This window comes from Vipera ursinii (genome assembly GCF_947247035.1).
Source record: "Vipera ursinii genome assembly, chromosome: 2".
In the NCBI taxonomy this organism is placed as follows: domain Eukaryota; kingdom Metazoa; phylum Chordata; class Lepidosauria; order Squamata; family Viperidae; genus Vipera; species Vipera ursinii.
Genome location: NC_139513.1, coordinates 269,490,432 through 269,634,610, shown reverse-complemented (window position 1 = coordinate 269,634,610; position 144,179 = coordinate 269,490,432). Strand labels below are relative to the sequence as shown.

Sequence of the window (144,179 nt, the reverse complement as noted above, 5' to 3'; positions counted from 1 at the left end):
ACTGTTTGTTATGATCCACACAATCAAAGGCTTTAGCACAGTCAATGAAGCAGAAGCGTATGTTGGCAATTTGATCTCTAGTTCCTCTGCCTCTTCGAAATCCTGCCTATACTTCTGGTAGTTCTTGATCCACATACTGCTGGAGTCTAACTTGAAGGATTTTAAGCATAACTTTACTAGCATGTGGAGTGCAATGGTGCGATAGTTTGAACATTCTTTGGCACTGCCTTTCTTTGGAATTGGAATGTAAACTGATCTTTTCCAATCCTGTGGCCACTGTTGAGTTTTCCAAATTTGCTGGCAAATTGAGTGTAGCACTTTTACTGCATCATCTTTTAAGATTTTGAACAGCTCAGCTGGAATACTGTCACCTCCACTAGTTTTGTTGTTGCTCAGGTTTTCTAAGGCCCACTTCACTTCACATTCTAGGATGTCTGGCTCGAGGTCAGTGACCACCTCATCATGGTTATCAGGGATGTTAAGCTCATTCTTGTATAGTTCTTCTGTGTAATTTTGCCACCTCTTCTTAATCTCTTCTGCCTCTGTTAGGTCCCTGCCATTTTGGTCCTTTATCATGCCCATTTTTGCATGAAACGTTCCCTTCATCTCTCCAATTTTCTTGAAGAGATCTCTAGTCCTCCCTATTCTATTGTTTTCTTCTATTTCTTTGCACTGTTCATTTAAGAAGGCATTCTTATCTCTTCTAGCTATTCTCTGGAATTCTGCATTCAATTGGGTGTATTTTTCTTTTTCTCCCTTGCCTTTTGCTTCCCTCCTTTCCTCAGCTATTTGCAAAGGTTCCTCAGACAGCCATTTTGCTTTCTTGCATTTTTTCTTTCTTTGGGATGGTTTTAGTTGCTACCTCTTGTACAATGTTGCGAACCTCCATCCATAGTTCTTCAGGCACTCTGTCTATCACATCTAATTCCTTAAATCTATTTGTCACCTCTACTATATATTCAACAGGGATATGATTTAATTCATACCTGACTGGCCTTGTGCTTTTCCCTACTTTCTTCAGTTTAAGCCTAAACTTTGCAAGGAGAAGCTCATGGTCTGAGCCACAGTCAGCTCCTGGTCTTGTTTTTACTGACTGTATAGAGCTTCTCCATCTTTGCTGCAGAGCATCTAGTCAATCTGATTTCTGTGCTGACCGTCTGGTGATGTCCATGTGTAGAGCCGTCTCTTGGGTTGTTGGAAAAGAGTGTTTGCTATGACCATCGTATTTTCTTGACAAAATTCTATCAGCCTGTGCCCTGCTACATTTTGTACTCCAAGGCCAAACTTGCTTGTTATTCTGGTTATCTTTTATCTTCCTACTTTAGCATTCCAATCCCCCATGATGATAAGGACATCATTTCTGGGTGTTAGTTCTATAAGGTGCTGTAGGGCTTCATAGAACCAGTCAATTTCATCCTCTTCAGCACCGGTGGTTGGGGCATAGACTTGGACTACTGTGATATTGAATGGTTTGCCTTGGATTTGAACGGGGATCATTCTGTCATTTTGGGGATTGTATCCCAGTATTGCTTTTCCTACTCTTTTATTGACTATGAAGGCTACTCTATTTCTTCTGAGGGATTCTTGCCCGCAGTAGTATACCTGATGGTCATCTGAATTAAATTCACCCATTCCTGTCCATTTTAGTTCACTGATTCCTAAAATGTTGATGTTCAGTCTTGTCATCTCTTGTTTGACCACGTCCAGCTTGCCTTGATTCATGGATTTTACATTCCAGGTTCCTATGGAGAATAAATATTTACAGCATCAGACTTTCCTTTCACCACCAGACACATCCACAGCTGAGCGTCCTTTCGGCTTTGGCCCAGTTGCTTCATTCTTTCTGGCGCTACTAGTACTAGCCCTCTGCTCTTCCCCAGTAGCATATTGGACGCCTTCCGACCTGAGGGGCTCATCTTCCAGCGTCATATCTTTTTTTCCTTTTGGTACTGTCCATGGGGTTTTCATGGCAAAGATACTGGAGTGGGTTGCCATTTCCTTCTCCAGTGGATCACGTTTTGTCAGAACTCTCTGCTATTACCTGTCCATCTTGGGTGGCCCTGCACGGCATAGCTCATAGCTTCATTGAATTACGCAAGCCCCTTCACCATGACAAGGCAGTAATCCATGAAGGGGATTTCTATGGTACACCAAGTCATACTATTTCTCCAGGATGTGCTTATCTGAGATGAAGCTGTTAGTAACTATTGTTTAAAGGTAAAGGTAAAGGTTCCCCCACACATGTGTGCTAGTCGTTTCCAACTCTAGGGGCCAGTGCTCATCTCCCTTTCAAAGCCGAAGAGCCAGCATTTGTCCGAGGACATCTCCATGGTCATGTGGCCAGTATGACTAGATGCCAAAGGTGCATGGAACGCTGTTACCTTCCCACCATAGTGGTCCCTATTTTTCTACTTGCATTTTTATGTGCTTTCCAACTGCTAGGTTGGCAGAAGCTGGGATGAGTAACAGGCGCTCACTCTGTTACATGGCACTTGGGATTCAACCCACCAAACTGCCGACCTTCTGATCGACAAGCTCAGTGTCCTAACCTACTGAGCCACCGCATCCCTTGTTTACTTGACTATAAATTAACCACATGCGCATAGAACTCAAAAATCTCTATATAGACTCAGTGGCCATTGATAACAAGCAGAAGCAACAGGACTGTTACTGGCAGTGGTAGGGGTGATCAAGGAAAGAAGTATTAGGTCCATGATTAGCTAGATTAGCCTCACAGAAACAGAGGTTGAAATGGAACAAGAAAATGTCAAGAAAGGTGATGGAGGAGGACGAGAAATTGTTTTCTGAAGATTTCCAGTGAAATCTCATGCTCAGTAGAGAACATGCTGGAACACCCATATTGGCAGGTTTTTAATCTCTAACACAAAATCATTGGTTTAATATCTTGTGAATTAGTCCTTTGAAATTTAGCAGAACTACTTAAGTTATTTAAATACTACACACAGAAGGCTGTGTATTTTTTTTTTACTGAGAACTGCATCACCAAGGTCAGACTTTCTGAATGCTTTTCCCAGCTGTCAAATAGATCTGCATACCATAAAAAAATATCCCTCTTGGATATGGATATAAAATATTCATCAGCAGAATTTCAAAGCAAAAGCAAGAGCATCAGTGCCTGTGGCCATATTCTACTTCTTAAGAAGTCATGTTTTGCCTTCATAAACAGCAACACTGCTATAGTTTTGGAGAAATTAAAACCACATGGGTCAGACATGTTAATAATATTACTAATTTTGTTGATAAATTGTTTTATTGATACATTGTTGCTAAATATTGGGGAGAATAGTTCAAAGTTGTTATAGATTGCAACAACCTGCATATTGCCATCTAGTTTTTGTCATTCTTAATAATATTTTCAAATCTGTTAACTAAGAAGCAGTAGGATCAGACAGGATCATATTAAGTATGATCTTAATTTTATTTAGGCCAAAATTCTGCCTAAATCAGATTGGTATATTTTAAGAACAATGTTATTGGCTCCATGTAAATGGTTTAATTTAATTCTATGGTAGAGAGGAGTTTTGGAATACCATTATAACATTCATTCATTTAGAGGGATGAAAAGGAACACTGCCCTTATGACTGCTTGCATATGTCACTATAATACCAGCTATGTCTTTCCTGACTGGCTAGGATTATCTAGAGAAAAGTGTTCAAAGAATAAAACGGTTGCTTAAGCCATTCAGGGTGACAAGAAGGAGACACAAATAATTCTACCTCCCCCCACTTTCCCCATCATCCCTTATTTTCGTTCCAAATGAGATATTCAGAGAAGAAAAACCAACAGCTGAAGGAAACAGCTGTAAAAAAAAAAGGCAGAGTTTTTAAGCAAAAAAAGATGGGCAATTCAAGCCTTTTCACAAACTGAAGATTGTGGAATAGGAAGGAAGCTTTATTTATATAGTTATTCAAAAATAACTTGTTCAGTCATTTGTAGATACCTAATATTGGAAAGATATTTTCTGAAAATTCAAAAAGAGGAGAGAGAGAGAGAGAGAGAGAGAGAGAGAATGCTACATAATAAGCAGTGTACTAAAACCTGATTAAGAGAAAAGATGGAAAATAATTTATTACAGCTAAGCTTGAAGCAGTGGTGGGATTCACCCGGTTTGCACCACTTTGGCAGAACCGGTAGCTAATTTTTTGTTGCTCAGGCCCAGAATGGACTTCTGGAAGTGGCAGACACACAGAGAACTGGTTGTTCACATATTTGAATCCCACCACAGGCTTGAAGATATCTAAGTGAAAGAGCACAAGGCTGAAGCTTCTCACACAAAATCCTAAGAATTAGGAGGAACATTTTAGGATATAGAGTCCAGTTCCTGAAAGGCTAGTTGATCTCATCCAGTGAAGTTTATCATCACTATGAGAAATTAGCTCTGTTGTCAAAATGCTCTTTTTGATAGTTTTTTCCTCCTAACATTCAGTTGGAATTGGTTTTCTCATTATTTAATCACACTACTGTATTTTAACTCCTATAATTTTTAATGTAAAATTCTTTAAGATAGAAGTTGGCCAAGTAAATTACATAGGTGATTCACAATTGTCTGAGTGATGAACACACACAAACTTACGGAAATGCTTTTATTGCAATATAAGAAGCTTGAAGGATTTCACATGAGGGAATTCTACCATACCATAACATCTCATTTGAAATTGAAAGTTGTTGAACACTGAACAAGTACTTCCTAAATTTTATTCATTCACTGCTGTTTGTTTCAAATTCAGAAGTATCTGTAATAAATTCTTGTCCACTTTTACCAGCACTATATTTAAAAATGGACATTATTCCTGAAATGCTCCATTGTTTAATATGTTTTTTCTAAGTGTATTATATTTCTCTCTGGACATTCATTTCTCTTGCAAAAAGTCTAAAGAAAGATCAAAATCTTTCTAGTATAGTTTACATTTTTCTATTTGATGTTTCTTGTGATTGTTTGATACAAAGCATGATAAGACATGCCTACATAAAGATTCCAACATGACCTGAAGGTTACCATCTACATTTACACACTTGGCCTAGATGCTCTTACCCAATAATGAACTCAAAAAGGCAAAACAAACAGAGAGAAATTCCCGTAAGAGGGCAAGAAAGTCACCCAGGTAGCAACAAAACTGCCAAGAATCTGTCGTACTGTAGTCAGATTACAGAAGACTCAGGTTTTGACAGAAACATCTAATTAATTAAGTATTCCAGAGAGACTTGTGAACCAATTATTGATCAGACAATCATACTTTAATTTGATCTTTAATCTTGGGTTTTTTCAAGAATAACTAATGTGTTTTTGTTGAACAATAAATTCACCGGTTAATTGCTCAGATGTTTTCCTAAGTAAAAGTGTCTTGGGACACTTTCCTGCACAAACTTTGGTGTGGTTGAGTGAAGTACGGATTTAGATTTGGTGAGTCTGCTTTTGTTGCTAGCTGATTTTTGCTATTTTTTATTTATTTTCAGTAGTATATTTATATATATTTTAATGCTGAACTGCTCAGAGTCATTGGGAGTTGGGGAAGGAAAGAAGGAAGGAAGGAAGGAAGGAAGGAAGGAAGGAAGGAAGGAAGGAAGAAAGAAAGAAAGAAAGAAAGAAAGAAAGAAAGAAAGGAAGGAAGGAAGGAAGGAAGGAAGGAAGGAAGGAAGGAAGAAAGAAAGAAAGCTGTTGTAGGAAATGTACAATAACATAACATTTATAAAAGCTATCTACTCAAGAAACAGCATTTTATGACACAGGTATTTACATAATAATCTTATACTTATCTTCTTCAAAGTCATTCCTATTGAATTCAGTAATTTCTAGATGAGTAGAGCAGGGCTTTTCAACCTTTTCACCCATTGTACCACTTTTAGGACAAGGCAATATCCGAGTACCACCAGCTGCCCAGCAAGGTGTCAAAAACTTGACCAAAAAAAAGAGGAAAAAATGATAAAGTACAGGAGGTAGTCCTCGACTTACAATTCGCTTAGTGACTGAAGTTACAACGGCACTGAAAAAAGTGACTTATGACCATTTTTCACACTTTGTTGCAGCATCCCCAAGGTCATGTGATTTACATTCGGATGCTTGGCAACTGATTCATACTTATGACGTTCTGTGTCTCGGAGTCATGTGATCAACTTTTGCAACTTTTTGACAAGCAAAGTCAATGGCTGTGGGGGGGGGGGTTGGCCAGCTCATCACTCAGATTGCGGGGTGCCTGTGTGTGTGGGGGAAATCTGTGTGCCTTCCTTCCCTCCCTCTGTCCCATTGTCCCTACATTTCTTCTTTCCTTCCTTTCTTCCTTCCCTCCCTCTTTGACCCTTCCTTCCTTCCTTCCTCCCTCCCTCCCTTTCCTTCCTTCTCTCTTTGTCCCTTCCCTCCCATTGTCCCTACCTTTCTTTTTTCCTTCCTTCCTTTCTTCCTTCCCTCTGTCTTTGTCCCTTCCTTTCGCAAGCAGGAAATCTTGCATGGGAATTGCAGCCGGGGATTTCTCCCCCACACACAATCTTTCCCTGGCTTGCCTCTACATCTGGGGTTTCCTTCCTTGCGAGGAGACCCGCAAGATTTCCTGCTTGCAAAAGGGTGATCACTTCTGCCTCTCTTGAAAGAGGGATTTCTCCAGTGGAACAAAGCAGAGAAGATTGCTGGCTTCCTCCAACGGAGAAATCTGTCTTTACAAGAGAAACAGAAGTGATCGCCCTTTTGCAAGCAGGAAATTTTGCACGGGAATTGCAGCTGGGGATTTCTCCTCCACCCACACACACACACTCTTTCTGGCTTGCCCCGCTTCCAAAAGGGCAATCACTTCTGCCTCTCTTGAAAGACAGGGATTTCTCCAGCAGAACAAAGCAGAAAAGCAAAGACACCTGCGCTCCACCAGATGCAGCCTCCCGGGCGCATGGGGTTGACGCAGCAAGACCGGTGCCAAAGCCTCTCCACACATTCAAAGCACCCCAGGTGAACACGGAACTCCACTGATGGAAAGGTGGGTGGGCCCCCAATGCTTCCCCTCCCCAAGATGAAGGGAAGCAGTGTGCCTGTGATGAGGAGACTGATGCGGGGCAGGGGCGGGAGAAAGGTTGATATAAAGATCACCTTCAGGTAGGCAGAGCCAAGAATGGCTTGTGCTGAGAGCAGCTGCTGGCCTCTCGCCTTCCTGGTTGACAAGCGGGCTGGTTGGGCGGTCCAACCTGCTGCAGCCTTCCTGGGACCCCAGTTGCAGGGACCCGTGTCTCACGCCCCTGCTTTTCTGAATGCGGCACACCAGGGGCGCGCATGCACACCATCATGGGAGAAGCCCAATCTCTCTGGGGCCCTGCCGACTGGCTGGCAGGCACACTTCCCCTGCAACCCCCCCTCCGTTCCCTCCGGGAAGACGCAGCCATCCCACCTCACCATGGTCGCTCCTTCGGCCCTGGGGAGTGTCTTCTGGGAGGCAATAAAGTCATGCCCATGCACCGTCCTTGCTGTGTCGACCCCGTGACCCCGCATCCAGGGTCACCAATCAGCTGGCGACTCTGTACAGCCAGCCCCAACCTCCGCTGATAGGCTCCAGTCCACAGAGAGCTCCTGGCAGGTCGACAGCTTCCACAGCTGGTGAGGAGGCCACAGCTGGTGAGGAGGCCACAGCTGGTGAGGAGGCTGGGAGGGAGGTGGCGGCCGGGTGCTGGGGTTCCCCCCCTCCTTTGTGTGTCAGGCCCATGGGGCTCGACAAAACCATTGCCACCGCCTTCCCCGCAAGCGAGCTGGGAAGGAGCAGAGCGGGCAGGGGAGAGAAAGGCGATACCGCATATCACCGGCCAGGTGCTTGCGTACCACCAGTGGTACGCGTACCACTGGTTGAAAAGCCCTGGAGTAGAGAACATTACCTAGTTTCATTGTAGACAATTATACTTTTCTCCATGGAACTATCTCTTTAAACTGCTTGAAAACATTGATTGAACTAAAATTCGATTGCTAGGCCAGTTTGCCTATATCAGGGGTCTTCAAACTTGGCCAATTTAAGACTTGTGGACTTCACCTCCCAAAATTCCTCAGCCAGCATGCCTGGCTTATATGAATTAGAACATGCAACTCTTAAATATTTGAATCCAAAGGTTATATATAAGGGGATAGGTTGGTTCCTTTATCCTGTCCCATTTGGAAGTGATCAATTAAACCCTTAGTAGATCTTGGACTTTTCATTTAAAAAAAATGCAGATTAGCAGTCTTGTGAATTTTAAGATCTGTATGTCAGTGATCTAGATGGTAATATATCTTCAAACTAAGCAAATACAGACTCTTTTTAATCCTATATTTCACCACTCTGTGGTGGATTATTTTTGATTTGCTCCAGAATATTTTCAAAATACTTTAACTACAGACAGCCATTTCTTCATTGCCAAAAAGACTGAAATGCATCCACAAAAAGAGGACAAATTAGAAGACTGTTTTGTATAAAAATGCATGCTAATTTGTAGGTTTAGTTGCAACTTTCAATGTAAATAATTTAAACAGAAGTATAATCCCTTTCATCAGTGGCAAAGGCTATGACAAGATAATCTCTATAGCTGCTCATCATGCTGACCACTTACTAATCTTGATGGCAATTTTAAGACCCATATTCTCTTTTCCTATGGATTAGTATAGTACTGCCCTCAGTTAAAATAGAACATGTGGCATTTGCTCAATCATATTTATTTGTATTTTTCTTTTTTGAAAAATAATTGTTATTACTATTATGGTGTCAGAGCCCTTCTGGAGCAGTAATTTGAATCAAATGCTTAGAATGTTTCTATCTTTGGGGTTGAGACTATATTAATTTGAATTATGTAGGAATTTTTAAAAATTGTAATTAATCCCACTGTCTGGAAATTTTTGAACTTTAAATATGGTACATCTGCAATTATAATGATTGTGTTTCAAGGCAAATTAAACAGCCAAAAGCCCTGGAGGATGTAGTACTGTAATTCCACTGTACTTAGGCCTCTTGAAAGTTAACAAAAAGCCTTTATGGAAGGCTCAGAAAAGAGCACCCAGCTGAAAGATAGACCTGTATGTTCTTTGTATATCCAAGCAATTTTCCAGAATGGTTTCAAGTTTAACAGCTAGCTTTTGTTATGCAAAGAAAAGGGCACAATAATAACTTTAGAGTAATCAGGAATCCCACACAAACAGCATGCTATGTGAAATCTTACTCTTATACACTGCATCAGCCCATGGAGTAATTTATTGTAGAAAATTAGAATCTGTTGACACCAAATATTTCTGCTTTCCTGAATAAATTCACAGGCAGCTTCATTTCTAATAGTAATCTGTGCGACCTAGCCAAATAACAGAGGAGAAGGCAATAATCACGGCTTGCTTTTTTTGTCTCTAGGTGTTTCTTCAATAAAATCCAGAAGTCTATATGCCATAGGCCAGATAGGTTGAAAGGTCAGCAAGAAAGATAACTTCTGAGATGATTTACAGTGCAGCGATAGAATTTAAGCTGATACTATTTCTTCCTCATAGTAAACAGTGTGGTCTATATATGTGGTGTTTAAGAAATAAACAGATCTGTTGCATCCTGGAGCGTGCCTGGAGGCGCTTCCAAGGATCCCTCCAGAAGTCAGATAAGTGTGGCTGCTCCCCAAACTGCAAAGCTCCTCCCTGTATCTGTTCTAAACACATGATTTATTCTGACCATGAAGCCATGTACCCCTGTTTTTAACTCCCATTTTAATGTGTTTGATAATCCTTCATAGAAATTGTCTTATATGGGGCATCTTCAGAAATCTGATTGTTCCATCTCTGGAAATATACCACAGGGGCTTTTATGGAACAGCTAAGCCCTGCCTGAAAAAGGTGAAGCGTGGCATTGGCTCTTGATGGAAGAGGGAGAATCTGCCTATGGTTACTTATAGTAAAGGTAAAGGTTCCCCCGCACATTCGTGCTAGTCGTTTCCGACTCCAGGGGCCGGTGCTCATCTCCGTTTCAAAGCCGAAGAGCCAGCGCTTGTCCGAGGACATCTCTGTGGTCATGTGGCCAGCATGACTAGACGCCAAAGGCGCACGGAACGCTGTTACCTTCCCACCGGAGTGGACCCTATTTTTCTACTTGCATTTTTACATGCTTTCGAACTGCTAGGTTGGCAGAAGCTGGGACGAGTAACAGGCACTCACTCTGTCACGCGGCACTCGGGATTCGACCCGCCAAACTGCCGACCTTCCAATCGACAAGCTCAGCGTCCTAACCCACTGAGCCACTGTGTCCCTATGGTTACTTATACCTTCATATAAAACATACCTCAGCAATTGTTTCTCAGCCTCAATAAGAGCCTTGGTGGAGCAGTGGGCTAATGCCTCCTTAAGTAACACCAGCTGCCTGCAATTAGTGCAGGTTCGCATCCCACCAGGCTCAAGGTTGACTCAGCCTTCCATCCTCCCGAGGTAGGTAAAATGAGGACCCAGATTGTTGGGGGCAATAAGCTGACTTTGTAATAATGCCGCTTGGGGTGTGTGTGAAAGCCCTAATAAGCAGGCATATACATAGAATGAAGGCTACTGCTAAGCTTGTAAGTCGCCCTGAGTCTTCGGAGAAGGGTGGGATATAAATGGAATTAAAATAAAAAAATAAAAAATATCCTTGTTGAAATATGAGGAAAAATAATATTGATTTATCAACCAGAGCTATTTTTTAAAAATCTGATTGCTAGATTCTTCTGTTAGATGTTAAGTGTTATAATTAGTGGTATAGATAAGGAGGGCAATGAGATCAGAAGGACTGTTTGAAGATTACTTTCCATCCCCATCACAAGAGATAGTAAAGTCAAAGGAGAGTAGAGACAACAGATGGCAGTCCAAGAGAATTGTCTACATGCATGTAGACATGTGTGCATGTGTATGTATAAACACACAGAAACACAAACATGCACACATGTAAGTACATGCATGCAAGTTGTAGGTAGTTTGAAAGAAGACTTAGCCCTGCTTGTAGAGGGTTAAATTCATGTCTCTGATAGTATACCTAGTGGGGTTTTTTTAATCAGACATTGCTTTCTAAAATAAATGTTACTTTCAGCTAAATGGATTTAACTGATGGGAAAACTGAGGGTCTTCTGTGGTTAGAGTGCTGGCATAGAAACCAGGAGACTAAATTCTAGTCCAATCTTAGGCATGAAAAATCAGTTTGGCAACTTTGAGCCAGTCACTGTCTCTCAGCAGAACTTACCTCATGTGGTTACTATCTTGAGTTGTATTTTTTTTTAAAAAAAGGTGGGTTTAAAAAAATGAAGAAAAAAAAGCCAATTGAATCTACCATTTGGAGTGTAGCCTTCCTGGCAGGAGGTGTCCATATTTGTTTGCTCAAGCCAGTTAGATATCACTATATAAAGATGTAATATGAAACCAAAATTCTGGCAGAATAATAGCCTCCATTAGATTAAATGTAAGGAGGAGGGACATTTGCTGCTGTTTATTGAAATTCACCATAGTTTAATATTTCCCCAACCTGAAATATTTGGGATCCTAATTATTCAATCCTAAATATACCAAGGTAATTTTTTTTTCTTGGCTGGCCAGAAATACAAATTGTGAATCAGCAATATTTTTCCACAATCATAGATTCTTCACTGTTTTTCATTGGCCAAACTGTCAAGCATGCATTCTCTTATTCTTCAGTTTATGGATCAAGTTCTGGCTTCAAAATTATTTTCAGACATGTATATCAGAGAAATGCTGCCCAACAATGGTGGCCATTGTTCCCACTTATCAGGGTGAATTCATCAAAAAATCACAGAAATATTATCTGCCTCTGAAATGTTTCACTTTAACTTTTGCCTTCAGTCCAAATTCCAAGTTACTATTTACTAATATTATTTCCACAATATTTTTAGGGGAGGAAGGGAGAAAGGAAGGGAGGGAGGGAGGGAGGGAGGGAGGAAGGAAGGAAGGAAGGAAGGAAGGAAGGAAGGAAGGAAGGAAGGAAGGAAGGAAGGAAGGAAGGAAGGAAGGCTTCTACTAAACATACTGACATATTCTTCTCATGCATAGTTACTGTTGTTTAGGCACATAGTTAGAGGGGCCTTCTCTACAAAAAAACAAAGTGTACATGTTGCATTCAACCTTTCCAAAATATGTGAACTTTCTACACAACTTTGCCTAATGTGAAATTTTGTATATGAAGTCTATAAATATATGTATCTTTGGAATGCAGTTTCTGAGGCAATGAATGTTGGCAATGAAATTTAATAGATTCCATGATTTATTTGCCAATTTATGTCACAATGGGATATCTTTTTTCTGGAAGACACCATTTCAGTTGTAAAGAAATCTCTGTGAAAGCAATTGAATCACTAGTGAAAAGAGACACAGTCCTCCAAGAATATCTCGGCTATATGACTCAGGGCTGAAACTGTAAAGAGAAGAATTATATGAAAACCAAACACTGATTTCAAGGAACAGGAAGGGAATCTTGCATCAGTTTCACATACTGCAGGATATATATTAAGATGGAAAATATGAATTTTTATAAGGAGAAGCTGAAGATCCCATTTTAATAAATACCAGGCCATTGTTTGCAGGATGAGTGCATTCATTTTTGTTGCTAGAACACATACCTGTCAGTTTTTGTAAATGTGATGGACGGCTAGTTTTTCTTTGAGCCCAGCTATTAAATAGAGATATTGTATGTTTCTTAGCCTCATGATGATGTAAGATAAAGGTTTTCTAGTCCAGTCATGTCCAACTCTAGGGTGCAATGCTCATCTCCATTTCTTGACCAAGGGAGCCAGCATTGTCCAAAGACAATTTCTATGGTAATGTGACCAGCTTGGCTATACGCATAGAATACTGTTTCCTTCTCAGTGAAGTGGAACCTATTAATCTACTTGCTTTTGAACTGCTAGGTGGGCAGGAGCTGGGACAGGAATGGGAGCTCACCCACTGTGCATTGCTTGGGTCTCAAACCTGAGCTGTCAGCTTTCCAGCTGACAAGCTCAGTGTCTTTAGCTGCTGAGCCATTGTGCCCTGATGATGATGAAGATGATACAAATGGGAAAAATAATAATAAGAAATAACAGAAATGCAATAACTTTATATACTAAGTCAGACTCTAAGATCACTAGGACTAATGTATGTAGTGCTTTGAATCTGAAGGCAAAAAGGTGGAATGAAGGGGAATGCACTTACTGTATCATACTTTGGGGCAACTTTTTAAACAAAAGGTATCTGTTGTGTAGCCAGTTCTTTGCAGGCAATAAGCGAGACGGAAGGTTTCAAACAGGAACATGCTTTATTGGAGTCAAGCAGAACAGAACTGAAACAGAGGCTGCTGCACAGCTACTTATATGGTTGGCCACTAGGCGGCGGCCAATAGGTTTAAAGAAACCCATTCCTGCGCCAAATCTATCAATGATATTCCTGGAGACAACAAGTCTGGCTTGGTCTATAGCTGTTACACAGACACACCATTGAGTAACTGTTAAGCAGCATTTCAACAGACACGTGAATTAGTACAAGCAAAAGAACCCAATACATTACACCCCTTCCCCCTAGAATGTACACACATTATTTACTAACATAACCTTGAAGATATTTCAGTGGTCTACGAGACCGCTCAGAATGGCTGGGTGTTCCGGGAAACTCCCAGTCTACCTGCTTGCCTGCCGGGCTGGGTAAACGAGGACTCTTGGGTTCAAGTGAGTCGAATTGACTTGAGTTCCTTTGGCTGGCCATTCCTGGTCAGCCCAACCCAAAGTCCAGTGGAGTAGCTGGGTCAGTGGAGCTGCTGCCCAGTTTGAGTTGTCCTTCCCTGTCTGGAGATCCAATTTGAACTTCCAGACTGTATCCATCTATGGCCACCTCCCCATTGTAAGGTCTGAAGGAATCCCCAGAGCATGTGAACTGCTCTGTTAGACTGCTGGTTAACAGCTCTTGTTGCGGACCCTCTGCGGAGTCCTCAGTTAGTAACTGTTCAGCAAACCACCATCGCAGCTGATCAATATGTCAGTGAATGACTCACCCCTCCCCTCCAGGACCACTTTGTAGGAGAGGGGTCCTGAGATCTTAACAATTTTAGCAGGCACCTACAAATCCCCATGCCCATAGTTCTGAGCCCACACCCAATCACCCACTTGCAACCCCCTTGGTGCCTTTGGCCATGCGGTGTCTGCTGCTACTCAGTCAGGATGCAACCTGTCCAGTTTCATGATCCAGTCTTCTTCCCCAGCAGAGCTCTGCTGGGCTTTTGCCCATGGCTGTGCATGGCGTAGAGTGCTGGCATAGCAAGAAATCAGTCAACCTATGGTGCCAATCCCCCGAAACTATGCGTTTTAGTGACTCTTTCATCATATGCACCATGCATTCTGCCTGCCTGTTAGTCAAGGGGTGAAAGGGAGCCAACGTTGCATGCCTTATGAGGTTGGCCCTCAAGATGGCCTGAAATTTGAACACTGTAAACTGGGGCCCATTGTCCAAAACTAAGACATCTGGCAGCCCATGTGTAGCAAAAAGCTTCCTAAGTACCTGGATGGTCCTAGCAGTAGTCATAGTAGGTATAGGAATTACTTCCAACCATTTAGAGTGGCTGTCAATGACTATCAAAAACAACTGTCCCTGAAAGGGCCCAGTGAAGTCAATGTGAATCCTTGACCATAGTGTATGAGTTTCCTCCCATCGATGGACAGGGGCCTGCAGCATCTCTGGTCTGGACTGTTGACACATTTATTTATTTATTTATTTATTTTAATTCCCTTAATTGCTGAAGAGGCCATTTTTATCCTTCCTTCACCTATGGTTTGTATCACTGTTTTTATGGTATTTATTATTGTAGGTTTTAAAATATATTTTATATTGGTTTTACATTAACTATTTTATTAATTGTTGTGTGCCACTCAGAATCACCTTCAATAAGATGGGCAGCTATATAAATTTGACTAATAAATAAATAAACTTTTGAGTGAGGGAAAAATGGATGAGGCTGTTTCCTTCTCTCTCCCTGGTTTTATTAGTTTAGTTTAGTTTTTAGTTAAATTTAGTTTTTTATGCTGCCCAATAGAGTTTAGTAGCCTATACTATCAAGAAGACTAGAATCAATTAAAACCTTACAATGACACAGCCAGCCCAAGTTAAAACAACCATCACAGTGCCAAAAAATCTCAATGGTGTCCCAGAAACACATCAACTTCAGGCATGAGACCAGAGTCACATCGTAAGGGCTTTGGGAAATCCAGGGAGAGATGGCACTGTCCTCATCTCTCTAATCTACCTCCCCTGTTTTCCTTTGGTAACTGAGCTGTAGCCACCTCTGAGCATGTCTGTGGGGCCAGTGTTAGTTTCCCATTTGTTTCTTTAAAAATTAAATTAATGCTTTTGAAAAGCTAAGTGGGCATGGAATATACTCTCTAACAAGTGTCCAAAAATGATGCGATGTCCGCCATCTTGCAGATTTCAACAATTACCCCATGGAACCCCTGATGCTTATCCTTATTTATTACTTCCTTTATTTATAAAATATATATCATACGTTTTCACTTTTGTACTTTTTAAGCACTGTTGTTTTATTGATAGAAGGAAATTTCAGGAGAACTTCATTCATGTGATCATTTAACCAGATGGTTTTCAAGTGGAATTGCTACTGATGCAACCTGGACTTTGCATATGGCGTATTTATTATGCTTTCCCAATAGGGATACTCCCCCATGATTTATATATTCTAATCACTACTGAATCTTTGAACTGGATTTGCAAGACTGAAGGTTAGTTGCATCCACTGTGAGATTTTCCAATAGGTTTGGGTGCATGTGTATAAATAGATGTAGGTATCTACTTGATGATATTAAGGCTGATAGTATGTCCTGCTTTTTCTTCTTAGTGGACCTCAAGGAAGCAACTGGAAAATAAATACAATAATATTTGAGGGGTCCTTGGTGCTCTCTGAGCTTGCTTGTTTTCTTGCAGACGTTTCATTATGCATCAGTGCTGATGATATTAACTAGTTAGGGTCATGAAACATCTGCAGGAAAACAAATAAACTCAGGGAGCACCAAGGAGCCCTCATGTCAACCCTGAGCTACAAATATTCTCCTTTATTAGTACAATAATATTTATAAATATAGTTCAGAACATCAGTTTTACTACTTATTGCCATTTGATGGAACACTCAGAATAAATTGCTTCTGAAAACCTGATCTTCCCACTCTATTTTTTTTTAAAAAAAACACACAGATAGTATAACTAGTCAAAAACTGTGATTTCTGCAATGTCTCTTGGCCAAGTAGGGTTTCTCCTGGCCTGAAAAGTAAACCTTCCTCTTGAACAGTTTGCATTGTTTTCTTTTTATTTGCTGCTAAAATCTAGTCCTTTATGGCACAAAACACTCACTAGCTATTCGCATGTGTGACTTCCTTACCTTTATCTGACATGACAAGGATAGATGGATGTCGGCAGGAGAAAATGAACAACTAGTTTTCTTTGAGAGCTGTTCTCTAAAGTGTTGATGCTGTATGACATTGTGTCACAGTGTATCAGATCTCTGTCCCTAAACTCACACTTTGTGCCTTTTAGGTTTTGTCCAGGATCAGCTTAGAAAGGAAGACTGTTCTAAAACATGTAGAATGGTAGCTACCAACTTTCTTTTCAGTTCTCAGGAGCTGCCTAATATGTACAAGAATTGCTGCATCCTCATTGCCCTTTATTTTATTTCTTATTTATTTATAAAATTTGTATAGCTGCTATCTGGCAAAAAAAGTGACTCTGAGCAGCATACAGCAATCAAATAAAACAACAATATAAAAACAGTAGTTATAAAAATAGAAGCAATCATTATTAAACATTAAAATATTATCAAAAAAAGGAAAATGAAAAAGGCACAGAGAAAGTAAGTATAGCAACCCCAACAGGGGAACCATCTTAGGATATCATTGGTTCCCTGGGACATCCTAGCCTGGTGACATAACCAGGTCTTGAGGGACTTCTGGAACATTAACGTATATGGCGTTAATCTAACTTTAGAGGGCAGAAGTTTCCATAAGCTGGACTCCATGGCAAAGAAATGCCACCTCATAGGACTCATTAAATGTAAGTACCCCACAGATGGTATCGATAGTGTGCCTTCTGTACCAGATCTACAATGGCTGACGCACTGGGGAGAGGTGGTCCCTCAGACAACTCAGTCCCATACTTTTATTACTACTGCTTAGTGCAAATACAGGAGTGAAAACTGATGGCCACACAATTGTGACTACTCTGGATATAACTTCATATAAGACTATACCTGCTGGTCATCTTTTATAGATGATTATCTGAATTCTTTTACTATTTTTGTTTGTATTTTCTCCTTTACTGCAAATATTTCCTAATGTTTTGATTTATAAGAAAAAGGAAATAATTTTAAATTGTAAAAACCAGTTTATAACTCATTGAGTTTCCAAATTTGCAATAAGTATGTGAGATGATAATATGGTGTAGGATCTAAATTAGATGTCTTGTTGGCTGTTATTCCCTGATGATGGATGCTGGAAGAAGTGCCTCTATTCGAAACCAGTAATTTGAATATTCTAAGACATTTGAGACTTTGTTATTATTCTTAATTGAGAAAGGGTTGCATCCCCCCAAAATTAATATTTGATGCTGTGTCTTGAGATCACCCCAACACTCTCACAAACATTCAACACATATAGTAGATATTTACCAAAAGTTTGCAACTAATCACACATTCTCTGACAATTTTGCCATATTAATAGGATGGTAGACATCATTAGTGTTATTATTTATTAAATCAAATGCAATATATTGCTCCAGGGAGCTATTTCTGGATTTAATTAATCAAGGTAATATGTGCTTTCTTGATAATGTTTCTTGATGCATTATGTATTTATGTTCCATGTGACCTTTGGATTAGGATGTCCCCAAGAGTAGATTGGCCCATCATTGCAGGTTTTGGGGAAGAAAGTTTCAATATATCCCTAAGCTAGGAAGTTAGTATGAGCCCATGAGGGATTGTTAATTGATAGGTTCTTGTTTTCAGTTGCCATCATAGTTGTTGGAGTGGGCAACTATAATAAATTCACCTGAAGGTAGGACAGGAAGCAACGGATGGAAACTAATCAAGGAGAGAAGCAACCTAGAACTAAGGAGAAATTTCCTGACAGTTAGAACAATTAACCAGTGGAACAACCTGCCTCCAGAAGAGGTGAATGCTCCAACACTGGAAGTTTTTAAGAAGAGACTGGCCAGCCATTTGTCTGAAATGGTATAGGGTTTCCTGCCTGAGCAGGGGGTTGGACTAGATGACTTCCAAGATGCCTTCCAAAATAATAATAATAATAATAATAATAATAATAATAATAATAATAATAATAATAATAATAATAATAATAATAATATTGTTTTTATTGCTGTTTATTTTGCACTGTGTTGTAGTATATGTGGTGTTAGGCACCCAGAGTAATTATGGCAAGAAGGACACCCACATACAGTGGTACCTCAGTACTCATTATTAATTGGTACCGGGAAGCATGATGAGTACAAAAAACAGTGAGCACCAAACAAATGTTTCCCATTAGGAATAATATAGTGAGTCAGTTGACACTGACAAGTTCTAGCTTGTGTGTTGAATACCAAACAAGCAATGAGTACCGGGACAAAATTTTTGCATCAAAATGTGTTGAGTATTAAATTCAATGAGCTTCAAAGCAGTTGAGTACCAAGGTACCACTGTAAATCAGTGGAACAATCAGTGGAACAATTAACCAGTGGAACAACCTGCCTCCAGAAGCGGTGAATGCTCCAACACTGGAAGTTTTTAAGAAGAGACTGGATAGCCATTTGTCTGAAATGGTATAGGGTTTCCTGCCTGAGTAGGGGGTTGGACTAGATGACCTCCAAGGTCCCTTCCAACTTTACTATTATGATTATGATTATTATGAAATAAATAAATCAACAAGGTTTAAGGTACAGTCCATTATATACTTTCAGAATAAGTCCCATCAGCCATTTTGATATTTGTTCTAATTATAGGCAAATAGATTTGTGCCATTATTATCATAAGGACTGTGTATCAAATGGAATAGTATGAATTCAATATCCTTTAGTTAAACAGTATGCTGAATTCAAACTATTATACCTTAGGAATTTCTGATACAGAAACAGCACTTGGGAATTAAAATAGTGTAGGGTTCAAAAGTGCTCATGTGGGATGTAGAGATCAAAATCATATCTATGATGGCCATAACTGCACAACCAAAGCTTCACCTTTCCCCCCCCCCAATGTGTGTACAATACATATAAGGAAGGGGTGAGGCTTCAATCCTATGCATGTTTTTTTAAACTTTCTATGCATTGGGAGCATTGAAAGATTACAATAGGAAGTTAACTGGCTGATTCCTAGAACTAATGTGTGTGCACTCATGTGGAAGAAGGAGATTTCAAAAACATGGATTTCAAAATTGTATTTTAAACAAATTTATCTCTAAGAACTAGCCTTAATATTAATACCTTAGTTTTCTCAGGATCAGTCAAGGGAACAGCAAAATCTTTCTCTGACCATACTAATTTTACAGAATATGTTTCTTCAAAGGTCTGCTATAGACAACTCACATTCCCCAAGTCCTTCTGCTGGCATCTTGCTCTGAAATTATATTTATACACTTCCCAGACTGTATAACAAGTATTCACTCTTGTGTTACATTTTTTTCTCCCTGCATAATTTTATAAAGTTCTACTATGTCTTGATGTTGTCTTGAACAACCTATATTGTTCATTCATTTTGGAGTAAAGCATGTATATGTATGATGTTAGTAGCAAACTTGCAAGGTAATAATGTTAATCAACAGCTTCTAGTCCCTTCCAACCATGTTTCAGGGATGTTATGTGATTCAATGATCTTATATCTTACATCAAGCCTCAAGGTTAAGTTGAGGTACTTTCCTATTAGCTTATTTTATTTTTCTAAGTAATAGCAGTCATTTATCACATCTGGAATTTTGAACTACAGAAATTCTTCTGTGGAAAAAAAATGAAGAAGAAGATTAGGTTTAATTTAAATCCCTTTTGCACAGAAGACCCAGGGATGGGTCAGGGAGTTACAAAACTCTGTGATTATCTTCAAAGAATGGTTGCCAAATTGGTGGTGCCAAAGATAACATGCTTGGCAGTGCTACTATGAGTTACATTTTTCCCACTTTCAGGTGTAGATAAGAGTTATGGGAATGGAAGAAGAAATGTCATGCTCATCCTTCATAGAAAGGAATGTGTGCTTTTCTTTCCAAACATTGTATCTATCACAAATTACAGGCTTTGGGGGCAGATTCGCATAACCCTTTTGCATTTGACTGGCTGTTATAATTCTATCTGCATGCTATTTTCAAGAAGTGATTTGTGAAGCACAGAGAGTTGGCCATATAGTTTACTTCAACTTTTGTTTGGGCTTTTGTTTCACTGACAGCTGACACGAAAAGACTAAGGTGGTTCAAGAAGAGTAAAGCTAGGTAGGGGTCCTTGTTGCTCTCTGAGCTTGCGTGTTTTCTTGCAGACGTTTCATTACCCAAACTAGGTAACATCATCAATGCTAGTGTGCTAAAGATGTGTAGTCACTATACAGAAATTTGGTAGGAATTTAACAAAAAAGTATTCACATTTTATGTCCAAGATCTAAATGTGAACTAGAACAACTTGTGTGCTGGAAATCAACATTTCATGATTTAAGAGTGGGGCTTGTAACTTAAAATAAATAAAAAGAGATGTACATGAAATATGTGCACAATAGTGCATTATTTGTTGAGGGGTGAGGAGGTGGCTATATCTTCAGTTCAAGTGCTTACTCCTGCCGTCTGTATCCAAGGTCCTTTCTTTGCAGCATTACAGATGTGGTTAGCCATTGCCTGCTAGAATGTTGTTTTTGACTTCTCAGCATGGCCAAACTGAATGCAAAGTAAATGCAAAGATTGCATTTATGTAAGTGTATTTAAAGGAAGAGGACATTTTTTTAAACTTTTGTATTATTGTATTTTTATTGTTGTTAGCTGCCCTGAGTCCTTTGGGAGATAGGGCGGCATATAAGTCCAATCAATCAATCAATCAATCAATAAATAAATAAATAAATTGTATGGAAATATATAGATATATTTACATGAAACTGAAATAATCTGCCCAGTGCTTTTTTTGTAAAAGAAAAAGGTGCCGGAACTCACACATGTCATACAACCCACCTTACCTACCCTACAAGGTTCCATCCAAAAAAGGTGCTGGAACTCCGTTCTGAGCATTCTATGAGAAAAAAAGCCCTGAATCTGCCTAAGGTAATCTGTAATTAAACTGTCTGATTAACTCTGGCTAATCTATAGGCTATTATCTTGAATAAGTATCCTGGGCTCCCTCAGGGACTTCCAAGCAGTAATTGGTGTATTTTGCCTGTGTAGTACAAAATCCTCAGAAGTAATATTACCTGTCTTCTTGAAATATACTGCTCAAAAAAATAAAGGGAACACAAGATAAGACATCCTACTATTAAATACAGTACATTGTGTTGTTTAAGTGTCGCCTTTATTTTTTTGAGCAGTATAGTTACTAAACACATTAGCTAGAATTCTTGGGGTGAAAACATGGGCCAGAATGATTTTCTAGCTGTTTCTATGGATTATTGAATAATGATGTCCACTGTGCAGTTTGCCTCGCAGAAGTAGAAGACGTTTTAATAGTATCCCCCTCTAACAAAGAACAACTCTATGGTATTTACAGAAATATCTTTGTGAATTTGGATTTAAAATATTTCTTGCATGAAACATTCTTCATGTCTCATCTGTGAATTTTCAGTGAATAAACATCTAATTTCAGGTGGTGGGGATGAGACAGCATATAGGGCGGAGGTACAAAAACTATCCATATGGTGTAGTAACAACAACTTGCACCTAAACATTGGCAAGACAAAAGAGATGGTTTTAGACTTCTGGAGAAAAAAGGAGGAACCTACCCCACTTTACATTGGGGAGGACTGTGTAGAGAAAGTTTCCTCCTTTAAATTTCTGGGAGTCTACCTCTGTGAAGATCTGACCTGGAAAGTTAACACAAACCAGGTGGCTACAAAGGCCCAACAGAGGCTTCACTTTCTTAGGGTCTTGCGGAAGAACAGGGTAGAACAACAGCTAATGACCCTCTTTTACCGGTCTACTATGGAGAGCATCCTCTCGTATGGTATCGTGGTTTGGTATGCTGGTCTGACAGCCGCGGATAGGAAAGTATTACAGAGGGTAGTGAGCACAGCACAAGACATTGTGGGCTGTCCCCTGACACCACTGGATGACATCGCCAGGGCTCGTTGCCTTGGAAGAGTGAGGAAGATTCTCAGGGATGACTCACACCCTGGACGGTATCTCTTTACTCTCCTACCAGCCAGCCATACCAACAGGCTGAAAAACAGCTTTTATCCGTGGGCTGTTAGGCTTTTAAATGGGACATAATTTTATGCAGAATTGACTTGGGAGGCCGGTGTGTGGTGTAGTTGGTTCACATAGTGTGGTGGGATGGAGGGTTTGTTGTCACTGTGTGTTGGGGGGAGAGAGCATGGGGGGAGGCTCAGCTAATCTCAATGTACACATGTTGTACTTTGACAATAAAGGTTTATTATTTTATTTATTATTATAATAATAAACTATGGATATGTATTTTTTAGCTAGCTACCTAATTATCTCAATCATTATTTCCAAAGGGAGCTGGGAAAAGCCTTTGCTGAAATCTTGGAAAATTCACTTTCAAACAGATAAAAAAAAATACTATATACAGTATAGATGTGTTTGGGACAAGTTGGCCAATCACTTTTCTCCTACTCTTAACAGTCTATATTTTCTATCTAGTGATTTCAGATTTGGAGGGGATAAAATAACTGGGGGCAAGCTATAAAATGTGGTTGCTAACTTATTTCTTTTATCATCAAAGTGCCTTTATTTTTCACCTTCCTATGCATGCACATAGCTGCTTCCAAAGAACACATCCAGATAGCTAGTTTAATATACTTTTCCCCACAGCTAATCTCTATTTTGCTTAGCAACCAGGCTTTCAAGTGATGCTGTCTTAGCAATACCATGATGGGTAGATAGTCTTCCAGGAGAAAAAAAAACATCAATCACTTTCCCCATTTAATTTTGGGCTGTGGTGGCTGAGGAGGTGAATTTGGACAGATGCTTAGAGCAGTAGGTATAACTATCTGTCAAAAGCTGAGCTGATGTTTTTCATTCCAGCTTCACAGGGAGAACCCTAACCACTTCATAGGGGCCTTTAACTACCTTTGGAAAGTATGGTAGACTAAATAAAATGTTTACAAAAATATCTACAAATCTCATGCCATTAGCAGTATAAGCTGTAGTCCAGTTCATGAAAATAAAAATAAAAACATCAACCCATGTTCAGAAAGCATCATTATTCAGACATTCCTCCCACATAGCAGATGTAGTCTCTTATTTGGGGGGCAAAATCAAAATTCCAATTATTGTATTTTCATTTGAAATCTGTTGAATGGGAGTCTCTTAAGTTGAGGTTTTATTCTATGTGAACAAGTCCTTAGATTACTGTTGTAAATTCAGCTTTGAAGTACATAAAAGTGTATCCATATCTCTCAGATAAAGCAATGCCATATTAATAGTTGACTCCCACTTTTGGCAGGAATCTGTGTGCTGAAATCTAACCTTGTGTTAATACACTGAGCTCATGGGTGTTGACGTGCCCTTGTTTCCATGTGCCATTTTGCATTTGATCCATGCTAATGTGAAAAGACCACTTCACCAGTGGTCTTTTAATTATGTATACTGGGCTGTCTTCCACTCAAAAATGTCACAGTCATTTCATCAGCGACAGCTTAGTGAACTCTTTCCCAGTAGACTTCTAGGCAGGACTGCACAAAATCCTCTTGCATATATAAAGTCCCACAGATGAAACGGACATAGTAACAATGTCACGATATATGTGCTTACTCATAAATAAAACCTATTATGCAGAATGAATCTTACTCCTGGGTAAGTGTATCCACTACCCATTTATTCAGCAGTAAATCTAAAGAAAATTAGTTGACGTTTTGAAAGGTTCTATTCTATGGCTGCTGTAAATCCCACTAAATTCTGAGGGATTGCTTTCTAATTAGACCTATATAAAATTGAATATTTCATGAGTAATTCCTCATAAAAGGAATTATGGGGATATTCCTGAACACAGATATTGAAAGAAATAATATCACAGGGCTGATTAGCTGCAGTTTTTTCTCAGAAAAGGCCATCAAGGGTTTGAATATCAAATTATAGGACTCCCCAAAGAGCTATATTAAGTCATCAAAACTAGAAGTGTCAGTCAAATTCTTATTTTTGAAACATTCCCCTGTCCCAGTCACGCAGGAGATGAGACTACATCTGCATTGCTCTTTATTTCACTTGTGCAATGATAGAAGACAATTGCAGGGATCTGTAATACATAGGATTATTGTTTGTTTTTGGTTGGTTAAGTGGGTCCATGATCTTGTATTGCTACTCAGTTACCTTGACTTGCCCATATATGTTATAATTCTTGTAGATTCACTGGAGTTACGTCTTCTAAAAATAAAGCAAGTTGCAGAAAAGATCCTTCTGTAAAAAACAGTAGTAGTTTGATCAGTAGTAAAGAAAACATCAGGCTTTCTCCATAGACAAAAAAATGATGCTTCACAGTAAAGTCCTGAAGGAAATTAAGAAAATGTCATTGAGATTTACCGTATCTTCAAAGGTTTAATATGATAAAGAATGGAAAAGAAATAAAATAATCACATAGATTAGTAGAAAAGAAAAATATAGGAAAAAAGAGTGAGCAAAGTTTTTGTTTTACACAGAACTTCTTCAGCTGAATATTATTAACATTCCCTGTGGAGGCATAGCTGCTATATTATAAACACTGTCAATCTAACAAAAATATATTGTAAAGAATACAGTTCAGGGGGAAAAAATATTTCTATTTGCTCAGTGTGGTTTTGATACCATGACAGCCTTTCTAGACATCCCTCTTTCCCCCTTTCCTTAATATGTTATTTGCTCTTCTGATCAATTCTAGGAAGCTTGAAGTATTACTTTTTTAGGTGGCCTTTTGGATTGTGGGATCTGATCTACCATAAATTAGAATGAAACGTTCTTCTTACTATTTAATAAGAACAATTCCAATCACATTTGCCTGAATGTAAGTTCATTTGAACTCATGAAGACCTGCCTTCTGAAGAAACATGATAAGGCTGCACTATTTGAACCAATGTTTAGCCATAAAATTCAATAGATAGCTTTGCTTCCAGCTTTAGAACATCAAAGGTGGAATCCAGGGATTGTTTACTATCCCTTATCTTCCTCTTTGCTTTCCTTCCCTGCTACTCTATGTCAGATATAGGGAATCTTAGTATAATGAATACAATATCAATGCATGCTATCCTTGATGTCTGCTAGGTTCTGGCCCCTGCTGCCTTCATGTTTAGTTTTCTAGAATCTTTTAATTTAAAACATAATATAGGAAGTGAACAAACTGCAAAAACCCCAGGGGCTTTCTTAGAAAATAGAAAGTGAAGGTGGCTAAAACTGAATGAATTGTTTGCAAATGTGCTGTCTTGCCCAGTTAAAATGGGAAGTACGAGCTGAAGTGATAGGGAGTATTCTGGACAACATCTCCAGAATGGTGGGAAAACCTCAGCAGTCTATCATTTGGGGAATGTACAAATCATCTCCCCCCACAGCAATGTTGAGGTAATGCCCATAACATCCTAATTGCAAATGTATCTCCTGCTTAAAAAGTATAAACTATGAATATTGAAAGCTTGAAAAGAGGATTCTTATCAGTAGCTGAGATATTGATAAATCATTTTAGGCATGAGAAACAATTCTGCTATGTACATGTCTTCCCTTCTATCCACCTCTTCTTTGAACTAGTTTTGAGATGTCGGTTGAATGTCCAAAGTTTATTTTTTTTAACAAATGGATAAATGAACAGGAAAAATGCAGAATCCTTCTTTAAAATGTTATCAGACATTTAAAATAAACCATTTCAGTGGAGAAAAAAACTTCTGATGCCTTAAATAAAACTTATTAGTAATTCAGAAACGTGAAAAATTCCTTTTTAACCACATTAGTCAAAATGTTTTCTTCCCTCATTTTTTTTCACTTCTGCAGGAAGTTCAAATATGCTTCAACAGGAGATGTTATGACTCTGGGCAAATCACATTTTATATTGCATCAACATTTGGAATCAAGAATCAATATTATCACTCTATTTGTCATCTTTCAAGACTAATAGACATTATTATAAAGCATGGGTGTCAAACTCGCCACATCATGTGACGTGTTGCAACGTATTGCGACTCTTTTTGCATTGCTGGCAATGGGGCCAGCATGGCTTCAATATGATGAAACCCTCCCGCAGGCCGGCAATTTGCCACTCCTGCTATAAAGAGAGAAATGATACCTAGATTAAAAACAATTCTGTTTTATAAGCTTTTTGATTCAAAACAAAGCAAATATATTACTGTCTGTCCCACTGATGTGGTGAGCTTTGTTTTCTGTTTGCCTGCATAGCTGCCCCTTGAATTTAAAAGTATCTCTTGTACAAAATTTGTCTCTTCTCTGAATTTGACTCTTGAAACTTAATACTTGACGACATCACTTTCAAATGCCTTTGAACACAAGACAACTTCTCTGATGAAAGTTAGCAATCGATGGAGAAAGTTTGCAACAAATCCAATCACACAGGAAACTTCAAACTCAAAATGATATTTGGCTCCTGTGATCTTGCAAAAAATGTTTTATTGAATTCAGATGTTTGAGACTACTACTGATTCAATGAAGCAATTTAAAAAAAATTGAGGAGGAAAGCCAGCCATGTGAACTTAAATAACATTAATGGCCTGCTGAAAATCTCTAATAGTACTATAACCTGAGCAGAATTTATTTAGATCCAAGCCAATTGGTTCCCTTTCAGAACAGTACCTACCAATATTCCGTGCTGAAGGCCATTTGATAGGAAATCAAATATCAGGTCTGAAATGCAAGTATCCTACTCCCCCTTCCTCCCCAACACATACATACTCTGTTTTCCCAGTTGTCAGCTCTGTTTATAAATTGTCCATTTATAGCTAATCCAGCACCTGCCATCAACACCTCATCCTGCCAAGACTAAGAACAGAAGTTGGAAAGTGAGCCTGCAAGACAATCTCTAGTTACTACTGTAACTATTTTCTAGTGCTTGAAGCCAAACACTTCTTTTAGTTTTCTGAGGATGCCACATGAAGGAACACCTAGAAGACAGTTGGCAGCTTACTAATAGCAGACTTAATTAGAGTATACCTTTGATACAATTGACTGGTATAATGTAATACTAAGACCATAGGCAGCTATGTACTTCACGTTATCATATAAGCAGGGCTTTTTTTCTCATAGAATGCTCAGAACGGAGTTCCGGCACCTTTTTTGGATGGAACCTTGTAGGTTAGGCAAGGCGGGTTGTATGACATGTGTGAGTTCTGGCACCTTTTTCTTTTACAAAAAAAGCACTGCATATAAGGAACTCTGCTTGAGGCTCATTGACCCACTTTATGGCAGCAAGTAAGGGTGTGCAGCTTAGAGTATACTTCAGATGAGGGCAAAGCAAATCCCATTTTCTGCAAAACAACACATGTGTAAAATAGAATTTGCTGTCAAATGTGGGCTTGGTAGGAAATCCCTAGCTTTATTTTGCAGGGCAAGTGTTTGTTGCATTATACATTTATACTTAAATGAATATCTTATCTTTTCATTTGAAAACTCACAGGGTACCTTTCATTTATAATTCAGACATTTATATTTTCCTTCATAACTAGTAAATAAATGCCTACTTGAGCAAAGTCAAAGACTTTAAATATTTAGAAGTTTTATTCCAATTATTCATTATTTCAAAGAAACAAAAGACAAAATAATTCAAGCATATAGGCCTTCAGGTATCTTAATTCAATATTTTCAAATATTTTGTCCCCATTGCATTTAAGATGATTCTTTGACCCAGATGATAGCTTTTCTTCTTTTTTGGAAGAAAAGCATAATCTTGTACTTGAATTATTATGGCCTGTCATTATAATATTTTTGACAAGATCAGGGCCCTAGAAATTTTTAAATAGTGTGTTTTTTGCCTGGAATTCTAGAGATAGGAGAAAAGACCCTTACTACTGTAACTGTGTCTTTGGTGGTAAACCTTTCTCCTTACTTACTTTTATAATAGCCTTTTTGTCCCATACAGAAGAGTGTTTTCATTAGCCAGGCTCAATGCCTTGCCATTAATAGTCCTGAAGAGAAGGTTCAACCATACACGGCCACAACAGATGGAGCAATCGAGACAGTTTTACACAATCTATTGTGCTGTTCTTTTTATCAAGCATGGCACTCTGAATTAATAGTACTATTAAAGACTTCCCAGATGGGCTGATCTGATGTGAAGAATTCTCTGTTTTTGTTAAATAACAACTGAACAGGAGGATCACCTAATTCTGTAAGATTTTTATTGCGGCGAGAAAACCTTTGGTAATATCTGATGGCTGGTTTATTTCTGTCCAGATAGTTTGTAATTTTATTAATTTCCTCAACTGTCCTCCTCTACTCCTTTGCTCTTATCTAACTTCATTGTGTTTCTTTGTCTGCATTTATTGGATTTTCATGATAAATAATCTTTAATGATAAATAAAAAGTATAAAGTGAAAAAATCTCCATAGATGGAAAAGGCCAAATTACAAGAATGGAAGTTAACAAAAAGTTACCTGGAACAGTTTTACTTTTTATAGATGGCTAGAAAGAGATATGCAATATTAAAAATGAGACTTTCAGAAATGGAACCTATAACTTTATTTAAATGAAGGAAGCAAAATGAAACTGGGAATAACAATCAATGGCCTTTCAATAGAGGACAGAATAAATGGGTTCTGTCATTCTAATCAGAACATCTCTATGTAGACCCATTGCTGATCATTACCTATAGTATGTCAAATGTTAGACAACCTTATGACACACTGAGCCACCAGTTGAGAGAAAGGTAGTGCAGTCTGAACTGATCCAAATGAGCACATATATATAGGCTGAATATAAGTATACATTATAAATAGAAAAATAATTGTAGAGACAAACAAAACCTTCAATTCTAAGTTAATATTTACTTACCGTACCTAAACAGATAAACAGAAAGGTAAGCAAAAAGACAATGGGAGCAGGGGCAACTTTCAACTTCCTGCCAGCTTCCCCACTGACTTTGCTTGTGGGAAGCTGGCAAGAAGCATCTGAAATCATGTTAACATGACTGCAGAGATGTTGCAATGGCCACCACTTTGCAAAGAAATCTATTCTTAACATTGTGAAAATTTCAATTCCAGAGGCGTAATGAATCCCATATAATTTTAATGGACACTTTAAGTTAGCAGATTTTAAATCAGCCCCTAGGTCTCTCGTTTGTGGAGTTCCTCAGGGGTCGGTTCTCTCGCCTCTCCTGTTCAACATCTACATGAAACCGCTGGGTGAGATCATTCGTGGTTTTGGAGTTGGGTATCATCAATATGCCGATGATACCCAACTTTTCTTTTCGACTCCAAACCACCCCAGTAATGCCCTCGCTGTGATGTCCCGTTGCCTGGAGGCGGTTCGGGTCTGGATGGGGAGGAACAGACTTCAACTCAACCCTGACAAGACTGAGTGGCTGTACATCCCGGCATCCCGGGACATTCAAAATGTTCCATCTCTTTCTATGGGGGGTGAGCTCTTACCCCCCGTGGATAGGGCTCGCAACTTGGGAGTCCTCCTAGATTCACGGCTTACCCTGGAAGATCATATAGTGGCCGTGACTAGGGGGGCTTTCGCCCAGGTTCGCCTGGTGCGCCAGTTGCGGCCCTATCTGGACCGGGATGCCTTGTGTACGGTCACTCATGCGCTCGTGACCTCTCGCCTTGACTACTGTAATGCTCTCTACATGGGGCTTCCCTTGAAGACCACTCGGAGGCTCTAACTGGTACAGAATGCGGCCGCGAGAGTTGTCTTGGGAGTTTCCCGGTACTCCCATGTTACACCTTTGCTCCGCGAGCTGCATTGGCTACCAGTTGTCTTCCGGGTGAGGTTCAAGGTCTTGGTTATGATCTTCAAGTCCTTACATGGCATGGACCCGGGTTACCTCAGGGACCACCTGCTGCCGGCGTCAACTTCCCTCCGCCCAGTACGTGCCCACAGAGAGGGCCTCCTCAGGGTGCCTCCGGTCAGGGAATGCCGACTGGTGGCCCCCAGGGGGAGGGCCTTCTCTGTGGGTGCTCCGGCATTATGGAACCAACTGCCGGTGGAGCTCCGGATGACATCAGACCTCCGAACCTTCCGTCGCGGGTTGAAGACCCACTTATTTGAATTAGCTGGTCTGGCCTGATGGGGGATTATGGGTTTTAAATTTGGTGTTTTTAGTATTGTATTATTGTTTTTAACTGGGCATTGATTTAATTTCCTTTTAACTTTTGTATCGTTATTTATATATGCCCTGTGAACCGCCCTGAGTCCCTAGGGAGAAGGGCGGTATAGAAATCAAATAAAACAAAAACAAAACAAACAAAACAAATATTTTAATTCAAAACCTGTTGTGATGTTATGCACTATTTGGGCTAACTTGAGGGTAGAAACAGAGAAACAAATAAAATGAGAGTTTTAATAGTATATAGACACTTTCAACGTTTCTAACATTGATTCTAATCTTTGTGTGAGGATTGGAAGAATACTGAATATCAAAAATAAACAATATTCTAATTCCCTAAAATTTGGATCATGATTTCATTGTGACCAGCGATGGGATGGAGTAAAAAAGTACCGGTAGCAGATTTCTGTCAGATTTGTCTTTGAGCAAATGTGAACAACTTGAATTTTTATGTAGCATGTTTCCTACCATGCAGTGAAATAGCTCCTCTGCAAAAGTCAGTTTGCAGTTAGATGTGCCAGTCTAATACAAATTTCTAGGAATACACATCACTTTTGTGAACTTGCAGCATCTAAGTCCTGGATGGTTGAGATATCTGCATGAATGCAGAAAACTGATTGCACTTGTTTCCTACCACTTGATGCAGAACAGATAAAAGTAACAATACAAATAAATATCTAAATTAAGCATTTTGCTTTTAAGAAAATAATCCCAGACCTGGATCCCTCAGAAATCTCAGCCCTTTTATCCTCACCCACAAATAATAGCGTGGCTTTGGTTCACCCTGTTTTTGGAACAGACAGATGATGGATGGAAGAACTAGATTAATTATTAAATGTAGGAAAAACCATTTTAATGCATAAACATAGTTGCAAATTGCTTTGAGTACCTTCAATTTTGGAGAAGTCATGCTAGAATAAATTCCATAAATGAAGCATATAATTAAGTATACCGTATTTCACAGTGGCTCTTACTTGTGAAATATGTCAGTGTGGGAGAATACACCAATCGTTTTCAAACGTAGTTTCATACACCTTAATTCTGAAATCCAGCTTCAGTCCTTGATTTTTCTTTTGATGGTGTTTCAGAGAATTCCAAATAGATTTATGGGCAGTTAGGAAGGAAGTCAGTTGCCTGGCTCCACAATTTGTAAATGTTAGGTTTGAACAAAGCCAAGTTTCTACTTGTACTGTATTAGTGGATTCATTTATAAAATGCATCTGTAAAAACAACAAATAACCTCTTCTCAATAATAATTATATCTATTTAGCATATGTCTATTGAAGTGTCCTGTGCAGCTCATATTCATCAACATAATCTATTCTAACACAAATATGATTTGTCTCTTTTTTCTAAGACCACAAAGAACAAAAAAGTTTTTTTAATAGAGAAATAAAAACGATGTATGAATTCATGCAAAGCTTTTTGAGATGGTTAATGTAAATGTATTTTCTCTGCATTTATTATAAAATGCCAGTTGACAAAGTAATACATGGAAAAACCAGTAAAGCAGCATGCCATCTTTGCAGCAGTAGTTTGCCCTTTATTATATGTATTGCAAGCTAATTCCTCTGGCATATGAAATTAATCACTCAATTCCAGCTTCAGATCTTGTTCATACTGCGGCAGTAAGCACTATAACAAGCTGATTGTTCAATGGAACTGTCATATGGACATCATTTTTTAAAAGAAAAGTCACATTCATAAGCATAAAAAGGAAGCTTAGCCTCTTTAAAAAGGGCACAACTTATTTCAGCCACTAGATTAATAGAAAGGCGGGTTAATGTAGATTCAAATTCATATTCTGCTACCAAATTTAGAAAAGAAGGAAGCCTTTGATGACAAAGCAGAGCTAATTTGTCAGATTTTTTTAAATGAAATCATATGGAGAAAAAGAAATAGTTGAATGTCTGCTTGTTTGCTTCCTCTCCCTCTGTTCAAATTTACAAGTCATACAGCCTCTTACCTTTTTTTCCCTTTTACTGTTTTGTCTTTAAAAATGTATTTTCAGCAGCACCAGTGAAAAGATTTATTCAAATAAATATCAATAACACAGTACAGATTAGATTTTTTTCTGATTAAACCTGAAGATGCATAATAATCCATAGAAGCATACCAGGACAGCAATGTAAACATAATCGGGGAAAAAAGAGGAAAAATGGAGAGAGTGGTAAGAATATCACACTGTGCATTGCTTGTTTCTGGCTGATGTTAGCATGTAATGAACTGGTCTGCAGGGACCAGATTGATTCATTTCCTTCTAATAATGAAAACAGGAAACCAACAATCTATTTCCTGCTAGCTGGCTGATCAGTTGGCCCATGGAGGAAATAGATGAAGTTCCTGGAAGCTTTATGGGTCTCATGCTGTCTGTTGGCTGCAAATAGCCTGTCAATATGCATTATAGATCCTATAGCACAATGGATGCCCACTGCATTTGCAATGGGTAAACAAGCTGTAAATTGAGTACATTGACTGAAGTTCATTACAGAATTAATCTCATTAATATGCTTGTTTTGGAAAACATTTATTTCTCACGATTTGAATAAAGTATGCAGTAAAAGAGATGTATGCACGCATGCCATTGTAGAAACATGCTTTGAATACAGATAAGTTAATTCCTGGTGTTTCATATTTAAGACTGTGTAGACTACCAGAATGGGGTATTAGGCTTATATGGGCAAATAACTTGATTTTTGGATTTCATTTTAAGCAATAAAAGATACAATCAGCCTATATGCCAACTGACAGTTACTTGAAATTTAAAGCAAATGTTTCAGTATTAATTAGCATAGCAGTTAGACTGTTTCCTTTTCTATTATGCTGACTTGTAGTCCTTTAAGGAATCTACTCTTCGTTTCTGCCAACTTCATTTTTACACAAAAGCCTTTAAAAATGTGAAGAAATTCATTTCACCAGAAGCAATGAGTTTTCTGTAATTTGGTTTACAATTCATTTAATGATAAGGACCATTACAGTACTATATGTCTTAAATTCTGTTGTATCAAAAGTTGTCTGTCTGATCTCCTAGGTGAAAGAGAATCAGTGAGATTTCATTGTGGAATCTTCAAATTGATGGTTTGCTTCTGGCTATATTCAAATATACTGCCTATTTTAAGAGCATTTGTTGTGTTTTTTACATTTCACTGCAATCACACCAAAGTTATCTATGCAAGTTTTTTACTTGTTTCTTCCTGATCACCTGAAACTCTGAAGCTACTCAACTAAATATAGCAGAAGCCACATCTACATATGATGCATTTTCAGATTTTTTTTTCAAAGGGATGCCAATAGCTGCTATGGGAGTTCAATTTATGAAGTGAATGGTGGAATGGGGAGGGAAATAAATTTGTTTTTAACAGGATAACAGAATAATAGAGTTCAAAGGGACCTTGGAGATCTTCTAGTCCAGAGGTCCCCAACCTTCTCGGTACCAGGGACCGGTTCTGTGGAGAGAGGTTTTTCTGTGGACCAGAGGGTACATGGTTTTGTGTCCTGCCTGCATCTCACGGATGGGGCTTTGCTTGTTTGTGCGGCCCAGTTGCTGGCATGCTGTGGCCCGGTACTGATCCACGGACCAGGGGTTGGGGACCCCTGTTCTAGTCCAACTCCCTGCTCAAGCAGGAAAGCCTATACACATTTCAGACAAATGGTTGTCCAATCTCTTCTTAAAAATCTCCAGTGATGGAGCAGCCACAGCTTTTAGAAGCAAGTCATTCCACTGATTAATTGTTCTAGCTAACAGGAAATTTCTCCTTAGTTTTATGCTGGTTCTCTTCTTGATTACTTTCCGTCCATTGCTTCTTGTTCTGCCTTCAAGTGCTTTGGAGAATAGGTTGACTCCCTCTTCTTTGTGGCAGCTCCTTAGATATTGGAACATTGCTATCATGTCACCCCCAGTCCTTCTTTTCATTAAACTAGACCTACCCAGTTCAGCAGCCATTCTTGTATGTTTTAGCCTCCAGTCCCCTAATCATCTTTGTTGCTCTTCTCTGCATTCTTCCTAGAGTCTCAACATCTCTTTTATGTTGTAGCAACCAAAACTGGATGAAATAGCCCAAGTGTGGTCTTATCTGGTATTATAAAGGAATACAGTGTTTTTCCCAGCTCCTGCCCCGATGGAAATTCTTATTATGAAACTGTATGTTAAGGGGAAAACAGCAGAAAATAGTTAAAATATCTTCTCCAGTTTGCACTCTCTCTTTTACACATACCTGCTATTGTAAGCAAATTTAAAAACAATTTTCCTCTCTCTGTTATGATGTTCAATATACATTATTATTATTCATTTTGTTGATTTGCTAGATTTGTATCTCGTTTTTCATTGGGAATTTAAGACATTTCATTCTTTGGGCTGAGAGAAAGTGATTAGCCCAAAGTCAAAACATCCATGGCTGAGGATGGATTACAAGCTGGGTCTTCCTTAGCACTACACCAGCTGGCTGCCCTGGAGCAGTCAAGGAGTAACTTCAGATTGTTACGAGGAAGTTGTATTAGTTCTTAGAGCTCATTCTGTGATGCCTCAGTACAGTTTTGAGTATCTTTCTCTACAATGCTTGAAACCTTGACAACTTTTTCTAGATGGAGTACACAACATCAAGTGCCCAGAGTATTATATAGGACTGTTCACATTTGAAAATTATTTTGAAGAAGTGCTTTGGATGGGACAGGGGCAGAGGGGTCTCTGTCTAAGTACAGGGGCAATCAGTCACTACAGGAATATAAAACCCACCCACCCCACCAAAACGTCAGGTTGCTTTAATTAAAAAAGCAAGTACTTGCCCTTGTGAGGTCTGAACCACTGCTTCCAGATCATTTTCAATGTGTGCCCAGCCCCATGTTCAGGCATGCATTTGATAATAGTTTGCCAAAGTAGCTACATTATGTAGCAGTAGTGAATTGAGGGAAATAAACTATTTCATTTTCTCTGTTGAGCACATATTTCACTCCACTCTAAAAATAAAATCACGGTGGTTCTTTCTGGGCCTTCACTGACAAGAACAGAATCAACAACACTGCAAAGAAGAACAAGTACAACTTTTTTGTTGTTTTTTTAAGACCAGCAAAACTAGTTCTATAGCTTGTCAGCTTGGGGAGTAGCTTATTCTGACTCCAGTTTTTTTTCTCCACTGAATGAGTGTGCGTAAGTTTATATAGCTTTCCATCCTGCTATTGCTTCATTATTTTTGTTGGAGATTCTAAATTTAGAGATCAAAGTTTTTACAAGGAAGAGTTAATTTTGCTCCTAACTTCCCCCCATCAATTTCCCCCCTGAAATGTTTAGGGCTTGTTCTACCATTAGGTAGTGACTTGGTCTCTGCTTCCTAAATATTTCCAGAGGACATTTCTGTGTATGGGATTAGGGAAGGAGAGTTCTTATTTGTCTCAGGAAGCAGAGTGCCTTGGATTCGTTTCACATGTGCAAAATCAAAAACAAACAAAATGCTTAAAATAGTTCAGCCGTGTATATTGTTTTTCCTGGGCTTTCAAAAGCAAAGGATGGAGATATAAAAACTGACATGAGGAATTCTCTCTGCATGTGTACAGGCAGTCCTCGACTTATGACCAATGTTGAGCCCAAAAGTTCTGTTGTTAAAAGTTAAAAGTGAGACATTTGTTAAGCAAATTTTGCCCCATTTTATGGCCTTCCTTGCCTCAGTTGTTAAGTGAATCACCGCCATTGATAAGTTAGTAACCCGGTTGTTAAGTGAATCTGGCTTCCCCCTTGATTTTGCTTGTCAGAAGGTCGTAAAAATGATCACATAATTTGGGACACAGCAATGGTCATTAATATGAACCAGTTGCCAAGCCTCTGAATTTTGGTCACATGATCATGGGGATGCTGGAAAGGTCATAACTGTGAAAAACGGTCATAAGTCACTTTTTTCAGTACTGTTGTAACTGTGTATGGTCACTAAATGAACTGTTGTAAGCCGAGGACAACCTGCATTATAAATAGTATTAATTTTGCCTATCATGAAAGAGAAGTATATCGTTTCCCTTATTTCATTTATTGTCACTGTAAAGGTAGGGAGGAAAAGAAAGCAAAGTACATGAACCTAAAGATCATACAGCTTCCTTTGAGTTGCCATTTACAACTATCTCTATTTATAGCCCACCATTTTCAGATCCTTTATAGGTGGTTCTACAACTAGGGCTAGCAATTCAATTCAAGCTAGGTGAATCCACACCTGTGCTTATATCTTACTTCAGCTTTCCTTTGCTTTACCATCCTATGAGGGTCTTAAAGGCAGAAAATGATCGAAAAGTTTTTTTTTATCACTGTCATAACTGAAAATGGTCCCTAAATGAGACAGTCACTAAAGGAAAAGTCTGGGATAGTCAGTTTCAAGATGCCTGGTAGAGACAATATGAGACTGCATAAACCAAGGATTTGATTTAATATAATGCAACTCTCTGTGATTCACAAGTGTAACCTGTTCTGGTGCTGAATCTGGACAAATATCATTGGAAAAGTCCACACAATGAAAAAATAAGCAACTTAGTCGTGACACTGGGTCTAGCATGGCTATCAGAGAACCACAGCATTTGTGAAAGTACACAAACAAAACACATGTCTTTGAATGTTGCTCAGTGTTTGCTCAAAGGAATCTTCAGGTATTTGATTTTGCTTTGTTTTGTTCTGGATGTGTCTGCAGGTATCAACATAGGTGCCATATAACATAAGGCAGACATGTCAAACACAAGGCCCAGGGGCCGGATCCGGCCCGCGAAGTGGTTTCATGTGGCCCGCGAAGCCATCCTGGAAACAGTGAGGGAACGGCCCCCACTGTCTTGGCCCTGGCCCAGAGACCCTCCTTCTGCCAGAGACCCTCAGATCTGTCCCACTCCTGCCCAGGCCCCCATAGGCACCCTTGATGCAAACGATGTAGAGCTGGCCACGCCCACCCAGTAGGCCATACACACTCTAGCCACACCCACCAAGTAGGCCACACCCACCCTGGCCATACCTACCCGGCCCCTTGAGGGCAACCGCAATGCTGATGCGGCCCTGAATGAAATTGAGTTTGACACCCCTGACATAAGGCAAAGAAGAAAAGATTGGCTACTGATGTCAGTAGCAAAAAGGGAGACCATATTTCACATTCTCCTCTGCAGCTTGTTTTCCCAGTCTGAACTGGCTTCAGAAGTTGCTATTTTCCATCTCAACCAATACTACAACTTAGAGTTTTACTTTCCCCATTGCAAGCAAAAGCAGCTACAGGTGTCATACAGATCAGAGAAAAAAACATTATAGCAAAATGTATAAGTTAGCTTCCTGTGCAATGCTGCACTTTTTAAAACTGTCTTAAAGTTTGTTTGTTTGCTTAATTTGGAAGTTCTTATCACAAAGATGTCCCATATTTCATCTGAGCTAGCCCTTCAATTGCAAATTTGTAAGCACATCTGAAGATCTATAATGCTTTTAAAACGGTGAAGGAAATGGAAAATGACTACTCTGCCAAGCTAAACAGGTGCTTGTATTATTTATAGATATACCCTAAAGGATGCAATGTTAGTTTTTTGAAGCGTATGAAGAAATAACATATGCTGACATACTTATAAATATATTGCTTCTCATTCTAGTCACGCAAAGATGTTGTAGGAATATAGTATATAGTGCTTCTCCCCCCAAAAAAGGTTCACAAATATCATCTTAAAGGAGGTGGGGAAGGAAGGGAGGGAGGGAGGGAAGGAGGGAGGGAGGGAGGGAGGGAGGGAGAAGGAGAAGGATAAATGAAAAGAGGAGTGTTTCTTCTAAGAAACAGGAATTACCCTATAACAGCGCAGAGTCTAAGTCTATTAAAATAAAAGGTTTAATGAAGTTCTGAAAAATATGATTGATACATCACATTTAGAAACTGCCTGTTTCTCTCATAAAGGGGTTCTGGATGGTGTAAAACATAAAAACTGAATATAAAAATTTAAAATAAAGCAAGTATACTTAAAATTTGACATAAGTTAATTAAAAGTTGGAGGGTGGAGGAACTTCAGCATGCTAACCATGGCTGTGTGCTCCTCTGTGAACTGCAAGTGAGGTGATAGAGCCAAGTCTTTAGATATTTTTGAAAGGCCAGGAGAGTTGCCTTGTCTTGCCTCTGGAGGCCAAAACATGGGAGCAACAGCAGGGAAGGGTCTCTTCCTGGACCCCATCAGTTGGAAATCAACTCAAAGTTCTCACTTGCGGCACAAATGACCAGGCTCAAATTATACTCTACTTCAGACGCATTACCTGAAATGTAGGTGTCTGAGAAATCTACATGCTGGGACAGGTGGAAGGAAAGAGAAGAAGAGGATGATCAGCAGCAAGGTGGATTAACTCAGTTACAATGGCATTGGGTGCATCATTGGAAGACTGGGTTACAGACATATTGTCATGGAGAAAATCTATCTATGTGGTTGTGGTTGCTGGGAGATGACACTGACTTGATGATACATAATTGACCAATCAATAAAATATTAGCTGGATTTTCCGATCACAGTCAGGTTTGCACATCTGGTGAATTAAGAACTATTACAGCTATTAAAGAATAAGTCTACTTATGGTCAGAAGAATAAAGATATGATTGCCTCTTATAGGGGCAAACTGCAACAAATTACTATTACTTCCCTTGTTTCTAGACCAAGATTAGTATTAATATTTACCAGCTATGCTGTTTTCTGAGAGAGAGAGCTTAACTATGTTGTTTATACAGTGTGAAAACCTTACATTTGGAACGTTGTAGTGTAGGTATATAGTCATTCCTCATCAACTGCAATTGGAACTGGTAACTCCATTGCTAAACAATATAGTTATAAAGTGAAGCATTGGACTATGCCCAATCTATGATGTCAGGTCTGGCTGAGGTCATTAAGCAAATCACCTTCAGCTATTTACTACCACATCACTCATTGTGACTTGTGACTTCCTGCCAGCTTCCCCATTGACTTTGCTTGTCAGATGCTGGCTATGAAAGTTGAAAATGGTAATCCTATGACAACGGGACCCTGCAACCATTGTAAATTGCACACCAGTTGCCAAGCACCCAAATCGCAGTCACATAACCTTGTGAACACCGCAATGGTCACACTTTCAAAAACCAGTTATAAATCTTCTTTCAGCAGTTCTGTAACTTTGAATGGTCACTGAACAGTGAGAACTACCTGTGCTCCTGTATTTGCTTTAGAAGCAGACCTTGGTAGTTCATTTACTGAATAGGATATCTGGCCAGGCACATGTTGTATTTTTGATGAGAGCACATCTGCTTTCTAGAACATCCTGCATCCTGAAATTCAAAAGACAGCCAATATTCTTAGGGAATATTGAATATTAAATTTCCCTATATGAACTCTGGAAAGATTATTTGATTTTGCTTTGTTCGGCCTCCTGCCTTTTCAAATGAATGTTTCATAATGATTGTATGTATTTTTTTTATTAAATTTTTATACCGCCCTTCTCCCGAAGGACTCAGGGCGGTGAACAGGGCATATCTTAAAACTACAAAAGTACAAAAGTTAAAAAAGAATTAAATTATTGCCCACAATAAAAACAATAAAATATATATATAAATATTAAAACCCTAAGTGATTCCCCATCAGGCCAGGCCAGCTTGTTCAAATAAATGGGTCTTTAACCCGCGCCGGAAGGAGCGGAGATCCGGTGCCATCCGGAGCTCAACCGGCAGCTAGTTCCACAAAGCCGGAGCGCCCACAGAGAAGGCCCTCCCCCTGGGGGCCACCAGCCGACATTCTCTGACTGGAGGCACCCTGAGGAGGCCCTCTCTGTGGGAACGCACGGGGCGGAGGGGAGTCGACGCCGGCAGCAGGTGGTCCCCGAGGTATTCCGGACCCATGCCATGTAAGGACTTAAAAACCATCACTAAGACCTTGAACCTCACCCGGAAGACAACTGGTAACCAATGCAGCTCGCGGAGCAAAGGTGTAACATGGGAGTACCGGGAAACTCCCAAGACAACTCTCGCGGCCGCATTCTGTACCAGTTGGAGCCTCTGAGTGGTCTTCAAGGGAAGCCCCATGTAGAGAGCATTGCAATATTGTTTTTATTATTGTCTTACACACCATAGCTGTGACCAGCTTTGGGATGTATCTATACGGGAAGGATGTATCTATGTTTATAGTAACGAAAAATATTTCCTTTATACAAACACATTTGTTAATTGCAAATCCCTTTCATAACTGATCTGAAGCAGTGTGGCAATTCTCACATTGTGCTCATTTTGCAGTATATTTTATGGATGCCTTTTACACAGGCTCTTTTATTTGGTCAAAGAATTTATGTTCAAAAATTTTGAGCCTGCCTTATCAGTGTTTCTGTTTACATTGAAGCACTATAAATGCAAACAGATCTATAGGCAGATGGGTTGTTTCACATACGTGTAAAATATTGACAATCCACTTTTGTATTCATGTGAACTATGACTTGAAAACATGGATGGCAGAAGCAGGAAACATAGTGGAGGAGGAACAATCCCAGTGTCTCTTTCATGCATAAATAATATACTGTAATATATAATGTGAGCCTAAATCTTTCTTTGTAATAACTTGTATTCCACAGTGTACATTGGGGAACTATCAGAGCAAAATTAATATAGTGTTTTGGAGCCAATTGCTACAGTTAACAACTGCTAACATACAGTAGTTAAAGTAGTAAATTTCTTCATATCTATTTATATCGTATCTACTAAATGTGGCATTCGTTACCTGACTTCATTACTGGATTTTAAAAACACAAAGCAAGCCTTTCTCAACTGTTGACATTTATAGTGATTAGGCAAGGGCTTTCAGCTTTTTCTCAGCCACACTGTTAATTGTTTACTAGTAGCTTATGTGAATTATCAAGTCCTTGCACAAATCAATGCATACATTGAAAACAAAATTAAAGCTGAGATTGCAACAGATGATGTAAACAGACAGCAATGAAGTCTATATTCTTATCAAAGATCAGGACTGGGCCTGCCTTCTTTCTTTTTGTTGCAAAACCTTAGTTTCATGGTACTTTATCTCTCTGGACTTAAAAAAAATCTTCTTCCTTCCTTTTCCCCAGTCCCAAAGCTATGGGGCTGTGTTTTGAACCTTGTAGTCCACTGGAGGCCCTAAGGCAAGCTATTATCTGGAGACCTGATTGGATCTGATATAGTGTAGTCTCCACCACATATCACATGACTCTTTTTTTTCCAGGCAATCTAGAATTCCATAGAATTGTTGATGTGTTCATAAAACACTGGTTTTCGTCTTCATTTGAAGTTCAAAGAGCTAACCTGACATCAAATACATATATAGAAGTAGAATTCACTGGAGATTCTGCCAGTACAATCAATAAAATTGGGAAGGCAGATCTTTAAGTAAAAGGGGATCAAAACTCTAAGTAGTTAGACAGGCACCAGAAACTACCAAGTAGTTGAGTACAAAGCTACAGCCAAAGAACACAAAGAAATGCAGACAGTCAGGATATGTCATCCTGAACAGGAAGTCTATAAAATACTGTTTGGATCTGATAAAGTACAATGATCAATCTGGATGGGCAGGAACAACCTGGAGTCTGATAATACTTCACTGTCATGGCAGATTATCCAAATTGTTGTCAGTTTCTGGGTTTGTTTCTGATACCTCCTGACACTAGGATGATCAACACAAGAAACAGGTAAGATCCATACAAAAAACAGTAAGAAGGGTTATGGTGCAGCTGCATGAGTAAATTTTGTTTCCTCCTATATACCAAAGGTAGATGTTATTCTGTAGCATTCATGGGTTTTAACAGCACAGGAAAAAATATTTCTATACAGTGACAGGGACTGTATAAATTAAGACTCTTGCAACTATGAAATTATATCTGTAGATGTAAGGGCACATGAAAAGAGAAGAGGAAATCCCATAGAAGCATTTCTACCTTGGGTAATGATGAGCCTCAGCATATGACAGCAGATGAGATATAAGTAGTTGCTTGAACATTCATTCAGTGTTTGGGAGAACTGATTTATCCTAGGAGTTAACTTGGTTATATATAAATCAATAACACAGGATTGCAAATCAGGAAAGAAAATTAAGGAGATTAATTATGTTAGGTCACATATTTCTATTGCAGTGCAGTGTATTTATGTTTTTGACTATTCTTATTTAATTTCATTTTGGTGATATGAAGCTCCAGGCTAACTCTTGTTTTTTAATTGTCACAATAAAGAATACAAATAAAATAAAATCAGTTAAATAAAATTTAAAAATAGAATACGGAAAATAACCAAAATACTAACTTCAAGACATATAAACATATGACAAGCCCATGTAATAAGTGGTTCATCCACCTTACTGCAAGGCCTGGAAGAACAGCCAAGTTTTTAAGACCTACCAGAATGCCATCAGGGTGGGAGCCAACTGGATCTCAATGTCATTCCAGACAGTAGGCATTGCAACATAGAAGCTGCACTTCCTAGGCCCCTGTTTAATGACAGATGTCTGGAGCATATCTACTTTATCAGTTGTTACTGGCCAGGAAGACCCCAAAGAGATACACAATAACCAGGCTGAAGTCTATGAAGAGTTCTATATATGATAATCAGCACCTTGAATCACATCTGCTAACATATTCGTGATCAATGCAGTTCACAAAGCAGGGGCTTCTTGTGCCACTGCATTGTAGACTAGTTGAAGCTTCTGAGTGGTCCAAGGACAGCCCCATAAAGAGATCATTAAAGTGAGGTGACATGAGCCATGAGATGACAAAGGCATGAGTGACTATTTGGAAAGCTGCCCAATTCAGGAAGGAATGAAAGCAGTGTACCAGCTGAAGAAGTGCAAAGGGCCCTCTTGCCCACAGCAATCCCTTGGCCCTTAAGAAGGAACTATTAATCCAAGAGGACTCTCAGATTGTGCACCATTCCAGAATGGGGAAACACAACCCTATTCAGGATAAGGATAGAGAATTCTTAGACATGGGCAATAACCATACCCACTCAATTTCAGTAGGATTGAGATGGGGTTGGTTTTTCCCCATTCAGGCCCCACAGTCTCCAGATATTATTCTTGAAAGAAGATGAGGACAATCCAATAAAAATGGATTGGTTTTATTTTTCCTGAATGTTATATCCAGATACAGGCATTACCAGATGTGAACCACACTAGAGTCCCCAGACTAGAGTTTTTTCAATATTTTATTTATTACAACTGTTTGCCGCCCATCTTGTCAAAATCGTATCATATGATCTCTACCTTTCATCATATAGGTAGATATTAAATGCAGATGTTAAAACTAATTAAAAGGGTAACGTACTTTAAGTGTAATCCCACATCTTATGTACAATGCTTTCTTTTTTCTTTTCTTTTCTTTTCTTTTCTTAACAACGCAGCTTTGGCAAGTCCTAGGTATGCTTGTAGCCATTTTGATTCCCAGCCAAGCTACTGAGTCAAAGAACAAAAAAAAGTGGCTTTTACCAAGTCTTTGGACTGCAGCCAAATCTTGCAAATTCTTTTGCTTGTTCATAGAAAAAGTGTTTGTAGTAATCCTATCATAAACCTCTTAAAAAAACTTACCTCCACATTCAGACTCTTTGATTCTGGCCACTCCTTAAAAATGATCCTGTGAAAATTGGTGGATTGGGATAAACTTAGCCAAGTATTAATTCAAGCCATGATTTTTCTCACTATATAGATGTTATAATTCCCCCTGAAGCCAATTATTTCTTCTTAATTCAGGGCAGATCTGACTCTAACCACATTTTAATGCTATGTTGAATTTTCCTGATGTTTTTGCCTGCCTGTCAAATAAATGCTACTTCATTCCCATGTTGCATCATTTATTTATTTATTTTAGAATTACACATTTTAGGGTTTCAGAAAGCCCTTAAAACCTGACTCTGTTCCCAAGCCTGGGTTAATGTGTTTGTTCTATGTTTGTGGGGACCCTGTCATATCTGTATTGTTTATTCTAGTTATTTTAGTCAGGATTGCCAGTTTATCTGGGCTTTTAAATTGTTTGTATTATACTTTGTGTTTATTGACTTTATAAGCTGCTCAAGGTCTTCTCGAGTGGGTGGCCATAACAGATCTAATATATAAAATAATTCAGTTCAGTTATTTGGGTTGACTTTATAGTTTTCTGTATAGTGTTAAGGTGAATTTAATAACAATAGAAATGTTCTTTTATTCTGCTATAAAACTCTTTGTTAGTCTATAGCTTATTTCCTCACCTGAATGGAAAAATGCCCTACAACAGAAATGCCCTTCAATTTTTTGTCGATATTTTGTAGAAATACAGGTACTCTGGAATGTTGCAGAGTTCTGGAGATACCTATGAACAGTGGAAGACTGTTGAGATTTTTCAACTACTTTATTTACTTTTATTATTTATTCAATATATATCCCACCTATCTCACTATCCAAAATGACTCTGGGAACTTTGTTTAAGAATCCCACAACTCATAACAGACATGTAGTTGGGTTGGAGTAGAAATCTATATACCGTAAGCTGTTTCTTTTCCATGATAATGGATGAGAATGATTAAAAAACGAAGACATTTTTCATGTACCCTCCAAATATGTGGCATTACAAACTGCAACTAAAGATGGATTCTGAACTTGTTCAGCTGAGACATTTTGTCTTTGAAGGCCACATTTAATACTTATATGATGTTTATTTGGTCACTTAACTTTTTTAAGAGACAAACTTAAATATGTAAATTATCCTTGACTCATAGTATTATTTATTGGGGGGGTTGTTTTCCTAATCAGTTGGCAACTCACTTATAATGTGAAAATATACCTATTTCTCAGTTGTTCGTGTTTTGTAAAAAATAGAGCTATTTTTTATTTTGTAGCTTTAAGAAGTTGGTTCAAATCAATTATGTCCATTACAATGTTCAAAATTACGTGATCCACAAATACCATTTTATTTGGGATAACAAGTAACGAGGAAAATCCACCTATCAGCTGTCCTCCTGTAGATACTATCAGGGCTTTTTTTCTCATAGAACGCTCAGAACGGAGTTCCGGCACCTTTTTTGGATGGAACCTTGTAGGGTAGACAAGGCGGGTTGTATGACATGTGTGAGTTCCGGCACCTTTTTCTTTTACAAAAAAAGCACTGGATACTATTAAGACAAATACATATGTAAAATCCTTAGCAAGAACATAAAGCAACTTGGCTACCACACATAATCTATATACCACATAGTATATGTAGAAACAAAAAGCTTTTCTAGTGCCTGCTTTTTCTTTCATACCATGCATAGACTTATGTGTCTGACGCTTTCCTTATTTGTACTTCATACTACCCACATAATATCTGGACAAATATACAATATGAGATGAAAAATATGTGGGTGAGGTGCAGGAATTATTATTTTTTCTTAATATGTAATGTTTTGGGGAAACTATAAATTTATATTTTGTATTTTTCTGAAGTAAATAAATGTTTTACATGGTTAATAAGCTAGTATAAGTTTGAATTTCCCTTTAAATTTCTTAAGACCTAACTAACATTTTTATTTAATAGACAGAAACCAAATTAGTGGCTGAGAGTACAGTCAGGTTCAATAGGAATGTTTACAAGTTAATCATTAAGAGATTTTTAAATTCCCTTACTCCCCATGATCTGAGGAATGTGATCTTGGGAAAAAAACAAAATATATATGCTATAGAAATTTGCATCAACCTTTCCTTGATAAAATCAATTTATAGGTGTTTCTGCGTGGTGCTGAGAAACAATGAAATTAATTGTGTAGTTCTTTTTATTCTGGAACCTCTGTGTTCTTTCTGGTAGCAACAGTCCTAAATTATTTGCAAAACCATTTTAAAAAACAATGTGGACATTGGTGGTAAATTTCCCTTTGCAGTTGAATTGCTAGTTTATTCTCAGGTCAAAATTTATAGGGAGACATGGGCAACATTTGGAAGGGCAAGATTATGCTAATGCATAACTTCAATTATTTATGAACAGAATTGTGTTCCCCAAACATGGAAAAAAAATTCAGATTTTTTCCATTCCAGGGACACACCTTAACTGAAACCACACAAACTACTTCCTGTTCTGGAAGAAACAGTACACGCTTGAAAATGTACTAAGCACCCCTGAAATGCTTGAATTAGCCCTTTCCTAGGAAAAAAAAGAGTATTCCATGAACAAATAACTTGGATTCTTCTTATTGTTGTTGTTGTTGAAGATGATGATGATTGCATAGTCCTCCAGATATTTTGTCTGGATTTGGCATTTTTATCCACCTATTGAATCCTTTCCAAGGATCTAGAATAGGTAGTTATTGTTTGATGCTGATAAATGTATTGTTACTTGATGTAACTTATTCTAAATGAAGCTGCCTTTTGCAATTGTTGTTGTTGTTGTTTATATGCTGCCTAATTCCCAACAACTCAAGGCCTTATGGTATACAATTAGAATCAGTATGAATAAATTAGCATGTAGAAATGTTATGCAACTGCTTCCATCCCCATACATAAACCCACCCCCAAAAGCAAACAGAAAAAAAGAGAAGAATAAATTTATTTCAGCCCTGTTTATTCTGCTGTTGTCATAGTATCTCTGGGTGATTCCTGTGGCTCTCCAGAAAATAAGCAGACCGAGTTGAGCCCCTGACTCTTCAAACACTGCCCGCCCCAGATGTAGCTTACCTACCGTAATACATTATATATTCAATTCATTCTCCTATGTCATTAAATATGTTTTTATTTAATTACTGATTGTTTGCTACCAGTCTGATAGGGATTTAGTTTTACATAACAGAATATTTAAAAAGTTTATTTTTAATTTAGTACTATGAGCAAACTGTCCATTCTACTATTTCTGAACTAAATCAAAATCAGGAAAACAACTATCAGAATAATTTCAATGAATCTGGTTCCTATTAAATCATTAAGATCCGTTTCAACTTTCAAGACATCATCATAGACCTAAGAACTAGTGGCTAAAAACTTCAGAATTCTCCCTAGTCTTTTACTATTTAAAGGCTGGTTCACACGCCAAAAACTTTGTCGACAGTTATTGCAATTACTAATACAATGAAGCAAGTCTGGTTTTGGCACAAGGGCCTTGGTTGACAGACTAGGCTAGCATTTCTCAACCTTGACAACTTTAAGAGGCATGGACTTCTATTCCCAGAATTCCCCAGCCAGCATTCAATTCTGGGAATTGAAGTCCACATATCTTAAATTTGTCGAGATTGAGAAATGCTGGACTTGGAATGCAGGCTGCACATGCCTTCCAATAAGTATGTAAAAGCATGATCATTTGAGGTGTATAGGAGGATTTTTATTTCTCCAAATGTGCCCAATGCATCTCTATCATCGCATTGGGAAGCTGTTAGAAGCTGTTTGGAGTTGGGTGCAAAGTATTATACAACCACTATTAGCCTGCAATCATCTGTGGTTTACTACTGAGACTTGGCCTATTTTCTACGCTTACTGCTGTTTGAGTGTCTGTGCGGTTCTTGCTTAAATGTCCTGTGGATTGTGTAGCTGCTTTTAGTAGTTGTTTATTAGCCTGAACTTTGCTTTTGCAGAATCAGCAGTAAGAGGGAAAGGAAGTAGCTGAAGGAACAGAGAGAAAGAACAACATACTTGCCTCTGAAGACTGCTTGGTTCTCCTGTCAGAAGACTAGGAAGCAGTAGTGCTGGGACTGTGCCCTAATAAACAAGTACTGGAGGTATCTCAGATTCGCAGAAGTCTGAACATCTCGTGATATCACGTTGCTCAAATGGCAATGATGAAACATGTGAGAAACCTTTCTGCTGAGAAAGACTGGGCTTGAAATTATGCCAAGTAATGGTTTAATGATACCATAATAGATAAGTCAATTATTGTGTTATTAGAAAATGTTCTGCAATAACTGCTGTTTCATACACATCTTATTACAATTGTTCCCTGATCAGTATGTGTGTAGGTAGGAAGCATAAATGGATTGCAACTGTAGCAAAAAGTTTCTCAACCTTGGCCACTTTAAGATGTGTGGACTTCATCTTCCAGAATTCTCTAGCCAGCATAGAGGCTATGGAATTCTGGGAGTTGAAGTTCATACATCTTAAACTGGCCAAGGTTGAGAAACCCTTATATAGAGCAAGGGTAGCATCCTATAAGATAGATAAATATCTCCCTACTCCCCAAGGCATATTCACCAGGCACTTCCAAACCACTACCATGACTGCTCTCCAATTTCTTAGAAATTTGAAGATGATCTACATTTTGCTGATTTCATAATGCTAAAGAAAGGAATAAAAAATGCAATGCAATTGCAGATCTTAGATAACAAAAATCCCTTCATTCCTATTCCAAATAAAAAGAAATAAAATGAATCCTTGCATCCTCCATTCTCATCAATATGCTTACTTTGTGTGCTATGAATTTTTCATATGGAACTCCCTCCCCTGCCCCCAAACCTATAGCAGTTCCTAACAGTTGCACAGAAATAACCTGTAGAATTATACTGAAATTATATTGAAAAATACTTACAAACAATTTAATAATATACTTAATTAATATAACAATAGTCTAGATGTGTAGGCTTATTTACTGATAATAAGATTTACTGTTTGGCTAGATAATAGTTAAGACAATAGCATAATAGAATTCATTTATGTAATATTTCTCAAATCAAGTGGTTATTATCATCTAAAATTTCACATACATGGCAGATTTTTCTATGAAAATAAATATTATAAGAATTCAGGCTTTATCATACTTATGAATGATCTAGACAATTTCATTTTTATGAAGTTGTTACTTGATGTTAATTACTTGTATTTCTTAACAGATTGCTTGCATTTCTAATAAAAAAATTAAAGATCTCATTTCAGTGAATGACGATCTCACATAAAGGTTAAGAATGTTTCGTAATTACTGTGTATTATAATTAGAAATACCATTTTATCATTAGTATGATAAACATTGCAAACATATGGACTGTAATAAAATGGGTATCACACTATGGACTGCTGCCCTTGTGTTAAATGAATGGCACACAAGTACACAGTCATTCTGAACTCTGCACTCTTACACCATTGATAAAAATAATTGTACAGACTAGAAGTTATGAATGTTTTAACATCCTATTAGCTACCAATGTAATCCTATCTCTCTCACACATATCCATTTAGGATTGAATCCATCTAGAATTCACCAAACTGCAAAACGTGGGACTTCAGGTACTGCTTCTAGCGCAGGTTGAATCCTCTTTCCCTTATCTGCCTTTGACAGAAGAACTTCTGGCTAAGTTTCAATTTGTTTGTCCTCATCTGATCCATTTTTTGTATTAAAACATCCTTGAATTCTGAGCGGGAAAAAGAGACAGAATTGTATGTCATCAATGTATTTGGTCACAGTACATTTTAGCCACATTTTCAAAATCATGCTGATTAGCATTGGAGAAAAAATGGAGCCTTGTGGGAGCTTATATATTTTGTTACTGAACGAGTTCCCCAGCACTTGTTATCCTTCTAAAATCATCCTTTCAAGAAGTAGCGAAACCTCCATAAAACAGTGCCTCTAAGTTCCATCATAGACTGAAAAGGGTGGTATGGCTAATGGCAGCAAAAGCTGCTGAGAAATTTAACATAATCAAGAAGGTCTTGTGAAATTTGTTCTTGGTATTGATCATTCACCAAGACAGTAATGGTGTTATTTGTCCAATAACTAGTTAGAAGTGAGCACAACTGAATCTATATCAGTTCTCCAACCTAAGTGACTTTCATATATTTCAGAATTTCAAAATAATGTTTAAATGTATAGACCTGCCAGTTTTTAAATGTATAGACCTGCCTGAGTACAGTTATTGTTCCATTTTACAAGGATAACAAGACCGAATATGAAAAAATATGAGGGATTAGTTTGTTCAGAGTTTCTAAGAAGACAGAACTCTAATTAAGAGAGAGTGAAATGTTAACAATGAGCAATGTCTGGGAAAAACAGTGTGGGCAGATCAGGAAACGTGCAGATCAGATTTTCAATTTTCTTATCAGTTACAAATGTCTGAATATGAGAACATATTTTGAGACTTAAAGGAACTGTATAAAACTGAACAAGCTTGAATTATGGAATGTTTTGTATAAAGATGAAGCTTAGTTGCTGAGTGAGATAAGAGCAGTTTCTGATAGAAGTAAAATATGCACAGGCATAAATTGATCATGCAGTGACTATTTCAACATTGAGCAGTGCATGTCAAGGATATGTGGTTTCCCCTTGGTTTCTTTATGTCTACGGATAAATGTATAAGGAATTTTGTGGTGTGATGGGAGATTTCAATCTGTTATTGTCATGCTGCTGGCTAAACCTGAATTATCTGCAGACTTTATAGCTGATCAGCTGATAGCTGATATGATGCAACAGGAATAAGAATCTAAAAATTAATATTTCAAAGACCTTTAGTGTTTGAACATTTCCTTATCAAACTCTACTTCTTCAAAGTGTTAGAGAAGCATAATAGATGATCAATTACAAGTTATCCAAAAGTGATGAAAAAATAGAACATTTGTGTACCGTAGTTTGGTAGTGTGTTGAAAAAGGTTTAAGGTGTACAAAATTTAGTAGAAAGATAGAAGGTGTATATTTCCCATTTTGCTATATGGGAGAAAGAACAGGGCTTATAAAGAGAAACCTAAGAATTAAGTTGAATGCATTGGAAATGAAGTATTTAAGAAATGTGTATGATAAAACAAGAACAGAGTCATGAATGAAAGGGTGATAGATGAATGTGAACTGAATATCAGTATGAATAACCAATATGAAAGAAATATACTGCTCAAAAAAATAAAGGGAGCACAAGATAAGACATCCTACTATTAAATACAGTACATTGTGTTGTTTAAGTGTTCCCTTTATTTTTTTTGAGCAGTATATATTCCTTTTCTCATGTAGATAAATGAAATGAAAATAAATGAAGATCACACTGTAAAAAAAACCCCCACAGATTTTCTGCTGTGAGACATTCTTAACCCAAGGATTGCCTGTACTTAGTGGTTATTGGAAAATAAGGCAAACTATTAATGTTATATTCCTTTCTTGTGTATATTTTAAGTAATAGTGTTTGAAGCCATAATTTTAAAACTAGCCTTAAAAACAAAAACAAAAAAATCTTCATGAAACCAACAGGACTTGCTACCAAGGAAAACTGTAGCACAAATCCTGAATTTAATATTCTGTCCACTATCACTATCACTGTCAGAGCATTAAATGTACACAAGTTTTCTATAGATTTTGGCATAAGAATAGATTTGTCAGATGTTCTCAAGAGTTTTCTAAAATAGATGATTGATAAATAGGTCTCTATCACTGTGCAATAAATGTTGCAGTTAACTTAGTGATTAAAGCACCAGGTTAGAAAGCAGGAGACTATGACTTCAAATCCTGCCTTAGACAGGAAAGCCAACTGGGTGACTTTGGGCCAGTCACACTCTCTCAGCCAATCCACCTCAAAGGATTATTATTGAGGGGAAAATAGGAGGAAGATGTGTTGTATATGTTCGCTGCCTAGAGTTATCGTAAAAAATAATAAAGGTGAGATACAAATTAAATAAATAAAGCAATAAACCACCAATTCTGTTAAACCACCAGGGAACATCATCCAAATGCTCCAACTTCTGATTCCTAAAATAATACTGAAACCGTATGTGAAAGATATTATGGGTTCAAAAAGATATATTGCAAAGAATGCCTCGTCATTCTAGAGTTGGCATCTTCCTTTGTTGGAATGAAAAGATATCATGAGAATTTTATTGCTGTAGGTCTATGGCCTTTAATATTCATTACACTATATTCAAGAAGATAAGATTTTCAGTTGACTGAACTCTTCATTGCACAATGTCTGCGAATTTCCCAACTCCACTTTAGTTTCAGCAGCCAATAAATCTGTACAGTATGGATCCAGCTATGTAATAGATTTGACAGATCTCTTTTAAGACTACGGTTGTGCTTGCATGATAGACATAACCTTGTCATCTCTCCTCAGACAACTACTCCCTTCTGAACACTGTGATGCATGATTAGGGATGAACTGGTCTGTCATGTGTTAGCCATTTTTTTTCAGTCTTGTGAGGTACCACAAAGGAACTTACTCCTTCGTATTTTTAAAATAAAAATTGCAATAATAAGGAGGATGAAAGAGTCATAATGGAATGATTGATGTGGTTGGAGTTCAACGAGGAGGGGCTTCATAAAATATAACACAAATATAAGAATTATAACAGAAATAAGATGGATATCCTTCATCTTGCAAAAGTTTAATCCATGCATTTTTCCCCATCCATCCCCTCATAGCCTCTAGACACCAGTTGAAGGCCTTTGCTGCATATCCAGTCTGTTTTCGAGTAGCAATACATATTTCATATCATCAGCACCCAAACATGATTCTATACCCAATGTTATTTAATTATTAAGCTTCATTTAATAATTAAATAACATTGGGTATAGGATCATGTTGTGCAATACTCCTTGCCGCAGCAACCAAAACATGATTGCAGGACTACTGTGTAGAACCATTCACCTAAGTAGGAGCACGATCACCATAGAACACTTCTCCTAATTCTCTAACTCTTGTAGGGAGTCTAAAGGGGCACTTTATTTGGATGGTACAAAACTATGTTGTACCATCCAGATCCCAACAAAGATCACCCAGCAGAGCAAACTGTCTTTCTGTCCTGAAAGACAGTCTAGGCCTGAATCCTGACTAAAAGGCTTCTAGTTAATCTGTGTTGTCCAAGATCCTGTGCAGTTGACTCTCCATGCCCCTTTTGACAAACAAAGGGAAATTTAGCAACTGGATAGAAGTTGTCTAATATAGCTGGATCAAGTCTTTAATTTCTCTGAACCATAAGGCTCATGAAAAATTAATGTACCTCCTCACTGTTTTCTAATTGGATGTGAAAAAGGGCAGAGGAGGGTATCAAATGACATTCCAGGGTAACTAAGAATGGAAATGGCACGCACAGCACTCTAATGTTGCATTACACCACTACTGAGTTGCAGTGTCAGTCTATTCAAGGGTTTATCCAGGAGCTGTCACTGGTTTACAAGTTCAAGATGCTAATCTAATAATCAAAAAGTATAAACCTGTGAAGTTTGCTAAGAAATTACTGAATTGTAGTAAATACTCAAGACTTCTTTTTTGTTTAAAGTGCCTTTTATGTTACAGAATAAATTGACCAGAGAAAAATGTAAAGCAACTGTGCAATAAAACTAAAACAAACAACCCCCCCCTCTTATTTACAGCCTATATTTTACACAGCACACACAGCTGGAAGCATTTGAACCTACCATGATGCAAGTTAGTTTCTGGCTGTGTGTTATGAAAAATTTAAAAAAAAAAGAACAATTGGTAAAACACTGTTAACTGTAGAATAAGGGGAGGCACGCCAACACCATCATAGGGGGATTTATTAGCTACTCATGTTTAATTTAATTTAATTTAATTTAATACTGCTAAGCTTGTAAGCCGCCCTGAGTCTTCAGAGAAGGGCGGGATATAAATGGAATAAAAATAAAAATAAATAATTTCCCTGGCAGAGTGATCAAACTGATCCCATTTCAAAATTCTTGCGTTTGAATTTTCCATCCCTCAAAACAAACCTGTCTTAAAGCAGACCTTCAGCACTTAAGCCTTCCAGTTTCCGACTTACGGGGAAACGCCACCGTTATTATAAGGGGAGTCCTGAAAAAATCTCCCCCGTTGCCGCTCAAGATGCTTCTATCCTTGCTAAATGCCTCAGAAGTCCACTAATTGCCTTATTTCTGCAGACCGGACAGATACAACGGCTTTTTCACAGAGCAAATCGGTACGCAATCCTCCCGAAGCGAAGGCAAACGGAAGAATCCGTAGCGAGGAGTTAGGCACTTTCCCCAAGACACTGTTTCTCTGGTGGGAAGCAGGGCAGCTGAGAGAAGACATTTGACTGGGGGAGGGAGGCGAGGAGGAGCGGCCGAGGCGAGCGCAGAGCCAAAAGCCAAATGCACCTGGCCGGCCAGAGGAGGCGCTGAGAGAGCCCGGCTGCGCAAAACGAGCCGCGGCGCCCCTCAGGTTACCTATCGCCTCCGCCCTCTTCCTTTCTTTCTCCTTCCCTCCCGCAACCTGGGCCCGCCCATCGGCCCAGTTCCTCTCCGGCTACGCAACCGGCGCAAGCCACGCCGCGGGCGTAGTGGCGGTCCGGGGAATTCGCTCCCTGCCCGCTCAGAGCCGGTGCGCTTGACTGACGGAGGGCGATTGTGGGTTGGGATGTGACCCGCCAGAGAAAATGGCGGCGGCAGGAGGACCGGAGGCGGCGGCGGCGGCGGCGGCTGGGAATCACATCGCCTCTTCGGGAGGATTATCTTCGGGGAACGAAGCCGCCGCCGCCGAGGTTGCCGCCTCTGTAGCAGCGCCCGCCGCGGGCGCTCGGAGCCCGAAGCCTCCGCGGTACAGCAGCGGCGCTGCAGCTGGGCTCCCCACCGGAGACAGCGGCGGCGGCGGCGGCCAGAGGGAGTCGCGCTCAGACTGGAAGCGGAAGCAGCTGCGCAAAGTGCGGAGCGTGGAGCTGGACCAGCTGCCGGAGCCCGCCGAGTGCCCGGAGCTGCCCCTTTCCCTCACCAGGACCGCCGGGGGCGCCACGTCCTCCTCCGCCCCCCAGCCCGTGGTGCCGGCGCCGCACTCCACCCCCGGCAGCCCCGCGTCCTCCCCCAGCCGCGGAGGCTTCCTCAGCGCCGGCTCCCACGACTCGCCGCAGCCGGACGTCGGGAGCCAAGCGGCGGGAGCTGGCGTCGGCCAAAAAATCCCGGCGTTCCTGCCGCCGCCACCCCCCGCTTCAGCCGGAGCTGGGTGAGTGGGGCTGTGGGGTAGGCGGGCGGCTGCGGGTGACACTTGAGAGCGGCGGGATCCTTTCGGCCTGCCGAAGGAAGGGGTGGCTGGACGCGGGGTCGGGGTCGGATGTGGCCGCCGTCTTTCCTCCCCTGCACGGGCAGGTAACGCGGCACTTGGGGAGCCGTGCGGAGAGAGGGGCGCGTGTTTGCAAACACTCGGGCGAGCCGCGAGTTGCCTGCCTGCCTGCCTGCCTGCCAGGGCGCTGGGATTTGTCAGAGAAGCCGGCCAGGGATCGCTTTCGGGGGCAGGTCAGCGTGCGGCGCTGCTTCCCAAGCATTGTTTTGGCAGCAAACTCCCCCTGCCCAGCGCACGCATCCTTTGCTATTTTACCCTCCAAGAAGGGTTTGTTTCTGGCGCTAACAACCCCATTTTGATTTTTTGCTCCACTCCGGGAGATGGGTTGCAGAAGGAATGTGCGCGTTCCAAGGGCGCACGGGGCCGAAAGCCATTTCAATACCTGCCCAGCGGCGGTTGCTTGAGAGGCTTTGAAGTTTAAATTGGCCGGAGTGGTGAAAAAAAAAGACCGGATGTCCCAGCCTTTCAGTTTATGTGCGGATCAGCCCCGCTAATTCTTCAGGCGAGTCTTTTCTCTGTAGTAGGAGGATCCAGAGTTGGGGAGGGGAGCGGGAATGGGGATGCGGGTAAACATCTCTGTAAAATGCGTCGGAGTGTTTTAGATTGGCTTGCAGTTTAATTGGTGTTCTCGACACTTCAGGGACCGAGAGCGCGTCTGCAGTTCGTTTCTCCCCGAGCTGAAAATAGGGAAATGTGTTTACGGAATGGGAGAAAGCACTTTATCGATGTTCCTCTCTACCCGGTTGTCGCTGAAACAGATATAAAATGAGATTTCAGATGACAGATTTGAAAACAGTGTGCATGGGCTTTCTTAAACTTAACTGACGATGCAGAATTTGCCCTGTTTTCCGGACAGGAAACACACGTTTCAATTGAGGATATTAAATTAAAACGCACTGGTTTAAATTTGTAGGGGTTTTTTATATATATATTTGTTAAAGAGCTCCGGGGTCTGTTTTTAGTAAACTTTTGTTCAGATAGAAGGCATATTTTTTCTCTCAAAGCATTTTAATAAGGGTTCATGGAAAAATACCCTTATGGTCAGTAAGAGGGTGCTCTGAGACCTACATTCTACATGAAGGAACCCTGATCCTAAATAGGGATCTCTCTCACCTTGACCTCCGTATGACTCACTTTTAATAAGCATGTTTAGGCTTACAGTCTTTGTATACAACTAGTTTTTAAACTACTTGTGCAACCAGATCTAGTCTTAGGCAGCCGATAATCAGTGGTTTTTCTGTATGCTTATAACTTGTGAATTAGCTACTTTTTTAGCAGTTATGTTAACGTGATTATTAAAATATGTAACAGATAAGCTGCTAACTGAAACTGAATTCCAAGCTGGCAAGTGAACTGTGTACCCTGATTATGGAAATGCATTTTTAGAAGAGCTAGCTTTGAAGTAGATTAATAGTGTTGTATCACTGTGATGTGTCTCTGTTCAGTGTGTGCTCATTATATGCCATAGTGACGTTGGTAATTTTATATCAGTAAACCTTTGCTGTGACCAAAGAAGAATAAGAGAGAGAGTGCACTTGTAAATCACATTTGAAAGATGTATTGTAATGTGTTGACTGCAGAAATACAAGCATTTCATGACTATTGTATGTGTTAGAATGCTTGTACATGAGAAATTTCTTTTTTACAAACATGTTATAGAAATTTTGCACATTTGGGTGTTGGGGTATTCATTGAAATAAATTAAAATTAATCTCTGAGAAAATATGTAAACATACTGGACAAATCATTTTACTTAAATAGCACGCACAGTACAGATTTAATTGAAATAAATCCAACAAAAATAAAGCTAGTGCAAATTATACTTTCAATATGTTTAAACATTAAATAGTCACTATTACTCTTGTTAATATTTCAGCTAAATTCTTGAATGTGTGCATATGCATTCAAGTCACTCTTGATTCTTGGTGACTGCATGGACAAGCCCCATACAGTTTTCTTGGTGAGATTTTTGGAAGTTATTTGCCATTACCTTTTTTTTTCTAGTACTGAGGGACAGTGGCCCAAAGTCATCAGCTGGCTTTGTGTCTCAGACAGAACTAGAAGTTAGTCACCTGGGATCTAGCATGGTGCCTTAAATTGCTACACCATACTGGCTCTAAATGGTAAATACTTCAACTAAATTCTTAAAATGTAAATCACATTATTACATTTAATACAGTGAGTGCAGTAACTGACATTAATTCCTTTGATGTGGTCTTCTTGAAATAAGTAGATAGTGCAGCTGCTTTAAGGGCCTCATATGTTTCTCTCTTATCTATGATCCATCAGCCACGAGTTTAAATAGTTCCTACTTTATCACATTTCTGAATTATGAATACTATTTGCAGTATGTCCAATCCTAATTCAAAAATGCTTATTTTGAAGTATGATCATGATGCTAATGAAATAAAGTAAAATAAAATAAAAAAACTAATTCTGGCCTAAACAATTAGCTATGTATAATAATAATATGTTGTAGTTTGGAAAAGGAATAAAAATATTCATCCATCCATTCAGGGATTGGATGATTACTAATGCAATGTAACATTTCCATTTGGAGAAGGTTGCAGCTGCATAGAGTTACTTTCCTTACTGAATATGAGCATTGTGTTAGCCATGACAGTTAATACAAAATTAAATAATCTTAAATTATTCAGTTCCCCATATATTTAACTATAATAATACCCTGGCTTTCATGAAATAAAAAAGTAATATAGCTTTCTTGACAGTGTCTTAATTTTACCATGCTATTGTAGCCATCCATTTATTTTGCCTAGCAAAAACAAAACTAGAGATCCAGATTAGTTTTTTGTGTACTTTAATGTTACTTATTAAGGTGTACTTTTGTTCAGTAAATGTTGCTACAGTTACATAGTATTAATTGTTCACTGTTCTTAAAGAGTATGGAAAAACAGCTTTTATAAAAATAAAGCTGTGGTCTTGAGTGTTTCGAAATGCTCATTATGCCCAACGGTAATAATGGAATCTTTTAAAAAATGGAGTTTTAATGATAAAGTATTTTTTTTAAATTTAGGCTGCAATGCTATATACTGGGATCAAGCTGCATTAAGTGAGGCTTATGTCTGAGTATAAGGATAAAACTGCACTTATATAATTAAGGAGCCTTTTTTGGGTAACTATGGTTTTTCCTATCTACCTATGAAGAAACAGTCTTAATGCTACTATAATAAGCTTTTATAGGTAAAGATTATAACTTGAATTCCAATTTGTCTTTCAAAAGTAGTAAACTTTATATTTTCATTACCAAAGATTTCTGGTTTTTCCTATATATTAATGTGATTGTTTACATTGAGGCGGTGGAGGAGGAATACAAATAGAAATTGTGCCAGAATGGTCATTGAAAATACATAGCTAGACAATCTTGTTTTATTGGACCTAACTAAAACTTAGATTTTGTATAAGTAGAGAGAGTTTGGGGGAAAAAATACCATGTTGTAACAGGATTTCATTCTAGTAGTAGTATGTTATATATACTGTGTGTGTGCATGCGTGTATATGTGTGTGTCTCATTAATACAATCATTATTATAGTTTAACTTATAGACCAGGGCTTTTCAACCAGCGGTATGAGTACCACCTGTGGTACATTGGCATCTGGCAGGAGGTACGCAACCATCCTAGAAAAGTAGCGGGGGAGGGGAATGAGCTGAACCGGTGGCAGCACCGCACAAGCCTGTGCGAGAGATGGCTGGAGCTGCAGGGCTGTCAGGGCTCAATGGAAGCGCTAGGATCATCGCTTCTTTGGGGCTGTCAGGGCTCAGCAGAAGCACAGGATCAGTACCAGGCTCCAGCTGGAGCTTGATGCTGATTCGAGCGCTTCTGAGCCCAGAAGAAGCACCGATCAGCTGGAATGTTGCAGCATCTCCAGGGTCTTGTGATTTACATTCAGATGCTTGGCAACTGATTCATATTTATAATGGTCACAGTGTCCCAGGGCCATGTGAAGGGACCAAAACCTGCTGCAACAACCCAGCAGACGGTGGGAATAAAAACCAAACACATCCCCCACCTCACCACTGTTGCCAATCCTCAACAGAAATGCTCACAACAATGAAAACCTCGGACAGGAGGAAGAGCACCGCCGGGTGGGCAGGCAGGTGTCTTGCTCGGCTGTGGCTTGGGGGGCACTTTTTTCAGTGGCATTGTAACTTGGAACAGTCACTAACCGAACTGTTGTAAGTCGAGGACTACCTGTACTTCATCACTTTTTTCCTTTTTTTTTGGGACATCAAGTTTTTGACACCTTGCTAGGCGACTGGTGGTACTTGGATGTTGCCATATCCTAAAAGTGGTACAATGGGTGAAAAGGTTGAAAAGCCCTGTTATAGACTACTGGACTCAGTCCCAACTGAGTAGCAAAAGCCACACTAATTAAACTTTGAAGCATCAGTGGAGATGGAAGAACATAGAATAGAAGAGGCAAATAGGAAAGGAGAATATTCTATGAAAGACATGTTAAACTTGCGACGTCACATGACGTTGTGCAACGTATCAGGACGGTTTTGCCATTGCTGGCAATGGGGTGGGCGCTGCTTCCGGATGACACGTCCGGCCCATGGGCCGGCAGTTTGACACCCCTGCTCTATGATCTGTTAGGTCTCGAGCATTTTACAATTGATTTTGAGAACATGTTTAAAAAATCTGATATTTATTTTAAATAACTTTATGCTGCCTGACTTTATAACATCAGAGTGCAATATTCAAATTGCAATATAAAAATTGCATTATAAGTAACAAATCAAATAATTGGTCAGTGACCATATATTTAAACAACAAATATAGATTTTCAGATGCCAATGTGAATGAAAAAGCAGTGTGCACGCACCTAAGGCACTCCAGTGTCATTTTATATCTTATTTCTGGTAAGGGCAGAGAGGCTGAACAGTACAAAATGGAGAGCACTTACCTGAGGATTTGTGTTCAGCAACAAAACAATATACTTTAGCATCTAATTAACTGTGGGTTAGAAAAGCTACTGTGTGAACCTAGAAAGATCCGGGAAGAGGATTAGATTTGTTTTGGAAACCTTTGTACTGCACTATTCCCAATGTGACAGAAGGAGAGGTTGGTTATCTGGGGTTATGGAATGAGTTCTTCATTTCAATAACCTTTGGCATCAAAGATGGCTGGGTTAGATAAGTATCTGATCAATATTTGCCTGGTGATTGATTTTATACTGCAGATTGGTATAGCTGCAGATAAACTGAAAGCAGCTCTTCTAATTGGTTATATACTGAAAAGGCCTTTGATAGGGTGCAGACTGAACATTGAAATGCATTTTAAGAAGGTGTGGTTTTTATTATATTTTTGTTCATGGCATTGCGATTTAGTATTTTCATTCTGTAGCTTGAATGATCACCAAGCAGTTTGTTTGTCAGGCCTTTACATTATATTGGGACTCTTTAAATTATAAACAATGTACCTTGCCTCTTTTGATTTTCACTTTGGTTTTTGAACCGTTGGTAGATTCCATACAGTCTCAAGATATTAAAGGCAAGGCACTTAACACTGAATATATATTGTTTATATATCAATAATATTATGGCTATTCTTGAAAATTATATAAATTATTATCAATGTTTGTTGACAAAGCAATATGTTCATAGCATGGCTATACTATTAACTGGAATAAATCTAATTTGCTGCCTTTAGGGTCTATTACATGTGTAGATTGTTTTAGATTAGACTTTACAATTTTAACAGATTTTATACAATACGACTTCACATTTCTTCCAAAAATTATCATGTTGAATTAAATGTATGAATGTATACTTAAACTTCAGTGAATGTAACTTGATAGTCAAATTTCTTAAAAAATCTTTTGAGATAAGATTATATTAAAAATGAATATTACATTGATATACATATTTTAAGAACTATTCCAATGTTAATTTTTAATAATTCATACACTGACAGAAAGACATGTTTATGTTCTTTGGCTTCCACTTCCTTCCAGTAAACACTTGCATTATATTTTATTTGTTTAGCTTGTTTTATTTTCCCCCCCTTTAAAATCCTACCTTTATTATTTTTATTAAATAACTCAACATACCTAATACACTTTCCTTCTCCTATTTTGCCTACAACAACAATCCTCTGAGATGGATGAGGCTGAGAGTGATTGGCGCAAAGTCACCCAGCCAACTTTTATGCCTAAAGTCGGACTTGAACTTACGTCTCCTAGCCTGATGCCTTAACCATTGACCCAAACTGGACCTCCCTGAAATATGTACCAAAAACACGGAATGGATGCTTTAGCATATCTGCATATTTAGCTTCCATAAGAAATCCTACACTCGAACAGAAACCCACAATTCCATTTCAAGAGACATTAAAATGCAATGAAATCATTAATTATGTATTAGATTTGTAGAAAGAAGGTGTTATAAACTTTAAGCCCATCGTGGCATGAGCAGGATATTTGAGAGACCACCTTTCTTCAGTCATTTCTACCCATCCCATCAAGTTTGCCATAAAATGTAAGGTGCAATGGGGTTTCAAGTAAGAACATTCAATAAACTCTTATTGGTTCAGGCCATCAATCTATATATGGCATCATTTGCTGTTGCATAACAGGCAGCTAGATGCATTCAGAAAGCTCATAAGGGTAATAATTCTCTTTTATTGTTGTTCTCTAGTATCTGTTATTATAGGTAATGTTGCTTATGGTTCAAGAGGTATTAAACAGTCACCCAAAATTAACAATGTTTATTCGTCTTCTGTTAATGTATACATTTTCTTTTAATATGGTGTATATTAGTGGCACTTACCACATCTGACAGCTTGATTTTGGATTAGGATAGTGTGTGAATCCAATACTGAGTTAAATATATCTTTTCCTAATATTTGAGAAAAGGGGGGGCGGGTGAGTCTATTAATGTGTGCATTTTGTTGTTGTTAGTTGCGAAGTCGTGTCCGACCCATCGCGACCCTATGGACAACGTTCCTCCAGGCCTTCCTGTCCTCTACCATCTTCTGGAGTCCATTTAAGCTCACGTCTATTGCTTCAGTGACTCCATCCAGCCACCTCATTCTCTGTCGTCCCCTTCTTCTATTGCCCTCAATCTTTCCCAGCATTAGGCTCTTCTCCAGTGAGTCCTTCCTTCTCATTAGGTGGCCAAAGTATTTGAGTTTTAACTTCAGGATCTGGCCTTCTAAAGAGCAGCCAGGGTTGATCTCCTCTAGGACTGACCGGTTTGATCGCCTTGCAATCCAAGGGACTTGCAGGAGTCTTCTCCAGCACCATAGTTCAAAGGCTTCAATTCTTTGGCACTCAGCCTTTCTTATGGTCCAACTTTCACTGCCATACATTGCAACTGGGAAGACCATAGCCTTGACTATACGCACTTTTGTTGATAGGGTGATGTCTCTGCTTTTTAGTGTGCTGTCTAGATTTGCCATTGCTTTCCTCCCGAGGAGCAAGCGTCTTTTAATTTCTTGGCTACAGTCCCCATCTGCAGTGATCTTGGAGCCCAGGAAAATAAAATCTGTCACTACCTCCATTTCTTCCCCATCTATTTGCCAGGAATTGAGAGGGACAGATGGCATGATCTTGGTTTTCTTAATGTTTAGTTTCAACCCAATTTTTGCACTCTCCTTCTTCACTCGCAACAAGAGGCTATTTAGTTCCTCTTCACTTTCTGCCATTAGAGTGGTATCATCTGCATATCTTAGGTTGTTGATATTTCTCCCAGCAATCTTAATTCCAACTTTTGATTCATCTAGCCCTGCCTTTCTCATGATGTGCTCTGCATATAAGTTAAATAGGCAGGGCAACAGTATACAGCCTTGCCGGACTCCTTTCCCAATTTTGAACCAATCAATGGTTCCGTGTCCAGTTCTCACTGTTGCTTCTTGGTCCGCATATAGGTTTCTCAAGAAACAAATAAGATGGTCTGGTACGCCCATCTCTTTAAGGACTTGCCACAGTTTGTTGTGATCCACACAATCAAAGGCTTTAGCATAGTCAATGAAGCAGAAGTAGATGTTTTTCTGGAACACTCTAGCTTTCTCCATGATCCAGTGTATGTTAGCAATTTGATCTCTAGTTCCTCTGCCTCTTCGAAATCCTGCCTGTACTTCTGGTAGTTCTCAATCCACATACTGCTGGAGTCTAGCTTGTAGGATTTTAAGCATAACTTTACTAGCATGTGAAATGAGTGCAATGGTGCGATAGTTTGAACATTCTTTGGCACTGCCTTTCTTTGGAATTGGAATGTAAACTGATCTTTTCCAATCCTGTGGCCACTGTTGAGTTTTCCAAATTTGCTGGCAAATTGAGTGTAGCACTTTTACTGCATCATCTTTTAAGATTTTGAATAGCTCAGCTGAAATACTGTCACCTCCACTAGCTTTGTTGTTGCTCAGCTTTTCTAAGGCCCACTTCACTTCACATTCTAGGATGTCTGGCTCGAGGTTAGTGACCACCTCATTGTAATTATCAGGGACGTTAAGCTCATTCTTGTATAGTTCTTCTGTGTAATTTTGCCACCTCTTCTTAATCTCTTCTGCCTCTGTTAGGTCCCTGCCATTTTGGTCCTTTATCATGCCCATTTTTGCATGAAACGTTCCTTTCTTCTCTCCAATTTTCTTGAAAAGATCTCTAGTCCTCCCTATTCTATTGTTTTCTTCTATTTCTTTGCATTGTTCATTTAAGAAGGCATTCTTATCTCTTCTAGCTATTCTTTGGAATTCTGCATTTAATTGGGCATATCTTTCTTTTTCTCCCTTGCCTTTCGCTTCCCTCCTTTCCTCAGCTATTTGCAAAGGTTCCTCAGACAGCCATTTTGCTTTCTTGCATTTTTTTTCCCTTTGGGATGGTTTTAGTTGCTACCTCTTGTACAATGCTACTCCATTTCTTCTGAGGGATTCTTGCCCGCAGTAGTATACCTGATGGTCATCTGAATTAAATTCACCCATTCCTGTCCATTTTAGTTCGCTGATACCTAAGATGTCGATGTTTAGTCTTGTCATCTCTTGTTTGACCACGTCCAGCTTTCCTTGATTCATGGATCTTACATTCCAGGTTCCTACGGAGAAAAAATCTTTACAGCATCGGACTTTCCTTTCACCACCAGACACATCCACCACTGAGCGTCCTTTCGGCTTTGGCCCAGTCGCTTCATTCTTTCTGGCGCTACTAGTACTAGCCCTCTGCTCTTCCCCAGTAGCATATTGGATGCCTTCCGACCTGAGGGGCTCATGTTCCAGCGTCATATCGTTTTGCCTTTTGGTACTGTCCATAGGGTTTTCATGGCAAAGATACTGGAGTGGTTTGCCATTTCCTTCTCCAGTGGATCACGTTTTGTCAGAACTCTCTGCTATGACCTTTCTGTCTTGGGTGGCCCTGCACGGCATAGCTCATAGCTTCATTGAATTATGCAAGCCCCTTCGCCACGACAAGGCAGTAATCCATGAAAGGGGTGTGCATTTTATTGGGCCCCAAATGCTAGCTTATTATTAGAAACATAAAGATCCAAGTAATGCCAAATAGCAATAGCACTTAGACTTTTATATTGCTTCACAGTGCTTTAGAGCAGAGGCCCCCAACCTTTTGGGCACCAGGGACCGGTTCCATGGAGAGAGGTTTTTCTGCGGACCGGAGCAGGTGTGGTTTCATATGCTGCCTGCATCCCACGGATGGGACTTCGCTTGTTTGCGCAGACCAGTTTCTGGCATGCCATGGACCGGGACCGGTCCACGGACTGGGGGTTGGGGACCCCTGCTTTAGAGCTCTCTAAGCTTTTTACAAGGTCAGCATATTGCCCCCAAAAATCTGGTTCCTCATTTTACCAACCTCAGAAGATGGAAGGCTGAGTCAACCTTGAGCTGGTGAGATTTGAACTACCGGCAATCAGCAGTCAGCAGAATTAGCCTGTAATACTGCATTCTAACGACTGCATGACCAGGGCTCTTGTATATCATCTTGTATGTCATTGAACTGTATAGCTTCATCAGCTCTTCTGCCTTTGTATTAATAAGAATATTGATGACTCTGTTCACTTGTAAACAATATTTTATCCTCATTAAAAATATTATCCATTAATTACAGTTTTGAGCATTTTTACACCCCAGTCTCTGTATATTTGATTAGAAATACAGTTTGTGCCATGGGGCATGCCTGTAGTTTTGCGGTATTAGGTTTCCAGTGTTAATAGAATGTCATATATTCTTGCCTAATATTCTGTTAATATTAAGATACGTTACATCCATTGCATTACCGCAATCTCAATCCATAGAATAAAGAAATAAAATAATTCTGGCTGTATTTATTCATGATCTCTCATTTTGCCTTCTTTAAAACAATGTTTTGTTATCAGCAGATAAGAGTCCTTTATAAGTTTCTAAACTCTAATATCAAAATCAATTTAAAAATCAAAATCAATTCCAAGATTCTCCTTTTTTCCTTTTTAAAAATTTAAATGATGTTTGTATCTCTTGTGATAGTTTTTCAGTATTCCAAGATTTCTCACACAGACTAACCCTTAAGAGTGCAATGATTTTATTATCAATCCATTCTAAGACTCATCAGGCTTTTCATCAGGAATGACTTAAATGTACATATCACTGAATCAGACATAGTTTTAATGTTGGTCTTGCTCAGTGGTGGGATTTAAATATGTGAACAACCGGTTCTCTGTGCTTCCGGAAGTCCATTCTGTGCCTGGGCAACAAAAAATTAGCTACCAGTTCTACCGAAGTGGTGCGAGCCGGCTGAATCCCACCACTGGTCTTGCTTTATGTGCTTCAGCATTTTAAAAAACCATGAGCTGTTCGACGTAACTTTCTGTCACCTTAGGAGTTAAAGGAATACATTTAAAAGGGATATTACTGGTTAGGGAGTAGCTAGGAGGCATTATCAGAGAGTGGTAAATTGGACACTAACAGTTTTTGCTATCAGTATGTAACTTTTGATTTAAATCACACTGGAGATATATTTGGGATGAATGCATTAAGGGGACTACTGAGTAGTTTATTGCTTTAAAAAGAAGTATATTTGTTATTTTGATATTCCCGATAACAAAACTTTCCCCATATTGAAGAGAAGTAGGCATATTTTTACTACATGTCTTAAGCAGTAATGGAGCTTTTAGACTGTGTGGTTGCAGCCTGGTTTTCTGATGTCTTGACATTTTGTCAGCAGCTGTAGCTGCCATCTTTAGACACATGGATATGACAACTGAAGATGGAGTGACTGGACTTTTGTATTTGTACCTGCTTGATTGACCTTAGCCATAAAAGCTCGCACCAGTATACTATATGCCTTAGTTTTTCTTGAGTAATAAGGATGTATGTTTTGGCCCTCGGAAGACACATGTGGGATAAAACAATGTGCATCCATACACAGACAAATCCACACCCGTGTTGTGCATAATTGAGACTTTAGTTGGACAGCAACAGTTGTGGTCTTTTTGGAGATACTTTTCCCCCCGCAGTTCTGCTGTAATTCTAAAGCCGGGAAGAAAGAATTGCTGCATTCATTTATGAGACCTTGGCAATGATCAGTAACATTTACTTGAAAGTAACTGGATATGACTCCTGTATGTAATAGTGAGCTATAAAGATCACCCTGCTGACTAATATCAGCCTTCCAGGTGCTTCTGGTCTTTATTTTGAGACTGATACTCAAATCCTTGGAAGCTTTAGGATCAGAGGACCATGAGTCTTCATATTCTGGGAGAGGAATCTGGGTAGACTTACATGACTTCTATGCTGGGCAGTGAGCTTGTCCCAGGTAATCTTAACTTAGATTCACAAAGAAGGGTATCCCCTAAACCAGTGATGGCGAACCTTTTAGAGACCGAGTGCCCAAACTGCAACCCCAAACTCATTTATGTATCATCATGTGCCAGATGGGCAGGGCATATTGAGTGGGTGTGGGCAATTGGGTGGATGTCACCCATTGGGTGGGTGTGGCCCATTGGGTGGGTGTGCTGCAGTGGTAATGGCAGATTGGGTGGGACTAAAAAGTTCAATCAATTCCAACTTTGCGAGATCTTTTTTTCCCAGCGAGAAGTTGAAATTGATTGATTAAACCTTTTTTTTATTTTGCACACCGTGGCGGAGGCCTAAAGGGAAAAGGTTTTATAAAACACAGCTGAACGCTTAGGACTGGGGTGACAGTGCGCATTCCCCCAGAGAGAGCTCTGCGTGCCACCTGTGGCACACATGCCACAGCCCTAAACCAAAATATTTAATTGGAGATGATAAGATGTGTTCTGAATATGGAAGAAATTCACACTTATTTTTTGCTATGACAGAAAACCTTATGGTCATACTGTAGATTATTGTGCAAGATAAAAGACCCATTAAAATAATCAAAGTTGCTTGTGTGAGGACATTTCCAACTGGCAATGGTTGTTTGTTTCTTAGGAAAGTTATAAGAATTGAAACAAGCAAAAAGATGCTCAGGGCAATAATAATGTAAGACCAAAAGTGAATCTTTCATGATCACAAACAAGAAAGCTATATTCTTACAGACCCTCATTAGTCAGATTTACTGGAGGAAAGGGGATTAGGTTGCAGAATCTTGGAAACTGGACATTTGTACTTTAGCACCTCATTTATCAGTATGTTAAAGTAAGTGCTTTGGTTGCTCTGATCCTCTTTCTGCCTCTTGACAAAGAGGAGAGGTTGTCATTTGTTTTATTGATAAAGGAACGTACAAATTTTAGGTTTGTAAAGCACCATTCCTGTATCTGATTGAACACTGGTATGTACCTGGTGGTGATGAGAGCAGTGAAGCAAATATCCTTTTTTGTTCTTATTGAATCTACAGTTCTGTTTAGTGTGATCTGAAGACCTTCCCTCTATATTAAGCCTTCCTTTTGTCAGAAAGGCACATGGGAAATCAACTTTCAGTCAGAGTTTAAACATAGTGCAGTGGTAATCAAATCAAATCTTTATTATAGTCATAGATCAGCATAGATGCATTGTATGTTCAGAGCCTGAGAGAGATTTTTACTTTGGACGTGAGATTTTTACTTTGGACGTCTGGACATTCCCCTTTTACCAGTCAAGTGAACACCCTTTTTACCAGTTCACTCAGAGGCTGTGGTCAAGAGGCTAAGTTCTCATTTTAACAGGCTGAGACATAAAATGGCTCCTGAAAGTGAAAACAGTTTAGTTCTTGAAATTTCTATAATCTCTTTCCTTTTCAACAAATCTTATTAAAGAGGCATGCATGAGAATTTTGCTATTGGATGTTCCCTTGATATCTTGTCACAGATAGAAACATGAATGCAATTGTTTTACTGGTGGATGCTCTTTGTTGGGGTCTAAATGGAAAGGGTATGCCCATCATCATGGAAGTCTTCAGTTCCATGGACTATAGTATCTGTCTGGACTGCTTGGATGGGTTGGGATTTGGGAATACTGTCCTGGGTGGTTCTATTGCAACCTTAGCAGTAGTTATAGGATAAGAGCAATCAAATATTTAGTTTATTTCTCTGTAGCATGCTATCTATTCAAGCTGCTCTGGGCATGTGGAGGGCCACAGGAATCAGTCCTTTTCCCTCTGTCATTTAACTAAAACAGTCATCTACCTAATGATAGTAGTTACACATTGCCACTGGAGGCTAGATTAAAGATGCTGTAGAAGTCTTGAATGAGTATCTGGAATATAAGATTGTGAATGAGGAGAAACAAGCTGGAAGTGTTGTATATCCATAAACATCTTGGCTAATTAAAATTTCAGTTTTATAATAAGGATCACACATTCTATAAAGGAAGAAGCCTGCAGAGTTGTTTGGCAGTAATTTCTAGTTTCACTTTAAGTAGCCTCCAAACAAAAGAAGGCCCAGTATCATAGCTGTCCCTCCCTCCATTGACAATAATGGGTTACTAACACACTTCTTAAAGCCTTCTTTTTTTCTGCTGAGAGGTTCTTAATCAGTTGTAAAAAGATTATTTTCCATACTACCCTTACATTGCTTCAAAAGCTTATCGTATTAATGAGATGTCTAATTATTTTTGGGATCTTGGTGGTTTCAACAGTTGTGGTTAACAGTTATTGTATAGGTTCATGCAGTATTTTCCCAAACAATTATGGGTATGTACATATCTGAAAATAATCATTTGCAGAAGGCTCAGTGATATAAATGACCATGTTATAAATAAGCCTTTGGCTTTGCTCATTTTTCTGGCTGATTTGAATTTACAAGTCATTTTCATTTGTTTAAAATTTAATTGATCGCTTGATAATTCTAATAATTCCAAATGTTTAAATGATCAACATCAGGTTGTTTGATATACTGTGTTGAGCCCAGAGAAGCTTTGCAGTGTTAGAGATACCTTGACTAGGTACAAGAAGGACCAGTTTGACTAGATTTCCTTTAGATACTTGTGGTTACAGTGATCCGTTGACATCAGAAATGTGAGATTAAATTTCTGAATACTGTTCACAATAAGAAAAGTTATCTGTTTGTTTGTATTCCAACTTTATTATCTTCCTCCTATTTTTCCCACAACAACCCTCTGAGGTCGGTTGGGCTGAGATAGTGCAACTGGCCCAAAGTCATCCAGCTGGCTTTCATGGTTAAGGCGAGATTTTATGTAATGTGTACACAAATGTGAAGGATTAACACTTCACAAATGGTGTTTAATCTTTTACTCAACTTTTTTTAAAAAAATATTTTTATCATTGCATGAAGCTGCCAATAATATAAGAGGAGACTAAAATTTGTAACCAAATAAGCCCCATGTTTTCTATTGATTGTTATAGCTTTACCTCACAAATCCCTTTTGTGCTTATGAACATGGATGCTAAGACATGTTGTCACTCACTAAAAATGGTCAGGTAATTCAGTTTTGATAGAGTGGCTATATGGTAGAGGTTAAATGTGCAGCTATCTCCAACGCTTCTGTATCTAGTTCTATAAGAAGGCATGCAAGTGACATTTCATGCCTGCATAACTCCCAATGGCAAAAAGAAGTCATGAGCAGTAGTCATTGCACAATGTAACTCTCTAGCTGTAAGGACTTGTCTTCTAGAAACAGTCGGTACTTGCCTTAAGCCATGTTATAGGGATTAGTGGAATTTTTTGCCAGAAGCTACTTCCATTCAGACTCTTGCTGCCTCTGCTGCTTGTTCTCTTTTATGGGTACAGATAGGAAAAGTATGTTCTTGGAAGAGGGGCTAACTTTATAAAATGTTTCTCCTCCTTACTCACTTATTGTTCAGTAAACAAGATTAACAAGATTGCAAGGAGGGAATGAATGCACATAAGGGTTTTGTTTTGTTTTGTTTTTGAGAAATAGCTACACTAATTTTGCTTTAACATTTTTGTTCAACACACAAATGTATTTTGCAGTACTGGGTCCTGGATTAAATAAGAACCAGATGTCATATATTTTATGTGTGAACTATCTTTGTGTATATAGTATTTGCACATATTAGGAAAAAGTTTTGATACAGTATTAGCAAATATAGTGAACTCTAAAATCCTAAAGCTGAACAGTAATAGAAGGAGGTATGCTGGTTTATGAAATACCAATTCTTCAAAACAAAATTTTCATATTTCTGTGATAATATCAGTTGGATGTACAGAAGCAAAAAAACCCCCTTCTAAATTCTATTTAAATAGCATTTTGAAAATGGAATTTGATTTTAATTTATATGCTACTAACTTTAGGGTGATTTGTCATCTTTTAAAAATATCACGGATCTATTAGTGTATAACCATACAGAGGATTTCTTCTCTGTTTCTGTTGTGAATATGCTTAATGATTTAAGATCCATGATTTGAAGCATGCAGTATTGAGATATTATGCCTTTTTTGTTTCCTTAGTATTACCAGAATGCTGCTTGAAAGACATTCTTTGGGTTGCTTGAAATAGTAATGAATTTAGTACTGATGCAAGTGTGCATACTAGTAATTTGATGGTAATTTAACGGTATCATCACTGCATCTCCAATGTTTCCTTCTGTATGTGACTAATGTGTCATCAAAACATCTGGAAATTATTATTATTTATTTAGCATATGAGGAGAATATAACAGAAGAGAAGTAAATGTATACACACAAGCCACATAATTATATACAAAACGTCTGCGGAGGAATGGCAGCGGCCTCATAACTGTGTGTCAAATTCAGCTATCCAGGCTATCACCTCTGACATTGCTTCTTGTAGATCTTCTAGTGAACTAGAGAACATATGTTCTCTATATTGCATAGAACATATATTGGCAATCTTGCACATTATTTAATTATTTACATATCAGCACCACAGTTGCAACAAGGGGAATCTTTCCAGTCCCACTGATACAGGGCAGAAGCATTCCTTCCAGTATTACACCTAATTGTGTTCGATTTTGTCCGGATAGAGTGAGTCAAGTCAAAATCAGGTGGATCATTCATCTTTCCAGGCATTTCTGGTGTTAAACTGTGTAGAAGTTAAGTGAATAACTGTTTTCCATGCTGGCCTATGGGATTTCAATCTTGTGATGGATTGTGCATTGTCCTGGTGAATAGGGAGGGCCTTGTTACTCAGCATCCTTGACCATAGCTGAACGAGAGCTTGTTGTCTTTTAATGTGGGGCAATACTGTATGATATTGTTAAGTGCTAGTAACCAGTGCACAGGACTAAGATGCAATATGCCTGAGATGATACACATTATCTGGCAGAGTTGGATGTTGACCATGTGGGTGTGGGCACTGTTAATATTCAGCTGGCACAATATTCAGCTGTGGAATAAACCAAAGCCAAGGCTGTTATTCATTGGATGTTAACATCAGCACCACAGGATGTTCTAACTAGTCTGCTCAGTAAATTGTTGCAGCTTTTCAATTTTTGAAATTGTTTTTTCCAGGTGTTATAAGGTTAGTGATTTGTCCAGTGTTACCCCCAGGTACTTTGGAGAGTTTTTATATTGTAAAACACAGTTCCTTCACTGAAGGCTGGTAATTGCTGAGGTGAAATGTGGCTACTTCTGTTATTGGTAGGCTTGGTTGGAGGCACCATTTCTGAAGTAATCATCCAGCTTCTGGATATCTTGAGAAAGGATTTCCTCTTCATCACTGAAGTTGGTTCTCTGGACTCCATATGTCTATGGAGATTCTCAGTCATCCAGGTTATGGTTGTCCCAAAGATGCTTTTTCAAAAGGCAATTGGACTTTGTTTTTCCTTGAAGACATTTCACTACTCATCCAAGAAGCTTCTTCTTCAATCTCACGTGGGTGAGATTCTTATTATTAGTAAAAATATATTTCCAAGAAACAGTTTCAGGCAGTTCATGGATGTACAAGTTTAAAAGAACAAACAACAGCATTGGTCCTTGGGGTACTCCATTATTCAACTTATGATATGTATTTCTACTGAATTCGGTGAAAACTTGAAATTACCTGTTATTCAGTTATGTTACCAATCAAGGCAATGATATTATGACAAGGTATAATCTTAATTAGTTTGAAAAGTTCTTCCCTCCAGACAGTATTATAGGCTGCTGAGATATTTTTCATTTTCCTTTTGAATCTGTTCTCCAGGTAGGAAGTTAGTGCAACGACTTGGTCACTACAATCACATTTGGGGCAAAATCCAGCTTGTTCTACTTGGATTACAGATTCTACTGATAGGACTATTCTGCTTAATACAAGTCTTTCTAAAAGTTTGTAGGTGAGACAGAGAAGAGCAGTTGGCCTGTAAAATTGGGGCAGGTTTGGATACTTTCCTGGTTTCAAAACTGCAATAATTTTGGTCTTCTTGAATATAGGAGGCAGTCATCCTGAGTATAGTATGGAATATAAAAGGAGGCAAGCCAACATTTAGCTACTGGACAACAGTTCTTCAGTAGTTCTGGGTACATGCAATCAAATCCTCCAGCTTCACCATTTTGCAGAGAAACCAGCCCCCTCTGTACTTCTAGTGTAAATGGGTGTGAGTATAAAGCAGGCATGTCAAACTCGCGATGTCTCGGAACTTTTTCCCATTGCCGAAAATGGGATGGGCGCGGTTTCTCTGTGACGCTCCGGCCCGTGGGCTGGCAGTTTGACACCCCTGGTATAAAGCATGTGGTCTAAGTTCAGATCTAATCTGTCTGGCAAATTTCTTGTATCTTATGGTCCTTGAAGTAGAGATGAGATGGTTAGCTATATATTCCACACTGGTGGTAGAATGTTTTATCAATGGTAAAGATAATGAGTCCAATTTTTGGATAAGGGTCCAGGCTTTAGTGCTTGAGTGGGTAAATTTTAAATTTTGTACAGTTCTTGACCATTTCTCTTTTCAGGCTCTGTCTAGTGACTTTAGCAATTCGACTGCTTTCTCCAGATTACCATCCTGTTCAAACCCAGAGCACAAATGACTTGTCTCCTCACTCCATCCAGGGATATAATCTTTATGATAATCTCTGGGGATGATCTTTTTAGCTGCAGATTTAATTAAGCCAACAAACTTGAAGCAGTTTATTTATTTATTTATTTATTTATTTTATTATATTTATATACCGCCCTTTCCCTGAGGACTCAGGGCGGTTTACAGGGAATTAAAAATCAAAACGTACAAAAGTTAAAACCAGTTAAAAAATATTAAATTCACCCTGTACACTTAAAAACCCCAGTTAAAATTTTCTCCTCAGCCTGGGCCCGAGAGCTCGAAGAGCCAGGTCTTCAGGCCCCGGCGGAATGATCGGAGGTCCAATCAGCTTTCTGGAAGTTTCAACAAGGTTTAGGAGTCAACCTAATTACTGGGATCTAGTATTCTGTCGATTATAAGCTTGTATTGACTGTATGGAAAATTGTTCAAAACCTGTCTTTGGATTGGAGATGATGATTTTACTATTCCAGAGGAAACAAAACAAAGGTCTGAGGTATAATCCTGTTGCCAATGAGCAGAATGAATGTGCCTTTATCTTTAGCATCATATATAAAATAAGTTTGTTTACTTCCATCCAGTTGAATAATCTATTCCCATTCTCATCACATTGGCTATAGCCCCAAGAGGTTTGATGGCTATTGGAATCACCAAGAGTTATCTCCCACAGGCACTGATAAGACAGAATCTGGCCAACTGTCCATTGGAGGCTTGTAAACATTCATGATGGTAATATTCTATAATTCTATGGACATAGAGAAGATATTCTGATTGGTAGTTTAATTAATAATTGGAGGAAGGGCATTATAACTGTCTATATCATCCTTGACGTAAATTGCAATTCTCTATTTAAGGTGGCGCAATGCTGTTATAATTTTATATTTAAATTTTTTAGCCCTAATTGTCAGTTGGAGATCGTCCTCAGTGTGTGTTTCCTGAAATACCAAAACATCAACAGTATAACCCTTAAGGATCTTTGTTGTTGTTAGTTGCGAAGTCGTGTCTGACCCATCGCGACCCTATGGACAATGTTCCTCCAGGCCTTCCTGTCTTCTACCATCTTCTGGAGTCCATCTAAGCTCACGCCTACTGCTTCAATGACTCCATCCAGCCACCTCATTCTCTGTCATCCCCTTCTTCTATTGCCCTCAATCTTTCCCAGCATTAGGCTCTTCTCCAGTGAGTCCTTCCTTCTCATTAGGTGGCCAAAGTATTTGAGTTTTAGCTTCAGGATCTGGCCTTCTAAAGAGCAGTCAGGGTTGATCTCCTCTAGGATTGACCGGTTTGATCGCCTTGCAGTCCAAGGAACTCGCAGGAGTCTTCTCCAGCACCATAGTTCAAAGGCTTCAATTCTTTGGCGCTCAGCCTTTCTTATGGTCCAGCTTTCACTGCCATACATTGCGACTGGGAAGACTATACGCACTTTTGTTGACTTAAGGATCTTAGCCAAGTATATACTTTTGGCTCAATTGATACCTACAATGTTAAGCTGGCAGATAATTAAATTGGGCCAGAGTCTGTGTGTGTAATGCTAAGTCCCGAAAAGGGCTATAGGTAATCCTCAACTGTTCAAAGTTACAACAACACTGAATAAAGTGTCTTACAACTGCTTTTCACACTTACAACCATTGAGGCATTCCCATGATCATGTGATCAAAACTCAGATACTTAGCAATTGGTTCATATATAGTACAGTTGCACTGTTCTGGGGAACAGCTTTTTTGATCTTCTGACAAGCAAAGTAAACGAAGCCAGAATCACATAACAACCATGTTACTAACTGAACAGCTGCAATGATTCACTTAACAACTGTGGCAAGAAAGTTGTAAAATGGGGCAAAACTCCCTTAACAATTGTCTCACATAAATTTTGGGCTCAACTGTGATTATAACCTGTATTTGATTTTATGCACTTCTGTTTGTCATGGCCGTGAGGCCCAAGAGGGCAGTAGGGCTGCATCTGGTCATTTCATCCATTTAGCACCGCCGAGGGAACATGTGTAGCTTAAGGAATGCTACGGACACTGGCGACTATTGCTTCCCTGTTGCTCCCCATACTGTTACCTTCAGTATGTGGCTAATGTGTCATCAAAACATTGGGTAATTATGGTTGTGTGAGTAAGGTTGTGAAAAGCTTGCAGGTTCCATGAAAAAATGGTCTGCAAATTTCTGGACTGCTATGTGCCTTCTCTATACCATGCCAAAACTCCTGTTCTAGACAAAGCATCTTGAACGATTTCTAATGGTACAGGTACAATTTACATTACAGGACTTCCATTGCTAAACAGTGCAGTCGTTAAATGAATTGCACCTGATTTTGCAATCTTTTTGGCCATGGTCATTAAGTGAATCCAGCTTCCGCCATTGATTTTGCTTAATGGAAGCTGTGTGATAGGTTGCAAATAGCAATCATGTCATCCTGGGACACTGCAACCATTATAAATACATTCTGGTTTACAAACACCCGAATCATGATCCTGTGATCATGAGAAAAGGACCAGTTGTAAGTCACTTTTTTCAGCAAATAAATGATACATATTGCGCCTATTTCTGAAATATTATTGTGCTTCTCTGCTGCCAGTTGCAAGACAAACCTGAAAATACATTATTCAAGTATCAGTCTATGACAAGTGACCATCTTGCTTGATTGGATTTCACTTGTTTAAAACACATCATATTCAATAAGAAAAACTATTAAAAAGCTATTGAATATAAAGCTAGTATAATCCCAAATATTAAGGAGATTTTTTTCCTCTAATCTGAATTAGAAGGAAGGTTATGCGTCTTTAGTGATTACAATTCATACATTGTTAAAGCATATTTCCATCTATAATAAATGAATCAGTCTGGCATCCTAATTCTAACCCTATTTAAAGCCATTATGTTATGCATTGCAGTTATTCAAAGAGCTGAATATAATTTGAAAATCTTAAAGCAGTAAATGAATAACTTTTGGATGTTTGAGCTATTAACTTTGTGAAGCACACTGATTTAGTTGTGCTTCTACATAAAAATGGGCTATGTTGGATCCTTGTTTATGTGTTCTTAATGAAGAATATTAATATATATTATATTACATTAGTATAATATATTAAACATATGAATTTCTTGGATTTTTCCCCCTTTAATTGTCTAGTTCAGGGGTAGGCAACCTTGGCTTTTTTATGACTCGTGGATGTCAACTCCCAGAATTCCTGAGCTAGCATGGCTGGCTCAGGAATTCTGTGAGTTGAAGTCCACAAGTCATAAAAGAGCCAAGGTTGCCTACCCCTGGTCTAGTTTGTAAAAATTCAGTAAGAAAAAAAAACCCTCCAAATGATCATTGCATAAAATTGGAGGCCACTTTTTATAGACTTATTTCTCATTAAAAACTAGGTGATGACAAAATCACAGTTTTGGAGCCAGGTTTGATTTCCAGGTTTATTAAAGTGATTACCCCCATCCAAAAATAAGCTTAATTTAATGCAAGTTGATACAATAGGGTCTTCAAGTAATATATAAGTAAAAAGGTTATTCTCCTGTAAAGGTCTTCAGTTGGAGCAGAGAACCTATTAGGATTGAGGACTGCATTTAGTCTTTGAATATGGGATGCCATACTCAAATAGTTCAGGCCTAAAACAAAACTATGCTTGATTTAATCCAATTTACATTTCCTTTATTCTTTCCAGCATCTTCCTAGTGTAGGAAGCATAGAAAGCTAGTGAACCTTTTTCTAGCCTTCCGAACAATCATGAAAGCTGGTGCCATTCTTGCCATCATTCAGAAGGTTCTTTTTCATTCTGTAGGTGGGCAGCAATGTTTCCTTTGGAGCATAATGGCTTTCTCCTTGCAATCCTGATATGCATACCATTATTGTTCAGTGCTTTCATGATGGTGAGCTTATGAACATGGCCATTCACCATTGCAAGAGAGGCCTTTAGTTTCTTAGGCATTACCCTGGGATTCCGATTTCCTGGAATATTAATATGTCTTGCTCTTAGTTGTGGGATGTTGTTGGTTAGTTGACCACTCCGTGAAAGAGTAACAGTGGTATTGAATTGTTTCCCTTAGAGTATCAACCTCTGTTTTTCAAAGTTTTTCAGAAATGTCCTTTGTTCATGCCATAGCACACTTCTGCATACTTGTGTTTGGAAGATCAGACTTCGATAGTGAATACCCAAAATTCTATTCTTTAAATAAGGCAGGACCTCCCACACTCACCCCTAATTATCATCCTATTAACTGAAACATGAGTCTAATTTCTCTTTAAAATGAACTGATAATCCTAGAAGTTCACGTGACTCTGTTCATGTGACTCTGTGTGTGTGTGTGTGTGACATTTTACAATAGCCAGAAATGTTTTTGTTGTTAGTTGCGAAGTCATGTCCGACCAATCATGACTCCATGGACAACATTCCTCCAGACCTTCCTGTCCTCTACCATCTTCTGGAGTCCATTTAGGCTTACGCCTACTGCTTCAGTGACTCCATCCAGCCACCTCATTCTCTGTCATCCCCTTCTTCTCTTGCTTTCCCAGCATTAGGCTCTTCTCCAGTGAGTCCTTCCTTCTCATTAGGTGGCCAAAGTATTTGAGTTTCAACTTCAGGATCTGGCCTTCTAAAGAGCAGTCAGGATTGATCTCCTCCAGAAAGGTGTACAGGCCATAAATCACCCTTTCTGAGAACCTTGTCACTTCATTGTTAATGAGCAGTTGTAAATTGATGACTACTTATGAAAATTTTAAATGGCATTGGCAATGTGTCTTGAATGCAGTCTTCTCCAGTGTAGCTTTAAGTAGTGCCAAACTGCAAATTAGGATGAGTACTTTCTATATTGTTTTCTCTCTGTGTGTATTTATTTAGGTTTGCAAGATCCAGCTATTTGTGAGTTTCTGTTTTTATCAGGAAGGCAGTTTGCAGGGAACAGAAAATATTGTGCCCAACTCTATTACATTTGCAACGTATCTTTAAAATAATACTGGGAAAAATCAGTGAGTTCAGGTATTGGCAGTTTGTTTTTAAATTGCTACATCAAATATTTAATGAACTCTTTAAAAAGAACTCATGCTTTATTCATGTGAGCACATTCCTAAAGGAAAGCTCTCTTTTGCAAACTTTGCTCTAGATTGTTAAACATTTCTAGGAAGTAATCATATTGTTGATAGCAAAATCAGCCAGGAATCTTGTGGCATCTTAAAAACCTTCATCCTTTCAGGATTGGCCTAGAACGTTATGAAAAAATGAACTCTAGTTTGAAGTGAAGACTTGGTATGGCTACATTCCTAATTGATGGTTGATTAGTTAACTAAGTTAGTGCTTCATAGCAAGGCTGAAAGGGTAAGAGTCAGTGAAGTGAGGTGAAAAGAGGGTGACAAGCTAGAAGAAGTTATTGCCAACCAACCAGAACATTTTTTTAACCTTTTTGTTTTAAGGAAATCATAAGCCAGGGCTTTTCAATCAGTGGTACAGGTACCAACTGTGGAAAATTGGCACCTTGCAGGTGGTACACGACCATCCTAGAAAAGTGGTAGCGGGGGAGGGGAATGAGCTGAACTGGTGGCAGCACCGCACAAGCCTGAGTGAGAGACGGCTGGAGCTGCAGGACTGTCAGGGTTCAGTGGAAGCACCAGGATCAGCGCTGGAGCTCGGCACTGATCCCGGTGCTTCTGCTGAGCCCAGAAGAAGTGCCGATCAGCTGGAATGTTGCAGCATCTCCAGGGTTTTGTGATTTACATTCAGATGCTTGGCAACTGATTCATATTTATGATGGTCACAGTGTCCCAGGGTCATGTGAAGTGACCAAAACCTGCTGCAACCACCCAGCAGAGGGGTGGAAATAAAAACCAAACACCCCCACCCTACCCCACCCCCCCCCCCACTGTCAATCCTCAACAGAAATGCTCACAACAATGAAAACCTCGGATAGGAGGAAAAGCGCCGCCGGGCAGGCAGGCAGGTGTCTTGCTTGGCTGTGGCTTGGGGGGCATTTTTTTCAGTGGCATTGTAACTTCAAACAGTCACCAAGCGAACTGTTGTAAGTCGAGGACTACCAGTACTTCATCACTTTTTTCCTTTTTGCAGGGGGGGGGTCATCAAGTTTTTGACACCTTGCTAGGCGACTGGTGGTACTTGGATGTTGCCATATCCTAAAAGTGGTACAATGAGTGAAAAGGTTGAAAAGCCCTGCCATAAGCCATGAACATTGCCTCAGGAAATTGAGAACTGCTACTATATAAATAGTGAAAATAACCATTTTGCCCTCCTTTAGAGAGAGGAAGAAAATCTCATGACTTGTAGTTCACTTCAAGCAAAGTTACTTAAAACTGCTTCACTTTGGCTATCAATGGCATGAAAATGAAGTAAATTTGGCCAATATAAGAAATGTGTTGTGTTGCATTTTATATTAAGTATTATGGAAGAGCGATTTTGCATGCATTTCATCCTGTATATATGGTCACCTATGTGTTGAAAACGTGCAGTGCATCTCACGTATCCTTGGACCTCAGAATGTTACTTACTTATAGATTACATTCACTTTACTTGATAATATAAATATAACATAAGTCCTTATGTCTGAATAAATTGGTTTATCTTTAAGATGTTGGAAAACTTATTGTTTTAAATGTATTAGTTTTATATTCCTTGGGGAAAAATTTTCTAATATTAAATTATAATTAAAACTATTAGAAAAGTTTGTTATAAAATGTCTATATTTTCATATCTGCCGTTTTCCTTTGTTTTTTTCTTTAAAAATCTTTTTGTAGTGTACTATTATAGTCTATCTTTGGAAAGATACATAGAATGGTTATTTCATACCTTTTACTAGCACCTATTACAGAAAGTTTCTGTTTCCCAGAAAACTCATAGATGTTATATGCACATTTTGTTACAATGTAGAATTTTTTTTTCTTTTTTCTTTTCTTTCTTTCTTTATATAAGGTAATACTAATAGCAGTGTTGAAGCCAGGGAAGTTGTAACATGTCCACTTTTGTTTTTAATTGTATATTCAATAAAATTTGTTTTTTAAAAAAATAAGAGTACATCTCTTGTAACAGTATACAATAATAAACATTTAAGCCAGACATGTCAAACTCACAATGTCACATGACGTTGCGCAACGTATCAGGATGGTTTTTCCATTGCCGGCAATGGGGTGGGTGCGGCTTCCGGATGACACGTCTGGCTCGCAGGCCGGCAGTTTGACACCCCTGATTTAAGCACTTAAATATTTAAGTAACTTGTTGGCAGCTTTTCTGTTGTTTAGGTTACATGCTGTGTTTTATTGTATTAGCTTTGATAAGATTTCATATCCAAGTATGGTCTTGGATTACAAAATCGTATGCAAAGAATGGCTATGATGTAAATACAATTGATGGTTGGCTGGTTTTCTTAGATATTGCTGCTTCATATATGGCCTGTTCCAATTGTATAATCATTCTTAGCTAACTGGGGATATTTGTGATAAATATTTTTTCATGGAAATAGGTATTAGCATGTTGCCTGTTAGCAATCTAGCCATCCATCCATATCTTTTGATAGATATGTGGATCACTTCATGCAAAAGTATCCCTCATTTCTTCCTAATTCTAGGAAGCTTTTTAGAATAGTATTTCATAAGACACAATTGAAAGCAGTATTTCAGATACAAGCAACAGATTAAATGTTGAAAATATTCCTAACCTTTTAGAATTGGCATGATATGGCTGTTACAGGAACATAATATTTTATTTATTGAAGGCTGCCTTTCAGGCAGATATTTATATCTTAGGTAGAACTTGAATCAGGATGTGGCTTAAATCTGGCAGGAATTAGCTTGGGGGGAAAAATGACATTGCTTCTTTGGATTTCACTTACCATTTGTTTTAGCTGCTGCTTCATTAGATACTTTATTTTGTTTATTTTTCAGTGCCTTTTACAAAATCAAAGGCTGTAGCTTAGATTTATCTCAAGCAGCAACTCCATGGAAAATTAAACTTACTCAATTTTAATTGAACTTTCATTTTTGTAACTTATAATCTATGCAGAGAATTATAACAGTTAAATTAATAAGAAACCACTGTCTTTATAGTCACTGTTAGTTTAAATATAGTCTATGCAAATCATTTTTGTAGGCAAAGTCTCATGCATAATAAATAAAGAAAAAAAGGAGAGAAAGGATTCAAACTTCTAAGTTGGCAGGGTTTCTGAAAATCAGTAGTTTCTGAATTATCTAAAATAAGAATGACAATCAGTTTCTCCAGATAGTGAGTTTAGAATCAAAAGATTAATAGATACCAAAGCAGGCAACTAGATGCATCTAGGAAGCTTACAGGAGAAAATGTTGAAGATTTGAAGCTAACTTGAAATGTGAAATAGGTAATATGTAAACATAAAAATTATTGTCTATTTCTGTTAAACCATCTTAAGTGAGACCATCACCACATCTGGTATCATCAAATTCTATAATTTGTAGGCTACAGGAGGAACCTCAATGATATATCTAGAGCACGGGTGTCAAACTTGCCACGTCACATGACGTGTTTCGACATATCATGACTCTTTTTGCATTCTGGCAATGGGGTGGGCACGGCTTCAGTTTGATGAAACCGGCCCGTAAGCCGGCAGTTTGACACCCCTGATCTAGAGACTGTGAGAATGAAAAATGTTTGCCCTTTTTTCCAGTATGGGAGGTATGTAAAGTGGGGAATGTAAAGTTTTACTTTGCAGAGGCTTTGAACACTAATTACTATTGTGTTGTTGTTGTTGTTTTGCAACTAGAATCTTACTACTGGGTTTCAGCTGCATCACCTCTTGGCTTAACTGAGAGTTAAAGGGATGGGGAATGTGTGCAGATTGCTTATCCCATCTTATCTTTCAGTTGCTGGGCTTTCTAAAAGGGACTAGGACAAGTGCAGGCAACCTTGGCTCTTTTATGACTCGTGGACTTCAACTCCCAGAATTCCTGAGCCAGCATGGCTCTGGGAGTTGAAGTCCACGAGTCAAAAAAGAGCCAAGGTTGCCTACCCCTAGGACAGGGGTAGGCAACCTCGGCTCTTTTATGACTCATGGACTTCAACTCCCAGAATTCCTGAGCCAGCCAAGCTGGCTCAGGAATTCTGAGAGTTGAAGTCCATGAGTCATAAAAGAGCCGAGGTTGCCTACCTCTGCCCTAGGACAACTCGCCACAGCCAACTCACCACTGCCAATTTGCCCTGGCCAGCTCACCATGGGACAACTCGCTGTAGGACACTTCAACAATGGATTAATCATTTTATTCAGTTACTTTTATGATTCGTGACCACATTTTCATCAAAATTATTGTAACTCTTGTATTTCTGAATTTATTTTATTATTATTGGCCATGGTTCCTGCTGTAAGTTGGCACATTCCATTCTAAAAAGCTTGGGGCTTTGTAATAGTCATACTAAAATCCCTGCAATGTAAGGGAGACAAGTTTTATACTTGTGGAAGACATTTTTTTCTTTTTTAAGCAAAATCTGTTTTCCTATAACTTGATATCTCAGTCCTTTTTGCCAGTTTGCTCAGGAGAAATATTAAGATAACTGAGCAGTAATTTTTTTTGTATTTCTTCCTGAATTTTTTTTAAGAGTTAGATATTACTCCTTGGGGAAAATGCTGATTTTAGAAAATTTAGAAAATACTTTCTTATTAGAAGTGCAGCAGAATCCTGCTTAATTTTTTTTTATTAAAGAGTTCTACAAAAACAAAATTTTACAATATATCCCCAAATCCCTCCCACCCCAAATCCACCCACTTCCCCCCCCCACTTCCCAGAGCTTAATATTTTTAAAGAATTATTGGATTATTATATCTGCTCTGCTGATTTATTTATTTTAAATTGGTTAGTAAGCCCTGTATTACAATTTCTATTTCGTATTACCTCTGTTCTCAGTTCTTTTAGATCTTCTCCTGAAAAGGCCAACCTTAACCAATAATGAAGGTGCAATCTTCCATTTCCCCCCCAAAATTTATCAGGCATGATGGTATAGAGTTATTTTTTAAAACCAAGAACAATTGAGTATGCATTCTGTACTGTCTACATTTTGGAGGTTTAAATTGGAAAGAAGGACCAAGGAGTCATTAGCACTGAGAATCATGGAAAGGTATTCAGACATGAGCTACACATTTGGTAGTGAAAACAGATTGTCAAGATGAGCATATCCAAAACAATACCTCGTAATTGCATTCTGTGATTGTGTTTGTATTTTCTTGAATATCTTTCCTGAAATTCATCTCTCTCCTTCTTCTGAATTTTTCTTATGAAAAATAGAAAAGGTAGTCAATGTATCCACTATAATTATCTATAATGACTAATGGGCGGCTTTCAGGATGAAATAGCATCAATTTAAAATAAATAAAATGCATCAATTTATTTTTAGTTTATTGGTTTAACTTTGCTAGCATATATTATTCAACCCTAAAGACTCTGTGGGAGGTTAGGGTTTGTGTGTGGGGGAGAGAAAGAGAGATGGTATATATTTGTGTTTAAAGAAACAATACAGATAAATTTAGTTTCTAATATGTTCTAGACAACATGTATTATTAAAGTAGTATTCTTGGATAAAGCGGACTGTTCAGGTCCTACTCAGCCATGAAACTGGATAAAGATTGAGATCTTGCCTAGTTTCCATGGTGGTAATGAACACAGTAATTGGATAGTCCATGTGTTGTCCTTACTCAGAAAAAAGGCATTGCAGGTGTGATAATGTTAAACTAAATATAGATAAAAATAATTGGTTTCTTGGACTGTACAGTATTGAATATATTTTAAGCACTCTATTCTCACCCTTGTTTTAATTCTATTATTTAGCATTCTTACCGAATTCAGTACCAGCCTTCAACTCCATATTCATTCAAAACCTTCTATAACAACCCTATTTGGTTTATCTTACCCTTTTTGTAATTGTAGAGAATAATATTTCTTTCTCATGTCTATGCAGTTTTCAGTGACTTGCTGAAGAGAAAACAAATGACCCGCATTCCCGTTTGGTATAAAATCGAAATGCATCAGCCGTGTTCCTTATTGTCATTTCTTGTACATCAAGAATTCTGCCCTGTCCCTGGGTATAGAACAAACCCACCTCCCTATATTTTTTTGCATCTACTTCTACTTGTATCGTAAAATAAGAGAATACTCTTTCTTCCAGTTATTAGACACATGTACCATATCCACACATGCTAAGCAAATCACACAATCTATTATATCTACCATATTTTTCAATATTTCTTCAGTTGCACAGTCTTTGCTTTTAGCCTTCTATTTCAGTGTTCTGGCAAGTTTTATGGCTTCCTTTTTCAAAATCTTTTTTCTTCAACACTTTCTCATTTTCCTTTTCCTCAGTTTTTCTATTTTCTAGTTTTATGATCATGAGTTTTGAGAGTGTATGAACTTTTCTTTCTGTTAATTTGTTTGTTGTAGTAGAACTAGTAAACTAATTGTTATATTCTCCTGTTAATACAGTAACAGTAGCATAAATAATATTGAGATATTTTTGTTAAAGTGGAAATAAACTGGTAGTAGAAATCCAAATGTCTCCTCTTAAATTTATCCGGATTGGTTACATGTATTGCAAAATTATGTCTCAAACAACTAAGTCCTTGTAGGCAGTCCAGAAGTATATCATATTCAATGATATAAAATATCACTCAGGATCTAATAGGATTAGAAAAGTCATACTCCTTCCATCTGGTAGAAATTATCAACAAGAACAAATGCAGTTTCCATCTCACACAAATCACAGGGTCTCAGGCCTAACAAAAGGGATCAAGATAATTTGCTTCTTTTGTAATCATACCATCATCTCTAAAACCTTTTCTAGAAAAGCATGTTTCAAAACCCAATAGAAATTGTCCAGCATTGAGAAATCCTTTTAGATGGGAGTGCACGTCAAGTCAGAAGATACTGTACAATCCCCCCCAGAACATTAATCACCTTCTGAATTCAACTTCTCAACCCACCTCTAGTTATCCAAAGAAGCCTGATAGAACAAGAGTCCATCCTGCATGTGGCACAATTTATATTGCTAGGAACCTTTCCCCGAGATTGAAAGAATCTCAGATAATCTGGGATTCAAAATAGCACCTGGAAAAATATTGCTGTGTCAAATTTTAATATTTAAGAGTATGAGCCAACTATGCAGGTGATACTTCAATGAAGCTTGAATTGTACATTGCAATTAATCTGCACGTAAGTTAGTGGCTTCAGTAAGTATCATCCTGACTACAAATGAGTCCTGAGGCAAGGAGCGGAATTTTTTTTGTTACAACACAGCGCCAACAAAGTGAAGCGTTTATTTAGAAACTGAAACCAGCTTCAGTTTCATGTCTGAAGCAGTATTAACTGGGCTATTTGCACTACTCCTACTGCAAAGTGCAACAAATGAATAAAAATCAACATAAAGATGACCCTTGTTTAGCAATTGCCTTAGTAACCAATCATATGCTTTAAGTATCATTAAGCTTGACCAGGTTGCTGGTCCCAATTGTGGTTGCTAAATGAGGACTACCTGTATATTAATGATTGCAAACTGGTTGCACTTTCAGCTTTAATCTAGATTCCTACCTACCATAAGAATTCAATATTGCTACAATGTTAATGCTGATTTTGACTAGTATTCAACACGCATATATTTTATGGCTGTCATTAGTCTATCTTGCAGCTGCTGTCTATTTCAGTTTGCAATACTAAAAATTAAGTTCATTTGCTTTGTAACTTGTATTAGCAAGTAATTTTTTAGCTGTTTCACAAACTAAGAAAATTTTTGTTGCTGTCTTTTGCACATTAGGGTAGATGTAACATCTGTTCTTGTCTATTTCAAAAACTTAAGACTTCTCCATTTCTATGAGAATGTCTGATTTTTGTTTCTGAGGATGTTTAAAAATAGTTTCTAACAGTGAACTGGGAAATGACATATATAAACAATGAGAGTTCATCTTTTCCTTAACATAAATAGTGCTTCTTCCCTCCTATGTAGCAACTTTACTCTGTTACTTTTCTCATCTAGTTTTCTGAGATTTCCCCCCCCCCTATAAAATACTGTGTAGCCACTGAGCATGCTTAATCCTTATTGTTCTTTTAGGGGAACCACAAAGGGCTATTTCTGCAAGTACTGAATCTGTGCAGTGTGGGTCTTGCAGTATAAGTATAGAAACTTCTGAAAATAAGAAATAAAAGTATAAGATATTTGTGGCATTGGAAGACTGAGGTTTTTCATCTATTGCAGAGCTTCATTCAATATTATGAATATAGACTTTCCAGTCAGCCAGTGAGTGATATGTGCAGAGTTAGGCTCCAGGAACATCTACATCACTGACTTTACTGAAATCTAAAACAACCAAGATGTACACTAATTTTTGGCTGAATTAAAGCCCTTGGAAACAGTCTGTCTGAACTTGTGTGAGTCCTATGTATGGAATAGTGTGCATTTTTGCACTGTGCATTCTCCAGCATGATAGATGGAGAATCCACGAATGGGTTAACTCTGTCTTCCTGCCCAATTAGACTAAGTCAGTCAAACTTGCCACGCCTCTCCTGGGCCAGGACACCTCCCAGTCACGACTTAGTCTGTGCCCAGAATAGACGTCGTAATTTTGGCTCCCAGAATCTTGCTGAGCCATCTCTTCTGAATAATTAAGCAGGTCATATATATATATGTATTTCCCCTTCATGGATTCTTCAATTAGATAGCTTTCGCTGTAGTTCTTTTCAGGATCTTATCTTTCTCTCAGAAGCCCCAGGCTGTTCTTTTGTGGCACGCTAGTTGTGGCTGCCATTTTGAATTCCAGCTTACCAGCAGCTGGCCAAGAGGAGGCTCTTCATCAGAAAGCCTTTTTAAGCTGCATTTTTAAGCGTGCTGTTTAGCATCAGAGGCACGCGAAGACTCTCAGAACTGCCTGCCTTCTCTCCTGAATTAAGGGGGAAGGACAGGTTGCTTCTCTTTTTTCACTACCAGCAGTAGCGGCTGCCATTTTGGCCGCTGTCATTTTGGCCACGATCACATTGCTTTTCCTCTGAAAAGGCTTGTGCAGCCTTCTTTGCTAGCTTCTGAGAAGGGGCCCCGCCAAAAAAAAAAAAACACCACAGAGACGGTACAGAAGCAATGGGGAACACCTGGCACTTTTCCCTCTCCAGGGGGACGGACAAGAAGCTCTTTAATGTTGACCCGGCCTTGTCGGAAGTGCTAGAGGTTCCTTCTGTGGATGAACCTCTGACTCCACTGTTCTCCACGGTGTCAGGTGATATGGCTGAGACCTTGAAGGCGGAGGACAGGAAATCTGAACTTTCCTTCCGCTGGACCCACCAGGCCTCTGCATGGGCGGTGAGGGTGACCACATTCACCTCTTTCTTTGCCAGAACCTCCCTTCTCTGGCTCCGCCAACTTCAGGCCAGAGTACCCCCGGAGGAAGTCCGAATGCACCAGGACTTAGCCAGATTAGTGGCTGCTTCGGAGTACATGGCAGATGCATCTCTACATGCCACCAGGTTCTCTTCTAGGGCCATAGCCTCCAATGTTACCACCCGCAGACTCCTGTGGCTCAAACACTGGCGAGCGGATGTTAAATCCAAGTGGCGCTTGGCGGCTGCCCCTTACCGTGGTGGTCAGCCTTTTGGGGAGGCCTTGACACCTTATTTGGTGGAAAACAAGGACAAGCATAAAGTGATGTCTCATCTTCTTAGACGGGCAGATAGAAGGCCTACCTCAAACGTCCACAGACAATTTTTCCGGTCAGGGTCAGGATCAGAGTTTGCTCAGCCCCCCTGTTGCTTCCCTTCCAGGTCTGACCGTCAATTTGACTGACTGAGAACCAGAGACAGACCCAGGTCACAATTCCAAGCAAAGTGGCCCTTTCGAGGCATGGGGGGCCATCCCTTCAGAAAGTCTAAATGACTTCAGGGCAGTCTCCCCAATTGGTGGCAGACTGACATTGTTTGTTCAAAGATGGGAGACCACCACCACAGATGCTTGGGTCCTCAACACTATCAGGAGCGGTCTGTCCCTAGAATTCATGTCTGTCCCCCCAGAGCACTTCATTGCTTGTCTGGTCTCATGTCAGAGGTTGCCTCATGGACAATGTAGCAGCAAAAGCCCATGTGAACCGGCAAGGGGGTACCTGTTCCAGGTCCCTTATGGCCAAGGCCCAACTGTTGGGCTCTTGGGCAGAGACCAACCTCTCATTATTCAGGACCAAGCACATCTCGGGGGAGGCAAATCAGCAGGCAGACTTTCTCAGGAGGTCGACAGTGGATCACTCCGAATGGCGCCTGCATCCCAGTCTCTTTGAGGAGATATCAGAGAGGTTAGGTCGCCAGTACTGGATCTGTTTGCTTCTCTGGCGAATTCCCAGCTCCCGAGGTTTTCTTCCCGGATCCCTTCTCCAGGGGCAGTGAGGACAGATGCCCTCCGCAGCCCTTGGCCTGGGGGCTTGGTTTATGCCTTTCCGCCTCTCCCTCTGATCCCGGCAGCCATCCGCAAGTTACTGCAAGAGCAGGCAGAGGTGATACTTGTTGCACCACACTGGCCAAGACAGCTGTGGTTTGCCGACCTTGTGAGTCTGTCAATCTCTCCCCCGTGGAGGATTCCTCCGAATTGCGTTCCACTCAGCCAGGGAGCTCTGCATCATCCAGAACCCCAGTGGCTCCAGATGACCGCCTGGCACTTGAATGGCAGCTCCTGACACATGAGTCTTATTCATCAGAGGTAATTACAATGATTCAGGCCTCCAGATGGCCTACAACAAACAGGATCTATGACTCCACTTGGAAGAGTTTCTGTAGTTGGTGTGATAAGAACCAGTTAGATCTTTCGGCTATTACTATCCCGAGGATCTTGGACTATTTATTGGAGGGGCTTAACAAAGGCTTGGTGCCCAATACCATCCGCTGACAAGTAGCAGCTCTCTCCACTGTATTTACTTGGGGCAATTCAGAGACATTGGCTCAACATCCTATGGTACACTCATTTCTCAAAGGAGCGACCAACACCAAACCTCCAGTAGTTCACTGGTATCCCTCTTGGGATTTGTCACGTGTCTTGCAGGGCCTTACCTCTCCTCCATTTGAACTCATCAGGAGCTGTACTCTGTGGTTCTTGACAGTTAAGGTGGCCTTCTTGATAGCCGTCACGTTGGCTAGACACATTTCTGAATTGGCAGCTTTCTCTGTCAGACAGGACTTATGCGTTTTTCATGCTGACAGGGTGGTCCTTCGATTGGATCCCTCCTTTATTCCTAAGGTCAGTACCTTGTTTCATAGAGCGCAGGAAGTCATTTTGCTGGATTTTTGTCCTCATCCATCTCTTGCCTTGGAACGGCAATGGCACAATCTGGACGTCCACAGGGCTTTGCGCCACTTTATTAAGCGGACAGCATCTTTTCGCAAGTTGGAAGCCCTCTTTGTTTCCTTTCAACCCTCTACTATGGTGCAGAAGGCTTCTGCCTCCACTATAGGCAGGTGGATCAGGGTTTGTATTGCAGGGGCATGCCAATCTCATTCCCTGTCAGTTCCCAGGCGTATCACTTCTCACTCCACTCTTAGTGCTGCAACTTCTGCGGCTTGGGCAACACAGGCGTCCATTGAGGACATTTGTACGGCAGCGACATGGTCCTCGCCGTGAGGCATTATAAACTGGATAGGTTTGCCTCCACAGATGCCTCATTTGGCTGGAAAGTGCTGCAACAGGTAGTGCCACAGGGTGGGACACAGGCCCAGACTGTTTACTTCCCATAGGGACAGGGCAGCTTTGGTATGTCCCATTCATGGATTCTCCATCTATCATGCTGGAGAAGGGGTGTTGTCTTACCTGAATGCCTTTTCTCAGCATGATGATGGAGAATCCACACCCACCCCTTAGTGTCCGTCAGATCCTGTGTCAGGGGTATGGGAGCCAACATGTTGGACTGTCGTCATTTGTTTCGCCTTCGTTGTGACTGGGAGGTGTCCTGGCCCAGGAGAGGCATGGCAAGTTTGACTGACTTAGTCTAATTGGGCAGGAAGACAGAGTTAACCCATTCGTGGATTCTCCATCATCATGCTGAGAAAAGGCGTTCAGGTAAGACAACGCCCCGTTTGCTGCAGATTGAATACTGCAATAGTACTATATGAAACACTTTTGAGATTGCCATCCTCCTGTGCATTTTATCATATTTGAAAATGCTCAGTGGCCAAGATCCACAAAACTACCCAGCCTGCAAAACAGATTGGGCAAGCCTGCTAGATTTTTTCCTGCTCCCTTGTTACCACTTGACTCTTGTGTATTGTGCAAGCTACTCTAGCAGCCTACTTTGGCTCAAAAGTAGCTTACATTCAACATAAGATGCTACTCTGAAAAATGGTTGCTCAGGCACTTTTGGGAATAGTTTGTTTAGATGCTATGTTTAAGTCCTTCCCAAAGTGGTGCTTTCTAGATGTGTTTAGAATTCCCACCATTTTCAACCAGGATTGATTGTGTTTAATAATCAATTACTACTTATCAATTGTATTAATTATATATTTTTATGCACTATTTGTGTGATAGTGATTTCTACACACATTCTTACGTAGAAAGTTCCCACAGATGTTATAATGGTTCCGTTTTTAATCACTGAATATTATGTTAGCTGTAATGCCACCATGACACACATTATTTGGAAATATAATGATATTAACAGAGGTTAACTGTGGGAAATGCAATTTGAAGTTCCAGGCATGTGTGAAAAATCTCAAACATAACATTACTATTACAACCACATTGTAAAGATGGCTTATAATCCTCAATGGATTTTTTGTATCCTTACAGTTCAGTCTAACAATTCTGTAAATATATAATTAAAAATCTGCAATATTAACCTTTTTAATATTTAAATATTAATATTTAGTTGTTTGTTGAATTGCCTGCCTGTGAATGATAAGCATGATTTGATAAGGGAAAACTGATAATGTTACAGGAGATTGCATCATATTCTTAAAATGGTTGTAAGCTGTTGGGGACATTAAGTGGGTGACCTGACTATTTTATGATCATTTTTATGAAGCAAATCACATGGTTGGTATGTGAATCATATGGTCATTAACAAAGCACATGATCATTCAGCGAATCCATTCTCCGAGATGGGTGTTTTTTGTTATAAACTTCACAAATTGCTGTCATGTGACTGGGATGCTGCAATGATTGTAAATGCAAGCTTGTTGGCATGCACCTGAAATAAGATCACATGACTGCATGGGGTATGTGAGGATTGTAGCTTAGCGGAAGGATCATAAATAACTATTTTTGAGTCTTTCGTGATTTTGGTCATCAAATGTTAGGTGAGACTACCTGTAAATTTTACAATAGATCTGATATACATGGAATTTTGTGAATATGAATGAAATTATGCATAGTTGGATAAGATGGAAAATTAGACCCCAAGATAGCTAGTTGTAAGGAACTAGGTTGCATATTTTCCTGCATAGTTGTACATCCATCTGTTGTAATCAGCAAAAAAACCATCAAATAGGCAAATTAGTTATTCACTCATCAGGTTGCTATAATCTGAAGGTTATCAGGCCATGAATAACTAAGGCCATTGCATTTTGTGATCTGTCTATTGGAACCTCAAAACTGTAAATGTCACATTTTGGGGGAAGTACAAATTGATTATCAGCTATGTAGGTGTATGAATCAGACTCTACCAATACCTACATCTTGCCTGGGCTGAATTTTGAAGTATTGAAGTACGGTAATAAGTAGGCACACATGTATTTGTAGAGATGGAGTAATATAATAGAATAAACTTACCTTGCCATTATATTGAGCTGTAGTTATTTTATCTGATGAATTTATTTAGGGGGTTTCTGTGTATGTGTGTGTAAGCAAATCATGGAAGGCTTTATGCAGTATATAAACATTTTTTCAGTGCCTCTTGAAATAATCTGCTACATAGAGAGAGGCCTGACTAAAAACTTGTTATTTTGTAGTTCATGCTTCAAAGCTTTTATAGATAGGCAGACAGAGTTATTTTTAAAAAAAGCAAGAACAAATTGGTTTTACTCTCACATGACAGGAAGTAACTTGGTTTTTGCTTGAAAGAGTACATGCAATTTAAAGTCTGTTCAAACATTTGGGGAGTGTGTATTTTGGTACAGAAGGAGAAATGGGACTTAATTGTTTTAGCTAGTTAGTATTCTTTATGAAAGCATAATACTACTTTGCAATAAAAACATCAGAGGCAAAATAACAACAGCTTAAGTATAAAACTGAGTGAAATACAAGCTAGTATCATATTTCAGAATGCTTAAATAAATTATTAGTTGATGATGAACCAATAATTGAGGCATGTCAGCAGTTAAATTATAACTAGGAGAATATTTCAAACAAGGTAGATATTCATTCTTCCCAGTATCTGGGGTTTTGAAGAGGTGTGCCAGAGATTGATTTTGGAGCATTCAGTGTATATTCTCTTAAATGTTTGGTGTGTAACTTGCTTTCTCAGCCAGATCCAGTCTCTTAACATTATGAATTTTAATTTGATAATAAAGGGAAATTATTACTTGTACTATTAAATACAAGACAAATAATACAGGTAGTCCTCAGCTTGCAAGCACAACTGGGATTTCTGTCACTAAGCAATGTAATCGTTAAGCAAGTTGTGCCCTATTTTACAAACTTTTTTTAAACCATGGTCTTTAAGCAAATCCAACTTCCCACATATCCTTATTGAAAGCCCCTCACTAGATTGCAAATGATGGTCACATGACTTCAGGACACTACAACAGAGATAAATACATGCTGGTTGCCAAGTGCCCAAATTTTGATCACATGAACGTGGTAAAACAGATCTGTTTTATTGTTTTCCTGGTGGCATATGTTTCTTCATAACTAACCTTTTCCTTGGTCTGGGAGTATGGCATTCAATGGCCTCCAGACGGGTTGCATGGAACTGCCTTGTCCAATGGGTCGGCATATCAGAAATATAAATAAGATATGTATCCCCATCCAACCATAATACACCATTATTTAGGGTTAGGGTTTGATTTTTCAAATCTATTATAAACTTATTTTGGAAGCATAAAATATATACCATATCAATAATTCTGCCTCTTTTCTTGATGAGCATGTCTTTATCTCCAGTTCTGGTCATGTTAAAGGCTCCTCAAAAGTTTATCAGATGGCATGATTTATGGATCTATTTAAATGTATTTTTAAAGGCAAAGAGCGTTTTCATTTTGTTTAATTAATAATTCTAAGAAGAAGGGCAGGAAATTATTTATGTTGAAGCATTAATGTATTGCTCCTGGTACTGGAAGTCAATGGTTTAGGGGTTTTGATGGAATAAATTATAATTTAGTTTAAAGTCTGCCGCATTTCAGTATGTTTATTGACAATCACATATCTAGCTTTTGCTTTTCATTTCAGCTGTAATCGTGACATGGAGAATAAAGAAACCCTCAGGGGATTGCAGAAAATGGATGATCGCCCAGAGGAGCGAATGATCAGGGAAAAGCTCAAGGCAACATGTATGCCCGCTTGGAAGCATGAATGGCTAGAAAGAAGAAGTAGGAGAGGCCCCGTGGTAAGTAACTCTGAAATCACTTAAAAAGGATAATTGCTGAAAGCACAGAATTTGCTTTCTTATCTTATATTACCATACAGTTGATACTGTAAGGAATTGTAATGAAATTCCTCTTGCTTCATTTTTTTCATGTTGCTGTTTTCACTGGACAGATCTGCAGTGCCTCACCTAAATCAAACCCAACTTAAATTTCTGTTGCTTAAAATGACACAACACTGCCCTCTGTGGGTAGCATTTTAGTTTCCGCTTTTATTGGTTGAAATAAGGTGTGATGACAAAAACTGGAAAGAATTATATTTGTATTTATTTATTTGTATCCCATATTTATTATTTTTACAATAAAACTATGTGAGTTTTAATACTGCTTGTATAACATGCCTGTGTAACTGATCACTGCACAGTGAAAGAGGCGAGGTTTTCCAAAATGTAAAACTCGAGACAATTTGGGACACAGTTTTGCTTACCAAATATTGAAGAAATCAGTGCTGTTTTCTTGGAATTTAATAAATTATAATAATAATTTATTAAACTTGAGTAGAAGAACCATAATAATTATGTGATGCTGCACACCCTATGAGAAAAACTGGATTCATTGTAAATTATTATTATTATTATTATTATTATTATTATTATTATTATTATTATTAATTTTATTTGTATACCGCCCTTCTCCCGAAGGACTCAGGGCGGTGAACAGGGCAGTACATATTAAAAGACAAAATACAAAAATTAAAAGAGATTAAACAAATGCCCACAGCTCTTACAATAAGTTAAAACACATTAAAAATAATAAAACCCAACCCCATCCCATCAGGCCAGGCCAGCTTGTTCGAAGAGATAAGTCTTTAGATCGCGCCGGAAGGAGCACAGGTCGGGCGCCATCCGGAGCTCAACCGGAAGACGGTTCCATAAATCCGGCGCGCCTGCAGAGAACGCACCGGATTTACCATTAATAGATTTTCTATTAATTTACTATTAATAGATTTTCATAATGTAGATGTTCTCATAATTTCAACTTAACTAATTAAAAATAGATGCTCATTAGCATTAGGGTGGAAATCCCCTCCCTCCATTTATCTACAGTTTAATGAGAATATTTGCTTTCATTTGGAAAAAAGGAGACATCTTTTCCTATTGTTCCAAGGTGGTAAAACCAATACCGATAAAAGGAGATGGATGTGAAACAAACAAATCGGCAACAGAAGCTCCTCCTGATGGACAAACAAATCCCACTTCACCTACTCAGAAAGGGAGACGGAGCCCTTCTCCTAGTGGACCCTTCTCATCCTCCTCCAGGACAGTTAAATCCGAGTCACCTGGTGTTAGAAGGAAAAGGGTGTCTCCTGTACCTGTAAGTAATTATGGGATAGCCCAAGCTTATGAGACAAAATTCATATCTTCTCCCATATCAGTTGGTCCATCTTGAATTGGCAAGGCTTTGGCTTGATGGACATTAGATTGTGTTTTAGTTATATTTTCTGTAGTGTAAACTCATTTTACCTTACTATATTTTGCCGGGGTTTGCTGTTTTAATTTCTGATTGATTAAACCGCATTGGATTATTGTACTCTAAATTGTATAGGTTTGCATGAGGGATACATATTAGTACTGGCTTTATTTCTGAGAAAAAAGCATAGAAGTAGTAATTTTTTATAGTATTTAGTGGAAGAAGTGTTACCATTTCTTATTACCTAATTATTTTGTACTTCTACTAGTTTGGAAAGATATAGCTGAATTTCTTAGAAAGATCGAGGAATGAGAAAATGAAAAGTACAGACAAAACTTACTGAAAATAAAATTATTTTTAAGTTTCAGAGTGGACGTATAACACCCCCACGAAGAGCACCGTCTCCAGATGGCTTCTCACCATATAGTCCTGAGGAAACAAGTCGTCGTGTCAACAAAGTTATGAGAGCTAGATTGTATCTCTTGCAACAGATAGGACCTAATTCTTTCTTGATAGGGGGAGACAGCCCAGATAATAAATACAGAGTGTTCATTGGTCCTCAGGTATGAATTGAAACAGTGTTGACTATTTAATCAATATTAAACTCATTTCAGAAGATTTAATTAAGATCACCTCACTAGGTTTAAGAGAACATGTGAAAATGCTGAAACATTTTCTTGCTTTCCAGAAGTTGCTTGACATATTTTATTTAATTCTTATTTGCATAAATCAGAACATAGGCATTGACAAAGTATCAGTGAAATATAAACAGCTATATGAATGCGATGTTGTTTATATCAGCACAAGAGTAGTTTAGAAAGAATAAAGCCATCATTAATCAGTTATTTCTTATTTTGAAGAAAGTAGAAACATAATCCTCATAAATCTGTAAGAAGTGATTGGGGGGAAGGTTATAAAAACAATATAATATGGCCATAATAACCACAATAAATACATTTCTGTTCACAGACATGTAGCTGTGGGCGTGGAACATTTTGTATTCATCTCCTGTTTGTTATGCTTCGAGTGTTTCAACTTGAATCTTCAGATCCAATGCTGTGGCGAAAAACCTTGAAGAACTTTGAGGTAGTTCCATCGTATTTGTTTTGTCACAAATAGACAGTTGTAGAATTTCTACGGTTTCAAAATTACCAAAATATGATCATCTCATTTCTAAAATTAGTTTATTCCAATAACAAATAAATGGGTAGAATTCCCTGAATAAATTCTCCATTATTATTTCTCCATTTTAATAACTGGAATTTAACAGGGTTAGCTAAAAAACCTTGTTCTTTACAATAAGCACTACTTTCTCCCTATATTATATAGGCATTTATATTTGCTATTGACTATTTTTCCCCTTAAATATATAGATGCTTAAATGTGGAAATGCTATCTTAGTTATCCTGGGGATTATTGCTGTAATATATCCATTAACCAAGTGAAAGATCAGGATGATGTCATGTAGCTGTTAATGGTAAAATGTTGGCCTTATTATTCATGTATTATTTTATTAACATAGTTTATTTTGCTTGTTTGTAAGGGGGTAGTATCATTAGTTTATGTCAAATTGAAAATTAGGAACATTGATCTTATTTAGTTCTCACCTCTAAAATAGAATTTGGCAAAATTCAGCTTCTGTGTTTGCATTCCCATAAATGAAAGGGAGAGAATGTGTCTCTAATTACAAAATATATCATTTACAGAATTCATCCATACCACAGTTGGTATTGATAGTATGCTGTTATTTTATATATTTTGTAATGTATTTATTTTGTAATAAATAAGTAAATTAATATAATTTTACATTATACTCTGGTTGTAATTATATATTTATTTAAGAGACCTCAAGTTTGAGTAGTTCATATTCTAACCCTGCCTATTAATATTTTCTTCCAATGTTAGGTTGAGAGTTTGTTCCAGAAATACCATAATAGGCGTAGTTCAAGGATCAAAGCACCATCTCGTAACACCATTCAGAAGTTCGTCTCGCGCATGTCAAACTCTCATACACTGTCATCTTCTAGTACATCTGCATCTAGTTCAGAAAATAGGTTAGTAATTATTCTTAAGAAATTAGTACTGCTGTTCAAAATAGTCTCTATTTTTATAAATAGATAACCCTGACTCATTGGGTCATCCTTTGAGAGTGTAGTGTGAAATGACCAGAATGTACATTAAATTTTCCTGAACTGTATTGCCATCAAACGAGTGGGAAAAATAAGTGGGAATGGGAGTGACCTCCTGCTGGCTTCCCTATTGACTTTGCTCTTTGGAAGCTGACAGGGAGCATAGGAAATAACAATCTCATGACCATAGGGAAACTGCAGTGCCCATAACTTTGCAAATTAAATTGGTCTGAACATCATGGAAATTTCAATTCCACAGGAGTAATGAGTCCCAGATTTTTAATGGTGGCACAGTGGTTAGAATACAGTATTGCAGGCTAATTCTGCCGACTGCCAACAGTTTGATTCTGACTTGCTCAAGGTTGACTCAGCTTTCCATCCTTCCAAGGTTGGTAAAATGAGGACCCACATTGTTGGGGGCAATATGCTGACTCTGTAAACTGCTTAGAGGGGACTGTAAAGCACTATGAAGCTGTATATATGTCTAAGTGCTATTGCTATTCTTTAAATTAGCAGATTTTGAATACCTTCACTAAAACTGTGAATGCGCTAACTTGAAGGTACAAAAATAGAAACAAACAATGAGAATTTTGTAGTGTATAGGTAGATACTTGCTTTATTTGTCTAATTAATGCCGCTTGGGGGGGTGAAAGCCCTAATAAGCAGGCATATACATAGAATGAAGGCTACTGCTAAGCTTGTAAGCCGCCCTGAGTCTTCGGAGAAGGGCGGGATATAAATGGAATTAAAATAAAAAATAAATTATTTAAAAAAAGGAAAAATATTCCCATTTGGACAGTTATTTTAAGTCAACGTTTTTTATTTTGTTTTGTTTCTTAATAGATTGAGACCTAAGTATGAAGTTTGGACTAATTTATTTTTGTTTGCTACTATGTTTTGGGCAATATTTCTGTTTGTTCTCTTTATTTCCTTGTATCTTGGTAGATGTCTTTCGACATTTCTAAGTAGAAGCCTGCTGTTGCAATCACAGGGATGTTTTCTTAAAGAGCTAGTATACACAAGAAGCTTTTTGTGTGCAAGATTAGAGGCTCTTAAAATGTAATAGGGTCTTTAAGAATATCTCAGCTTTTAAAAATAAACTATTACAGGTAGTCCTTGATTTGAGACCATTCATTTAGCAACTGTTCAAAGTTATAACCATGCTGAAAAAGTGAATTATGACCTGTCCTTCCACTTACGTTGACATTGGATCCCCAACTTGGGTGCTTGGCAACCAGTATGTATTTACGATGGTCACTTAACCAGATTGCTGAGTGACAGAAGTTGTGGTCCCAATTTTGGTCATAAGCTGAGGACTATTTCTAAACTATCCAAATAATGAAAAAATAATATTAGCTAACTATCAGAAATAGAATAGGTGTAGCTAAATCTGAAACTCAAATGATTTGTGCCTCCAATACTTTTAAATTTCTGTCAAAATATTTATTATTATTGTGATTGTTTTTCATCTGGGCTGTATCATATTCTTCATGTTTTAGCTGTTTTAACTGCATATTGGCTTTTGTAAGTTGCTCAGAGTCCACTGGAATGGATGGCAATAACAAAATAAATAAATAAAAATGACTCAAGATACTTTCATAAGGAAAGTTTACAAAATAAAGTTGTAGGATATTTATATTATGTTTGAAAATAACTTTTGGCTTCTAGGCACATATAGTAGCTCCTAAGGAAACAAAACTTGTCCCTCTCTGAATTTTCTCTACATAAAAATGAGAAGTGATTTACCAGAGCTCTGGAAAGGAATTGTATTTATTTAAGTTTTTAGTATTTAAAATTCTCATGCTCAAATATGAAAAATGAGCATTGATTTCTCAGTTTGTTGGTTTAACTGAAATATTTACATGCTGGTTATGTCACTTAATTTATTTTCTAAATTATTTTCTTACTCTCAGAATACATTTATTTACTGTGTAACATTTGTAGTGTTACAGTAAAACAAAAGATAGAGTTCTACCCCAAGATGCTTCAACTATAAGATATTACCTGTTACTGATTTCTTCAACCATATATTTGGGAGTTGGCATAGCCCTGGAGTCCTATGAAAAGACACAGCTACTAAGGAGATGTCAGTAGATCCTGTGTGAAAGATCTTGCATGCTCTGAAGGATCTTTTCCTTTTAAATCCAAAACTCTGGCAAAACTGGTAATTTAACACTATGCAAAAAAATTTTCACTGTCTTCTTTTCCCTGTGTTCCCCAAAATCTTTTTCTGGAGGGTCTGTAATTCCCCTAAGAATAAATATTGAAAGTGTATAGCCATAAGGGAAATCTTTATTCTCCCTATTCCACAGATAGAAGCTGGTCCATCAGTAAAACAAGTTTTTGGAAATGATAGTATCTATATTAAACAAACTTTTATGAATAGATTAAGCACAATGGCAGTTTGAAAAAAGATGAATGCCCGATAACTGGAAATGAATTCTGGAACAAAATATTTCTTATATGATTGTGATCCCCTAAAAGAATATGTCCATACCAGAAACATTTAATATGCAAAGAATTTGCAAAATATAAAGAATTTACTGCATGTACTTTCAAAATACCTATTTTACAACTTCCATCTGTTTGTAGTAACCAAGTTTTAAAATACATTCTCTCCCTATCGTTAATAGGCTTCTAATTTTAAATTTGGGAGATTATTTCTTCCTAAATAATATTAATATTTTAGTATTACATAATAGGCAGTTCTTAAGTTCTTTTAAATGTATTTGTTTTTCTTTTCTTTTTTTTACTTTATTGTATACTGCCCATATAGTTTTGACTGCTGGGTGGTTTAAATATTTAAATAAATATAATGAATTTGACACTTATCCTGGCATTTTGAAGATGTCTTTAAAGTAGCATTATACTGTAGTAAAATATATATAGTATTGATATTCATTCTGGAAGAGTGGGTCCTAGAGGAAGTTTAATGTGGAAAGTCTGTATGATGAACTAAAATCTATAAAGAATGTAACACTCAAGGACATATCTGAAATACTGTAGTTATATTTGCCAAAATATAATCTGGGCGACATCAAATAGAAGCGAATATAGGTAGAATTGGGCCCAGAATTTTGGTCGTAAGTTGGAGCAATCATTAATCTGATTTGTTTTTGCAACTATTTCTACCACAGGCATAAAGCAAGTCACCAGACAGCATATTTTTGGTGTTTTCTATTGGAAAACAGCAAAATCTGTTGCAAATTGTGTTCATATGATCATGGGAAGCAGCAATTGCAAACCTGCTACTAAGCACCAAAATAAGTGCTTTATAGATCCCACAATCCTACAGGAAAAAAAATTGAGAATGTACAGTAGGTGGATTGGTGAAAAGACCCTATCCATGGCAAGGTTATGCAGAGTAATTAAAAAAACTGCACCAAAAGATTGATACTTGTTGATTTGCAGAATGAAAATATTGTGGGGGCGGTGGTAGTTTTGGACCTGGAACAAAAAATAATATAAAAATAAATGAGATCTGCTAAAATTGATTTTTAATTGTTTGTGTATATGTATATATTTTTATAGTATAAAGGATGAAGAGGAACAGATGTGCCCCATTTGTTTGCTAGGCATGTTGGATGAGGAAAGCTTGACTGTCTGTGAAGAAGGCTGCAGAAATAAACTTCACCATCACTGCATGTCAATATGTACGTCACTGATATTATATGTGCACTTGAATCATAAGAATGGATTTAAAGAATAATAGCAAAGAAGGTCGTTGCCCCGAGTGGAGAAACAAAAATAGTTGCAGTCATAATTGGTATTATAATTGCTTGAACATTAATGGAATTCTTTTCATACAAGTTAGTGTCTTAGAGAAGGAATCTATTTTAATGAAATAAACACCTTTATTGGAACAGTCACACTAAAAAGCAGAGACATCACCCTGTCAACAAAAGTGCGTATAGTCAAGGCTATGGTCTTCCCAGTTGCAATGTATGGCAGTGAAAGTTTGACCGTAAGAAAGGCTGAGCACCAAAGAATTGAGGCCTTTGAACTATGGTGCTGGAGAAGACTCCTGCGAGTCCCTTGGACTGCAAGGCGATCAAACCGGTCAGTCCTAGAGGAGATCAACCCTGACTGGTCTTTAGGAGGCCAGATCCTGAAGTTGAAACTCAAATACTTTGGCCACCTAATGAGAAGGAAGGACTCACTGGAGAAGAGCCTAATGCTGGGAAAGATTGAGGGCAAGAGAAGAAGGGGACGACAGAGAATGAGGTGGCTGGATGGAGTCACTGAAGCAGTAGGCGTGAGCTTAAATGGACTCCAGGAGATGGTGGAAGACAGGAAGGTCTGGAGGAATGTTGTCCATAGGGTCGCGATGAGTCGGACACGACTTCGCAGCTAACAACAACAACAACATTGGAACAGTTTTAAAATGCAAGGGAGAGTAGAAGTATATAAATCATAATGATAAGTTTTATTTATCTTTTTAAAATAACAAATAGTTACAATAGAGGGCAGGTGCAAAGCCTATGTAGTGCCTATAGAACTGTTAAACATACTTTCTCGTGTTGAATTTTTTTCTAAAGATCTGATACTGCTAATGCCCATTTATTTATTGCATGTGCTTTTATTGTGTTTTATTCTTTAGACCTGATTAAGTATATAATTAGTTTTCCCTATGTCTGTTTGTTATACAGTAGAAGTTCTTCGCACGTTTCCAAATAATTTCTGTTCTAAAATGTTCTTATGCTATTAACTCAAGAATCCATCTATTTTTCTTTGGGGGATTTTGATGCAATTTTAGGGGCAGAGGAATGTAGAAGAAACAAGGAGCCTCTTATATGCCCTCTTTGTAGATCTAAGTGGAGAACACATGATTTCTATAGGTGAGAATTTATTTTATTTGAATTTGTTGTGCTGTCCATTTATGAGCAGAGTTAAACATCTAAACATTTTAAAAGCCTCATCAGTCTATTTTCAATTCAGGCTGGTTTATTATAAATGTCTGTGTATAAGCCCTTTCCATCCCAATTCCAAATCAGCTGGTATGTTTTTACAAGCTACAATAAAATATTGCTTTACCTGAATATACTTTTTAACAACAAGATACATGCTCATATTTTTGAGCTGAATTAAATCTTGAAGATATAACCATAGTTTTATTTGCACATTATTTGGGAAATTGAATAGTGACAAATTGACTAAAATGCAGATCATGTTAAATTCTTTATTTTCCTTAAAGTTTGAAAATATCTACTCATTATTTATTTTTTTGTATATTATTTGTTTAGTCATGAATTGCCAAGCCCTGTTGATTCTCCTTCGATAGTTTGTGTGGTCCAGCAACAAACTCAGCAACCTGTAACTTGTTCACCAAGGAGGAATCAGGATAGTAATTTTAACCTCACTCATTATGGGGTTCAGCAAATTCCTTCTGCCTATAAGGACTTAGCTGAACCATGGATTCAGGTATGCTAAAACTATTTTTCTTTTGTCAGCTACAACTTAACACTTTATTCTAGTCTGCACAAATATGTATGATGCTGACTATATCTTTTTCTTTTGTGAATACTTGAGTAAATGATAGTCGCCCCCTCCTCCCAAGAGCTTGTTTTTCCAGATTGTTTCAAAATGAATACACAGTAAATGTCTATGGAAGATGTCAATACAGTTACAAATAGACCTTGATTTACAATTGCAATTGGGATTGGAAATCCAGGGGTAAATTGTTATTGTCATAAGTTGAGGCATCCATATGACTGGAATTATTTCTTAACATTTTTCACTGCAAACTTGTTAAGTGAACACAGTGGTCATTAAGCATTTTTCTTTGCTAGAAACTGGCAAAAAACCTCACAAATTGCAGTCGTGTGACCATGGAATGTTGTGACTGTGAAAAGATGACCAGTTGCCAAACCTGGACATGCCATAAGTCATTGCATCAGTCATAAGTAATTTCTTCTAAGGCTCCCTGCTGAAGTTCTGTCTGGATGTCCTTCATCTAGATGTGACATGAGTAGCTATTGCAGTAGAGCCTTCTATCTTATAACATCAAGAGTTAATAACATTTTATATCTTACGTTGTTTGCTTTTAGTTGCCAATTTTAAATTTCTTTGACTGAAATTTCTTGCCTTCTCATTTTATTTTTCTGTTTTATTATTAGTCATGTCTAATTATTCCTAAATCCATGGTGAACTATTGTTAAGGACTTTGGAGATATGTTGCTATTCTAATTTGGTTGATGTGCTACTGTGACCAGATCTTGTGTTACTATAAAATACTTCAAATTGCTTGATAGCAGTGAATTCTTTGTTCAATTCTGGCAGTCTAGAGTCCAAACATATTTTTGAATGGTAGACAGTTGCAATAGCCGTATTAATTGTGCCCAACCTTGGAGAATGGAAATGAAAATATTTGCATTCTAACTGCAATCTATTTAGTATATTCAGAGCATTTTTAATGAACTAAATTTCTTAGTACATTTTATTTCAGCCTGTCACTGCATCTTCTTTTTACCAAATAACATCTGATCTTGTTAATCTGCATTGCTTCACAATACATATTGAAAATGAGAATTCTTAAAAACATGCAGTACATCCCTTGGTAGTCTATGTCACAAGAATTCCAATGGCTTACTTCAAGTGTACATGTGTATATACGTGTAAATATGTAATTGTAATCAGGATCTCCTTGTAATGTTGATTTTGTAATGTTGATTATTTAGGTATTTGGAATGGAATTAGTAGGTTGCCTGTTTTCTCGAAACTGGAATATACGTGAGATGGCCCTTCGACGTCTCTCCCATGATGTTAGTGGTGCTCTATTATTGGCTAATGGTGAAAGTACTGGAAATTCTGGAAGTAGCAGTGGAAACACCCCAAGTTCTGGAACTCTAGGGGCAGCTAATGGGTCATCACAGACAAATATCTCCGGAGATGTCGTTGTGGAATCCTGCTGCAGTGTACTTTCTATGGTTTGTGCTGACCCTGTCTACAAAGTGTATGTTGCTGCTTTAGTAAGTAATTTATCCTTTTCTAATCTTCCTTTCTAAATCATATTCAGAATTTAGAAATAGGGCAGCATATTTGAGATATGATTTTTTTTACTTGAGACAGAGACCCTCCAAACAAATTGTTAAAAATTAATAGTAATTCTAGAAATACTCCTTTTCCCATTCTCACCTCTGAAATGTATATATTTCCATACAAATCAAGTTCTTCTAGACCAGGGGTGTCATTCTCACCTCTGAAATGTATATATTTCCATACAAATCAAGTTCTTCTAGACCAGGGGTGTCAAACTCGCAATGTCACGTGACGTGTCATGACGTATCGTGACTTTTTTGCCATTGCCAGCAATGGGGTAGGTGCAGTTTCGCCCACGGGCCAGCAGTTTGAGACCCCTGTTCTAGACTATTTAACTTGAGGCTCATTGTAAGCTCTTTCAGATAATAAAAGTAAAGGTAAAGGTTTCCCTTTTCCAGTTGTGTCTGACTCTAGGGGGCAGTGCTCATCTGTTTCTTAGCTGAGGGAACCAGCGTTATCTGAAGACATTTCTGTGGTCATGTGGCCGGCATGACTATATGCTGGGTGCACGGAATGCTGTTATCTTCCCGCCAAAATGATACCTATTTATCTACTTGCATTTGCATGCTTTCGAACTGCTAGGTGGGCAGAAGCTGGGGCAAGTACTGGAAGCTCATCCTGTCACACAGCGTTCGGATCTCAAACTGGGCTGTCAACTTTCCAGCTGAGAAGCTCAGAGTTTTAACCACTGAGCTATCGCACCCCCTTTTTCCTCAGATAACAAGATAGCCTAAGCTCTGCCTTTTTGTGCAGATGAGAAATAGACCCATAGATAGTGCAACAAAATTCCAGAATTTGTTCCATCCGATTCTGTATTCTGCTCATTTTGTTTCTAGTTTAAATAATTTTATAGCAAAATAGATCTAGAAATCCAGGATGCATACGTCAAAGTTTTGATGCTATAATGTTAAATTTAATGTGAACATCATTTTAAATACAGTATTTCTTTTTTATGGGCAGAAGGAAACAGTCAATATTGCTCTTAAGACATCAACTGTACTTGATAGCTGTTTTTTTAAAAAAGGTTCCTTATAAAGCAGTATAGAAAATAAACATCATTATTTGTTACTTTGCCTATTTCTTGAGCAGCTTGTTTAGAATATTTTTCCCTGTCCTCCTGGAATGGAAATAGAACTGGTCTGATTCTCAGAAAATTTCTATTTTTTTTAATTAATCATTCTTTATGGCAAGATTCAGACCACTGCTCAAAGTCATGTAATATTTTGAATGCTACCCATACTAACTATTATATACTGTATTTGTAGAGTGACCAGAGAAGTCCTGTAATATGTTTGCATGTTTATTGTTTTGCTTTTTCTGTGTAAAACAGTAAACAATAAGAATTGCTACTATAATCATCAAAGACTCACAGTGGAACCAACTTTTCTATTTCCAAATTCTTAGCACAATATTTGAAGTATTCTTGCTTTGCAGTATTGCTGAAATCAGTTCCTTAAATAAGTTGATTATCAATGTTAAGCTGCATGTATATATGAAAGATAAATGTCACTACTTCCTTTTTACTTTAAATGTTATTCAGTTCTTGAATCTATCTTTAATTCATCCATTTGGGAGCAGATTTCTCTAAAAAGTCTGGAAGCTGATAATTGGTTTTGTCTTTTCCTAGTGGGCTCTTGTAACTTCCCCTTAAACTATTCCTTTTGGTTTAGCAGACAATGTCAATATTTGTTTGGAATCTTTAAATGACAAAGAGGTGTATTGTTTTACACTTGACGGATTTGTAGGCAGAAGCAATTTGTGTATAAAATGATGTTTGTACAGGTTGGTGTATTTTGTGTTCATCTTTTGATTGCAGAAATGTATGCAGGGTTTTAAGAAGTAGTGTTTTTTTAAAAAAAAATATCTTCCTTTTTTCCCCCCAGAAAACATTGAGAGCCATGCTGGTATATACTCCCTGCCATAGCCTAACGGAGAGGACAAAACTGCAACAGCTTTTAAAACCAGTTGTGGAATCCATATTGGTGAAATGTGCAGATCCTAACAGGTATAGGCTTTAATCTATTTAAATATTTTAGATTACTATCTTCAGGATTGTCTGTATTAGTTTTATAGTATAGGGACAAATTCAAGTTGAAATTAGAAATTGATTGTTCTCCAGCATGATAGATGGAGAATCCACGAATGGGTTAACTGTGTCTTCCTGCCCAATTAGACTAAGTCTGTCAAACGTGCCATGCCTCTCCTGGGCCAGGATACCTCCCAGTCACGATTTAGTCTGTGCCCAGAAAGGACGTGACAATTTTGGCTCCCAGACTAAATTCAGAGCAGATTGATTTGCATGCAGTTCTTTTATGAATGCATATTTGTGCTGAAAAAGTGAAAACTGTTACAAAAACAAACTAGAAAGAAGTAATATGTTAACATGATATTGTTACATAGTACAGTACTGATATATTACATTAAATTTTTATGTAGGAATTACTACCAATAAATAATAAACCAGGATTAAAAGATTCATGTAGTCTCATTGTATGACCACAGTTGGGACAGAATCACCATTGTTGAGCAAAACAGTTATTAAGTGAAATGTCACGTGACTGCTTTGTTCAGTGACTGCAATCCTGGCATGGTCTGGTGTGATTGTTCAGCAATCTTATGAATTACTTTGTTAAGAGAACAGTGACAATTACTTATAATGTATTCATTCAGCTTTATTCATCCTTTTATCTTAAAAAACAGAGACTTCTTTCTTCTTTTTACAGCCGCACAAGCCAACTGTCAGTTTCAACATTAATGGAAATGTGTAAAGGTCAAGCAGGAGAGTTGGCAATTGGTCGAGAAATACTTAAGTCTGGTAAACTTCATTTTCTTCTTACTTAAGCAACATTACCAATATAGTGTAGTAGTTAATGGCACTGGACTAGAAACTATGACAATGAGTTCTAGTCCCACCTTAGGTATGAAGCCAATTGGGTGTCTTTGGTTAGTCAATTTCTTTCAGTTCTACAAAGAAGGCTAGAACAAACTGCTTCAGAAAATATCGCCAATAAAACTTTGTGAACTTATACATGTAGTCACCAAGTGTCAAGATGGATTTAAGGAATACATGCACTCTATAGCTACTGCTTCCTAGAGATGTATGAGTTAGCCTAGAGCAATTTGAGATTTGGTTTGAATTTTTAGTTTAAAAGATATGTACACATATAAATCTGCCAAATCTATTTGAAAATGCAATTTATTTGAACACATAAAATCAATTTGGCAGTTTAATATGGTGTTGTGATATTTCTACAGCTCTGTTATTATTTTCCAGCTAAATCAAATTTCACTTAGGCTTTTAAAATTAACAATAAATAGAGTGAATGCAATAGATACTTAAACTCTAATTGGAATTTGAAAATCTGGCAGTAAGAAGGGCTGGACATAATTTTTATATCAATTAAAGAATAAACATCTATATTAATTTTTCAAAATGCTGTTTATAAAAATCTCAATGTAATAGAGATTTGTATTTGACTGGCTCAGATATTTGCAAGATATATTAAGAAATAAAATAAAGCATAGGGGATGTTTTGTCATTAAAGAGGAATTCATAGTAGGAATAGATAGAAATGAAGAAAAAAGTAAAAGAGAATAGAGTTGCTTTTAAAGGGAGGAAAGAAGAAAAATGTATAAGAAGCATTCTCTACATATGCATAATAAGGATTTTAGGAACTAGCATGTTGGTAATTGCAAACAAAACAAACTAGTTTGTAATGGAAGATGTAATAGGCTATAAATATTGTTGTTGTTGTTGTTAGTTGCAAAGTCGTGTCCGACCCATCGCAACCCTATGGACAATGTTCCTCCAGGCCTTCCTGTCCTCTACCATCTTCTGGAGTCCATTTAGGCTCACACCTACTGCTTCAGTGACTCCATCCAGCCACCTCATTCTCTGTCGTCCCCTTCTTCTCTTGCCCTCAACCTTTCCCAGCATGAGGCTCTTCTCCAGTGAGTCCTTCCTTCTCATTAGGTGGCCAAAGTATTTGAGTTTTAGCTTCAGGATCTGGCCTTCTAAAGAGCAGTCAGGGTTGATCTCCTCTAGGACTGACCGGTTTGATCGCCTTGCAGTCCAAGGGACTCGCAGGAGTCTTCTCCAGCACCAGAGTTCAAAGGCTTCAATTCTTTGGCACTCAGCCTTTCTTATGGTCCAGCTTTCACTGCCATACATTGCAACTGGGAAGACCATCGCCTTGACTATACGCACTTTTGTTGACAGGGTGATGTCTCTGCTTTTTAGTGTGCTGTCTAGATTTGCCATGGCTTTCCTCCCCAGGAGCAAGCGTCTTTTAATTTCTTGGCTACAGTCCCCATCTGCGGTGATCTTGGAGCCCAGGAAAATAAAATCTGTCACTACCTCCATTTCTTCCCCATCTATTTGCCAGGAATTGAGAGGGCCGGATGCCATGATCTTGGTTTTCTTAATGTTTAGTTTCAACCCAAGTTTTGCACTCTCCTTCTTCACTCGCAACAAAAGGCTCTTTAGTTCCTCTTCACTTTCTGCCATTAGAGTGGTATCATCTGCATATCTTAGGTTGTTGATGTTTCTTCCGGCAATCTTAATTCCAACTTTTGATTCATCTAGCCCTGCCTTTCTCATGATGTGCTCTGCATATAAGTTAAATAGGCAAGGTGACAGTATACAGCCTTGCTGGACTCCTTTCCCAATTTTGAACCAATCAGTGGTTCCGTGTCCAGTTCTCACTGTTGCTTCTTGGCCCACATATAGGTTTCTCAAGAGACAAATAAGATGGTCTGGTATCCCCATCTCTTTAAGGACTTGCCACAGTTTGTTATGATCCACACAATCAAAGGCTTTAGCATAGTCAATGAAGCAGACGTAGATGTTTTTCTGGAACTCTCTAGCTTTCTCCATGATCCAGCGTATGTTAGCAATTTGATCTCTTGTTCCTCTGCCTCTTCGAAATCCTGCCTGTACTTCTGGTAGTTCTCGATCCACATACTGCTGGAGTCTAGCTTGTAGAATTTTAAGCATAACTTTACTAGCATGAGAAATGAGTGCAATGGTCTATAAATATTATGCAGGGGAAAAAACTACAAAAGGAGAGCCATCCTTAGCCATGAAGTATTTACTCTGACCCTACTTCCTTCGCCCCGATTGTTGCTGTATAAGAAAACAGGAGGAGGGAGAAACAGAAAAAAGTGGGATAAAAATCTAATCTAAAATCTATCCTAATGAGGACCCAGATTGTTGGGGGCAATTAAGCTGACTTTGTAATAATGCCGCTTGGGGTGTGTGTGAAAGCCCTAACAAGCAGGCATATACATAGAATGAAGGCTACTGCTAAGCTTGTAAGCCGCCCTGAGTCTTCGGAGAAGGGCGGGTTATAAATGGAATTAAAATAAATAATAAATAAATAAATAAATAACAAATAAGTGATGTACTGATTTTGAATACAATAAAAGAATAATTGATGTGAAAATAAAATCTTGTTGGAATGGATACTGCTCAAAGAATAATAGTAGATGGGCAGAAGAATTTGGAATAAGAGTAAGAAAATGAAAGAAAAATAAGTATAAACAAATTTGGTGGCATGGTAATTGGGGAACTTAATATGCATGTGTATGTAACCTTGAGTGAGTTTTAAAGGACGGCAATATTAAAATTCTGTGATTATATCTGGATTTATTGAATTTTATACAGAATGAACAGCTTTTTTTAATGTTTTCATCTCTTTAATATGTGATGGATCATAGCATTAATCCTTCTAATGGCATTTGCACCTTTGGAATAGTTTTGCAATGAGTAACTTTATATGCAAGTTTCCATCAGAAGGAATGGCAATAGGGATACATTCAAGTACATCCAATATCTTTTATTTTGAGAATGAGAAATCTGCTCATTACACTTTTTTAAAAAATGATGAGTTTAGAAACTTAGAATTAGTTCACAACAACAGTAATTAAAACAACTTTACGTGTAGGAAACTGGCTTATTAGAGACTCCAATTGCCAGTTCAAATAATATAATTCCATTAATTCTTTATTTAATCTTTTCTTGCAGGGTCCATTGGCATTGGAGGTATTGATTTCGTCTTAAATTGCATCCTTGGGACACAATCGGAATCAAACAACTGGCAAGCATTACTTGGACGTCTTTGTCTTATAGATAGATTGCTGTTAGAATTTCCTGGTGAATTTTATCCCCACATTGTCAGTGGAGATATTTTACAAGTTGATGCTATCATTGACAGGTAATAATTTAGAAAAACGTGCTTTTAAAAAATTGCTCTTTAGTATCAAACTGCTAGCTGGTTTAGAAAGTCATGTTAAAATCTGCCTTTAAACAATTTTCTCTTGAAATGCTGATTATTTAAAAAGATATTTCAGAAAAATAAGTAGAAATTAACAGCTTTGTATTCCTTTTTAGGTATAAGAAGCTGTTATCTCTACTGAGCTTTGCGCTGCAGTCAATTGACAACTCCCATTCGATGGTGGGCAAATTGTCCCGGAGAATATTTTTAAGTGCTGCCAGAATGGTTGCAAGAGTACCCCAAGTATTTGTAAAACTGTTAGAAATGTTGAGCATGATAAGCTCAATACATCATACAAGAATGCGTCGGCGATTGATGGCTATAGCAGATGAAATGGAAATTGCAGAAGCCATCCAGTTAGGCATGGAGCAAAGGCATTCTGGGGAATGCAGGCATGAATTTGCACAGCCTCCAGTTCCTGATAATTCTCCAGAGACGACGGAGAATACTACTCCAAATAACACAATGCAGTTCCCAGGTAAAAGTGGGAAAGGACTAGATAATAAAAAACGAAGTGCTACACCAGAGGACATTTCTGACACAATGGCTGGTATTTCATTGGGGCTTCCTGTTTCATCAGGAACAACAGAACAACTAAAGCCAGCCATTCAGACAAAAAGCAGATCCCCTGGTCAATGCTTGAACTCTTCTCTCTCATCCGGTCATTCCCAAAATATATTCCCTATTTTGCCTTCCCCCTCTACCCCATCTGTACCTGCAGGAACTGATATTCCTAAGCTCAGATCTCAGGGATTTGTTCCCTGTAAAATACCTTCAGCTTCTCCTCAAATGCAGCGGAAGCTCTCTCTCCAGATTCAAAGAAATTGTGCTGAACAAAAAGAATTGGAAAAGCTTTCCCCTGTTTTTACCCAGGCCAGGCCTCTGCCATACAGTCATATACATAGGCCAAAGCCATCTCGACCTACACCGTGTGATGTGAATAAACAGGGGGGAACCTCCAAAAATAGCATGTCGCTTAATTTAAATGACATATCACCGTGTGATAGTAGTATTAGTACAGCTATACCAAGTGAAGAGACTGTTTTCACCCCGGTGGAAGAAAAACGTAGCCAACTGGATATTAATGCAGAACTCAGTTCTAGTATGGAAGACTTGCTTGAAGCTCCAGCCAGTGACGGAACTGTCACATTCAAGTCTGAAGTAGCTGTCTTGTCTCCTGAGCGTGCAGAAAATGATAACACATATAAAGATGATGTGAATCATAATCAGAAATGCAAGGAAAAGATGGAAGCTGAAGAAGAGGAAGCTTTAGCTATTGCCATGGCCATGTCAGCATCTCAGGATGCTCTCCCAATAGTTCCTCAGCTTCAAGTTGCAAATGGTGAAGATATCATAATTATTCAACAGGATGTGAGTATTTGGGGTTTTGCTATTTCTTATAGTTACTATTGCACAATGCATTTCTGATAGTATTTTAAAGGTAAATTGATTTTGTCTCTAGATAAAGTGTTGTTTGTAGTGACAGAGTAATCACAATGTGAGTGCAAGGCTTTGTGGAAATCACTGAGAGACTGCAGTAGAAAATGCAAAAAAAGTGGGAACATAGCTTTTTTACTTGCTTAGGATTGTTGCACTTTGGGACTGATTGTTGCACTTGATTGGGAGTAAAAAAGTAAATAAATGAATAAATAAATACCATTTATCTTTTATTTATATATAAATAAAAGATAAAAAAGGTAAAGGTAAAGGTTCCCCCGCACATGTGTGCTAGTCGTTTCCAACTCTAGGGGCTGGTGCTCATCTCTGTTTCAAAGCCGAAGAGCCAGCACTTGTCTAAGGACGTCTCCGTGGTCATGTGGCCGGCATGACTAGACGCCAAAGGCGCACGGAACGCTGTTACCTTCCCACTGTAGTGGTCCCTATTTTTCTACTTGCATTTTTACGTGCTTTCGAACTGCTCGGTTGGCAGAAGCTGGGACGAGTAACAGGTGCTCACTCTGTTATGTGGCACTTGGGATTCGACCTGCCAAACTGCCGACCTTCTGATCGACAGGCTCAGCGTCCTAACCCACTGAGCCACCACATCCCTTCCAAATAAAAGATAGATGGTATTTATTTATTTATTTACTTTTTTACTCCCAATCAAGTGCGACAATCAGTCTCAAAGTACAACAATCCTAAGCAAGTAAAGCATCTGTAATAATAAATTATTCATATAACATTATTCATAAATTATTCACAGTAAAAATTCCAAATAAATTAGTGTACAGAACCAACAGTAAAGGTCCTAATGTTCTTATTAAATTAGACTATATTTAAAATTGATCCTTTGTGATTAGATGGACAAAAATGTCAAATTCAGACTAAACATTTGGCTGACTGTGGGACCAACCATAATATTATACAATTTGTATGCCATCCAACTCTCAGCAACTCTAATTGTTCCACAAAACAAAACAAAATCTAGAGCAGACATGTCAAACACAAGGCCGGGGGCCGGATCTGGCCCGTGAAGTGGTTTCATGTGGCCCGCAAAGCCATCCTGGAAACAGTGAGGGAACGGCCCCCACTGCCTTGGCCCTGGCCCAGAGACCCTCCTTCTGCCAGAGACCCCCAGATCTGTCCCACTCCTGCCCATGCCCCCATAGGCACCCTTGATGCGAATGATGTAGAGCTGGCCATGCCCACCCAGTAGGCCATATGCACTCTAGCCATGCCCACCCAGTAGGCCACGCCCACCCTGGCCATACCCACCCGGCCCCTTGAGGGCAACCGCAATGCTGATGCGGCCCTCAATGAAATTGAGTTTGACACCCCTGATGTAGAGGAATTGTGGTGTGATTTTACAGCAAGTAGGAGGAGGCAACTGCAATGAATTGCCTCCTCTCCCCTGCCCCTCTGCCTGGCTTCAGTACTGGCCAACATGCCTCCTAATCAACATATTTCCTTCTCTTCCCTCCTTTGACTTCTCAGTCCTAGTGCAGCATATCCCATTCCTTGATCATCCCAGTATCGTCTCCTCTCAGCTGCAGCTCTTATCTATACCCCTATGTCAATCAGTACATAGTCCAAAATGCCCTAAATGTGCATGTTTTGGTTTGGGTTCACACCAAGCCAAAATAAACGTGTTATTCTGTGCAAAAATGAGTTGCACACTCCTACTATTTAACAGCCAAAAGTCAACGTATTTTCTATTAATTTGGCTACTTAAATAGTGCAGTCACTAAATCTGGGATTTATTTTTGGAGAGAATGAGAATCTTATGTCTATTTTGTTCATGTTACAGTGAAGCAGTATTTAATTTCTTGGCTATTATGATCTCTAGTCATTTTAAGGCACCCTGGCCCCAGTTAATAGAATGCAGATGTTTATGACCGAATGTATTATATTTTGTGAGAGAGACGTATGGTGTGAATTCTAAAATGTAGGATGATCATCTCATTTATCATAGATACTTATTGTGTTCCATTTTACCTGAAAGATGACTGCATATGCCAGGAAGGATAATGTTTTTAGCCCCTGGGGCACAGAACATTAGAGGCTGCCAGAGTTTATTTATAACCTTATTTATATCCACATACGTGTTTTTATAGGTGTATCCAACCAATCACAAATCACATCAGTTTTTAAATCACTGTATGGTTATCACCTTTATAGCCTTATAGCAGACTACTAGAATATAAATAGGCAACACTTCACTAGCTGTCTGTTCAACTTGCTCACCCAGAGTCCCCTTTCTGAAAATACTCTCTAGGTATGAAAGGCAGTGAATTAGAAGTTGTCCTTCATGTTAGCCCCAATCTTTGGAACGCTTCCCCCAGATGTACATTCAATAGCTATTCTGTAAATAAACAATTCAGAGCTGTTTTATTTCAATGTGGTTTTGTCCCCAGTGAATGATAGTGCCTAGTATAATGAATTTACTTAGAGTTTTGTATTGCTGTTTATAGTTTGGCTTTGAATGCCTGCCATAGTACTTTGGGAATGGGGCAGGTTATAAAAAAATTAAGTATATATGTGAGAAAATCTGTAAACAGATCCTAAAATTTGGTTATTTTTTTCCTTTAAATTGTTGGGTATGGCAGGTCTCATTTGGACAACCTGTGAGATTAGAGAAATGCTCGTGCTGTTTGTGTATTCTAAATAGAGGCTTCATATCTTTGTGTTAAGAATAGATTAATCTTTTTTCCACCTGAATTTCAAAGGATTACATTGTCATATCTTTTATTTAATTTGCAGACACCAGAAACCCTGCCTGGGCATACCAAAGCAAAGCACCATTATAGAGAAGACACTGAATGGCTTAAAGGTCAACAGATAGGCCTTGGAGCTTTTTCTTCTTGCTATCAAGCTCAGGATGTTGGCACTGGGACATTAATGGCCGTGAAACAGGTAAAAAAAATACTGTTGAATTTTTCCAAGGATTTGCTGAATGAATATTTGGAAAATAAAGTTAAGATGTGCAGAACAGGCACAAACATACATAGAGGTATTTTATCATTAAAAGATTCTTTTCCTTCTGTGGATTTGTGAAATTCCTTTTCAAAAGTAATCATTCTAATTAAAAAAGATTGCATAATATAGTTTCTCCTTGGTCTTTTAAGATCATGGATAGTATCTGTTCTTTTTAGTACTGTTGAGGCATTTGAATATTAAAAATTAGGCTGGAAACTATTAGCTGAAAGACCAGAAAATCTTGGATTTTGGAAGAACTGAATAAAAGCCAACGTATTTCTGTGCTGTTTTACAAATTGTTGGATTTGGTGTTTACTTCACTAACAGGACCATCTCATGAGAAGCATACTGCCAGAATGCAGGCAGTCCATAATGACTGCCATAATGTTTAATGGCTATTTGGAGTTAAGACTATCAAAAAAATTTTTACAACCCATCCTCAAAATCAAGACTGCTACAACACCCTCCACCCCCACTGCAATCATGTAAATTGCATTTTGTGATGTTGCAACTGCCATGTATTGATGACTGGTTGTAGTGTCCCATGGTTACATGACCTAATTTGTGATCCTTTTTTGCCATTTTCTAAAAGAAAATGGCAAAAAACCACTCATTGGATGTGCTGGATTTGCTTAATGATTATACAAATTCCTTAACAAGTGCTGTGACTCATGTAACAACTATTGTAAAAATAATAATAAAATCAAATTAGATCACATGTTGATCCACTTAATGACTGCAATGATGTATAGCCAAAATTCCAGGCTCAGTTTTGGTCATAAGTCAAGGGCTACCTGTATTCTCATATCATAGTGCTACAAGAATTATTTTGATTCATTTTTCTCTTCCCTTCCCTTGCAGATCCCAGAAATATTTCTCCGTTGTTCTTGATGTTCCCCTAATTATCAAAGTCTATACCAGTGTATTCTCCTCCTATCTAATTGTTGCACATGGGGGGGAGAACCATAAGTAGGGTATAGAATTGATTAATATTATCATCTTTTTGATTTGTTGGAAGCATGTGTTGAATTGAGTACTATATTTTATATGACTTTAAAATGGGATGCATAGCATGTTCAATGCCACTGAAATCAGTAATACTTAAGTTGGTTGGGCTTGAAGTCCCATTGATTTCAGTGGGTCTACTAAGTATGGATTCTATATACTTTTAGTATCATAATATACATTTTTTTCATTACATTCACCAAGAAGTGGTTTACCTAAGTACTGTGTATGGAATGTTTCTCTGTATGTAAAGAGCTACTTGGAGTTTCTCTAGGGAAAGAAGTATATACAATTTATTTGAATTTTGTCGCAATAAAATATTAATAACATCAGCAAAAATAGCAAGTATTCAGGATTGTCATATACATTTACAGTTGTACAACTTTTTCTAGTCCAAAAGTGGTACTCATTCTTTCAGTGACATTCAAAAAATGATGAGTGGAACCAGGATAAAATTAAATATAATTTTTAAAAATTCCTTCAAATGATTGGAAACACCCGCGTTGTCATGTGACGTCGCGCAATGTATCGGGACTTTTTCCCCATTGCTGGCAATGGGGCAGGCGCGGTTTTGCCGTGATGCATCTAGCCTGCAGGCCGGCAGTTTGACATGCCTGCTCTAGGGGAACTTCATGTAATCCCCGGCTGCACATTCTGCACTCTGACCTAGTGATATCATATAGGATATCATTCTTTGAATCTTTTCCTTCAAATAGTTCAACATGGAATCTGATCTATTTACAACAGTGACAGTTGCTATTTTTCCTGCTTATAGAGCTGTTGAATCAAAAGCTGACATTTTTTATGAAACAGGTAACCTATGTCAGGAATACATCATCGGAGCAGGAAGAAGTGGTAGAAGCCCTGAGAGAAGAGATAAGAATGATGAGTCATTTGAATCACCCTAATATCATTCGAATGATGGGTGCTACATGTGAGAAAAGCAACTACAATCTCTTTATAGAATGGATGGCAGGTATGTATGCCAAAATGTATCTCTTAATAAATGCCTACCACTCACAATTCTGTGGCACTAGAGTTAAGTTTAGGGTTTGATCATTGAATTCTGAGTCTGTGTCAGCCCAATCAGATAGACTAGAGCAAGAATCAACTCTACAGGAAGGATAAAACTACTTTTATTGGGCGTGGCTACAATAATAAAATCTTGCAAATCTGATTGTGCTGTATCTCCTATTCTTATAAACGTGTGATATATGTGTGTTTGTCTGAGCCTCTTCCACATACTTTCTGGCTGCAAGCAAAATTACTAACCCCTTACATCAAAATTTACTGAAGCCATTTGTGGATAAAGCTTACACAGATGTATCAGAATGCTTCTACTTTTAGAGAAATAGATGTGTCCTAGTTGTCTAACAAATAATGCAAGTATAAAATTATTGGAGTGCCCTGGAAATTTAATTAAAAAGGAGGTAATCATATGGTGGCAAATGTCCCTGTAGAACTGTCAATGGGCTGTGATTTCTTTGGCACCCATGTCACAATGCCAGTATCACATTTCATAGAGAATTTTTCTATATTTCTCTTCCAAAATAGCTCTGGGGAGAACATTAAATCAGGGTAAAGATAAGGCTGTTCTGAATTTGGGGACTGTGATATAAAAATGAAGTGAGCTTAGGTGCTAAAAATTAGCTATTTACAATTATATTATGAGAAGAAGCAGCATCTAAGATCTTTTACCTTAAAACTGATCTAGCTTGATCTGGTTCTAATGTTAGGATGGAATCACTGGAAAAACCTTCCTGGCTCACTTTCTTTTGAGTAGCTGTTTTGCAAGAAGTTTTGAAGTTGTCTACCAATATTAATATGGCTCAGTCCACTCAGATTGTGGTGTAGTTTTAGCTTGTAAGTAAATATATTTATCCACAGATTGGATTCAAATTACTGCTTCCCTTTGAAGTTCTGCATTTGAAAAATAGCGGGTCACTTCGAAAATGCTTCTTAGAAACTTTGTTTGAATTCTTTCTAATTATATGGTCCCAGCTATTGAATAGTAGTTGTGATCAGGCTTTAGCTACAAACTGTTTAATTCTAGGAGGGATAAACTCCTCTCTGGAAAAATATTAAGTCTGGATAGTTGATGCAGATCTCTGTTCATTATGGGATACATAATCCAGGTGGGATATAGTATCATTTGGAGAGAACAACAACCAGCTCATTATGCTATCCATGGAGATAAAAACGGACATCCAATTCCTCCATCACTCTTACTCGGGATCTGGGGGAAGAGCCTATTTCTAATTTATTCAATTTCTGTAGCCACCCATGTCAGTCCAATTGAGTAATCCTCATTTGAAGGTCTTTAAAATGGGGAATCATTCTTAAGGGGAAGCCATTTAGGAGGGCAGATGCTGTAAGAGAGAAGGCCCACTTCCTGTAACATTGATTGAAAGGGCCAGGAGCAAGCTGACTCGTACAGAATGGACAGAAATTAAGGCACCTCGAAATCTTGATGAGAATTTCTTAGATTAATATTTACAACAAGAAACTATTTTATTTCCTTGCTTATAATGTTATACATTATTAAGTATACCTTAAATGAAAATTTATTTTTTGTTCTTATTTCTTTTAGGCTGGGTAAAACTATTACATGATTACTTTCCGCAATTGTTTGCCTCCCCTCTCAGGCCTTTAGTTATAATGCTCGTAATTCAGCATTTCTCAGTCTCAGTAGAATGACTTTTGGGGTTTAGGGAGTGGCAACCAGAGGAGAGGGAAGTAATTGTTACTGTAGACATATATGTTGATCCATCATTAAATAATTAACGTATATGAGCAGCAATGTGATGAATATTGAGTGTTGCAATCTGGAACAGTAAACATACAAGATGCATATATTTATTGAAGAAGAAGGCAATGTGCAAGAGAAATAGGCATCTTTAAAACCTCCAGGCTGACAAATGGGCAAAACAGTGCAGGTTAGGGCTATGTAGAGACTATCCCAGAAACACTGGGCACTAATATTAAACCAAGCACATGTTCAGGATATTTTGATGTAGCAATTTCAAAGGCTTTTTGTGTATATACATGTATAGATGCTTTTCATTATTATCAGTACTGGGGAAAGTTGTCTATGAATAGATACTCAAACAGGGGCGGTTGGGTAGAACTTTCGTAACAGTTGTGCCGAGAGTTTTGAAGATTCTGCATCTATAATATTTCAAGGAAGGGTTTTTTGTGAAGATTAAAAGTTTATTGCCCCATTCTTAATAAGAAAATTGTTAATAACATATAAAGTATGTATACATTCTAACATTTCTCTTTCTCTGCATGTTAAAACAATCACGTATAGATACAAGGAGCCAAAGAGAATTCATTAAAATTGCTAGAATTCCTTTCCTGCCCTTAGCTCAAATTTTGTAACTGCTGTTTTCAAATAGTCAACCTAAATGGATAAAATATACTCCTATTTTTCAGGAGGATCTGTTGCTCATTTGTTGGGTAAATATGGACCCTTTAAAGAGTCTGTAGTTGCAAACTACACAGAACAATTGCTTCGTGGCCTGGCTTACCTTCATGAAAATCAGATCATTCACCGAGATGTCAAAGGTAAGGTCAATGTTACTATAGCTGGACATTTATACAATGGCCAGTCAGTGAGCCATCTAATGGGAATAATTATTTTTAATTCACTCATCACTGTCTAATTTCATTTTTTAAAATGTTGGTAAATGTTAACTTTCTACAATGTGTTTAGCTGTGTTGGTATCCTTGCTTGTGTAATGGTCAGTGCTTGTTTCTCTTCATCTTGGATTATGTTAAAAGCACAGGTTTTTGGAATATTTACATGATAATGAAGCTATCCCAGTAGTTCTCAGGAGGAATTATGATTATCTTCAAAAATATTCTGTGATGTAGTACTGAAAGCACAAGATAAGTAGGATTGTATGCTACCAGGGACAGTGCTAACTTCTCTTAGGCTTCTTCAAGCCTAATTGTTATATATTATTGTATGGATAATCATCTATAAGATAAATATTTATATATAAAAGACAAAAACAGAGCACTGATTTGCCATTCACAAATAGAGAGCTTGCTTAGAACTGAAAAAAAAAGATTCACGTCCTATATTTAATATTTCAAGAGCTATTGGATACCTTTTTTAGTTTTAATGTTCTGTTTGTGTTCTGAAAACCATAAACCACTGATACAACATATATATTGTATTTAGTTGTTGCTTTCTTGTTATTTATTTTAATTCAAAAATCATAATAAAATTTGGGAACATCTTAGACATATGCAACAGCAATTTAAAAAGCCTCAAGTCTATAGCTATTCAAGTATCCAGATTCTTATTCTGTCCTTTGATTGTAATTTATTGTATAGTCCATTATTATTATGCTATATTTTATAGATATAATTCAATGTAGACTGCAGCATATACTTAAATTTACCCCAGAGTTTACTTTATTGAATAAAGAAAACTAGTTCATTTTTTTCATTTTCTACCACAAGTGTATTTGCATTTCTTTCATTACTTAATTGCATTTCTAATAATGCCAACAGGTGCCAACTTATTAATTGATAGCACAGGTCATAGGCTAAGAATTGCTGATTTTGGAGCTGCAGCTAGATTGGCATCAAAAGGAACTGGTGCTGGAGAATTTCAAGGACAGTTATTGGGGACTATTGCATTTATGGCACCAGAGGTAAGATTTCATCTTGGGAAAGGGATATTAATACCTTTTAACTTAACCTTTAGTTGCTGTACTACTATAAAATGGCGTCCTATGCAATACTGTTGAAAAATGCTTATACCTTTATTCTGTTTTACTTTAAAAGTTTCTTTAATACCATAAAACACTAATTAGGGATGACACATGAATATGAGAAGAGCCCTACTTGATCAAGCCAAAAGTTTGTCAAATCCAATTGCATGATTCTCATAGAGGCCAACCAACCACCTATTTCAAAGAAACTCACAAGAACAGATTGAAATAGTTCCCATTTTTGGCCTCTCAATATTCAGAGTTTGATTGACTTTGAATAATATAATGTCTATTCATCACCTAAGGCAGAGGTGGAGAATATAGCTGGCTCAGGAACTCTGGGAATTGAAGTCCACAATCATAAAAGGGCCATAGTTCCCACCCTTGACCTAAGCATCAGGACATCATCTAAAGACATATGCATAATTTGTAGGGCAATCAGCCATAATCATACCCTTCCTCAGTTTTTTTCTTAACTGGAAATAGTTAATGAGCTTGTCACCATAGTAATAGGAAATGGTGACCCAAATCACGAGATTACATCTACATTTTCAGTCATTAATCTGATACCTTCTATGTAGGTACAAGGTTCTTTCATTGTTAATTTGAAAAGCATATTCCCTATTTACAATATTAGTGGACCAGCTTGATTTGTGATGATATGTGAACTATCCTTTAAGTCAGCAGTGCTGTCATGTTTTAAGAAACTTTGTTCTGTAAATAGATAGCAAAATACCTTGACTTGTCTGTCCTAATAGCACTGGCATTTTGCTTCTTCGCTGTCAAGCAGAGTTCATGTTAGACAGCTGCTCTTAACAAAGAATTGCTAAAAATACATAAATGATTAATGCACTTTGGGAACCACATGTCTTCCATTTCCATGTTCTCTTCAAAGAAAGCTAATGGGGCCACTGGTCTTACAGGAACAACTATTTAATTTTCATGGGATTTCCAAAGTATAGCAAAAGATGAAGACAGACTATAAAGTTGACATTTATACTCTGATCTAGAATTTGCAAGTGCTAATTGTAAAAGTAATATTTTCAGGAACAGTGTTTTATGGATACTGAAATAAAGCAATTTCTTGTGACATTTTATGATGGCATCCTACTGCTATTTTAGGTTAATCTCATAATAAAGTATTTTACACTGTTGTTGTTTTAAAAAAGGTGCCCTGTTGATGAATCAAAGTTAATCTCATTTGTTTTTTTCCTCTTAAGGTGTTGAGAGGCCAACAGTATGGCAGGAGCTGCGATGTGTGGAGTGTTGGCTGTGCTGTTATAGAAATGGCTTGCGCTAAGCCTCCCTGGAACGCAGAGAAACATTCCAATCATCTTGCTTTGATATTTAAGGTAAAATGATCCATAAGAGAAAATGTGTAAAGCCTGTATTTGAGGAAATGCACTGAGAACTTCTTCCATTCAAAGGCCACTGACATGCCCAAGAGTGCAGTGCAAATTTGTCATTAGAACTTGAGAGGAAAAGAATTTGCAGTAGATAGCTGGATTAGGCTAAATGATAATCATGCACATAAACTAAAAGATGTGAACAACATATATCTCTTGTATTTTGAAAGCATTCTCTCAGTTTGAGAAATATTTTCTGTATTAGCCATATTATATGCAATATATCCCAATTTGTTATTTCATTTTCAAAGGGATATAAATAAATTCCAGTGGTTTAAAAATAGCAGTTAAAAAAAACAGAGCAAATACGTTTTCCTTCTTTCTTGCCTATTGTGTCTTAGGGATTAATTACTGAACAGTTGCAAAATATGCATATATATATCCTTTACCATGGACACATATATTTATAGTGTCAATATATAGTCTATTCTCATTATTCTCAGTGTTGTTGTTAGCTGCGAAGTTGTGTCCAACCCATTGCGACCCTATGGACAACGTTCCTCCAGGCCTTCCTGTCCTCTACCATCTTCTGGAGTCCATTTAAGCTCACGTCTACTGCTTCAGTGACTCCATCCAGCCACCTCATTCTCTGTCGTCCCCTTCTTCTATTACCCTCAATCTTTCCCAGCATTAGGCTCTTCTCCAGTGAGTCCTTCCTTCTCATTAGGTGGCCAAAGTATTTGAGTTTTAGCTTCAGGATCTGGCCTTCTAAAGAGCAGTCAGGGTTGATCTCCTCTAGGACTGACCGGTTTGATCGCCTTGCAGTCCAAGGGACTCGCAGGAGTCTTCTCCAGCACCAGAGTTCAAAGGCCTCAATTCTTTGGCGCTCAGCCTTTTTTATGGTCCAACTTTCACTGCCATGCATTGCAACTGGGAAGACCATAGCCTTGACTATACACACTTTTGTTGACAGGGTGATATCTCTGCTTTTTAGTGTACTGTTATTCTCAGTAGTTCTGTTCTATAAATTGCTGCAGACACTGAAGTTGTGAATACTGAAACCTCAGCTGGGAATGTGTGTGTAGAGTGACTTAATTTTTAATTTAATTTAATTTAATTTAATAATTTGATTTCTATACCGCCCTTCTCCCGAAGGACTCAGGGCGGTGAACAGGGCAATACACAATAAAAATCGAATACAAAAATTAAAAAGTCATTAAACATCATGCCCATAAAATCAATACATATTAAAGTTAAAACTAGTTTTAAAAACCCAACCCTGTTTTGTATGTCCACAAATGATTGCAAAAGACTATAACTATTGATTTTGTGGTTACAAATAAATTTTAGCAAGTAGGTGAATTCATAAATATGGAATCTGCAAATAACGAGAATCACCTGTAATAAACTTAATGTGTGCATTGACAGCAGTGCAAATACTAAGATGCTTTGCAGTATATAATCTGTTGTTTTGGGCTTTTTTGTTTAATTATTATTTTCTGTTTAAATTATAGATTGCTAGTGCAACTACAGCTCCAACAATCCCATTGCATTTGTCTCCAGGCTTAAGGGATGTGGCACTTCGATGTTTGGAGTTACAACCTCAGGACAGACCTCCAGCAAGGGAGTTGTTAAAACACCCTGTCTTTCGCACTATGTGGTAGTTGTAGAAAACTGGGGGTACATTGAACTTGATGCTACTGAAAATATAAAGTGCTGATCTTCCTGTGCAGGTTTGCATAGCAATGTGTATTAATTGCTCTGCTGGCCTTAATTATATGTTTTGAGGACTTGAGGTCAGTAGAGGACCTATACGTATGTGACTGACAAATCGAGATCTTGACATAAGTTCAATCTGTAACATTTCACAAATTGTGCAGAAATATGTAAACTGTGCCTTTCTCAAAGATATGCCTGTTCACGAACAGAGAAGCAATTCCTCCTTTAGATCTGCATGATTATTTAGTGGAAAATGTGATTTTTTTTACAAAAACTTTATTTTAAAACATTTTTTCAGTGATATAAGCAGTTGAGTGGTTAAAGAGCCATTTTAAAATGCATCACTATTTTTTTTCAGAACATGCAAATTTCAACAATCCATTTTAAAGAAAGTTCATGTCTGCATTATGGTGAAGCTTGTTCGTTTACGTGGAAAAAGAAAATTGGATAGTTTTAAACATCACTTTTGCCTACTTTAGAATCACTAAGTATGGCAGTTGTGGTTGTCCTTTGGAAGTTACCACTCTGTAGTTTCATTTTATATTTTCTTCACATTCAGGGAAAAATGTTTTTAAAAGAAACACAAATAACTAGAATTAAATTCAAGCTAAATATTGCTGGACAACTTACTGTAAAAGACTATGGTTAAAATTGGTTTGAAATCTGCAATAAAATGCTGCTCTTGAGTCAGTGTTTTTAACAAGATGTGTTATTGAGGTAGGAGTGCACAGGTTTTTTGAATAACAGAACTTCATAGCCAAGGATCAAGCGAATGTTCTGTTTTGAAGCCCTTTTTAATATCACAGCTCATGGTAAAATTGTGGTAGAAAGGAGTACTGTGTCATACTGCCTTCTCATACTCAACTTCTAGTATAGTCAGCTGAAGCTTTAAATTCAGCCTTACTCTTAGCATTGCATTATGTTTGCTGTTTTTCCTGCTATTTTCCTTATGCCATTTGTCATCTTTTTACTGAGGCTGGGCTCTGATTTGGCATGAACCAATTCAGATAAGGAGAAATATTTTTTTATTTATTTTTTATTTTTATTACATTTATATCCCGCCCTTCTCCGAAGACTCAGGGCGGCTTACAAGCTTAGCAGTAGCCTTCATTCTATGTATATGCCTGCTTATTAGGGCTTTGCCCCCCCCCCAAGCGGCATTATTACAAAGTCAGCTTAATTGCCCCCAACAATCTGGGTCCTCATTTTACCTACCTTGGAAGGATGGAAGGCTGAGTCAACCTTGAGCCTGGTGGGATGCGAACCTGCACTAATTGCAGGCAGCTGGTGTTACTTAAGGAGGCATTAGCCCACTGCTCCACCAAGGCTCTATACCTCATGGGTACTTGAAACCCCAGAAGCAATTTCTGTGAATTGTGACTTTATCCCCCACATTAACAGCGTTTCCTGAAAATAGCATCCTATTTTGATTTTTTTAAAAAAAAAAACAACGAAAAACAGGAGAAGACACTGTTGCTTTATTTAGGTGTTTTCCCTTAATAACAAATGGAGAGATTGGGAATGAGTCAGTGGGCATGACATCACAGCAATACAGGAGACAACTTGTCTCACAACAAGCTGACCGTGTGGCCTTGATGCATGATCCTTGCACAGCCCCATCATTTACAATTTGGATTATGGCAGGGTAGAAGTACGAAAAATAGTTGATAATTAAGTTATTGGGAACTATTTTTTAAAATGGAAAATAGCCATTTAAAAATTTGTGTTTAAATTTTTACAGAATGAAATAGCCTTGAAGAAATATTTTGCACCAAGGATGCAGAGCATTTTTTTTAACAATGTGTCGTTGATGATTTCAATGGCAGTTTTTAAAATTCTGATGAATGGGATATTGAAGGAAAATGGCAGCTCTTTTACTTTCTGGCAATTTTTTTTGAAGTAAAGTTTTGATTGTGTTTAATCAACTTTTGTTATAATAACTGTTCCAATTTTAACTCTTCAGAAGCCAGTTGAAATATTGATCAGAAATTGGTTATGATCAAAGGCTCAGGACAAACTTGATAAGCTATAATACTGTACAATTTAGGCAATGTACAATTTTTAAAAATTGGAAACAAAGGTAATGGAGGTTTACACAATGACCATGCTAAAGTTAATCAAGAGCAATGTCATTAAAGGTGGATGTGTATTTCTTCTTGAAATGTTACATTCCTTTGCTTTTTTTTTGTTGTTAATGGGAGACTTTGAAGAGTTAAAAAAAATCTAAATGTGAAGTTTTGTAGCTTTGTTTGTATTTGACTTGTTTCTTGACAATGTAGAATTTGTCATTATTCCAATCATATTGTTTTTAAGTCTCTTCTGTGCAAGCTTTAAAGGATGCACTCTTGCCAATTAATGTACTGGAAGATTGCTTGTCAGATAAATACCACTTTGTCAATTATATAAACTGACGAACCTCAGCTAATCAGTATTATCCTTGTAGATCATCATGTCTTTCACATATCAAACTTGGACTGCCTCTTCTTTGAGTTTGTTTGCATTTTCCTCTGCTTGCTGGTAATTGTGTTTTTAAATGCAGATGTGATGTAATCTTATTTTCTTTGGATCAAAGCTGGACTGAAAATTGTATTATGTAATTATTTTTGTGCTCTTAATGTTATTTGGTACCTAAGTTGTAAATAACGTCTACTGCTGTTTATTCCAGTTTCTACTACCTCAGGTATCCTATAGATTTTCTTCTACCAAAGTTCACTTTCACATTGAAATTATATTTGCTATGTGACTGATTCCTAAGAGTTCCAGGGCTTAAGGGCTAACTTCTTAGCACCTTACTGTGCAAGTAAATTTTAAAGATCTCTGGGTTAAGAAAATTTGGCTTCATTATATTCTTTGTTATTTTAAATATATCAAGATATTTTAATTAAAAGTTTTTACCCCTTTGAACCAATTTTATAGTATAATTTGTACCTATTTTGGTGTTTTTGTCTTTATAGTAAATAAAAGATTTTGGACAAAACTTGTCCTTTTTTGATGGCAAAACTTGACTTCATTACTTCCTGGAATTACTGTATTACATGTATTTTCCTTTAAGCGAACAAGATCTTGTCAACTATTACATGGTCTGAAAACTGTCTGCAAGTAAGGATATCATTGTTTCTGTTCCTTGGGTTTAGAAACAGTTTGTATTTGGAATTAGGTAAAGCCAAAAGTCTATAACTGCTTTATCTACATATTCCTGTAGGGTAAGGGTAAGAGTTCTTAAAGCTTTCAGTGCCATGAATGAATGTGACACCATCAATGAATGTGACACCCCGTCCCCATGAATTGAAACCTACTGATTTCATTGGGGTTGCAGCAATAGAAACTTACAACTTTATAAAATTATATTTTTAATGGGAACCTTGAACTTGCTTTAGTTTTTCATAATTCTTGGAATTTGGATTTTATTTTTTTAAGACTGCCACACTCATTCTTGTTCCATATTTATTTTGGTTTGAAATTTGGTCTTTATAGAACTGCAGAAAATTCAGACTCATCCTGGCAGCTTGGGAGCAAATTCTAAGATCAATTTAGCTTTGAGTATACATCTGATGGAACTGTGGGATCCCACCTACGGCTGTAGGTTCTGGACAAATAAACTGCCCTATAAGATTGAATTCAACCTTTCCTTCCCTCTCTACCTGCACAAGTTCTAAATAGAACAGGTCTTGTTTAGTGTTTTCCATTTCAGTCATGTTAATATGGCCTTGAAGCCGAAAGCCTTAACCCCCTATGTCTATAGCAGAATCTCCAAGCATTGAGAACAGGAGAAACATGCAGCATTTGCTGTTTCTCATATGGATGTCTCAAAGGTGCTTTTTCATGAGACAACTAGACTTTTTTCTCTTTGAAAACATTTCGCTTTTCACCCAAGAAGCTTCTTGAGCTCTAACTGGATGGTGGGAAATAAAAGGATCAAAGAGAAAAAAGAAAGTCCACTTGCCTCATGAAAAAGCACCTTTGGGACAACCATAACCTGAGAACCTCCACACACATTCTCACATAGATGGCAGCAGATTAATTAAGAGGTCTTGGCAGCAACATTGTCAGAAGGCACCCAATGCCAGGTACTATTTTACACATTGCTGATCTCTATTGCACGGCCAGCCTGTGGAATAGCATCCTTCAGACCTATATGGCTCCCATCGCAATGATATTCAGAAAGTCATTGAAAACCTGGCTATTATTCTCCAAGGGACTGGAGTGGTGATTGTTGAGTCTTTATGCAAAATTTTCTTACATATAGTTTGTCTTCTGGATGTATGATTTGTACCTGTTTTTATTGTTTGGTGGTTTGTAACTGTAAACTGACCAGAGCTGTTTAAGTGTTGTGTGGCCTTTAATTTGAAAATGGGTAGTCCTTGGCTTACAATCACATTTTGGACAGAAATTTCAGTTGTAAATCAGTGCAGTCAAGTCGAGTCAAATGTGACTGGACCAGCTTTACAATCATTTTTATGGTTCTTATAAAATGAATCACTGTGGTTGTTAAGCAAACTCTGTGGTCATTAAGCAAATCTGGCTTCCCAAATGAATGCTTTTTTTCAGAAACCAGTAATCAAGGACTACTTGTATATAAATAAAGCTCCTGAAGACAAACAGGGTGGGAGGGATCTTACTCTGTTTGGCCACCTAGTGAGATGATAAGACTGCCACACTATCAGCTCCAGCTGATTGGAGGGTGACCAAGGGGCAAGGAAAGCACAGCAGTGTTGAGGAGGAATGTCTCCTTGGCTCCTGGTTTCTTGAAGAAGTGTGCAGAAGGTGAAGCACTGCTGTTGTGATTCTTCAGGAAAAGGAACCTCTTTGTCACCAGTCATCTTTCTCTCAACTTTGTCCAAAGGCTGCTTGAATCCTACTGGTGACAGGCAACCTCTTCCTGAACACATGGTACCTGTCAAGTGAGATTGAGACATCCTTTGGATACAACACAGTCCAAAGCATCAGGGAGGGGACAATTAAAGTCAACAAATGCAGAAAGCAGGATCTGCTGTGCAGCAACCAACTAATTGCTTTACTCGAGGATCTGGGAAGCCAAATAGGATGTGTCTATCACTCTTCAGCATCCTTCCAGATATGTGACTTCTGGCTCTGAAGGATTTTTTACGCCGAAGGAAAGCAAGAGTGCAGCTTGGCAGTGTTTTGGCTTTTATGAATATCTCAGATTTGTGACTCATACTATATGACATCATTTGCCAAGCATTTTCTTTATTTATTGAATTGGATTTCCACAAAACATACTTGTGCCCACAATCATTACCATGCTAACTAATAGAAAAGCTGGAAGGCAGCAGCATAGGAGATCAATTCAGTAGGCATTGACTGGTTATGTGCCCTCAAGTCATTGTCAATTCTTAACAACTACATAGATTTTTCTTCAATATCTGCCCCAACGTGGTCTTTCTAGTTTCCCAATGCCTGTACCAACCACCACCGATTCATCCACCTTGCCATTCTCTTTCCTTCCCCCTTTCCCTGTTTGCTTGCTTTTCTGCTAAAATATGGGAGAAACTATCCCTTTATTATTTATTTATGAGTATTCATTCAATTTTTTATCTTCAATTGACAGATGCAGAGGGTTACCATCTCAACAAAAATGTACATGTTAAAAATACTGTAACAAAAAAATCAAAACGAACAAAAAAAATAGAAGGCAATATTTCTGAAACACTTTAATTTTTTAAAAAAAGTTTCATGAAGACAAATGGTGGAAAGCTGGGAGGCTATATAAATGTTTTAAATAAATAATAAAATAATTAATTGGTTGATTAAATGATTACAGTAAAAAGTTGATTGAATTTCAAGGGGCAGGAAGTTTCATACCGTAGTACCTGCTTCACCACAAAAAGGAAAAGGAAAAGTTTGTGAATCTTCATTCTCTTATTCGACCGAAAAGGGGAACTACAAAAAGGTTCTCCTTATTCATCTAACATTCGAAAAATCAGGATTTTAACTCATCAATTTTCGTGCGAGCCGCAGCTGGCTGTTGCTACAAGCACTCTTAATCGCTACGATCACCTCTCAAAAACCACTGCTCACAGGAGGCCTTGCAGCACAAGCCTTTAACGCGAAACCAATATTCCGCTCCTACCGTAAGTAAGCCTGGAAATAATATACAATTGTTGCCCACCATTCTCATCTGCCCAGATTTTTTCCCAGAGAGGCACAAAAGAGTGCAAACTTGCTACCGAGATGTCCAGCATCCCCTCCTTCAAACATGTCCCGGGAAACTTTGCCCGCGTCGAGTTAGGTTCCGGAACTTTTTTACTGCGAATTGGGGAGGCATAGATAGATCTGGAGGGTTTTCGACGAGGGGCAAGTTGGGATTAAGCGCCCTTATTTGAGGTTATGTCCCCCATCAAGGCGAAATATATTGGCGAAAGGCAGATTAGCTTCCCCTAAGAAACTGAGAGCCGCCTTCGAGATTTGCGGAAGCAAGTTCACACACACACACACACACACATACTCCCTGGTTTTATTCGCCCGCTGCAGTGTGCCTTCTCCTGCTTTCGGGCGGCGGGGCGGTTTACCGGCACGGCCCCGCCATGCTAGGAGGATTGCGGAGGCGCTGGGAGGCCTACAAGTACCGCTTCGTGCCCTGGATCGTGCTCAATCTCCGCCACAAGCGCAGGTGAGGACGAGGGCGCGCGGCCGCCTTTCCCTCCCGGGCCGCGGAAGGAAGAGTCTCTCTTGGGGGAGAGCGATACAGAGAGACCGAGAATATCCTTTGCGGGTTGGTCGCGGGCGCTGTTGGTAAGCTGCGGGATCTGGGCTGCGGGATTCCGAAGGATTGCATTGCTGCCATCTCCTCGCCGGAATTTTGCAGCCGAACCGAAGCTTACTAAATCACTTTCTCTTTGTTTCTTTCTCCCTATCACTAAACCCCTTCCTCTCCCCAATATTTCCACTTTTGTTTAACAGCCTGCACTCATCTCTCCATATATGATGGATTTAAAAAATGGCACACATTCTCTTCATAAGTACAATGAAGTAACTTTTACTTAGAAGAATAATTAAAAGTCAAAAGGAAGTATTTCTGAATGTGCTATATGAAGACAATTCTATAATGACAGTGGCCCACATTTGATTTAAGTGGGCTTTCTCACCAACCTGTATCTGTGATTTCTGAATTAACAAACAGGTGTCTGTAATAAGTTTGAACTGATTCTAGGTTCCCTTGCAAATTACTAAATATAGCAAGATGAAAATTTCACTGAGTGAAATTGTAGGGAATTACAGTTATATATTTTCATACACAAATATTTATTGTGTAAATGCAAAGGTAAAGGTTCCCCCGCACATGTGTGCTAGTAGTTTCCAACTCTAGGGGCTGTTGCTCATCTCCCGAAGAGCTAGCGCTTGAAGGCGCACAGAACGCTGTTACCTTCCCACCGTAGTGGTCCCTATTTTTCTACTTGCACTTTTACGTGCTTTTGAACTGCTAGGTTGGCAGAAGCTGGGACGAGTAACAGGCGCTCACTCTGTTACGCGGTACTCTGGATTTGACCCGCCAAACTGCCGACCTTCTGATCGACAAGCTAAGTGTCTTAACCCACTGAGCAAATTTCTGTTGGATGCTGATCACAATAATCAGTTTTAAGTTGGGGGGTTGCCCTGCAACATCCAACTCTTCATCCAGTCATCAGAAGTATAGTAGATTTTAGTGAGTATTTAAGTCTCTTCTTTGTTTGAAATATGTTGCCATTAGAACTGATTCTTGTCCCTACCTTTCCTCAGTAGAAGGCAAAAGTGATATTTATTAAATACAAATTAATCATAATCTGCCAACTGAAGGAGTTGAAACACAGAGAGAATGGTGTGAATGTTTGTATAGCAACAAATTTATACTACCATATGGATTGTGGGCATTTCACTCTCATCAATATCTGGAGTGGGCTAACAGAACTGCTCATGCATCCTAAGGGGACCAAATGTAATTTCACATTTGTGAACTCTAGTCACTGTGGACATAGTCACTTGCAGATAATGGGAAGTTGTAACTGCTTTACTAGCTACATTGACAGGGGTAGGCAACCTCGGCTCTGCTGACTCAGGAATTCTGGGAGTTGGAGTCCATGAGTCATAAAAGAGCCGAGGTTGCCTACCCCTGACTTAGGGTATTATTTTCCCATAGTATCTGTCTGAATGGTTCACTCTGGCAGTGAAACAGTGTCACCTATTGGGACCTTGGGGTGTGCTTCCTTTGTAGCAGTGCCTGCCCTCTGGAATGTGCTTCCCCTGAAATTTTAACTGCTCCCCACGTACTGGGATTTTGAAGGGCCTGGCTGTTTGTCCAAGCCTTTGGACAGGATGTTTGATGCCTCTTTCTTCCTTTTTGTTCACTCAGCTATCATTGTCCCTTTGATTTATGTTGTTTTCATGTTTTCAATATTATTCTTTGGGTCTTAAAAAAATGTTTTAACGATTGTAAGCTGCCCAGAATCACCAGGAGTTGGGTAGCATATAGATTGAATAAATATATCATCATCATTGAGTAACTTTGTTAACATCTGAAATTTAGAGAAACTGCTGTGGGCCACATATCACACTTTAGCTATTTGGAAATTGTACAGCTGTAAATGCATCTATTTTATTCTAAAACAAGCACTAAAGCATATATTTTGTTTCCCCCTGTGATGAGAGAAACACAAACCATTGAGAGAGCAAGTCAATCACTTTCCTAGGAATCTCAGCACAAAACAGACGTGATTATGAAATATTTTTCTAGACCAACCATTATAGGGTTTTTTTAAGGCAGGTTTGGGAGGAACACAGGACCTTTGCAGGCATTAACAGGTGCTGAGGAGCATGCAGTTAAGGTTTCTGGCCTGGATAAGGTTTAGGAATGAACAACCTGTCTGTCTATCTGTCTGTTTGATATCACAGCCATGTTTTGGAAATTATAGTCATTATTAATAATTTAACACACTTTCTTATAAAAAGAAAAAAATATTTTTGTATGCTCCCTTCCCCTACAAATTTATGGAATTTTAAATCATGACAATTCTTATACTTACAATGCCTTTTGCTCCTATTTTACTTCAGGACTGTCCGATTTGTGCCAGAAGAATCTAAAGACAAAATTGTTTCCGATGAAGATGTCCTTCAAACATTATTGAAAACATTTAGATCTTTATTTGTAAATGACTTGAACAGACAAATGTTCCTTTTGAATGTAATTCCAGAAATTAAATCAAAATATCCAGAAATACATTCAGTGCAATCTAAAACACTATCCAAAGCATTATACGATGATCAAGAACATCAAAGAGCCCTTAATCCAGAAGAAGTTCTGTTCAGTACATTAGGATTCAGCATTATTCGACAACCCAGTTCACTGAAGTCAGCTGGAATAGGAGTTTTTGTAGCAAAAGGGTTTGTTCCAGAAGGAACAGTCGTATCAATGTATCCTGGTATGTAAATATTATTTATAAGTTCATATACAAACAGCATTACATTGGATTCATCAGGTGGTGCAGCAGATATAACTTTAGGTTTAATCCTTATGTGGAGGACACTTTAGAAGGATGGGTAGGTGGATGGATGGATGATTAATGCTTTCATATTTTAACAAATTAACCCAGCTGTTTGCAAGCCAGGAATTCAACACTTTTTGAATTGAGTCCTGGATTCCGGCCTCCAAGTTCTGTCCACTAGGTTGTAATGGATCCATTTTCCTCAGTATCAACACTGAAGTCAAAAGTCTCTTAAGACCTTTGGAGCTGGCAGAGTTTGAACTAGGATCTAATATGTTTAAAAGCTCCCTAAACAACAGCTCTTCTCCTTGATATGAATTAATGGTCCGATACCTTTATTTAGTCTTCTGGGCAGTACCAACTTGAAGTAAGTGAAGGTTGTTATGTTTTGTAACTTTGTTAACAGATGCCCTGCAAACTAATCAACATCCCTTGCTTAAGTGTTTCCCAATTGTTTTTCAAAACAGTTTGATTCTGTTTTCTAGGATTGTCAATACTATTGACCGGGGCCAAATTTACTATGATATGTACTTTTTAAAAATAGCACACTTTTTCCCCCTGTTATTATACAGCCATTACCAGCTCAGTAGTCCTGGGCTGGGAGGGTTGGAGAGATGGCCAATATCAATCTTTCATATTGATATTAGCATTATACATTACTATCATACTAATCAGTATTATAAATTAGTAAAATAAAACCAGTGTGACATGGCAGATCTAGGTAATCCTCAACATATGACCACAATTGAACCCCATTCTGTCCCACTTCATGATCTTTTTGCCACTATTAAGTGAATCACTACAGCTGTTAACTTACTAACACAGTTTATTTTATTTATTTATTTATTTTAATTCCATTTATATCCCGCCCTTCTCCGAAGACTCAGGGCGGCTTACAAGCTTAGCAGTTGTTAAGTGAATCTAGCTTCCCCACTGACTTTGCTTGTAGAAGGTTGCAAAAGGAGACTGCAGCCTTCATAAATATGAGTCAGTTGCCAAGCATCCAGATTTTAAGCACATGACTTTGCTTGTCAGAAGGTCAAAAAAAGGGTGGGAATGCTGCAATGGTCATAAGTGTGAAAAGCAATCATAAATCACTTTTTTCAGTACCATTGTAACTTTGAACAGTCACTAAACAAACTGTTGTAAGTTGAGGACTACCTGTACACATAATACTCAAGATTTCAACTACATGAACCTGTATTCAAATTCTCATTCAACTGTTTCTTAAACTGTTGTTACCATTCAGCCTACCGTGTCTCACAAATCATGTACAAAACCCCTTGGAAATAAGTGTAATTCAGCAGTTGCAATAAAGTAAAATGGTATTTAATCCATGTCAAAGTTTTAAGAATACTAGGCTGTCGAGACAAAAGGGTAAGATTTTGCTATATATAATTCTTTATATACAGCTAACATACATACAGGGGTTGTTCCTCTGTCTAGTCCTATTAGACCTCTCAGCGGCTTTTGATACCATTGACCATGGTATCCTACTGCGGCGTCTCGGGGTTGGGAGTGGGGGGCACTCTTTTACAGTGGTTCTCCTACCTCCTGGGCCGCTCGCAGTTGGTGTTGACAGGAGGGCAGAGGTCCGCCCCAAGGCCTCTCGTTTGTGGAGTTCCTCGGGGGTCGGTCCTCTCTCCCCTCTTGTTCAACATCTATATGAAGCCGCTGGGTGAGCTTATTCGTGGTTTCGGGGTGGGGTATCATCAGTATGCTGATGATACCCAGCTTTTTCTTTCTACCCCGAACCAACCCAGTGATGCCCTCGACGTGATGTCCCATTGCCTGGAGGCGGTCCGGGTTTGGATGGGGAGAAACAGGCTTCGTCTCAATCCTGCCAAAACCGAGTGGCTGTGCATACCGGCATCTCAGACTAACCAATCTTTTCCATCGTTAACTATGGGGGGTGAGGTGTTACCCCTGTTGATAGGGCCCGCAACTTGGGCTATGCCTGGATTCACGGCTCAGTTTGGAAGATCATATAGGAGCCGTGGCCAGGGGGGCTTTTGCCCAGGTTCGCCTGGTGCGCCAGTTACGGCCCTATCTGGACCGAGATGCCCTACGCACAGTCACCCATGCGCTCGTGACCTCCCGGCTAGACTACTGCAATGCTCTCTACATGGGGCTGCCCCTGAGGACCACTCGGAGGCTTCAGCTGGTGCAGAATGCAGCCGCGCAAGTTGTGATGGGAGTCTCCCGATACTCCCATGTAACACCTCTTCTCCGCGAGCTGCATTGGCTTCCAGTTGCCCTCCGGGTGAGATTCAAGGTGCTGGTGATGACCTATAAAGCCCTAAATGGCATGGGCTCGGATTATCTAAGGGAGCACCTGCTGCCAGCGTCAATTTCCCATTGTCCTGTGCGCTCCCACAGGGAGGGCCTCCTCAGGGTACCGCCAGTCAAGGATTGCCGACGGGCGATCCCCAGGGGGAGGGCCTTCTCTGTGGGTGCGCCTGCCCTATGGAATCAACTGCCAACGGAACTCTGGACTGCCCCTGACCTTTGTTCATTTCGCCGGGACCTAAAAACCTGGCTCTTTGAGCTATCTGGTCTGGACTGAGGGGTTTAATGTTTTTAAATTGTGATTTTAATTTTTTGCGGCTAGACTTAATTTAATTTTATTTTAATTTTATATTGGATTGTTTTTAAATTTTGCCTTGTAAACCGCCCTGAGTCCTTTGGGAGTAGGGCGGTATATAAACCAAATTAATAAATAATAAATAATTTTTATATATACAGGGCACGAAGCGGTACACACATAAAGATCTAAAATAATTGCTTTTTTAAAAAAACAGGCACAGTCTATGAAAATCACGAACCCATATTTTTTCAATCCATTGGCAATCCATTTATATTTAGGTGTATTGATGGTGTACTTATTGATGGAAATAATAGGGGAATCTCAAAGGCTATATACAGGTAAGGCATGATAACATTAAGTAAATATTGATATAAATAAAGAGCAATTGATAATTATTCCTAATGTTTACGCCATATAAAACTTCACCTTATCTAAGAGTATAATCAAGAGGTCTCAAGCAGATTTATGTGATTTTTGAGAGATGGTTTAGCTTGTGTGTCCGGAGATCTTCCAGAACTATCCACCAATCAGATTTTTTTTTCCTTTTCAGGTGTGAGGAGAGTCGTGTGATTTCATTTATTACTTTATGTCTTTATAAGGGAGAGGGTCATCTTTTGAAGGGCTGCTTCACTTGAATCTTCATTAAAGCAGAGTGTCCTTTCAAAAAGTTAGGCTTCCCTAGTAGTTAGTTTTTTTTTCCCCCAGCATTTTGAAATGCTGATTTTTGTTGATGGAGACTCTTGCCACACAGTTCCTGAATTCAATGCAAACAACACTCACCAACCAACAGGTTTTTGACCTCCTTTCATGGATGCTCCTTATTGGAAATAAGGATTCTATGTAATAGAGGAAATGGAGCTATACTTTAGATATGGCCTCATCAATATATATTTTAGTAATAATGTGCTCTTGAAGGATGTATTTTGGATAGATTATTGGTATTGGATAAATAGCCAATACTCAACCACAGTTCTGTCATCCTGTCACTCCTCAAATATGAATTGTTTATATTGTCTTTCCTCTGAAACTAGTAGATAAACATTAGTATTACCTTGCCAAAAGTATAGAATCTTACCGTAAAATGCTGTTTGTGTTGATTTCTACAGGATATACTAAAATTACAGAATGACAGGACTCTTATAGGTTATTTTCTTTCCTTTTTGATGGAGAAGGATCATAGTAGCAGTTCAGAGTACTAACTGAATGCAGTTTCTTGCACTCTCTTTATTTAAAGGACAGGCTGATTGACTCATGCTATGTTTTGCCTGTACTCAGCATTTTGAGGCCAGCAAAAAGATAGTTGCAGTTGGCTTCAATACAGGTTTTGAGGATTTGAGGAATAAAAGCAATGGTGGCAGAGAAGTGCTCTGAGCTGCTTTATGTGTAAGACCATGTTTTAAATTTGTGTTCAGTTTTCTGCTTATCAGACCTCTGATATAGTCTTTGATGTTAAGAACATTTAAAATTTTGAGAGCCTGCTGTATTTGCTCTGCAGAACTAGTCAATTCATAAAATAGATGCAAAATCTATACAATAAAGCATAGTAGCTAATTTCCTTCAGGCTATCAGGATGGTGTCTGATTTTTTACTGAGTAACTCATCTTTCTAAACAAAATACTAAACTGCTCACTTTCCATGTTTTATTTTCTAATACTACTAGGTAATTTATTATGGGGTCTCAGAGATATTCTTGAACAAATAGGGATTCTAGTGTCTTGGCATGCAGATTTACAGAATTACAAATTCTCATTGTTTTAATTTAAAAGAATCTTTAAAAAGTCATTAGTATCATACTAACTCTACTATAGTTTGCTGAAACAGATATTTAGCTCCACCACTGAACAGGATATAGGGCTGTTGAGTACAGTAATTCAGCTCTAGCAAGTGAATGCAATTTTTAACTGCCCAAGAAGCAATCAAAATAGAATGTTGTGGCTAATGTTATAATATCATTTAGGTCATGCAGCAAAAGAGATCAGATTGGTCCTTTAAAAATGTGTGATGCCTTTTGGCTTACAACTGCTATGCAAAATCCATTGGCTGTGGGACAATATGTTAATAATTGTTCAACAGGTAAGACCATATTTCCCTTTGGTTAGATTTTAAAATTGAAGTTGCTATGCATGTTGTCAGTCTGCCTAAATATTAATTCGTCAGTGGCTTTATATTTATAATTTCTGCAAATAGTGGAGGTTTATTCTACATCAGAGAATAGTCTGTAGGTTTTATTTATATTCTGCTTTTATTATTTTTAAACAACTCAAGACAGTGAACATATCTACTGCTCCTTCCTCTTCCTGTTTTCTCCACCATAACAACCCAGTGCGATGAGTTGGGCTGAGAGAGAGTGAAATAGGTCAAAGTCACCCAGCTGACTTTCATGGCTAAGATGGGGATTAGAAGTCACGGTTTCCTGGTTTCTATCTTGATGCCTTATCCACTAGAACAAACTGGCTATAGCTGTGTTCATAGAAGGTGTCAAGCACAGAAAATCAGGAGTCCAGGCAGTTCAAATGAATACATAGGTTTATTGTATGCTAAAGCTCCCTACAAGAATCTAGTGGTCAAAGAAAATTAGCTGTAGAAAAGAGTCAAGAGAATTCAAGGTGGGCTGAACTTGGATCTCTTTTGGGCACAAAGGAACTCAAGACTTATTACACGTTTGATCCCTCCCTCGGGCTCAGCCTGCTGATTTCCTGCAGAAGTGCTTAGAAAAGGGATTGTTTTGCTTAAATAAATTCAGACGTATATTAATGTACAGACATCTCTTTTTCATTTAAGATATTTCTCTTTTCTCCATCAGAAAAAGAAGCAAATGTTTGCTATCAGGAACTGAACATACCTAAATGTTTTCCTACAGAATTTAAACAATATCTTCCAAACATAAACTACAGCCATGAAATAGAAAGGTGAGAAACTTGTATTTTTGAATATTTCTGGAATAATTTAAATAGTTAAGCATTGTCAAATATTTGAAGTAGGATATATCAGGACTGGAACAGAGGAAAAATTGCTTGTTAAAAATATCAATGCACAATCGAGACCAACTTATTTTCCTGCAATATTCAATTTGCAGGTCCTTGAGATGTGTGGTTTTGGTAGCTCTCCGAGACATTGGCCCAGGAGAAGAACTGCTTTCAAACTATTACACAGTTATTTCTTGATGGTCAACTATGGACTTTTACAGTATTAAAACCAAATGTGGTATCCTTTAACAAAGAATTATTGAAGATACATTTTGGTACAAAAGTTTTATTGAGGGCTTTGCCTTCAACTATATATTTACTAAGTCAACCTTGTTGGGTTTTTTTAATAGCAATAGCCTATCTGAAAGCTTTGACTGAAATTTAAACTTTGTGGATTATTATGGGACATAACTTATTTGGGAAATGCTTACTCCACAAACACCAGAGTTGAAATAAACAAAGAGTTCCCCAGTGTACCTGGGTCCAGCACAGAGACTTCAAGTTATTCATTGTCTCCCTCTGTTGTTCTTTAAATGTATTGGATTTAATACACTCATATTTTGGATTTTGAAAGGCTTTATCATTTCTTTTACTATTGTTAAAATAATTTTGTCCAGTGGTTTTTTTGTAAAACAAAAAGGTGCCGGAACTCACACATGTCATACAACCCGCCTTGCCTACCCTACAAGGTTCCATCCAAAAAAGGTGCCAGAACTCCGTTCTAAGCGTTCTATGAGAAAAAAAAGCCCTGATTTTGTCCATTTAGTTAACTTAAAAAATATATAAACCAAAGAAGTGCTTATACTTTAGTTGTTATACATTTTATAGATGATATGTAATATATATGGTAATATACATGCCAGGTTACTACCTTTTTATGAAGAATTATGTTATGTCTGACACTCAGACAGAAATAACAAATCCATGTGCAGTCGGCACCTGCAAGTCTTTGAAAACAGGAACTCTCGCCCCACCCTCCTCTAGAGTAATATCTTCAGCAACTAATTATAGTTGAATCCTTATTTTCATCAATAGTTCTTGGAATTCTGTACGGAAAAGATTTAGATGAGTTTTATTTGCTTTCAAATAAATGAGTCTTGAGATTGATTTTGATACATTAATTTCATTAAAAAGAAATCTGTTAAAAGTAGATATGCTTGTGTCCATTTTTAACTATATTTAAAGCTATGGAATTTAGGTAGATTTCTGAGAACTTTTTTCCAGTGTAAGAAATACTACATTAATACCTCCCTTGTAATGAATTAATATTGTTGATATCTGTTGATATATCTAGATCTATTTTCTGTAGAATGTTTTTGATAGAATAATACCTATCACACATTTACCAAATTGCATTGCAAATGCATCATTATAGACTATGATTTTGAAGTTTCATAGCTCAAAAATAAATTGCTTAGTGCATATATATGTGAAGTCATTTCAATATATTTAATTATAATCTTATTAGATTTTTTCTTGATGTTATCAGCTTACCTCTTAGCGGATACACAAGAACACCCAATATATTTGTTCAGCTTTTTTTAAAAAAAATAATCATGTATATAATAGTGTAAGACAGGGATTTATCACGTTTTGGGGGTTCAGATATATGATTACATCCCATTTACTGTATTTAATAATATTCCTTCCATCACATTAGAAATTACAATTCAGTGGACACTTTTAGAGAATCTATAGAGACAATAGCTTGTCAAACACATCTATGCCATGCAAAGAAAAAAAAGTGGAATGTTTACATGATGACTGCGTCAGACCCTTCCCCAGATACCTCTGCAGATGTCAGCTCAGAGGATGAACCAGTTCCAGGCATGTTTGGAGGGGAACTGGTCAATGGCTCCAAGCAGCATTCAGAAAGGGATTTGACTAAAGCATAGCTGCAGCTTGTCAGTGATGAATAAGAGGAACTGCCTTCTGCACCTGATCCAAGAACAGGTAGGGCAGAGATAAGGCAGGAGCAGAGAAGGCAGCCACACCACTCTTGATGGGCTGCACCATAAACTGGCTATTTAGCACAGCAGACAGACACGAGCGATGTTGGAAAGTTTGCTTGCTGTGTGTTCTTGCCTTGAATTTCAGATGCCTCTTCAGCTGTTGCCTTTAACTGTGGATTTTTCTTTGAACTTACTTTTTGCCTAGTGGTCTGGACTTGCCTTGAAGATGAGTGTTGGCTTCATTTGAGTAGCCTGTGAAACTCATTGGGGTTGAACTGGAGCCAGCACACGAATTGCTGGGGAATAGAATTCAGTCTCAGAAGCCTTAATAAAGACTCCTTATACCATGGTGTGTGCACGCGCATGTGTGTGCATGAGTGGGACAGCACAATTTACAGGGGGTGCTGCTCCTATTGTTCAGAAATTTCATTACAGCAAATTAAGCTTTGGGCAGGTAGTATTGCAACTCATTAGTAGTTATGAATGCTTTAACCTGTTAAGATGCTTAACAAAAAGCCCCCCAAAAGTTACCAGACTGGTGTCAAGGATTATCATGTCCCAGTTGCAATGTATGGCAGTGAAAGCTGGACCATAAGAAAGGCTGAGTGCCAAAGAATTGAAGCCTTTGAACTATGGTGCTGGAGAAGACTCCTGCGAGTTCCTTGGACTGCAAGGCGATCAAACCGGTCAGTCCTAGAGGAGATCAACCCTGACTGCTCTTTAGAAGGCCAGATCCTGAAGCTAAAACTCAAATACTTTGGCCACCTAATGAGAAGGAAGGACTCACTGGAGAAGAGCCTAATGCTGGGAAAGATTGAGGGCAATAGAAGAAGGGGACGACAGAGAATGAGGTGGCTGGATGGAGTCACTGAAGCAGTAGGCGTGAGCTTAAATGGACTCCAGAAGATGGTAGAGGACAGGAAGGCCTGGAGGAACATTGTCCATAGGGTCGCGATGGGTCGGACACGACTTCGCAACTAACAACAACAACAAGAGATATAACATGGTTCTACTGGTATGCCTAACTGCTATGACACAGAAAGGTCCTCTGTAAAATGTGATAAAATAAAAATGTAAACAGTGGTCTTGGATTGATCATCAACCGCCCCACTGGTGTGAGAGACCAGGTGGGGTAGGTTTACCCCGGGATCCTTTACTCTATCCATGATAGACTGGATTCCTCAGCCGTAGTGAGAGGACGGCTGGGGTTTCTTTTCTTGAGTTCCACCTCAGGTGAGAGCTGATCTGGACTAATGGACTGTGTTACATCTACCGGATTTTACGTTATTAATACCATCTATCCACCCATTATTAACCATTATTAACATCAGCCTTATGCGGACATTTGTCACTATTGTATGGTCTTCTTACATTACTCTGGAGCTGACCTGTATGCCCTCAGGGGGGTTTCTTCCTCCTGGATTCGACCTGCCGCCATTTCCTGCATTCCCCTTAATGACGGGCCCAACTGTTGGGACCCCGAGAGGTGGCTGGGCTTAAATAGGGGCCTCGAGCGGAGACATATCAAGAGGCCTCTGATCTACTTTTTAGCCGGTTATTTTAAAAGGTTAGGGAGGGTGAGGGAGGGGAGGGGATTACTAACCAGCACTCAGTCCGGGCCGGTTTGGGGTCCCGGCGGGTCGGGGCTTGGGTTAGAGGCGGCTGGTTCTGGATGTGTTGGGGTGGGGCTTCAAATCCCCACAACGATAGGGAATGGCAGTAGGTGTGTGCACGGAGGGCCGTATTGACATCCAGGATTGCGCCCCCACTGCTTGTGAGCGGTGACGCGCTCCGACCCTCCGGTTAGCACCCTTTTGCCCGGGGGTGAGGGTGATCAGGCACCTGAGCTCAGGCTGGTTTACCTTAATGCCAGATCCGTTGTTAAGGCTCCCCTCGTTCGAGATTTGATCAAGGAGGAACGCGCGGATCTGGCATGCATTACGGAAACCTGGTTGGGCTCGGAGGGGTCCCTCTGATTGAGTTATGCCCCCCAGGTTTCCGTGTTCTACACCAGCCACGGGCTCAGGGTAGGGACGGTGGGGTGGCAGTGGTTATCAGGGAGACTATGTCCGCGGGAGACCACCATTGTCCAGATTGGTGGGAGTGAGTCCCTCCTGAGATGTGGTTCTCGGGTTCAGATGAGCTTGTTGCTTACATACCTGGCGCCCAGCTGTGTGGCAACAGCTCTGCCCGAGCTGCTCGATACCCTCCCAGGGTTGGCGGTGAAGTTCCCCAGGCTTATAGTGCTGGGAGACTTCAACCTGCCCTCTCTGGGAGGGTCATCGGGGCTAGCCCGGGAGCTCATGGCCTCCATGACGGCCGTGGACCTGACCCAGGTAATTCAAGGCCTGACCCATGTGGGGGGTCACACTCTCGACCTGGTGTTCCTTTCTGGGCAGTGGTTGGATGATTTGGGAGGGGGTTTACCGGTTGTTACTCCCGTCATGGTCCGATCATCATCTCCTGCGGCTGGTCTTCCGTTATGCCACCCCCCGCTGCTGGGCGGTGGAACCAACTAGATGGTTCTGCCCCAGGCGCCTAATGGACCCTGAACAGTTCCAGATAGCACTTGGGTCTATACCTATCGCCCTCACTCACAGCCCAGCTGATGCCTTGGTGGATGCCTGGGAAAGGGTGGCCACTGAGGCACTTGACTGTGTTGTACCCTTGCAACCTCTGACCCGGTGCAGATCCCGTTGGGCTCCATGGTTTTCTGCGGAGCTCCGGGAGATGAAGCGTCGGAGACGGGGTCTAGAGAGCTGTTGGAGGTCCAGCCGTTCTGAATCTGACCGATTGCAGTTAAGAACCTTTATAAGGTCTTATCTTGCTGCGATGAGGACGGCGAGGGCTAATTACTTCGCTGCCCTCATCGCGTCCGCAGATAATCGCCCGGCCGCCCTGTTTAGGGTGATTCGCTCCCTTCTTAACCAGGAGGTGCAGGGACGGGCTGAGGAGTTTAGTCATCATC

At 38.5% G+C, this 144,179-nt stretch overlaps 2 protein-coding genes across 2 annotated transcripts; both read left to right on the top strand.

Moving 5' to 3' along the window:
* Nucleotides 1-54,536: 54,536 nt before the first annotated feature.
* On the top strand, nucleotides 54,537-127,220 carry MAP3K1 (mitogen-activated protein kinase kinase kinase 1). Its single transcript, XM_083356280.1, has 20 exons — nucleotides 54,537-55,174; nucleotides 93,972-94,128; nucleotides 95,273-95,479; nucleotides 95,938-96,138; nucleotides 96,545-96,661; nucleotides 97,481-97,629; nucleotides 101,236-101,357; nucleotides 102,461-102,542; nucleotides 102,948-103,125; nucleotides 104,382-104,672; nucleotides 106,626-106,747; nucleotides 107,466-107,557; nucleotides 110,768-110,957; nucleotides 111,134-112,388; nucleotides 115,218-115,370; nucleotides 117,252-117,414; nucleotides 119,874-120,005; nucleotides 120,963-121,105; nucleotides 122,386-122,517; nucleotides 124,026-127,220. Exons 1-20 carry the CDS (start codon nucleotides 54,615-54,617, stop codon nucleotides 124,173-124,175), a joined length of 4,596 nt encoding a protein of 1,531 aa, XP_083212406.1. The 5' UTR covers nucleotides 54,537-54,614; the 3' UTR covers nucleotides 124,176-127,220.
* A 3,512-nt stretch (nucleotides 127,221-130,732) lies between these two features.
* On the top strand, nucleotides 130,733-140,612 carry SETD9 (SET domain containing 9). Its single transcript, XM_083356307.1, has 6 exons — nucleotides 130,733-130,861; nucleotides 133,276-133,643; nucleotides 136,508-136,631; nucleotides 138,251-138,366; nucleotides 139,097-139,202; nucleotides 139,370-140,612. The coding sequence occupies exons 1-6, from the start codon at nucleotides 130,776-130,778 to the stop codon at nucleotides 139,455-139,457; spliced, it is 888 nt and encodes a 295-aa protein (XP_083212433.1). The 5' UTR covers nucleotides 130,733-130,775; the 3' UTR covers nucleotides 139,458-140,612.
* The last annotated feature ends 3,567 nt before the right edge of the window (nucleotides 140,613-144,179 follow it).

Bases quoted from the DNA above. Each gene is read 5' to 3' on its own strand.
- MAP3K1 (XM_083356280.1), top strand. From the start codon at position 54,615: ATGGCGGCGGCAGGAGGACCGGAGGCGGCGGCGGCGGCGGCGGCTGGG. The intron at 96,139-96,544 runs GTATGAATTGAA...TTCTGTTCACAG, and splicing joins GAGTGTTCATTGGTCCTCAG to ACATGTAGCTGTGGGCGTGG. The intron at 121,106-122,385 runs GTAAGATTTCAT...TTTCCTCTTAAG, and splicing joins TTGCATTTATGGCACCAGAG to GTGTTGAGAGGCCAACAGTA.
- SETD9 (XM_083356307.1), top strand. From the start codon at position 130,776: ATGCTAGGAGGATTGCGGAGGCGCTGGGAGGCCTACAAGTACCGCTTC. The intron at 133,644-136,507 runs GTATGTAAATAT...TTAAAAAAACAG, and splicing joins AGTCGTATCAATGTATCCTG to GCACAGTCTATGAAAATCAC. The intron at 138,367-139,096 runs GTAAGACCATAT...TTTCTCCATCAG, and splicing joins TGTTAATAATTGTTCAACAG to AAAAAGAAGCAAATGTTTGC.